The 129,025-nt window shown below is 41.4% G+C and overlaps 8 protein-coding genes and 1 pseudogene across 17 annotated transcripts in view; 6 read left to right on the forward strand and 3 right to left on the reverse strand.

Moving 5' to 3' along the window:
• Window positions 1-22,466: 22,466 nt before the first annotated feature.
• Window positions 22,467-24,969, reverse strand: LOC308096529 (general transcription and DNA repair factor IIH helicase/translocase subunit XPB-like; annotated as a pseudogene). Its single transcript has 2 exons — window positions 24,897-24,969; window positions 22,467-24,370 (listed from the first exon to the last, which is right to left on the reverse strand). The product of its transcript is annotated as a general transcription and DNA repair factor IIH helicase/translocase subunit XPB-like (transcript).
• A 19,833-nt stretch (window positions 24,970-44,802) lies between these two features.
• On the forward strand, window positions 44,803-45,474 carry LOC308097320 (vacuolar protein sorting-associated protein 28 homolog; the record flags this gene model as incomplete). Its single annotated transcript, XM_080445051.1, has 1 exon — window positions 44,803-45,474. One exon carries the CDS (start codon window positions 44,803-44,805, stop codon window positions 45,472-45,474), a length of 672 nt encoding a protein of 223 aa, XP_080301177.1.
• Window positions 45,475-47,183: 1,709 nt separating this feature from the next.
• On the forward strand, window positions 47,184-51,005 carry rassf11 (Ras association domain family member 11). Its single transcript, XM_080445047.1, has 3 exons — window positions 47,184-47,282; window positions 47,621-47,730; window positions 47,827-51,005. The coding sequence occupies exons 2-3, from the start codon at window positions 47,628-47,630 to the stop codon at window positions 49,182-49,184; spliced, it is 1,461 nt and encodes a 486-aa protein (XP_080301173.1). The 5' UTR covers window positions 47,184-47,282; window positions 47,621-47,627; the 3' UTR covers window positions 49,185-51,005.
• csde1 (cold shock domain containing E1, RNA-binding) lies at window positions 49,796-72,765 on the reverse strand. 9 transcript variants are annotated; one of them, XM_080445029.1, is made up of 23 exons: window positions 72,650-72,765; window positions 68,263-68,930; window positions 67,163-67,404; window positions 65,372-65,605; window positions 64,327-64,525; window positions 63,690-63,769; window positions 62,442-62,528; window positions 60,855-60,952; window positions 60,295-60,348; window positions 59,535-59,616; window positions 59,317-59,445; window positions 58,869-58,994; window positions 58,126-58,341; window positions 57,537-57,677; window positions 57,009-57,179; window positions 54,247-54,354; window positions 53,897-54,078; window positions 53,478-53,590; window positions 53,230-53,355; window positions 52,842-53,020; window positions 52,013-52,176; window positions 51,619-51,751; window positions 49,796-51,425 (listed from the first exon to the last, which is right to left on the reverse strand). In XM_080445029.1, exons 3-23 carry the CDS (start codon window positions 67,286-67,288, stop codon window positions 51,378-51,380), a joined length of 2,796 nt encoding a protein of 931 aa, XP_080301155.1. In that variant the 5' UTR covers window positions 67,289-67,404; window positions 68,263-68,930; window positions 72,650-72,765; the 3' UTR covers window positions 49,796-51,377. The 9 variants fall into 9 exon arrangements, with proteins under 9 accessions (XP_080301155.1, XP_080301154.1, XP_080301152.1 ...); XM_080445028.1 differs by having other exon boundaries at window positions 63,660-63,769; XM_080445026.1 differs by having other exon boundaries at window positions 63,603-63,769; window positions 72,650-72,764.
• Window positions 72,766-75,242: 2,477 nt separating this feature from the next.
• Window positions 75,243-80,921, forward strand: sike1 (suppressor of IKBKE 1). The gene is made up of 5 exons (XM_080445049.1): window positions 75,243-75,666; window positions 78,133-78,238; window positions 78,581-78,723; window positions 79,161-79,274; window positions 79,418-80,921. Exons 1-5 carry the CDS (start codon window positions 75,508-75,510, stop codon window positions 79,607-79,609), a joined length of 714 nt encoding a protein of 237 aa, XP_080301175.1. The 5' UTR covers window positions 75,243-75,507; the 3' UTR covers window positions 79,610-80,921.
• A 1,093-nt stretch (window positions 80,922-82,014) lies between these two features.
• On the forward strand, window positions 82,015-88,352 carry micos10 (mitochondrial contact site and cristae organizing system subunit 10). Its single transcript, XM_080445055.1, has 4 exons — window positions 82,015-82,156; window positions 86,552-86,599; window positions 87,908-88,014; window positions 88,137-88,352. Exons 1-4 carry the CDS (start codon window positions 82,093-82,095, stop codon window positions 88,143-88,145), a joined length of 228 nt encoding a protein of 75 aa, XP_080301181.1. The 5' UTR covers window positions 82,015-82,092; the 3' UTR covers window positions 88,146-88,352.
• Window positions 88,353-89,935: 1,583 nt separating this feature from the next.
• htr6 (5-hydroxytryptamine (serotonin) receptor 6) lies at window positions 89,936-95,448 on the forward strand (the record flags this gene model as incomplete). Its single annotated transcript, XM_080443949.1, has 3 exons — window positions 89,936-90,874; window positions 92,515-92,649; window positions 95,095-95,448. The coding sequence occupies 3 exons, from the start codon at window positions 89,936-89,938 to the stop codon at window positions 95,446-95,448; spliced, it is 1,428 nt and encodes a 475-aa protein (XP_080300075.1).
• A 614-nt stretch (window positions 95,449-96,062) lies between these two features.
• Window positions 96,063-109,802, reverse strand: tmco4 (transmembrane and coiled-coil domains 4). Its single transcript, XM_080444892.1, has 14 exons — window positions 109,689-109,802; window positions 107,980-108,112; window positions 107,148-107,322; window positions 106,083-106,110; window positions 105,850-105,979; window positions 104,710-104,807; window positions 103,784-103,927; window positions 103,562-103,681; window positions 102,580-102,741; window positions 101,754-101,890; window positions 100,974-101,058; window positions 100,291-100,408; window positions 99,138-99,255; window positions 96,063-97,641 (listed from the first exon to the last, which is right to left on the reverse strand). The coding sequence occupies exons 1-14, from the start codon at window positions 109,729-109,731 to the stop codon at window positions 97,111-97,113; spliced, it is 2,022 nt and encodes a 673-aa protein (XP_080301018.1). The 5' UTR covers window positions 109,732-109,802; the 3' UTR covers window positions 96,063-97,110.
• A 16,477-nt stretch (window positions 109,803-126,279) lies between these two features.
• vwa1 (von Willebrand factor A domain containing 1) overlaps window positions 126,280-129,025 on the forward strand; it is a 13,296-nt gene continuing 10,550 nt past the window's right edge. The window contains exon 1 of the mRNA XM_080444572.1: window positions 126,280-126,746. Within this exon, the coding sequence (XP_080300698.1) occupies window positions 126,662-126,746 (85 nt within the window). The 5' untranslated portion in view covers window positions 126,280-126,661. The remainder of the gene's footprint in view (window positions 126,747-129,025) is intronic.

Below are 129,025 nucleotides of genomic sequence, written 5' to 3' on the forward strand. Positions count from 1 at the left end.
TTGCATGGCTTTTCACGTGTGCTGTTGGTAAAGGAGGTGGTCGTGGTGGTGGTCGTGGTGGTTATCGTGGTGGTGGTCATGGTGGTGGTACTAGCGGTAATGGTATATTAGGTAATGTGTGTGTTAAGTTCACATAGAGGGCACGCGAGTGGCACAGTGGTAAAGTAACTGTCCTCCACCTAGGTCTAGGCGTTAGAATCCACCACGGTGCATACAGCTTTGTCGAGAATCAAACACAATTGGCCTGTGTTCGGGGGACGGAAGCCGGTTGGGGAGGGTGATATTTGGCAGGTTGGGGCAGCAGGAAATGTTGAATGGGAGTAGAAAGGAGGTGCTACGTCCTGGGGACTCCTCACTGGCAGGGGAGCCAGTAGGGTACAACAGCAGTGACAACACACGGAAATGTGTGCGGGGAGGAATTAACTGGCATAGTGACTAAAATGGGGGTAAAAAGCAAAAGTAATAATTCGATATGAGAATCCAAATATGTAAACAGACCTGAAACAGACTCCGTGTTTGTATAGATTCTCGACAAAGCTGAGGCACTTTACCACTGTGCCACTCGCGTGCCCTCCACTCCAGGATTCCACCCACTCAAAAGACTTGTCGTTGTTTTTAGGTTTTTTTTACTTTTAGCAGAAAAAATTATAAAACAAATACACAAATAAACATGTAATAAAATTAACATCAAAGAAAATTCTGTAGACCAAATCATCATGACATTACCACAACCAAAAATCTATTTCCGGGTAGATAACGCCAGCCACGTCGCATTGAGGTAGTATTATTCATTAACCTTATTTCTGGAAGAACAGGACTCTAATGATATTGTTAATTGAGTATTAGAAATTAGAAATATATACAGTACACATTTTGTTCTAAATATTCACAGGTTGACAAACTAATGTCTGGGTCTGTGTACTTTTCTACATTCTACCTGAAAATACTGCCCTACACATTTGTTTACATTCTGGTCTATAAACTGAGTTCAGCATATTGTTTTGAAACTAACTCAAGTGAAAAACAAAACAAAAAAAACTTGCATCCTGGGTACTATGCAGGAAAGCGATTTATCTCCTGTTTTAATCCCCATTCAGCCGGTGTCAGTATGCAGGCGATTTACACTGGGGTGGGCATATTCCTTTCCATCCTGGTCCTGACTTGTCTGTGCTTGTGCTTCTGTGACGGCTGCCACTCAGACGATGCAGAAGACTATTCAGCTTCCAGCCAAGATGGAGGGGAGGTAAACTCTTATGTCAGCACTTCCCAACCTGTGGGCCAGGCACAGCACTGGTGGGCCGTGATGATAAAAAATGATGGTGTATTTTGACAATGCGTTTTCATTGTGATATAGATAAATAGGAACAGAAAGTATACTACGTTTAGCTCCATTGATCCAAGCCGGAACACAATCGATTGATTGATCATTAAAATAAACTTGCTCTGAGAATGGACGTGACCCTCCGATCTGATCACTTAAGTTGTTAAGAGTGAACAGGACTGTGCCTGGTGTGCTTTCCTAACTCCACCAAAGGGGGGTGTTAGAGAGGAGTTAGCTGGTTTTGCTAACTCCAGGCTCCACACCCTTTTGACCTCCAACCTCATTGTGAGCTTCGAGGTCCATTCTGCGACTCTTATCAATGATGGACAAAACCTTCTAATTCCACTTTTTGTTTGTTTTTTTCATTTCCTGAAAAATGAACATTTACCATACCAGTCATAATTCCATAGTGGTTTCTCTAGCTCAGTGGTTCTCAAACTTGTTTGGCTCAGGTCACCCCTGTAAATGACTTTTTTCATCCATGGCACCCCTGAATTACAGTGGTAGCCAGTGGTAGTACATTGTTACTTTATAGAACCTTATATCTATGTCATATTACGGTATGTAAATATGTAAATCTTTCCCCCTAACATACAGTATGTCACGAGGAAAACTTATAATATTCGTTTCCCTTAAGACAGACATAACTTTATACTTGACGTTTAACCACTTGACCCCAGCATCCCTATTCTGGGGTGAGTATTCGCCAACAAAAGCCGATCTACAAGCTCACAACGTGCCATGTTGTGAGTTGTGACGAGTTGTGAGCTTGTAGATCTGCTATTTTTGGCAAAGAGAATTGGTGTAGATTAAAAAAGAAATACAGAGCAACTCTGGTCCATTTGACTAAGTATAGAGGGTCTAAGTGGTTCAACTGAATTGATATTGATCAATTCCAAATATTCTCAAAGTATTCTGCGGCACCCCTGGACTTGCGTCACAGCACCCTAGGGTGCCACGGCACTCACTTTGAGAAACCCTGCTCTAGCTGTTTCTCTTGTTTTCTTGTCTGTGGCTCTGGTCTGTTGCTCTGTCTCTGGAAAGAACGCTTTGTGCTCCCCGGTCCCCGCTACCTGTGCCTTTCCTAATTGCTGCACCTGTGCCCCTATATATACAACCCTGTGCTGTTCATCTAATGCCTGCTACCAAGTGTTCAATAGTAATACTGCAAAATATAGTATATTAACCAACTTAACATAATAATTTTGGTGATTGAACAAGGTAACATCTGGACCCCGCCTTAAGTTTATTTTTGTTTCACTCTAGAGGTTAATCTGAACACAGTTTGACTTGTAAAAACAAAAATGCTCAACCTGTTCTTGTTTGCTAGGAATCAAACCAACTTCATACACCCAAGAATCCAACGGCTCCTTCATACAACACTTGCCCTCCCAACCCTCCCAGCTATCAGAGTCCAGGATTCAGTAACGTAAGAGCTTCTCTTTCTGTGCAAATGTCTGTTCATTCCCTCTCCTTAACAGTCCCATTTCACTTAACATTTAACAGGGATTTTTTTTCATATGAATAGACACATTCATATCAAATGGAAGTCTACCTAACCTCAAATCCTTGGGTCACATCTCTTGTTGTAGGTTGTTGTTGTTGTTGTTGTTGTGACCTTTCCTTTCCCTAAGGTTTATTTATGCATTAACACACACAAACTATACAAAACATCCATCCCAACAGGCCAGTTGATCTTCTGTTTGGTGATAGTCTGTTCTTTATAATCATCTACTGGTGGTCAGACTCGTCAGAGAATAACTTTCTTTTTTTCAGTGAGCATTCAGTTGTTGTTTTTTTTCAGACTTTGAGACTTTGTGAAATTATCTCACCATCTTATCAAAAAACAAACACATTTAAGACTGAATACATAACAGCTAAATATGGACATGCAGTACATCTACCCATACCAACAACATGCAAAAAGAGTATAAAAAACATTTATAAACATGAATTCAGAAAAGCACTGAAAACATGTACATCCTACACATTTACAGCTATGCTAGCAGCCTCAGTACTATGCTGATTTGTTCTATTCCTGCTCAACACAGAACCCAGCGCCTGTGGTGAACAATCATGGCTTCAGTACTCCACGGAGTCCACGGAGTCCAGTCAGTCCACGCAATGAGATTGGTGCCTCCTCACCGTTCCGACAGGTACTGTGTCTACAGCAATGGTTCTCAATGTCGAGTGGAGATCTGCTATTAAAAAAATGATCATCAATTAATCGTGATATTGATTTGAAGTCATATTGCCAGGCCCTGGATGACGCGACCAAATGTGAGATCAGTCTTGCCCAAATATGGAGTTCCACACGGCTCCTGACTGACCTCCAAGCACGCTGGTGTAACGGGTGCTGCCTACAGAAGCATAAATGGACTGTGACAGTATATCATATTAACTCTTTGACTGCCAGAAATAAAACATTGTTTGCTAAGCCACTGCCAGCGATTTTTCGTTTTCCTTACCTTTTCAACTAGTCACAGAATATTTATCTCTGTTATCTCTGTATTTATTTTGTATTTACTTTGTTTAGAAAAGCGCTATACAGATAAACTCATTATCATTAACACGGAGTCGCTAAAAAATTGCGACCCCCCGTTCGCTATTTATAGGCCGTTGGATATACAGTAGCATGTCTCGTCAAAAATGCAGAGGAAATCCAGGGAGGCGAGAAAAACTCATCAATTAGAAGTTGATTCACTGATATAAATGAATTCATAAAGAAATCGAAAATAACTTATTTTGAGGTTTCGTTAATTTTATAGTAATATATTATTTATGTTTAAATGATATTGTTTTGTAGTGTTAAACATTGTTTTATAATTCAGGATATCTTTTTGTCTGTTTTATCACCCGTGCGCATAGAAAACCCTTCAAACGTAATAGACTGAGGAGGCGCGTCTGAAGCCTGTCCTGGACAGGAGTCTCCGGACGTAAAAACAGATGCTGATGTGCGTTTGATTCTCTCTGTACAGGGTCCAGGTCTGGTTGACAACGGGCCACGCTTTGAGCCAAAGGAGCTCCAAAACGACTCTGCCACCGGTGACGTGTACACCTCAGACAAACTCAACTTCCTGTAAGGCAGTGGTTCCCAAACTTTTTAGCTCGAGAACCAAAAGAGAGTGAGTTCACAACACGTCACTATGTGAGGCGTTGTGCTATTTTCACTATTTCTGGAACATTTATTTTTCTTATTTATGAAATCTCTTTGATTTTTGTATTTATCTATGAAAAAATGTTTGAATTTGTTTTTAATGTATGAAAGATTGTGAATTTCTTTGGACATTTTTGGAAAATCTTTTGAAACGGTAATCATTAAAAACAAAATGTAAGGGATATTTAGTGGGTCCCGAACCACTGTTTGGGAAACAGTGCTACAGTATAAGGGGTCAGGAGAGGGTCGGGGTTTGTGGGAAATCAGGTATCTGCTTTAAAGGGGACCTACTGTATTCAAATCATAATTTTTACTGCACTGAATGCTGCTAGGTGTTTTTTTTTTCCTACTTTCAAAATAAGCTGCCTGCAACTCTAATAGATTACTTATTATTGTTGTTATGCAACGTTTATGTTTACAATTTACTTAAAGATTTTAGACTTCATATCCATGGTATATGGTTAATATACCACACCTATCAACAAATAGATTGCGATTTGTTTTATATTATGCATTATAAGTTGTTGACATAATGTATTCTAAGTTCAAGGTTCATAATTCTTTGTAGGACTCATTCTGAGTGTGATGGCTGATGGGAGGCCGCTTAAATGAGCTCCTGTAACGTACTGTAACATAACATAATGCAACGTGAGATGAGGCTCTCAATTTAATTATTGAGGCATCCTTAGTATCTCCGCCAAGCCAAAAGTGCTGGATAAGATGATAGTGAGATAATAAGATAGTGCTGGAGATTATGTTTTTGTCCTTGTCTGTGTGTCTGTATGACTGTGTGTATTTGCTGAGATAATTTTGCAACCCACTGGATCAATCACCTCCACATTGTTTGTACACACTGCCAGTAGGCCAAGGAAAAACTACATTTTTCAAATCGGCCTCATGGTGATGCTATATATACCAGCCTGATTTACGTTTTGGCCTATAACTCTTGAACCATAGGTCATACAATCCAAACTTTACCCCTGGATTCCTTGGATCATTTTGCAACTCTCCATATACAGTAGGGAAACCCTATTTCTACCTAAATAGATTTTCTACAAAAAATTATTTAATTTAAAACACACTTTTTGCTGCAACATTATTTTATCTAAGGCTCACACAAATCGCTACACGTTATCTCTAGAGTCATGTTATAAACACGTATCATGCAGATGTTTGATATCTAACCATATCGCTATAATTGGCCTCCAAAGTTTGTTGGAGGGGCCTCTTTACTAAAAAAATCCAGAAATCATTAACGCGTCATCCGACCAACCCCAAATTTGACTCTCTTATTGAGGGGCCTCGATACACTATAAGCCAAAAAAGTTAGCTAATATAGTGACACCATGATGCCGATTGGTGCTATAATTTTTTCCTGCATAGGGCCTCAGATTGTGAACCTCGCTATTACATTTTGGGGTTGAATAAATAAATAGGTGCTGTTAATATGCTGTGGTTACCTATGGGCAACCACACAAAATATAATACTGGTATTGGTGTTGGAACTGTATGGAGCCGTAATGTGCATTGCTGCGTGTTCACATAAAAGGGGGGAAGGCCACAGTCATCATAGCACTGCTGCTGTAGATGAGGAACTGCAGGAAGTTTTTCTTTGTAAAAGTTGATTGAGATTGTTGTAGCTTGCTGTACCTCAATGTATTCCTCTGCTGTGCATGAGAATAGCATGACTGAACATCATCATTTCCCACCACCACGACCAAACACATACCCCCCTCAGGAGACATACTGTAACTAAACACCCAGTCAAAAACTGTTTAAAGAGTTTCATTTCTGGTTGAACCTCACCCGGATTACATATTGCACTAACACTAGCACTAACACTGCACTTGCCTTAAATAGGAATTCACAAGTGACCTGCTAATGTAATGAACTACTAATGCTATTACTAACTACTATTAACTGTTAATGTTTGTCGTTGCTTAATTCATGACTGCTTAGAAATGAACTTGTGGTTGTTGTCTTCATAATTCAGAACCGTGACCACAGAGGTTAACTACTGTATTACACTGATTGTTTGTGTCGTTGTCTTACTGTACCTGTATGAAGATGTGAAGGTTTAAGCCACTAGTTTGAGTAGAGACTGCAGCAGTAGAGAAATGGGCTCCATGACTCCAAACATCAAGGCTGCATGCTCAAACTAGTAGCTGTCTGGTATCTGGAGAGAAGAGCTTGGTAAAAAATGTCATGAAAGACTGTGACAACACCACAGTGTCTTCTCTCCTGTGTTTATTTAACGACAGTGATCCACAGTGCAGTGAAAAACTTTAACCTGCTCCTTAGAGAAATGTTACATTAACATTTCATGCATACATGGAAGTACAGTAGGCTACGATCAGCCGCAGGATTTTGGTGATTGTGGTGTGAAAACTGCTGGCTTAAGCCATCCTTTCCAAACTGCCTGAGTTCATACTGTATTTGTATTTACTAGGTGCCTCTGTTGTTTGTCTCTGTATAGAGCACACCAGCAGCGTCATGTTTTATATTTATTTAGAGTCAATGTGACCTTTGTCTGCGCTGAATTCTATATGTTCACTATATGAGAACATGTATAGACTCTGTGATCAATAAAAGGGAATTACAACTGCTACCCATTAGTTGTGTATTGTTTGTAAATGCCACAATGTTTCTTGGGTTGTTGTTGAAGGCAAGTATTATTATTTTTAACTTTCTAATTGAAATGCAGAAATAATACCTGTAATACCATAACTCTGGTTGAGCAGCTCAAAGGGTGTCAGTGATCCTAAGAAAGTGGCACAATATCCCTTTCAGTTGAAAAAACATTTGTTTTCCAAATCTTCAAACAGATCCTTGAAATATGTTGACCAATCAACACATTAGGTGTTTGAAAAATCCTATACCTTCTTTGACATGACCCGATTTATTGAATTCGATATAAAGAGCCACATGACAGAAATGTTAAGATGGTTAGTGTATCTTAGACGTTTAGAAATGATATTCAATCTAGGAACTGCAGGAAGTTTTTCTTTGTAAAATAAATGCATATAGGGCTGAAGGTTAGTGTGTTTTGTAATAATAATCAATATCTACAAAGTAACTAGTAGGCTAACTAAAGTTTTCATATAATTGTAGTGGGGTAAAAGTAAAAAAAAGGCGAAGGACAGTAATGATGGAGCTGAAGGAGATGGGTCTTTCCTGGGACGAAGCGCAGGCCAAAGCACGAGACAGGATACAGTGGCAGTGTATGATTGCGGCCTTATGCCCCAACCGGGACGAAGAGGATAAGTAAGTAAGTAAAAGTAAAAGTATAGAAAATTGTAGGCCTACATACTGAAGAAAGTAAAAAAAGTACCTCAACATTGTAAGTACAGTACTCGAATAGTGAGTGTGTGTGTGTGTGTGTGTGTGTGTGTGTGTGTGTGTGTGTGTGTGTGTGTGTGTGTGTGTGTGTGTGTGTGTGTGTGTGTGTGTGTGTGCCAACTCTCCTGTTTTCACCAGACTCCTGTTATTTGACCATTTCTGTTTTGGGGGATTCCACAAGCCCTCCCCTCACTGATATGTGGTGTCTGTCTCTCTCTCTCTCTCTCTCTCTCTCTCTCTCTCTCTCTCTCTCTCTCTCTCTCTCTCTCTCTCTCTCTCTCTCTCTCTCTCTCTCTCTCTCTGATTCTGGCACACAAAAAAACTCTTTCTGAGAGAATCGGAATGTTACTCTTTTACTGTCGCTTTAATCTTATGTCTGGATAAACTCCAGTCCCACATACAGTGTACAATACACTCCATGTATCTAAGTGATACATTGTAATTGAATGCAATTTTAAAGAGATAGTCACTTTTAAGTAATTAGTGGTTATTATTAAATATGGCTCTTTTATTAAGTAAGTAAGTAAAGCCTGATAAAAGTGTCAAACTCCCAAAATCCTTTCATCCTGGAAATTACATCTACTCTGTTAAAAATGTTCAGGGGGGGGGGGGCAGAAGAGCGTGGTCAGTATGCCCCCACCCCTGGAAATACATCTCCTGTATTTATCTGACGGTCTGGGGCTGGCAGGTATGGGGTGTGTGTGTGTGTGTGTGTGTGTGTGTGTGTGTGTGTGTGTGTGTGTGTGTGTGTGTGTGTGTGTGTGTGTGTGTGTGTGTGTGTGTGTGTGTGTGTGTGTGTGTGTGTGTGTGTGTGTGTGTGTGTGTGTGTGTGTGTGTGTGTGTGTGTGTGTGCGTGCACACGCTCCCCCCAAAACACAGTCGCTCCGGTGAAATCCAGCGACCTCGGAACGGTCTCCACCTCGTATTCCTAAACGTAACCTCAGTAAACTATGTCTAAACTACACCTAATCTTATATTATTCCTAATCTTAACCTCAGTAAAACTATGCCTATTAAATGCTTAATTTATTTCTAACCTTATCCTCACGTAAAAGGTAAAACACTCTTTTTTCGAGCGGTCTGCGAAAATAAGCGAGGGCGAGAGTGTTTTGGGGCGAGACTTCCAGTTACTGGCTTGACAAGTCACCGATTTCGGCGCAACACCATATGCTTTGTAGGCTAGTAGTAGCAGAAACCTATTGAAATGCACCAGGCATCCGCTCTTCAAATTGTGAGTATGAATGAGTCTTTAACTGATTTATGTTTTACACTTGTCACTGTAGGCCTGATATTAGATCATAATCATATTGCCTAACGTTATCTACTGTACATGCTATCTACAAGAGGGAGGGACGATGGGCGTATCCATCATTTCAGAACCCAGGGGGACAAATTGTTCAATGTTTATTTATTCATTGAAAGTTCTCCAATTCAATATTCTCACAGAAATCAACAGATTTAAAATAACCTGTTCTAGGCCTATTCACACCTACACAAACTACATTCTAATGCCTGTCTTATTTGTTGAGCATATATTCATAAGTGAAGCACCATGTTCCACGTGCTTTACGTGTTTTTTTTGTTTTTTTTGTGTGTGACATTTTTCAGCATGATCACAGGTTTATAAAGACTGTTGACATTAAAAAACACTGAATTGGACCTACTTTTCTGATTAGTCTACAATAGAAATGTAGGCCTAATGCCATGTTTAAGGGAAATTCCAACATGTAAAAAATTAAACGATTTATTAAGCTAAAATCTTAATAACCTAATAATAAAGAAATACATTCACTGTCAAGTATGGAGTCTGCCCATAAATTGGTGAGGTAGGCTATAGCTGAGAAGCCAGTCTGTTATTGTATATCTCTGTGGATCAGTGGTGGAAAAAGTACTCAAATCTTTTACTTGAGTACAAGTATCAATACTGCACTGTAGAAGTACGGAATTCAAAATGTACTTGAGTAAAAGTACAAAAGTTTTATCAAAATATATATTTTACTCCACTACTGAGATGTAGTGGAGTAAAAGTAAAAGTACTGAACATTGGAAATACTCTAGTAAAGTAAAAACGCCTCAAAATTGTACTTAAGTACAGTACTTGAGTAAAGTACTTAGTTACTTTACACTACTGCTGTGGATATATGACACACAGCAACACTGTTGAGCTGAGTGTGTCAGAAGGACAAATATAATGACAACTTTAATGATGTGAGCATCCACACTATTGACACTAACATTCTGCATAAATGTTTGTGAATGTGTTGAAAGTGATGCCTTGCCAGTTGCCAATTCAAATGGCTTTTCATTGGCTGACGGCTGACAGTGTTTCTATCATTCATCAAATCTCTCTGAAAGTGATCCCAACAACCATTCACCACTCTCATCATTATAGTTGTGGCGTGGACTCTGCCATTCCCTTGAGTTAAAGGTAGGGTAAGTGATATTCCTATGTTAAAATAAATGTTGTTAAATAATATTCTGATAGTAACCACTGCTGCTTCTGTTTGTTCAGTTTGTTCGGGATACAAATTTGATCCAATCAGGAGAGAGAACTCATACCAGGATACAGGATAAACAAGTGAAATTGAAGTGATGATGACACAAAGAAATGAGTATGCAAAATTGGAACTGGAACAATACAATTGAAGCTGATAACCTGAAAATGTTTTTTCTGTTCATTAAAGAGCTGGAGGGATGGGGGGGGCTGTTATTGAACAAACACTCAATATAGCTAATAGAATATCATCAGAATATAGTTGTAGGAAAGTCCTCCTTGACACAGCAGTCCTGTCGACACAGCGATGTTGATTGGATGCCCCTTCATTGATGCAGACCTAATGAGTGATTAGGTTCAGCTTGTATGCTTCACTCAGTCAGTTTTACTTAGTTTGACCTGAGTAGTAGTTTTTTATTCCCTTTCCAATAGTAGCTAGGGAATTTTAGCAAAATATTTGGACCATCTGTGAAAAAATTTACTACCAATAGCTTTCTTCACCAATGTGTTCTTATAGGTGTCTAGAATCACCTCTCAATTTATTTAAACCCAACTCCTCGTGGAAAATCCTGGAGAGCCAATCAAAGTTAAGGAGCCCAGAGGGCTTGGGTGAAAAATAGGAAAAGAAATAAAAGTCTTGTGAGGTGTCTAACTAGGGGTTTTCAGGGGTGCTGAATCCATTCCAACCATTATTTTTGAGTAAAAATGTCTCCCTGGCCATCTAATATTGGTATATTGGTTATTGTTAGTGTATAATCAGTGTATAATCAATGGTAGGGGATTGGGGTGTTGTTGAATTGATTCTATTCTGAAAAATAAAATAAGAAAATATTGCTAAACACTTGATAAGAGTGTACACCTACTGTGCACATGCTCAGTGGGATACACTGTCTGCATGTGGGGAAGGAGCGGGAGTGTTGCATCCTGGCAAATATTTCTGGACGATTTTAAGGTACGGTAGTTTATCTACTTTTTGGCATTTATTTTCCTCTGCTGGCAAAACTTTTGATTACTGTGAATTTAGATGTCAAATTTCTCTAGCCTATTGCTTACATTGAACAACCATTAGTTAAACAATCATGACACTTGTCTTTTAGTAGACAACATGGAAGAGGATTCTGTAGCTTGTGGCTTAAGGTGCTTCAGCTGCGGTGGTCCTGAGACTGAGATTCAAAAGCTCTCAAAAGTCACCCAAAAAGGCTATGTACAGATTTTGTCTTATTCTGAGAGTGTGGATGATGCAGCATTAATCAGAAGACTACATGAGGACTGGAAAAACTGAGATGACCCCAAACTAAGATACCATTTGGAATGCAAAACCGAGCTATACAGTCGTGCAAGAGGTATATCCACTGGATATTGTACGTTTTTTTTTTCATTATGATGAAAGTTGCCACTTGCAGATTTCAATCCTATTCTATGTTGTGAGTGACATCATAATTTAATAAAAACTTTAAACATAATCTATTCTTTAGAGCAAGATGAGCAAGACCAACGGCCAGGCAGGAAGAAAAGACGCAGGGCATTGTCTGGGTCAAGTAGTTCAAGTGCTAGCTGGCACACTTGATCTACCATAATACTTGCATCCTTTGCAATGAAGGTATCAATGTTGGCACATTGAAAAGAAACCATGGTAAGTCTTTTGTATGTAAGATTCAAATGAATTTTGATAATTGTTTTTCTTGCTCCTCATTGTAGGCTTCCACTCAAAGTAAAATAATTTAATCATGCACCTTTTATCCAGACAGAGCTCGGCAGTATCGTGCACCTGATAATGTCTACCAGGACCAACTGAAAAGGAGTTTGATGCAGAGAGCAAAGCGACGAGGTGATGACTGGGGACGTGAAGTCACTGGTCGCCTGTCTGGTATTATAGATTTGTTGGCAGAAGAGGCAGTATATCATATTCGATGAAGAAGAGACTTTGAGAACCCTGTTACAAAGTCTAAGGTAACATTATATGGATACACAATACAGCTGTACAATACAACTCACATTTCTTATCCTTTATTAGTCCCCCTCATTCCTGGACCCATATCAATCTTGCAGAATAAATTATTTTGAAGTCAAAAGTTTCAAAATTATATTTCTTCCCTCAGGATAAGAAATGTGAGTTGTATTGTACAGCTGTATTGTATATCCATATAATGTTACCTCAGACTTTGTAACAGGGTTCTCAAAGTCTCTTCTGCATCGAATATGATATACTGCCTCTTCTGCCACCAGGCGACCAGCGACTTCAAGTCCCCAGTCATCACCTCGTCGCTTTGCTCTCTGCATCAAACTCCTTTTCAGTTGGTCCTGGTAGACATTATCAGGTGCACGATACAACTGCCGAGATCTGTCTGGATAAAAGGTAGCCACATACAGTATGTGCATGATTAAATTATTTTACTTTGAGTGGAAGCCTACAATGAGGAGCAAGAAAAGCAATTATCAAAATTCATTTGAATCTTACATACGTGCCAACATTGATACCTTCATTTATTAAATTATGATGTCACTCACAACATAGAATAGGATTGAAATCTGCAAGTGGCAACTTTCATCACAATGAAAAAAAAACGTACGATATCCAGTGGATATACCTCTTGCACGACTGTATAGCTCGGTTTTGCATTCCAAATGGTATCTTAGTTTGGGGTCATCTCAGTTTTTCCAGTCCTCATGTAGTCTTCTGATTAATGCTGCATCATCCACACTCTCAGAATAAGACAAAATCTGTACATAGCCTTTTTGGGTGACTTTTGAGAGCTTTTGAATCTCAGTCTCAGGACCACCACAGCTGAAGCACCTTAAGCCACAAGCTACAGAATCCTCTTCCATGTTGTCTACTAAAAGACAAGTGTCATGATTGTTTAACTAATGGTTGTTCAATGTAAGCAATAGGCTAGAGAAAATTGACATCTAAATTCACAGTAATCAAAAGTTTTGCCAGCAGAGGAAAATAAATGCCAAAAAGTAGATAAACTACCGTACCTTAAAATCGTCCAGAAATATTTGCCAGGATGCAACACTCCCGCTCCTTCCCCACATGCAGACAGTGTATCCCACTGAGCATGTGCACAGTAGGTGTACACTCTTATCAAGTGTTTAGCAATATTTTCTTATTTTATTTTTCAGAATAGAATCAATTCAACAACACCCCAATCCCCTACCATTGATTATACACTGATTATACACTAACAATAACCAATATACCAATATTAGATGGCCAGGGAGACATTTTTACTCAAAAATAATGGTTGGAATGGATTCAGCACCCCTGAAAACCCCTAGTTAGACACCTCACAAGACTTTTATTTCTTTTCCTATTTTTCACCCAAGCCCTCTGGGCTCCTTAACTTTGATTGGCTCTCCAGGATTTTCCACGAGGAGTTGGGTTTAAATAAATTGAGAGGTGATTCTAGACACCTATAAGAACACATTGGTGAAGAAAGCTATTGGTAGTAAATTTTTTCACAGATGGTCCAAATATTTTGCTAAAATTCCCTAGCTATAGACCAATTATTTGTTTACCAACATTGAGACTGGATGCACATGTGATTGTTTCATGCAATCAATTCTCAACCTGTTGTTTCGGGGTGCGCACCCCACTCCCTCTTGTGTTTTGGTTAGTGCTGCGTGCCCCGGCCCTAGTGAGACCTGACAGAATGGGTTTCATTTGCAACCAGTATGACGCTTGCAACCAGTGTGACGTCGTCTGTTAAGGGTTCTTTGAATTTGCAGAATCTGTCCCTTTCTAACTGTGCGTGCTCATGACAGTAAAAGTAAATGTCGTTTATTGTAGAATATGGTGCTTTCCTTTTACATGTTATCGTCATGTCCTGTTGTATAGCCTATATTGTGTATGTTTTGAATATGCTATAGTGATTGTAGGCTACTTTGCGGTGAATTGTGTATCTGATTGTGCTGTACCTACTGTAGGACAGTAAAGACCCTGAACAAAGCTCCTCTCCTGTGAGTCTTTTATCGGAATCACTTCATCTATACAGTGTACCAGCTCTACTCCAGCAACTGTAGAGGCCCTAGTGCTCTGTTTCATAGTGCTTTATCCTTTAAACAAAAAAAGTGTTTGTTTTGACCAAAACAATATCACTTACCCTACCTTTTAAAATGATCTTTAAAACAACATATTTATAGGCGGCACTCAGGTCGGGTGGCCTGAAAATGAAACCACCTCGTGCATCCAGCTTGGCCAAGCATCTAATCTAAATGTACACAATTGACAGAGGTCGATCTTTGTTACTGCTCTAGAGATTCCTTAAAAAGATCCCTTGCTAATAAGCCAAATATGCCTTAATACATTATAATTGCCCTCAATCTATAACTGATATTCCAAATTAAAAACACCTTAAATATTTTATTTATTTTAGAAATAGTTCATCTTTTACTGAAGGGGAACAACACCTGTCGCAGGTTGATGTTGTCCATGTGTGGTCCAGCCCTATGGAATGCATGTGCTAATAAAACATTTAAAATATTGTTTTGATGTATATTATATTAACCTTAGGAGGTATTAAGTTGTTTTTTATTAGGACATGCTAATATCTTCCATGGGGCTGGACCACACATGGACAAATGACATCATCAACTTGTGACGGGCGTTGTCCCCCTTGAGTAAAAGATGAACTATTTCTAAATTTAATTTGACATTTTAGTTATAGAGGGCAATTATAATGCATTAAGGAATATTTGGCTTTTTAGCCAGGGATCCTTTTAAGGGCTTGGACAGCGTTTGTCAGACAGGCAAGCTTCTGATCCATAAACTGCCCTTCCAGCTCATGGGAGAAAAAAATGCTCAGGACTTGCGCTTCCCGAGCTCAGCTGTCATGTCTCTCCTGGAGGCCAGTGAGGCTTATCTGGTCGGTCTGTTGGAAGCAACCTGGGTGCCATCACGGCCAAAGACATCCAGCTAGCCCGTAAATGGAGATCGCGTTTAATCTGACCTTGTTGCCTGGCCACCAGAATAATAATCTCTTAACCAGTTAACTGGGGTTTATTCGAAATTAATATACCAGTTTCAGCTTCTGCTGAGGTCCTGCAGGGTCCGTTCCCATAGACCATATTCACACGGCGGCCATATTAGAATTTAACATTGAAAGTGCCGCCACCCGGGGTGGCTACTTTCATTGACTTCATAGAAACATGGCCGCCGTGTGAATATGGTCTATAGTGTTGCATTCCCATACTTCTTCATGCTTAAAAAGGCTCAGCCAAGGGTTCTTTATCTAAGCGTGTCAGATGTGTAGACCCAGATATACGTGACCTTCATCATACCAGTCCTGGATGATTCACCTGTTTGGGCTGGCCTCCCAAAACACTTGACTCAGGATCTGGAAAGTCTGCAGAGAAGGTGCTGCCACATCATTGGGGACTGATTCCGTCACTACTCTAGAGGCGAGGAGAGAGGAGTCCAATGATCCAGACCCTGTCTACAAACACAAATCACTACAATCTAAGAAATGGGAGGTCACTCACACAGCCTGTGAGACACACAAAAAGGCGGGCACCAGATGTCCTTCCTCCCAAGAGCATAAAAAGCTTTACCAGAAGTAATAGAACACTTTTTACTGATGTTTGTTTTTGACGTTTAATGATTTGTGTTTTTTAAATGTTATCTTAGAGCAATCCTCTTTAATCTGTAAGAAACACCATATTTGATACTGTTATAATGCAATGATGTTTTCTAATAAATTCGAAACTTAAACATTTAAAACATAGTGGGATACAAAATGAATACTAAGATAAAGAACTCTCTCTCTCTCTCTCTCTCTCTCTCTCTCTCTCTCTCTCTCTCTCTCTCTCTCTCTAGGCCACGCTTGCATGGGTTTTCACGTGTGCTGTTGGTCGTGGTGGTCGTGGTGGTGGTCGTCGTGGTGGTGGTCGTGGCCATTCTAATGCCGGCGGTACTGCCAATAATGGTTATTTAGGTAATGTGTGTGTTAAGTTCACATAGAGGGCACTCCATTATAAAGGTTTTTTAATATACTTAAAATAACAGTACTTTAATGTGTGTACTTTGAAAAAGTATACTGACTTACTAATACTTATAGTAGGAAATAAGTGTAGTGTAAGTATTTTATAATACACTATTTCTATGCTTCATTAAAGTATACTTTAATTTAACTTAATTATATGTTTATTTAATTATAATAATACAAAATGCACAATAATAATTTTAAGTTGTATTTTAGTGCATTTTTAAAAAAAATACCAAATTGCAAATACCTATAGTGGTAATTTAGTGCTCTTATGAAAAGTACACTTATTTTCATGCCTTGTGTAACATAATATAAGTATGCTTTATTAAAGTGCCCTTTTTTCAATTTTTCAATTCAATTTTATTAAAGTGTCAAATCACAACAAGTTGTCTCAAGACACTTTACATGTAGAGAAGAGACCCGACATCCCACCCTGAGCAAGCAATTTTGCGACAGTGGCAACGAAAAACTCCCTCTTAACTGGAAGAAACGTCAGGCAGACCCTAGGCTCTAGGGTGGCGGCCTTCTGCCTCGACCGTGTCGGGGGAAAGAAGAGAGAGAGAGAGGGAGAGACAGACAGAGGAGAGACAGAAAGAGATACAGTGCAAGTAGTAACAATAACAATAGTAGCAAATATAATAGTGTAAGATAGTATATGATAATATAATATAGTACAGCAATAGTGTGTATGCAGTATATAATGGTATAATAAAATAATGTTAAGATTTTTATTATACCTTTAATTATACTCAGTTAGAGATGTACTTAAGTATGCTTATTTTAATGTAAGGTCATTTTAAATTTCAATTTCAATACATTAGAAGTATTTTTTAACTAGACTTACAAATACTTAGTGGTGATTTAGTGTACATGTGTGTACTGTAGCGTACTTATTCTGAGTTGGTTTTAGATAGCAATGTTAATAATGTAAATATTGTAGTATTATTTTAAAACTTAATCAAAACACCTCTCAATGGCAGCTGTCTGGAAACAATCTATATTTCCCATAGCATAAGTCTCCACATACACCCTGGAAAAGAACACACCCCCTATCGCTGCTCTACCAATCCTGAGACTGCATGCTGCACTGGCTTCCCCGTGATTGGTCAGAGTCACAGGGTCCCTTTCAGCAGAGCCATTGGCTCTGCCTTTCACATTTGCTGTCATCTGATTATGACATAATCAAGTGTTCCGTTTTTGTCTCCATCTTGTCACTGCAAAAAAAAGAAGAAAGACCTGACTCCGTAGACTTAATTCCACGCCAGCCAACCATAAGTCCAGCCTCAGGTAGAGTGCATTTGAAATTGACTGCAAATATGATAAAAGTATTTTAAATCTACTGTAATACCCTTTTAAGTAGATTTCCAACACACTCAAATTATGCTATAAGTGTATTTAGAATGCTTGCTGGTATACTTTTCACTGCTGTACTAAGTACACTTAAGTTTGTAAAAAGTTGTACAATTTTAGCACACAATTTGCACTTTGAATATACTCAAGCATACCGTAAGTAGTAATTTATTAGTACTTGAGTACACTTAAGTTCAATTTAAGACGGCGAAAATAGTACATCCATACTAAAAATATACTTTAATACATTTTAAATGAACTAAATGGGACACTTAAAAAGTACATTTGAAAACTATTATAAATATGATAAAAGTGTTTTAATAATACACTTTTACACTACTGATAATACTGTAATCCCATTTAAAGTAGATTTACAACACACTAATGATATAATATAATTGCACTAAAAGTGCATTTAGACCACTCGCTGGTATACTTTTCACTGCTGTACTAAGTACACTTAAAGTTTGTAAAAAGTTGTACAATTTTAGCACACAATTTGCACTTTAAGTATACTCAAGCATACCTTAACACATTGACCGCCAGAGGTTAATCTCATAATGTACTCACCAGTGCCAACGTTTTATTGTTGTTTTTTGTTTTTTTCACGTCGCCACAGATCTTGTTAAAATCCTTAAGATTGAGCTGTGCACTGTTTGTAAACATCGCGGAGATCTCACTGCTTCTACCAGTGAAGACCACGTGTCAAACGGAGCCGCCATGTTTGAGTTCTGACCGTTTAAGTTAACATGGGAAATGCGAGGATGAAAAACTACATGTTTACAGGGGCTTTTACAGGGGTTTTTGTGTACGACTTAGAATGGAGACAGACGGGAAACAAAAAACGTGATCGCACTTCCGGTCGACATCGGGTGGTGTTACACTGAAAATGGTCCCCCTAGAAAATTGAAAAAAAAAAAAAAATCGAAAAAAAGGAAAAAGCACCACAGCCCGTAGGCTACGGGATCGGCGCTTAACCGTTGGATTTAACGGCCCGTAGAACTACGGGCCCGGCGGTAAATGTGTTAAGTAGTAATTTATTAGTACTTGAGTACACTTAAGTTCAATTTAAGACGGCAAAAATAGTACATCCATACTAACAATATACTTTAATACATTCATCATAAGTATACTTTTAGTATATATTTTTTCCTGGGCAAACTGAGTTCAGCATATTGTTTTGAAACTACCTCAAGTAAAAAAAATAAAAACTTGCATCCTGGGTACTATGCAGGAAAGTGATTTATCCCCTGTTTTAATCCCCATTCAGCCGGTGTCAGTATGCAGGCAGTTTGCATTGGGGGGTTCGTATTCCTTGCCGTCCTGGTCCTGGCTTGTCTGCACATGTGCTTATGGGACGACTGCCAACCTCCAGAGATTGCAGGACAACCTCGAGCTTCCAACCAAGATGGATGGGAGGTCAAATCTTATGTCAGCACTTCCCAACCTGTGGTAAGTGGGCCCCCAAATAGTTGGCCAAAAATAATATAAAAACATGAATGTACAAAAAGTAATGGTATATTTTGACAAGATAGATAAATAGGAACTGAAAGTATACTACGTTAGCTCCATTGATCCAAGTCGAAACATAATCGATTGATTGATCATTAAAATAAACACCTGAGAATGGACGTGACCCTCCGATCTGATCACTTAAGTTATTAAGAGTAAACAGGACTGTGCCTGCTGTGCTTTCCTTCAGCAAAGTCACAGGTGTTGTCTCTGCCACAAGGTCTGCATGTACGTAAAACATGTAAAATGTTTGTAACAGCAATTTTTCCTCTGTCCAATGTCCTGTCCATTTTCTATTGCCGTTACTTCACAGGTAGGGGAAGGGAGTGTGATCCTACGCAGACACAGATACAAACAGATATTGCCGTTTTAGTTGTGTCGTCGCTGTCTGGCAGAAACCAGCTAACTCCTTTTTTCAGCTTTTTTAAATCAGTGCTATTGAACACCCTTTACGTCTGTGTGTTGGTTAAAAAAATATTGAAACAATGAAAAGTATTAAAAAGCGCTTCGCGACAAAACCAGCTAACTCCATTGGATCCTCAAACTGTCTGCTGAACCAGCTAACTCCACCAAAGGGGGGTGGAGTTAGCTGGTTTTGCTAACTCCAGGCTCCACACCCTTTTGACCTCCAACCTCATTGTGAGCTGCGAGGTCCATTCAGCGACTCTTATCAATGATGGACAAAACCTCCTAACTCCACTTTTTGTTTTGTTTTTTCATTTCCTGAAAAATTAGCATTTGGCTGGTTTCTGCCCGATAGCAGAGATATTTATTAAAGTTGCAGTTGACATGTAAATGAACGTACCAGTCATAATTCCATCGTGGTTTCTCTAGCTCAGTGGTTCGCAAACTTGTTTGGCTCAGGTCACCCCTGTAAATGACTTTTTCATCTACGGCACCCTGAATTACATTTATGTCATAAAACGGTACGTAAATATGTAAATCTTTCCCCCAACATAAATGATGTCACGAGGAAAACATATAATATCTGTTTCCCTTAAGACGGATTGAAAATTACTTTATACTTGACGTTTAACCACATGACCCCAGCATCCCTATTCTGGGGGGAATATTCTCCAACAATAGCCGATCTACGCTCACAACGTGCCATATTGTGACGCGTTGTGATCTTGTAGATCTGCAATTTTTGCCAAAGAGAAACTCAGGTCCATTTTACTAAGTATAGAGGGTCTAAGGGGTTCAACTGAAGTGATATTGATAAATTCCAAATATTATCAAAGTATTCTGCGTCACAGCACCCTAGGGTGCCACGGCACTCACTTTGAGAAACCCTGCTCTAGCTGTTTCTCTGTTGCTTGTCTGTGGCTCTGGTCTGTTGCTCTGTCTCTGCTAAGAACGGTTTGTGCTCCCCGCTACCTGTTCCTTTCCTAATTACTGCACCTGTGCCCCTATATATACAACCCTATGCTGTTCTGTTAATGCCTGCTACCAAGTGTCCAATAGTAATACTGCAAAATGTAGTATAATAACCAACATAATATGCCAACAACATAAATGGCTCCTACATTGTTTCTATTTTATAGATCGTACTTTTGGTGATTGAACAAGGTAACATCTGGACCCGCCTTAAATGTATTTTTGTTTCACTCTAGAGGTTAATCTGAACACAGTTTGACTTGTAAAAACAAAAATGCTCAACCCGTTCTTGTTTGCTAGGAATCAAACCAACTTCATACTCCCATCTTCATACACAAGCCAACGGCTCCTTCATACAACACTTGTCACTTGCCCTCCCAACCGTCCCAGCTATCAGAGTCCAGGATTCAGTAACGTAGGAGCTTCTCTTTCAGGGGAAATGTCTGTTCATTCCCTCTCCTTAACAGTCCCATTTCACTTAACACTTATAATATATATATATATATATATAATATAATAATATACAATACAACAGGGACATTTGTTCATATGAATAGACACATTCATATCAAATGGAAGTCTACCTACAGTAAACTAAAATCCTTGGGTCACATGACTCTTGTAGTAAGTTGTTATTCATCATGAAGAATGTCACTCCTCCTCCTGTGACCGTTCCTTACCGGAAGGTTTGTTTATGCATTAAACACACACAAACTATACAAAACATCCATCCCAACAGGCCAGTTGATCTTCTGATTGGTGATAGTCTGTTCTTTATAATCATCTACTGGTGGTCAGACTAGCACCAGACGAGCATTCAGTTGTTGTTTTTTTCCTGACAATTCCTGAGACTTCGTGCAAATGATCTGACCTTGTCAAAAAACAAACACATTTCAGACTGAATACATAACAGCTTAATATGAACATGCAGAACATCTACCCAAACCAACAACATGCAACATGATGAGAGTACAAAACCCTTTATAAACATGAATTCAGAAAACATGTACATCCTACACACAGCATACTCTGCAATACATTCAGGAGCTAACATGTACAGCTATGCTAGCAGCCTCAGTACTATGCTGATTTGTTCTATTGTTGCTCAACACAGAACCCAGCGCCTGTGGTGAACAATCATGGCTTCAATACTCCACGGAGTCCACGGAGTCCAGTCAGTCCATGCAACGGGATTGGTGCTTCCTCACCGTTCCGACAGGTACTGTGTCTACAGCAATGGTTCTCAATGTCGGGTCCATCCGGTGACCACCAGGGGTCCAAATGGACCCTTATGGTTCTGTAACTCAGAGAGTGTAAAAATAGATTTAAAGCCCTGGATTCAGAAAAGCACAGGAAACATGTACATCCTACACATAGAATAGGCTGCTCTGCAACACATTCAGGAGCTAACATTTATAGCTATGCTAGCAGCCTCTATACTATGCTGATTTGTTCTACTGTTGCTCAACGCAGAACCCAGCGCTTGTGGTGAACAATCATGGCTTCAGTAGTCCACGGAGTCCACGGAGTCCAGTCAGTCCAAGTCGCAATGGGATTGGTGCTTCCTCACCGTTTCGACAGGTACTGTGTCTACAGCAATGGCTCTCATTGTCAGGTCTGTCCGGAGACCACCAGGGGTCCAAATGGACTCTTACGGGTCTGTAACTCAGAGAGTGTAAAAAGAGATTTATAACCCTGGAGTTCCACACGGCTCCAGACTGACCTCCAAGCACTCTGGTGTAACGGGTGCTGCCCACAGTAGCATAAATGGACTGTGACTGTAAAGAACATTCCAGGCATATTTGCCAGCATTAGCCATAGATGGATAACACTGTAAGGGGAATCATGGCAGGACGCCCAGAAACCTATACAAGGGGATGAATGACTCATTCAGTCCCGACCTTTATATTAGTGACCCAGTTGATCCCAACTGCTAACTCATGGTGCCTAGACGCCTTGAGAACTGTGGTCGCACGACCACCTCGCCTTTCTCCACCTCTTCCTCAGCGTCCAGGTCTGAAGCAGCCAATACCTTCTGTAGTAGTTCATACTGCTCTTCTCTGGACGAAAACATAAGGTCTACCTCCTCCATGCCTGCCATCTTAGTGATCACCTTGAAGCTGTAGCCTTGGTCTACCAGGAACCTCTGCCTCTTGGTGGAGTAAGCCATTTCTTGGGTGTCCTGGGCCACCAGGGAATAGAAGATGGCATTGTACTCCTCTGTCACCATTGATTTCTTGGCCCTGAGCACTCTGCCGAGCCTCTGGGCCTCTTGTCTGCGGGATCCACCGTGAGATGAAATCTGAATCAGAACATTAGCCTCTGGCAAGTCAAACGAAGTGTCTCCAACCTTGGAAATGAATATGGTGTTGATATTGGGGTTGTGTTTGAAGTTCTGCAAGATCTGCATAAGTTCCCCTGGGAGGTGGGGCCATAGATATAAGGCTTCTTTAGGCGGATGGCATATTCCTTCAGGGCAAAGACATTATCGGCAAAGACGATGATCTTGTCATTGCGTCGCTCATGGTAGCAAATAAGATACTGACAGGCACGGAACTTGTTGGAGTTCATGGTGTAGAGCAGGATACGTTTCTTGGTCTTAATGGCCAAGTGTGCTCTGTAAAACTCGGGAGACATGGGGCACCACACCTCAGCACTTTGGACCTTGGCAATATAGCCATTGTTCTGCAACTCCATCCAGTTGGCTTCAAACAACTTTGGCCCAATCAGGAAGTTGAGGTCCACAATTGTATCATCTTCCCTGACCAGTGTGGCGGTGAGACCCAGCTTGCAGTGGGCCTGCACGATGGTCAGAACACGACGGAACATCTTGGCAGGGATGGTGTGAACCTCATCCAGGATAATTAGTCCCCACTCCTGACTAAGCATGGAGTAGGTGCTGATAGCCACAGAGCAACCGATGGGCTTGTCTTTGGCGTCCGACGTAAATCTGCAGATCTGCGAGTCGCTAATGGTGGACCACAACTTGAACTGGGACTTCCATTGTTCTACTGACACAGAGGAGTTGCCAAGCACCAGGCAGCGTTTACGCACTGTGCACGCAGCCGTCACACCCACCAGAGACTTGCCCGCTCCGCAAGGCAGCACATTGACTCCTGAGCGAGCGCGGCCATTGCCAAACATCTTGTGCAGGCTCTTCTCTTGGTAGGGCCGTAACACTGCGTGGGCTTCAGGTCCATGTTGATGTCTGGGTTGACCGTATCATTACGAAAGTCATACTCAGCCAGAAGAGGGTACTCAAGCTGGATGCAACGCTTCTGCAGCTCTTCAATCATCTCCTGTCGGATTTCAAAGGACACAGTCTGAGTATCCATCTGCTCGTAGTAGCTGAAAATGTCCTCGGGAACCTGAGGTGTTGAACTTGACCTTCAGCTGTCGGCTGGGAAGTGGATGCCCCTCCCTTGTCCTGTATGGACTTAGAGATCGCAGATTTACTGTGGATAACCTCAGTGATGAGCTCAGTGTCCCCTCCCTCGACAGTACGGAGACGGCATTCACGGATCACATTGTCCTGCAGGATGCGCTGAATCACATCAGGGAATGCACTCTCATCAAAGTACCTGTTGTGCTTGAGCACCAATTTCACTTTGCCATAGCTCATTGTACAAAGCTTGATGAACTGCACAATGCCATCAGGCACAGATGTTTTGCTGAGTTTCTGCAGGTATTCCACAATGTCGGAGGTATGCAGTCCTACACTGACAGCTGCATAGAGGGAATAAGCTGTCAGCTTGTATTCATGGACATGGGTGGGCCTGCACACAGGCTCTGCAATCGCCACTAAGAAATCTTGCGCATATCTTGATCTTCTTTGTCCTTTTTCCCCATTTCAGCAGCGTAATAAATCCCTTTTAGTTTTTGAAATTGTAATAAAATAGCTGACAACTTTAGGATTCGAGAGAATTTCCACAAAGCCCTGCTATGATCATGGTCACATTAACATCACCACCAGTGATTCGACACACTTCATGTAAAACTGATAATCGGCTGACTCGTTAACCAGATCCAAAGCCACTGTGAGAATATGCTTTTGGCTGTGCTAATCAACTATTACTGGATTCTCTTCGATGCTTCATAATCGGCTGGTTGTTTAGAACCGGACTCAAGAGCCACTGTGAGGCCTAACTGGTTTGTAAGGCCAGCTAATCGTCCTGGTACTCTGGAGAGAGTTAAGATGATCTTCGAGCGTCGCTGAGGACACTAACTAACCATGGCATCCATATATGGAGCAGGCTATGTCAGTTATGCCCAAATCTGGGACTATGATGTCGGTCCTGGATGTTTCGGTTATCTCCATATATGGAATTCCCAGGAAGGGTGTTCTGATGTCAGAGCTAAGTACGCCCGGGTATCTCCATATATAGCCGTCTAGGAGATTCAATGATGTCATACTTGGGGAGGTTGGTTGTCTCCATCTATGGGGATCTCCATATATGGGAAGGTTGGGATCAACTAAAGGTCGGGACTGAATGTCATTCATCCCCTTGTATTGGTTTCTGGGCGTCCTGCCATGATTCCCCTTACGGTGTTATCCATCTATGGCTAATGCTGGCAAATATGCCTGGAATGTGCTTTACAGTGACAGTATATCATATCATATTAACCAACTGAGTTGATTATGAAAACGAATCACTTAGAAGTTAATTCACTGATATAAAGGATGATAAAAAATCGAAAAGTACTTCTGTGTCTTTTGAGGTTTCGTTAATTATATATTAATATATTATTCATATTTAAATTATATTGTTTTGTATTATGTTTGTTAAACATTGTTTTATAATTCAGTACATATTTTTGTCTGTTTTATCATCCATGCGCATAGAAAACCCTTCAAATGTCTGTGAGGTGATAGTCTATTCTTTATATCATCTACTGGTGGTCAGACTAGCACCAGACTAGCATTCAGTTGTTGTTTTTTCCTGACAATTCCTGAGACTTTGTGAAATGATCTCACCTTATCAAAAAACGAACAAATTTAAGGCTGAATACATAACAGCTAAATATGGACATGCAGTACATCTACCTAAACCAACAACATGCAACATGATGAGAGTACAAAACCATTTATAAACATGAATTCAGAAAAGCACTGAAAACATGTACATCCTACACACAGCATACTCTGCAATACATTCAGGAGCTAACATTTACAGCTATGCTAGCAGCCTCAGTACTATGCTGATTTGTTCTATTGTTGCTCAACACAGAACCTCGTACCTGTGGCGAACAATCATGGCTTCAGTACTCCACGGAGTCCACGGAGTCCAGTCAGTCCACACAATGGGATTGGTGCTTCCTCACCGTTCCGACAGGTACTGTGTCTACAGCAATGTTTCTCAATGTTGAGTGTAGAAAAATCATTGATTAATTGTGATATTGATTTGAGGTCATATCGCCTGGCCCTGGATGATGCGATCAAATATTTTTTGCCCAAGTCTTGCCCAAATATGGAGTTCCACACGGCTCCAGACTGACCTCCAAGCACTCTGGTGTAATGGGTGCTGCCTACAGTAGTAGCATACTGTAAATGGACTGTGACAGTATATCATATTAACCAACTGAGTTGATTATGAACACTTATCAATTAGAAGTTAAGTCACTGATATAAATGAATTCATAAAAAATCTAAAAGAACTTCTGTGTCTTTTGAGGTTTCATTTTGTATTGTTAAACACTGTTTTATAATTCAGTATATCTGTATCTGTATGTCTGTTTTATCATCCGTGCGCATAGAAAACCCTTCAAACGTAATAGACTGAGGAGGAGTCTGAAGCCTTTCCTGGACAGGAGTCTCCGGACGTAAAAACAGATGATGATGTGTGTTTGATTCTCTCTGCAGGGTCCAGGTCCACGCTTTGAGCCAAAGGAGCTCCAAAACAACTCTGCCACCTGTTACGTGTACACCTCAGACAAATTCAACTTCCTGTAAGGCAGCGGTTTTTAGCTCTAGACCCAAAAGAGTAATTTGATGTCTCCCCCGGGACCCAAACTTGTGAAAATAGCAGATCTACAAGCTCACAACGCGTCACGATGTGAGGCGTTGTGAGCTTGTATATCTGCTTTTTTTTCACTATTTCTGGAACATTTCTTTTTCTAATTCATGAAATCTCTTTGTTTTTTGTATTTATCTATGAAAAACTGTTTGAATTTGTTTTTAATTAATGAAACTTTTTGAATTTCCTTGGACATCTTTGAAATAATAGTAATTAAAAACAAAATGTAAGGGATACATATTTTGTGGGTCCCAAACCACTGTTTGGGAAGCAGTGCTGTAAAGGGTCAGGAGAGGGTCAGGGTTTGTGGGAGTGTCATTGGCGTGAAATCAGGTATCTGCTTTAAAGGAGACCTACTGTATTCAAATAAAAATGTTGACTGCACTGAATGCTGCTAGGTTCTACTTTCAAAATGAGCTGCCTGCAACTCGTGATAGATTACTTTTTATTGTTGTTATGCAACGTTTATATTTACAATTTACTTAAAGTTAGACTTCATAGCCATGGTATATGGTTAATATACCACACCTATCAACAACAAGTCCAGGATTCATAATTCTTTGTAGGGCTCATTATGAGTGTGATGGCTGACACTCATAATGGCATGAGTGGCAATTTAATTATTGACACATCCTTATTATCTCCGCCAGGCCAAAAGTGCTGGATAATAAGATAGTGAGATAATAAGATAGTGCTGGAGATTATGTTTTTGTCCTTGTCTGTGTGTCTGTATGACTGTGTGTATTTTCTGAGCTAATTTTGCAAACCACTGGATCAATCACCTCCACATTGTTTGTACACACTGCCAGTAGGCCAAGGAAAACACTACATTTTTCAAATCGGCCTCATGGTGACGCTATACCAGCCTGATTAAGTTTTGGCCTATAACTCTTGAACCATAGGTCATACAATCCAAACCTTTCCCCTGGATTCCTTGGATCATTTTGCAATTCCCCATATAGGGAAACCCTATTTCTGCCAAAATAAATGTTCTGCCATTTTGTATTTAATTTAAAACACACTTTTTGCTACAACTTCTTTTAGTCCAAGGCTCACACAAATCGCTACACATTATCTCTGGAGTCATGTTATAAACAAACGTATCATGCAGATGTTTGAAATAGCCTATACCATATTGCTATAATTGGCCTCCAAAGTGTGTAGGAGGGTCCTATTTAGAAAACAATGCCAGAAATCATTAACGCATCATCTGACCAACCCCAAATTTGACTCTCTTATTGAGGGACACACACACACACACACACACACACACACACACACACACACACACACACACACACACACACACACACACACACACACACACACACACACACACACACACACACAGGCCTCTGTAGAGCACACTTCCATGAAGGGGAAAATTCTCACCTTGAATTCCAATACATTGAAATGCATTGGCATCTCGGATGGATCTGGCCATAGAGCTCACAAAAGGAAAAGGTGTTTTTCTCTGTTAACAGCTTTTAAATTCACATCCATTCCATATGGTGTAGTACCAAAGCTGTTGGGTCAATCTAATCAATACCTACTTTTTATTTGAAATGAAAAAAAAATTTATAACATTTTGAATGATCAAGACTTATAGGCCAAAAAAAGTGATCTAATATAGTGACACCATGATGCCGATTGGTGCTATAATTTTTTTCTGCATAGGGCCCCAGATTGTGAACCTCGCTATCAAATTTTGTGTTGAATAAATACATAGGTGCTGTTAATATTACTGTGGTTACCTATGGGGCAAAGACACAAAATATAATATTGGTATCGGTGTTGAACTGTATGGAGCCCTAATGTGCATTGCAGCGTGTTCCCATAAAAGGGGGGAAGGCCACAGTGATCATAGCATTGCTGCCGTAGATGAGGAACTGCAGGAAGTTTTTCTTTGTAAAAATGGATTGAGATTGTTGTATCTTGTTGTACCTCAATGTATTCCTTCGGCACTGTGCATGAGAATAGCATGACTGAACATCATCATTTCCCACCACCACAACCAAACACATATAGACCCCTCAGGAGACATACTGTAACTAAACACCCAGTCAAAAACTGTTTAAAGAGTTTCATTTCTCGTTGAACCTCACCTTGATTACATATTGCACTAACACTAGCACTAACACTACACTTGCTTTAAATAGGAATTCACAAGTGACCTGCTAATGTAGTGAACTACTAATGCTATTACTAACTACTATTAACTGTTAATGTTTGTCGTTGCTTAATTCATGACTGCTTAGAAATGAACTTGTGGTTGTTGTCTTCATAATTCAGAACCATGACCACAAAGGTTAACTACTGTAATACACTGATTGTTTGTGTCGTTGTCTTACTGTACCTGTATGAAGATGTGAAGGTTTAAGCCACTAGTTTGAGCAGAGACTGCAGCAGTAGAGAAATGGGGTCCATGACTCCAAACATCAAGGCTGCATGCTCAAACTAGTAGCTGTCTGGTATCTGGAGAGAAGAGCTTGGTAAAAAAAATGTCATGAGAGACTGTGACAACACCACAGTGTCTTCTCCTGTGTTTATTTAACGACAGTGATCCACAGTGCAGTGAAAAACTTTAACCTGCTCCTTAGAGAAATGTTACATTAACATTTCATGCATACATGGAAGTACAGTAGGCTACGATCAGCCGCAGGATTTTGGTGATTGTGGTGTGAAAACTGCTGGCTTAAGCCATCCTTTCCAAACTGCCTGAGTTCATTACTGTATTTGTATTTACTAGGTGCCTCTGTTGTTTGTCTCTGTATAGAGCACACCAGCAGCGTCATGTTTTATATTTATTTAGAGTCAATATGACCTTTGTCTGCGCTGAATTCTATATGTTCACTATATGAGAACATGTAGGCCTTTAGACTCTGTGATCAATAAAAGGGAATTACAACTGCTACCCATTAGTTGTGTATTGTTTCTAAATGCCACAATGTTTCTTGGGTTGTTGTTGAACGCAAGTAATATTATTTTTAACTTTCTAATTGAAGTGCATAAATAATACCTGTAATACCATAAATCTGGTTGAGCAGCTCAAAGGGTGTCAGTGATCTTAAGAAAGTGGCACGATATCCTTTACAGTTGAAAAAACATTTGTTTTCCAAATCTTCAAACAGATCCTTGAAATATGTTGACCATTCAACAAATTAGGTGTTTGAAAAACCCTACACCTTCTTTGACATGACCAAAAAAGTCCCTATTAATTAAGACAGAATTGTTAAGATGGTGTCAGGGACCCGGGTGTCTTAGGACCCATATGCAGAACTCAACATTAAAGTAGACTCAGGAAACCAAGGTGGACAGTTTAACAACATCTTTACTGAAATAATAATAATGTAAACATAGGTACACCTCACAGGGCGAAAACATTACAAGGTGAAACCACAAGGACCTGGAAACTAGGTACTTGAACACTACATAATGAACCAGCACAGAGCAAAGTCACAGTCTTAAATAGTCTCTGAGGCTCGTTAGCCAACTAGGCACAGCTGCCACCCGCAGCTGAGTCCACTCTAGGCAATCAGAGACCAAGAGGAGCAGGGAGGGGCTGGGGCCAGACCCAGGACGTGACAGTACCCCCCCCCAGAAAGCCAATAAGGAAACAAACAACCTGGTCGGCTGGCGACGTCTCGTCGTCGCTGGACCCCGGGAGAACTCAGACCCCACTCGTAGGGGATGCGACGCCGGAACAGCGGCGGCACTGCGACATCACCTGGGCAGCAGAGCACCCAGAAAACGGCCCACCAGGCAGGGCCCCCTGGCGTCGACACTTGTCGACACCCATCAGACGGCCACAGTGACGTCTCGTGTAGCTGGCCACGGAGAAGGCGACACATCCAGGAGCAGGAACGGAGAACTCGAGACCACAAGGTGGGGAAAGGAAACTGTCTCGAACAGAGGCTCTCTCTGGCTGGGAGTTCCGCCGGGTCCAGAATGGCTGGTTCATTCTGTCAGGGACCCGGGTGTCTTAGGACCCATATGCAGAACTCAACATTAAAGTAGACTCAGGAAACCAAGGTGGACAGTTTAACAACATATTTACTGAAGTAATAATAATGTAAACATAGGTACACCTCACAGGGCGAAAACATTACAAGGTGAAACCACAGGGACCTGGAAACTAAGGCAAAGTCACAGACAGTCTTAAATAGTCTCTGAGGCTCGTTAGCCAACTAGGCACAGCTGCCACCCGCAGCTGAGTCCACTCTAGGCAATCAGAGACCAAGAGGAGCAGGGAGGGGCTGGGGCCAGACCCAGGACGTGACAGATGGTTAATGTATCTTAGACGTGTAGAAATTATATTCAATCTAGGAACTGCAGTTTTTTTTGTAAAAGAAATGCATATAGGGGGCACGGTAATCTGAGTTCCCAGAAGTTTTCGCCAGCTCGGAGAGAAACTTCTGGGCCAGAGCCCTGGTATTTGTGGGCGAGATGTAACTTACGCTCAGAATCTGAGCGGACACGCCTCTTACCGGTCTGAGAGCTGTGCAACTCGTCTAAAAAGTCCGACGAGAGGCAAACAGCAGTACACAACAATGGCGGCCGCAATTTCTCAAGGGGAAATTGCTTCCCGTCGATCCTATTTAGATGCAACACCCAGTGCATGTGGATCCCGCCCCCTTTTCTTCATTGGCTGTTGATTTGAATCACAACGCAGTGGCCGCGCCCCTGCTGTCCAAGCTCCGACGCAATGCCTCCCAGACTAGGGGCACGGTGGCAGTCGGTAGTGCTGTCGCCTCACAGCTAGAAGGTCCTGGGTTCGATTCCCGCAGGGGACGCTGTGGGCGCTGGGGGTGTGTTCTCTCCTCCGCGTCATCAGTGCCCATACCCTAGGTGGGGTTGGCGAAAGGGCCTTTCTGTGTGGAGTTTGCATGTTCTCCCCGTGTCTCCTAGGGTAGGTACCCTCACAAAAACATGCAGTAATCCTGGTCACTATACTGCCTCCCCCTGGCCAGCCGGGCGCCTGATGGAGGGGAAGGGAACTGGTTGGAATAACGTGTTCCTTCCACGCGCTACGTCCAACCAGGGAAACTCTCCCCTGTCAGGTGACAAGAAGGTCAGTTGGCTCTCATGCATTGAAGGAGGCATGAGCTCGGCCCTGGCCTCCCTAGGTTGGCAGAGGGAAGGTACCAGGATTACATAGACAATTGGCACTGGGTGGAAAAAATAGGGTTACAAAAATCGTGGGATAAAAATTTAAAAAAAAGAAAAGAAATGCATATAGGACTGAAGGTTAGTGTACAAAGTAACTAGTAGGCTAACTAAAGTTTTCATATAATTGTAGTGGGGTAAAAGTAAAAGTATAGAAAATTGTAAAGGCTTAACCTTTACAATTTTTATATATATATATATATATATATATATATATATATATATATATATATATATATATTATATATATATATATACATATATATATTATCATCATGTGTACGTATACACGGTGTCACGCCCTAATCTATTCCTAGTCTTAACCTCAGTAAAACTATGGCTATTAAACCCTTAACTTATTTCTTACCTTATCCTCACGTAAAACACTATTTTTTTCGAGCGGTCCGCGAAAATAATTGGGGGCGAGCGTGTTTTGGGGCGAGACTTCCGGTTACCGGCTTGACAAGTCACCGATTTCAGCGTAATACCATATGCATGATATGCTTTGTAGGCTAGCAGCAGCAGAAACTAATTAAAATGGACCAGGCATCCGCTCTTCAAATTGTGAGTATGAATGAGCCTTTAGACTGATTTATGTTTTACACTTGTCACTGTAGGCCTGATATTAGATCATAATCATATTGCCTAACGTTATCTACATGCGATCTGCAAGAGGGACGGACGATGGGCGTATCCATCATTTCAGAAACCAGGGGGACAAATTGTTCAATGTTTATTTATTCATTGAAAGTTCTCCAATTCGATATTCTCAAACAGAAATCAACAGATTTAAAATAACCCGTTATAGGCCTATTCACCTAAAAAAAACTACATTCTAACGCCTGTCTTATTTGTTGAGCATAATAACCTATTCATAAATTAAGCACCGTGTTCCACGTGCTTCCCGTGCATCTCCAGCCGCATTGTTTTATAATTTTTTTGGGTGACATTTTTCAGCATGATCACAGGTTTATAAAGACTGTTGACATTGAAAAACAATTAGACCTACTTTGCTGATTAGTCTACAATAGAAATGTAGGCCTAATGCCATGTTTAAGGGAAATGCAAATTCCAAAATGTAAAACATTAAATGATTTATTAAGCTAAAATAATCTTGATAACCTAATAATAAATAAATACATTTGTTGTCAAGTATGGAGTCTGCCAATAATATGGTGACGACGTAAGCTACAGCTGAGAAGCCAGTCTGCTATTGTGTATCTCTGTGGATCAGTGGTGGAAAAAGTACTCAAATCATTTACTTGAGTAAAAACATACTAATGCTCTATAGATGTCAAGCTATCACTTTTTAAAGCTCTCACCTGTGGATTAACTACAGGCTAAGTAGCATACAATGATGCTTTACAGTTGCTGGTGAGGGTACCAAGGGGTACCTACCTACCTGTCAAGCCCTTTTAAGAAATTGAATGTACAAATTAATATGTCATCTTGAATAGTCTGACAATCATGTTATTAAGATTTTAATTAACCCTGTGAGTGTGAAGAGTTCTACTCGGTTCTCTTCCATGATTTGGAGACATTGGCGCAACAGCCTCTACAGACTGTGAGCAGCTGTAGTTAGATTGATTTTATGTTTTTCTTTAGTTTTTTTGCTTTTTAATCATATTTATCGTTTTTTGTCATTCTGTTTATGATATGGACCTTGAGTCTGAAATAAAGATTGAATTGATATCAAATACTGCACTGTAGAAATACTCTGTTACAAGTAAAAGTCCGGCATTCAAAATTGACTTGAGTAAAAAGTACAAAAGTATTGGTATCAAAATATACTTAAAGTATGGAATTACAATAAAACTCCCTTTAAAATACTCATTATGCAGAATGTCCCACTTCACAAATGTTCAAATGTATAGAAATCTTTTGGAAAATAGCCGATCTGCAAGCTCACAATGTGTCGCGATGATCTGCTATTTTTGAATAGCCAAAGAAATCTAAAATGACAGAGATGCGTTCCCGGACTGAATGGGTTAAGAAGGCTCAGCCAAGGGTTCTTTATCTAAGCGTGTGTCAGATGTGTAGACCCAGATATATACGTGACCTTCATCATGCTGCCACATCATTGGGATACCGACTGATTCCATCACTATACTCTAGAGGCGAGGAGAGAGGAGTCCAATGATCCAGACCATACATGGGCAACTGGCGGCCCGGGGGCCACGTGCGGCCCCCACCTTCACTTAATGCCCCACCTTCACTTAACCTTCAGGTTAATATCAGAATAGTGATATACTATTGATTTCAGCTGTTCCAATTCCAAACATGCAAACATGACCCGCTTTTAATTACTTCTGTCTATATTAGTAGCTTAATGACTAGTATTACAATTCTTCTTGTCTTGTCCAATGTTTTTGTATGTAAGTTCGTAAAGTTAACATAAGTTTAACTAAATGCATTTTAAATTAAATAAACATGTTACTTTACAGGATTCCAATTAAAAAATAGCAAAAAAAAGCAGATCTACAAGCTTAAAAACGCGTTGCGCTGCGACGCGTTTTGAGCTTGTAGATCGGCTATTTTTGCTACTTTTGTGTGACATAGAATGGTGTACGGCATTAATTTACGAAAAAAAGTACGGAGATAAGAGGTGTCTGCCCGACAGTATATGCAATGTGGCCCCCTGGAGTGAGTGTGGAAATATAGTGGCCCTCTCCATCATCAAAGTTGCCCACCACTGATCCAGACCCTGTCTACAAACACAAAATCACTACAATCTAAGAAATGGGAGGTCACTCACACAGCCGCACAAAAAGGCACCAGATCTCCTTCCTCCCAAGAGCATACAAAGCTTTACCAGAAGTAATAGAAAACTTCTTTTTACTGTTTGATGTTTTTGACGTTTGATGATTTGTGTTTTTTTAAATGTTATCTTAGAGCGATCCTCTTTAATCTGTAAGAAACATCGGTAACTCTTCCTTTTACAGTACGGTAATTACCAGGTAATAACCAGGTAATTACCTGGTAAATAAATTATTATTACCTGGTAGTTACCTGGCAATTACCTGGTTATTACCTAGTAAATACTTATTATTACCTGGCAATTACATGGTTATTACCTAGTAAATACTTATTATCACCTGTAGTTATACCTGGTAATTACCTGGTTATTACCTGGTAATTACCGTACTGTAAAAGGAAGGGTTACCGAAACATCATATTTGATACTGTTATAATGCAATGATGTTTTCTAATAAATTCGAAACTTAAACATTTCAACCCTTTAAGACCGGGAAAGCATAATTTGTGTCATTTTAAGTTGTCTTTGGCCGATATACAAGCTCATAGCGCTGCACCGAGTGCAGCACTATGAGCTTATAGATCTGGGTTTTTTTATTTTATTGGAATATATATGTTTTAAAGCGAACATTTGTACAATATTTGGTTCCAGGGACCCTCAGAAGCAAAGCTTTGAGTTACAAATGTTTGCTTTAAAAATATATATATTATATACGAAAATGGATACGAAATGAATACTAAGCTCTCTCTCTCTCTCTCTCTCTCTCTCGCTCTCGCTCTCTCTCTCTCTCTCTCTCTCTCTCTCTCTCTCTCTCTCTCTCTCTCTCTCTCTCTCTCTCTCTCTCTCTCTCTCTCTCTAGGCCACGCTTGCATGTGTTTTCACGTGTGCTGTTGGTAAAGGAGGTGGTTTTGGACGAGGTTCTACTTATAGAGGAGGAACTGGAGCCGGTCGTGGGACTCTAATCTCCGACCTACTCGGTAATGTGTGTGTTACATAGTGCATCTTTGTCGAGCGTCTATACGAACATAAATTGGCCATGTGTTCGGCCATATTCCTACCATAGATTCCTACGGGCAGCAGGAAATGTTGAATGGGAGTAGAAAGGGGGCGCTACGTCCTGGGGACTACAGGTCAGCCAGTAGGGTTTAACAGCAGTGCAGTGGTGGAAAAGTAACTAAGCACATTTACTTAAGTACTGTACTTTTACAATTGTAAACTGTACAATTTTGAGGTATTTGTACTTTACTTGAGCACTTCCAATACTTTTACTCCACTACAATTATGTGAACATTTTAGTTACTCGATACTTTGATTTGATTATTATTACAAAACATACATTGACCAACCCTACATACATTTCGGCAATTTGAAAATAGCCGATCTACAAGCTCACATTGTGAGCTTGTAGATCTGCTATTTTCAAAAGATTCTTTATACATTTGAAAACTTGAAATGGGACATTCTGCATAATGAGTACTTTTACTTTTGTACTTTAAGTACATTTTGATACCAATACTTTTGTACTTTTACTCAAGTATTTTTTTAATTCTGGACTTTTACTGTAGAAATACTATTTCTACATTGCAGTATCGATACTTTTACTTAAGTAAAAAATGTGAATACTTTTTCCACCACTGCAGCAGTGACAACGCACAGAAATATATGCGGGGAAGAATTAATTGGCATAACAACTAAATTGGGGGTAGAAACTAAAACGCTATAACTATAACGCCAGCTGCGTCGCATTGCAGTAGTATTATTCATTAACCTTATTTCTGGAAGGACAGGACACTTATGATATTGGTAATTGACTATTAGAAATTAGAATATATATATTTTGTTCTAAATATTCACAGGTTGACAAACAAGTCACTGCTGATGTTCTGGGTCTGTGTACTTTTCTATAGTGTAAATATCCATAGACATTCTACCTGGAGATACTGCCCAACACATTTGTTTACAAACATTCTGGTCTATAGACAAACTGTATATTGTTTTGAAATCTACCTCAAGTAAAAAAAAAAAAAGAAATGACAAAGTCATAATATACCCGCTTGCGGCAGGCTATTTTTGCCCCAATCTGCAGCACAAAATGTAAAAGTTGTCATTAAAATAAAATCTCAGCCATTCGAATGCAACAAAAATAACTCCACAGAGGTTCATTGGTTGGCTACCAATATAAAGTGTGTGTGTGTGTGTGTGTGTGTGTGTGTGTGTGTGTGTGTGTGTGTGTGTGTGTGTGTGTGTGTGTGTGTGTGTGTGTGTACACAATATCAATGATAGTGAAAATAATTGATCTACAATCTCACAGATCTGCTATTTTCACCAGCTGATATAGTTACTTCATAATGTAGCCTACCCTTACCCAAGTCAAAACTACAGTGTTTCACTTAGAAATGTATGAACAACAAAAATGAAGACACACACACACACACACACCCAGGAGGACTGGTTGATAGTGTTGTATGCATTGTTCCTGGACAAAAGACCGGTGGTGACCAGTTAGTATTCATTTATGTATGAAAGAAATAAACTATTTTCACAATAAACGAAGTGAGTCCATAGAATACAGGTAGCGTAAGGGCAGTCATGTTAAAAACATCAACAGTGGTGGAAAAAGTACTGTAATGTTTTACTTAAGTAAAAGTATCAATACTGCAATGTAACCCTAACCCTTTATAAAAGTGAAGCTCACAACTTGTCTTTTGATTTCACTGTTTGAAACAGCTAGGCTTGAGTTGTAATGCATAACTGCAAGTTTGCCCTTTTCACTACTGGCTTACATGAAAGAAAAACCCAAATGGGTCCATTTGGTTTCATTAATGTCTTTTGTAAATGAAGTATTCAATAAAACGTCATAATAAAAAATAGCAGATCTACAAGCTCACAAGGCGGCGATGCGTTGTGAGCTTGTAGATCGGCTATTGCCAAGTCGTCTATTATCAAATAGCCGATGCATATAGGTTTAAAGTGCTCATGTAGCCTAATAGTCACTTAAGTCTTTGGGCTTGTTTTCATTGACCTGGTTGCTTATTTTTCTCTCAAAATCTGGCAACCGTGTCATTGTTTAGACCGACGAAGAAGAAAATGGCGGAAGTGATCCTCTTTTCCAAGGTCCGTGTGAAAGACAGTATTATGTTGAGAAAATATAAAGTCATTACAGCACCATAACATGGTTAATACATTTTATTTTGGGATGTACAATACATGAAAATTACGAGAGTAATAACGCGAATTGCGTCGATAACTAATGGGGAACGGACATTAGCGCGCTTGGCTAAAAACAGTTAGTTAGTAACATCATACAAGCTAACTATTAGCCAAATTCGGCTAGCGCTCGGAGGACTGCATAGTCCCATAGCTTGGGAGGACGAGGCCGCCCGTTCAGAGTATGGGAAAGTATCCCATTGGCTTAAACGACAGCCAATGACGCAAATCTGTCGAACAAATCTGTCGAATGCAAATGAATCTGTCTAATGCAAATTTGTCGAATGATGAGTCATAGGTCTGCCTCTTCATAGACCCGCAGCTTTCGCTAAGCGGGTAAAAAGACAAAACTTGCACCCTGGGTACAATGCAGGAAAGTGATTTATCTCTTGTTTTACTCCCCATTCAGCCGATGGGCGGGGAGAGTTCCTTTTGAAGTGTATTGAGGTGTTAATCGTGGTCGCCGTGGTCCTGTGGGTGATTTGTCCGTGCTTCTGTAGAGACTGTAGAGAGTGTGGTCCCTACCCTCAGTGTCTGTACACGAATCTCTGTGGCGACGACAGAGACGCCAAACCTTCAGAGGATGCAGAACAACCTCCAGCTTCCAACCAAGATGGAGGGGAGGTAAAGTCTTATGTCAGCACTTCCCAACCTGTTGGCCGGGCCCAGTGGTGGGCCGTGAGGATATTGTAAGTGGGCCCCCAAATAATTGGCAAAAAATAATATTAAAACATTGATGTACCAAAAAAAAGAGCAATGGTATATTTTGACAATGTGTTTTCATTGTATTATAGATACATAGGAACTGAAAGTATACTATATATCTGCTATTTTTGAATAGCCCAAAGAAATCTAAAACGACACCGATGCGTTCCCGGTCTTAATGGGTTAACACTTAACACAACAGGGACATTTGTATTGTTGAATAATAAGACACATTCATATCAAATGGAAGTCTACCTAAACTCAAATCCTCGGGTCACATCTCTTGTTGTAGGTTGTTGTTGATATGAAGAATGTCACTCCTCCTCCTGTGACCGTTCCTTACCCTAAGGTTTGTTAATGCATTAAACACACACACAAACTATACAAAAAACATCCATCCCAACAGGCCAGTTGATCTTCTGTTTGGTGATAAGAGTCTGTTCTTTATAATCATCTACTGGTCTTCAGACTCGTCAGAGAATAACTTTCTTTTTTCAGTGAGCATTCAGTTGTTGTTGTTTTTTCCTGGCATTTCCTGAGACTTTGTGAAATGATCTCACCGCCTTATCAAAAGACTAACACATTTAAGACATAACAGCTTAACTCATTCACTTCCAGAATAAATACATACATAAATGAATCATCCACTGCCAGCGATTTTTAGATTTACTTTTCAAGTAGTCACAGAATATTTATCTCCATATATGATCGATCCCCTGATCGTTGCTAATCATGGGGGGGGGGTTCACTGTGCTTCCACGAAAAAAAAACTAAATGTCATCGCGACCCCCCGTTCGCTCGTTATAGGCCGTTGAAAATAGCACGTCTCGTATTTTTCCAAATACGTTAACCAGGAAGTGAATGGAGCAGTAAAGCTTGGGATCACGTGATCTCCTGGTTCTGTGTGCATCTGGGGATGAAATGGTCACTCATGTGATAGCGAAGAGCGCCATCTAGTGGAAACACCGAAAAACACTAAAAGTCGTCCTTGGGAGGCTGGGCCTTTGGAAAAAAAAGTCGGTAAAATCGTCCTTGGCAGTGAATGAGTTAATATGTACATGCAGTACATCTACCCAAACCAACAACACGCAACATGATGAGAGTACAAAACCATTTATAACCATGAATTCAGAAACTCTGCAATACATTCAGGAGCTATTTAAAGCTATATGCTAGCAGCCTCGGTACTATGCTGATTTGTTCTATTGTTGCTCAACACAGAACCCCGCGCCTGTGGTGAACAATCATGGCTTAAGTGCTCCACGGAGTCCACGGAGTCAAAGGAGTCCACAGAGTCCACGGAGTCAAAGGAGTCCACGGAGTCCACGGAGTCCAAGTCGCAATGGGATTGGTGCCTCCTCACCGTTCCGACAGGTACTGTGTCTATTAGCAATGGCTCTCAATGTCAGGTCCGTCCGGAGACCACCAGGGGTCCAAATGGACCCTTACGGGTCTGTAAAAATAGATTTATAGCCCTGGATTCAGAAAAGCACAGGAAACATGTACACCCTACACATAGAATAGGCTGCTCTGCAACACATTCAGGAGCTAACATTTACAGCTATGCTAGCAGCCTCAGTATACTTTGCTGATTTGTTCTATTGTTGCTCCCGTCACTTGTTTAAATGTCATTGTACTAAGAGGAAGGATAGCGCACCAGAGGAGTCAGAGCGCGGTGGTAACAAAAAGTGTTTCTATTGTTGCTCAACACAGAACCCTGTGCCTGTGGCGAGCAGAGGCGTCACTCCACCCCCTCCAAGCATCAATGTGATTGATGCTTCCCCACCGCTCCGAAAGGTACAGTACTGGTTCTCAATGTCCAGTGTAGATCTGCTATAAAAAAAAAATCATCATAAAAAAAAATCTAATCAGCACACTGTGACAGTATATCCTATTAACCAACTGAGTTAAAATCATTTAGAAGTTAAGTCACTTATATAAATGAATTCATAAAAAATCTAAAAGAACTTCTGTGTCTTTTGAGGTTTCCTTGATATATTAATATATTATTCATTATTTAAATGATATTGTTTTGTATTATGTTAAACACTGTTTTATAATAATTCAGAAAACCCTTCAAACGTAATAGACTGAGGAGGAGTCTGAAGCCTGTCCTGGACAGGAGTCTCCGGACGTAAAAACAGATGATGATGTGCGTTTGATTCTCTCTGTACAGGGTCCAGGTCTGGTTGACGACGGGCCACGCTTTGAGCCAAAGGAGCTCCAAAACGACTCTGCCACCGGTGACGTGTACACCTCAGACAAACTCAACTTCCTGTAAGGCAGCGGTTCACAAACCTTTTAGCTCAAGACCCAAAAGAGTAATTTGATGTCTCTCCTGGGAGCCAAACTTGTGAAAATAGCAGATCTACAAGCTTCCCGCGTCACGATGAGCTTGTAGATCTGCTATTTTCACTATTCTGGGATTATTTTTTTTAATTCATGAAATCTCTTCGAGTTTTGTATTTATCTATGAAAATTTGTTGAAATTGTTTTTAATTAATGAAAAACAAAATGTAAGCGATATTTAGTGGGTCCCGAACCACTGTTTGGGAAGCAGTGCTGTATAGGGTCAGGAGAGGGTCGGGGTTTGTGGGAGTGTCATTGGCGTGAGATCAGGTCTGATCTCAATCAGGTATCTGCTTTAAAGGGGACCTACAGTATTCAAATCAAAAAATGTACTGCACTGAATGCTCAAGGTTCATAATTCTTTGTAGGACTCATTCTGAGTGTGATGGCTGATGGGAGGCCGCTTAAATGAGCTCCTGTAACATAACATTTATTTCTTTATTTATTATCTCCGCCAGGCCAAAAGTGCTGAATAATAAGATAGTGAGATAATAAGGTAGTGTTGGAGATTATGTTTTTGTCCTTGTCTGTGTGTCTGTATGACTGTGTGTATTTGCTGAGATAATTTTGCAAACCACTGGATCAATCACCTCCACATTGTTTGTACACACTGCCAGTAGAGTAGGCCAAGGAAAACACTACATTTTTCAAATCGGCCTCATGGTGACGCTATACCACCAGCCTGATTTATGTTTTGGCCTATAACTCTTGAACCATAGGTCATACAATCCAAACTTTACCCCTGGATCATTTTGCAACTCCCCATATAGGGAAACCCTATTTCTGCCATTTTGTATTTAATTTAAAACACACTTTTTGATACAACTTTATTTTGTCAAAGGCTCACACAAATCGCTACAGATTATCTCTGGAGTCATGTTATAAACATGTATCATGCAGATATTTGATATAGCCTATACTATATTGATATAATTGGCTTCCAAAGTTTGTAGGAGGGACCTATTTACAAAGAAATGCCAGAAATCATTAACGCATCATCCGACCAACCCCAAATTTGACCATCTTATTGAGGGGCCTCTATATACAATGCGTCCCCCCCCCCCCCCCCACACACACACACACACACACACACACGCCTCTGTAGAGCACACTTCCATGACGAGAACAATTTTCTCCTTGAATTGGAGTCTCGGATGTGTCATTGTGTCTGGCCATAGATTAGAGCTCAAAATAGAAATCTTTTACCATTCAAGGTGTTTTTCTCTGTTAACAGCTTTTAAATTCACATCCATTCCATAAGGTGTAGTTCCAAAGCTGTTGGGTCAATCTAATCAATACCTAATTTTATAGCTCTGATTCTCTACTTTTATATGAAATGAAAAAAGCAAAAATTATAACATTTTGAATGATCAAGACTTATAGGCCAAAAAAGAGATCTAATATAGTGACACACACCATGATGCCGATTGGTGCCTGCATAGGGCCTCAGATTGTGAACCTCACTATTACATTTTGTGGTTGAATAAATAAATAGGTGCTGTTAATATACTGTGGTTACCTGTGGGCAACCACACAAAATATAATATTGGTATTGGTATCATAACAGTATGAACATGCATTTTCTTTCTAAAAATTGATTGAGATTGTTGTATCTTGCTGTACCTCAATGTATTCCTTCTGCACTGTGCATGATAATAGCATGACTGAACCTCATCATTTCCCACCACCACGACCAAACACATATACCCCCCCTCAGGAGACATACTGTAACTAAACACCCAGTCAAAAGCTGTTTAAAGAGTTTCATTTTTGGTTGAACCTCACCTGGAATACATATTGCCTTAACACTAGCACTAACACTACACTTGCCTTAAATAGGAATTCACAAGTGACCCGCTAATGTAGTGAACTACTAATGCTATTACTAACTACTATTAACTGTTAATGTTTGTCGTTGCTGTAATTCACGACTGCTTAGAAATGAACTTGTGGAACCTTGACCACAGAGGTTAACTAATACACCGATTGTGTAGTGTCGTCTTACCCGTATGAAGGTTTAAGCCACTAGTTTGAGCAGAGACTGCAGCAGTAGAGAAATGGGGTCCATGACTCCAAACATCAAGGCTGCATGCTCAAACTAGTAGCTGTCTGGTATCTGGAGAGAAGAGCTTGGTAAAAAAAAAGACAAAAAGGTCATGAGACTGTGACAACACTGTGACAACACCACAGTGTCTTCTCCTTTGTTTATTTAACGACAATGTAACATTTCTCTCAGGAGCAGGTTAAAGTGTTTCACTGCACTGTGGATCACCTATGTGTGCATGAAATGTTAGTGATCCACAGTGCAGTGAAAAACTTTAACCTGCTCCTGAGAGAAATGTTACATATGCTAGAATCAGCCGTAGGATTTTGGTGATTGTGGTGTGAAAACTGCTGGCTTAAGCCATCCTTCCCAGACTGCCTGAGTTCATACTGTATTTGTATTTATGTATGTGTGCCTCTGTTGTTTGTCTCTGTATCGAGCACACCAGCAGCGTCATGTTTTATATTTATTTAGAGCAATATGACCTTTGTCTGCGCTGAATTATATATGTTCACTATATGAGAACATGTATAGACTCTGTGATCAATAAAAGGGAATTACAACTGCTACCCATAGTTGTGTATTGTTTCTAAATGCCGCGATGTTTCTTGGGTTGTTGCTGAACGCAAGTATTATCATTTCTAACTTTCTAATTGAGCTCAAAGGGTGTCAGTGATCCTAAGAAAGTGGCCCGATATCCTTTACAGTTTGAAAAAACATTAGTTTTCCAAATCTTAAAACAGATCCTTGAAATATGTTGACCATTCAACACATTAGGGGTCTGAAAAATCCTACCCACACGTTTCCAGTGTTCCGTTGGGCATTGCGTGAATTATGGGCATCACTTCTTGTTGTCAGTCATTCAATTCATTTGAGTGATCTGTGTCATTCAACAATAATGTGGGAACACAACCTGAATTTGAATCAGCTATGTGGAGGGAGAGCGTGCAGGGTAAGTAGGCAGACTAATATGACCCTTTTTGATTTCTGTCAGGTTGTGTTCCCACATTATTGTTGACCGATTCGATCCCTGGAATGAATTGATTGATTGACACAGGAAGTGATGCCCATAATTCCCTAGGATTGGTATGCACAGTATCCATTGATGATATCCATGACTACCAGGTTTACAGGTTTTCCGTTGCTGTAATGGTTCAGCCTTTAGGCAATGATGGTACGGACAGGAAGCAGTATTGGAGTATGCATAAATATTTCAATACTGCTTTCTGTGCGTTCCAGTTTTAAGCTGAGCTGCTTTGACGTTTGTGTCATCATATCACCATGATGTCAGCCATGCCCAAACCATATCCATGTTGGAGGTGTCCAAATATGGAGTCCTATGATGTCAGATTGGTTTCTAATCACAATATCCGATAACCCTAGCAACCTGATATCAACCAACATGGAGGCAGTGAAAGGCACTTTTTTATCTGCCACCAAAATCTGTGAACATTCTATGTTGCCTCGCGGACTCGTACACATGTCTCAGAGAAAATTCCATCTGTACACTAACATATTGGACATACATCAACATTCGTGACTTGTGCCATGTGGTAAAGATAGTTTTTGTGCTATGGCCTTACATAAGATAGATTATTACCGTTGCTGGAATTGATGGTGTAAGATGGATGGGTCAGACCACGTGAGACTTATTGCCAGACCCAAGGGGTCGGGCTTACATGAGGCTTTGTACCTGTTTCGTCCATACATGGGCATGGTCACTTTGTCCTCAGGCCCCAGCCAAAAAAGTCTGTCCCCCTTTCGTCCATACATGGGCATAGACACAGGCTGACACGTCATGTGAAGTCCGGTGACGTAGTGCTCTGATCTTATAAAGTACTTATTCTGGGTCTGGCAGAACCAGGTCTCCTGGTCTTGTTTAGGTTGCATGTGCCATGACTCGCCCCATTGCGACATACGGGTGACGTTGATTAATTTGGTCCTTAAAAGGCAGGTCACACAGTCAGTGATTCATTCATAACAGTAGCTACATTTTGCCAAAGGTCATTTGCTACACCAGCTGCTCGCTATGTTTCGTGGAGTAGCAGTCACAGGAGGCACAGGGGGAGCCCCGGCCAACAAGCCAGAGTTGTATGAGGAGGTGAAATTGTACAAAAACGCAAGAGAACGAGAACAGTATGACAATATGGCTGATCTGTTTGCTTTGGTCAAGACCCTCCAAGCCCTGGAGAAGGCTTACTTCACGGACTGTGTCACACCTACTGTGTACACTGCGTCATGTTCCAGACTTCTGGTTCAGTATAAGGCTGCTTTCAAACAGGTGCAAGGCTCCGACGTGGGCTCCATCGATGACTTCTGCAGGAAGTACAGACTCGACTGCCCACTAGCCATGGAGAGGATCAAGGAGGACCGGCCGATCACCATCAAGGACGACAAGGGCAACCTGAACCGCTGCATCGCAGATATCGTGTCTCTCTTTATCACGGTGATGGACAAGCTGAGACTGGAGATCCGGGCCATGGATGAGATCCAACCGGACCTCCGGGAGCTGATGGAGACCATGAATAGAATGATCACCATGCCTCCCGACTCGGAGGCCAAGGAAAAAGTCAACCTCTGGTTGACCACGCTCAGCGGCATGTCCGCCTCCGATGAGCTGGACGACTCCCAAGTGCGACAGATGCTGTTTGACCTGGAGTCGGCCTACAACACCTTCAATCGCTTCCTCCACTCCTCCTAAGCCGGCCCTAGTCGTCCATGCATCTATCCAGAGTATTGCCTTCTTGATTCGTGCCCCGGTTGCTTCTTTGTATGCCATGTCAATGTGTTCTCTCTTCTCTGCCATCTAAAATTAAAAGCACTCTTCAGTCCACCGTTTCGGGTACGGAAGTGGCGCCCCATCTTCTCGTTGTCCACTCCAGACCAGCTGTCCACACTTCCCTGTCCAGCAACCTCCTCCCTTGTTTTCACCTCTGGGGGCACCACCTCCTTTTTTGTGTAGTAACAGGAACTCGGTTTGGCTCCTCCCCTTTCTTAGTCCACTTCCTCGGGGGTTCTTTTGTGTTTATTCCTACTAACAACACTGCAGAATCAGTCTTAGGTGTGTGTGGTAGGTTGTCACCTTTTCTCCCGTGCGTGTACATGTGTAGATGCTCGGTCTTGTGTGTCTTTTTTTCCATCCATCCTGTGTTTCAGGCTTACTGCTTAAATGCACCTGAATTTCCCCATGGAAATCAATGAGATCCGTCTGTCTGTGTGTCTACTATGTCAGCCATATACAGGGATTTGACCCCATTTTCCTTTAATGGACATAACATAAAAAGTGTTGTTTAATTGTGATGTCATAATTAAGTGGCCTCATGAATGATATCATTCTCTGGGGCTGGGGGGATGCAGTGCTTTTCATGACAAGATGGATTCAGAATGTTGTAAAATGCGATGCTGAGTGATTAATTTGATTGATAGGTTGATTTGATTGATTGATGCAAAACCATTTTCCGGGGGGGGGGGGGGGGGGGGAGCAGAGTAGCCTACTTACATTTATGGTGTATTTTTTCATGGATACTACTTTATATTTGAAAGAATTCAGTAAAGAATAAACAAGACAAATAATGAACTGCACTTTTCAATACCCCCTAGTCACAAAAAGACAAGAGGGAAAGGCAAGAAATTAACATTAAAAAATGCTTCGTTTGTAATTAAAAAAAAAAGGGGGGCTGGAGGAAAAACATCAAATAAATAAACATGATTAACAACATTAAATCTGTGACATACAGAATTCATTTGAGTCATAAAAGTTCTTGGCCCCTCAGTGTTGGACAGTTTACAATGCCAGCATGTTTACGCATTCCATTTAGATTGAAATCACGTTTCCTGTTGGAGATACAGAGGAACACCCAGGGCCACAAATAAATACAACACTTACACATAAACCTCACGTGTGACACGTAGGTCTCTGGAAAAAGAAAAAATACGTTTTGGCCAGGGGCCCCAGCCTAATGTTGGATGTGGGGGTCAGAACAGCTATGCTGAAATCCCCATTTCTGTCACAAAACTACTGTACACAAAATACTTTTATTCAGGTGGGGTGACTTATAATACTGATAAGTGATAATACTGACACTACTGTGTAACTACAGCCTATGGATGTTTCATAATGTGGCAAATAAACATTGGGCCTCATTCACCAATATTCTTTGTAAGTTTCTTAAAATTCTTTAAATATGTTCTCGCATATCCTCGTAACTTGAAAGGGTAGTGTGACGATTTTAATTTGCTGACTTTTTTTTAATACAAATTCCCACGAGTTGTCCCTTAATAGAGTAGTCTGTCAACAGGGATGGAGCCATACACAATCCTCCTAGCCTGGTGAACCCCCCCCCCCCCCCCCCCGCTAGAAATCGGGGGGTGGTTCACCAGGCTACAATCCTCCAGCAGTAGATACAGGAATTTAAATGAGTCTTAGACGCGCCACTGTGCTTCCTAGCAGACAGTCCATGCTTAAACAGAGGGTTTGAGCAGACGGTTCCCTACACTCTGAACATAAAGGTAGGTCTTTGAAAACTTTTATTTATGTGTTATGCAAAACAACTGCATTTGTTCTTATGAAGAGAGAAGATATTCTTATCTTTTGATGGCCCTAAAGCCTTGTAATTATGAGATCCATGCTTTGAACTGTATTCATTTAATTGATTTAATTACATTAGTTACTAAAGCTGACAACAAAGTGGCTTTAACTGCCGTCAAGCCCATAATGTGACCAAGACGTTCTGTGCAGACAGTTCAGTTTGCTTAAGCGCGTCATTTGGCTCTACGTTTGAAATAAATGTCTGAATATTCATAAAACTTACAAACCACCCCTTTTCTTATCACATACCCTTCCATAGGTGTACGATGGAAGTGAAGGTATGTGTTGATGGTTTCCCGCGTGTAGTCTGTGGTGTTACTGACAACACAACCTGTCAAGAAGTGGTCATTGCACTGGCTCAATCCCTCGGTATGTATTTGTGTGGTTTGAAAAAGGGGGAAATGGATTTGAGACGTTCAACCAAGATGATGACCTATGCCAATTCTGTCTTACATTCCTGTTCAGGTCAACCAGGCCGTTACATACTGAGGGAGAAATTCAAAGACTTTGAGCGGAGCATGGCCCCCAATGAACACATTCTGGAGTCACTTAAAAGGTATGGTGAGCAGGTACGGGAGGTCCAGCTCACTCTCCTTCACAACACAGCCTATCACCTTGATGGAGCGAGCAAACCGAAAGGCGGCAGATACCAGCCTGGCCCACAGCTGAGAAAGAGAGATGCCGGGGCTAGAATGCGGCGGGGTAGCGGTTTGCAGACTCTGCATCGTCAAAGCTTGCCCCCGCTGTCGCGCCTGCGGCAGGACGCCGAGCAGCCACCGGAGGATCTGAAAAGGCCCAAAAGGAAATCTTTGACGCTGATGGAGGAGGCCTGGGGATGGCTGGAGAATCTGGGAAAAGGGAGAGCTCAATATTCAACCTGTGACAGCAGCGGCAAGAACTGCAGCTCCCTGGATGTGTCCGTCACCGTTCACACTGACACCTCTGTCTCAAGCACTTTGCAGAGCAAAGGGAAAGGGAAAAAAAGTGGACAATCCCTATCCGATGTGGATCAGCAGATCTCCTGCTGCATGAGAAATCAGCACAGGGATAAGGAACGCAAACATTCTGAGGAATCTGCAGCTGTGGGGACAGCTATAAAGAAAGCTGAGGACCCATCACGTTCAAGTGGCAGCAATGAGATCGAAGAGGACAAAAAGAAACTCAGAGAGACCATTAAGCTGCAACATTCTTGCTTGCACGAGCTACAGGTTCAGATAAAGATGACAGACAAACGAATCAGGGAGCTGGAGGAAAAACAGAGGGCCAGGAAGGCTGAGGGGGAAGCTCAACAGAAAGTTATCGAAGAGGAGACGGAGCAGCTCTTGTTTTGGGAGAACGAACTAAAGGCAGAGGAGGGTTACGGGAACGATTTGCAGGTTCAGTTCATGGAGATGCGGGGTAAAGCTGTGGAGTGCAAAGCCAGGTTGGAGGAGTACAAAAGCAAAATGCAAGGGTTTGAATTCTCTAGGGTTCAAAATGTTGTGCAAGAGAGACCAGATATGACTACGAGAAAAGGTTCCGCTAGCACTGCAACAGAGAGTTTAACTGCTGCAAATAAAGTCCTCAGCCAGCAGAGATCACATCTCGCCAGCGATGTAAATATCGACAGGAAGTTCCCACCCCGAGACGATTTAAGTCTTCCTCATGCTCTAATTCATCCAAGCGTGATAAAGCCACGCCGGCCCACGGGTCCAACAGAGCTTAGGGAATGGTGGACACGCTGGTCTGAAGCACAAAGCCCTCAATCTGAGACTAAATGTAAGACTAGACCCAAGGTGATACATCGCTCAGAGCTCACAATACATCTCAGTACCCAGGTTTAGATAGCAAAAAAAAACGTTTTTTAATCAAAATAAGTTTAACGCTTCTGTAGTTTTGTTCATTTATAGTCATGTTGCCACTGATGTACACATAAAACGTTTAAGTTCCTCATTACAGTTTAACCACTTAAGTGCTTTTTGGGTAAAACCAACCATTTTGTTTAAAAGTAAAATTTATATTTTGATAGTAATCATTGCTAGTGTTTATACAGCAACAGGGGTCCCCTGTCTCTCCAGCTCTTTAATGAACAGAAAATAAAAATGTCAGGTGAGGTGGGTTGCAAATTTTTTTTTGTTCCAGTTCCAATTTTGCCTGCCAATTTAGCTTATCACTTCCATGTGATCAGACCCTGTGTGAGTTCCCTCTCCTGTTCCCTCTCCTGTCTCCTGAACTGAAAACCTATTTTAGGTTTACTAAAGAGCTGAGGAGACCAGTTAATCACTTACACTACCTTCAAGCCCTATTTTATACTTCGTTGTGAAAGTAGCCCATCTATAAGATCAATGTATTACACCACAACATGCAAGTTGGTAGATCAATTTTTGAAAAGTTATTTACAAAAACATTTACTTAGTTATGACATTAAGTGATTAAAATAAAGACAAAGACCTGGTATGGTTTTCATAAAACTTTAATTCATGTTGTTTCATTCAAGACCATTAACAAAAGTACATACATAGGAGAACCTCTGTATGTGGCTCCTCAGGAACCCAGTGTTCTCCACAGTTGAAAGTAATTTTGACTGTAACTTATGTGCATAGAGGCACAACAGCTCTCCCACCAATGTCTCCAGAGCACAATACATCCTGATCCTTACGTTTTTTTTGTTTTTTTGTATTTTTGTACTTTATTATTTTTTTTCTAATATGTTACCATTCCCCTTTTTTTTAAGTTAAATTTGTTTTTGTTATTTTGATGTTTGAATCTTTCACTAAGGAAAAAAGCACACATTACATACAGTATATTTCAACCCACAGGTATTTGGGATGCATACCAGTATTATTTCTACTAGAAAAACAAAAGCCACCCTAAGATTGTTCTGAATATTTTGGCGGTTGGCTGGGGGTCAGAGGATACATCTAATTTTTTTATTTTTTTTATTTTGCTTGTAGTTTAGGCACCTTATTCTTACTTTATCTTATGTATTATTAGCAGATCAAGTTTCAATGAAAAAAATAAAATAAAACAAGAAGAAAATATGTGCAAGGGGAAAAAAAACATTGTATAAAAGAACTGCTAGATATAAGATGGCATAAGGAATTCTGCACCTGGGAAAATTTGCTTAAATGAGCATGTGACTACCAAGAAGGCATCGAAGGACTCATGATTGGTAAAAGTAAATCCCCATTTGATAAACTACATTCACATACAACACACACACACACACACGCACACACACGCATACACTCACCATGCTTTCACTTCAGCTCTTGAATAAAGCATTTTAAAAACTGCTCAAAAAAACGAGCAGAGAAGTAGCCTCAGTTTAAGCTCGCACATATGAGAAATATGATCCTCCTTATGGAGGGAACTTCGCTTTGCTTTATATGTTTTTGTAGGAAAGCATACAGTAGTGGAAACTCAATTACACCATTTTAAGTTTCCTTGAGTAGGGAGAAAACTACAAGGGGGAAAAAAGAGCAGATGGCTCAAAACACATGCCAACATCAAACACACTCCCACACCAACGGGAACAAAAAAAAAATTGTTGCAGGTGCAGAATTCCAGACAAAGCAGAGAAATCAAAGGAGATGGGGACAAAGACAGTCACAACCGTCACTCTTGATTTGGAGGGCCAGGGCCCTCGAAAAAAACAAAACAAATACCTCCATTAACATACTTTAAGCAACTCTAGGTACAGCGCACACACACACGCACTCGGAAGAGTTCCCCATGTACACTGCAGTGCACAAGTGGACATGGGAGGCTGGGAACTATGGAATGAGAGGGTTCCCTTCGTAGATGTGGACAGGGACATGGGTAACACATGCTGATTACTCTATGTATGCGCATGATTTTGTGTATGAGTTTGTGTGTACAAGTATGTGTCAAAGCAAAACAAAACACCCTTATCCCCTGTCAGCTTTTTTTTTTTTCAATATATATTTGTTCTTATATATTTGTTTTCGGGATAGCGTTTCTTAATCTAGGTCCGCCTACTCTGGATGAGGTGGAGTGGGGGCGGTCTGTATTGCTCAGTCGATGACACCAGGTTGACGAGTCTTCCATTCCACATTGAAGCCCTGCACACAAAAAGAACAATTTCCAGACTTCAAACTTAAAGTTGACTTCAGCTTGATTTATACTTTGTCGTATGATGGTGTTGCTTGCCAAAAATAATAATAATGTTGCATATAATATGCCCAAAATAGGGACACCATGTCGAAAGTGGTTAAATGCTGTTGGAACAAAAGGAGGCAAATGACAACAGTGTACCTTTGAGTTGTCAGGACCACGGGGCTGCCTCACGATGACAAGGCGGGGGGCACTGGCATCGTCCAGGGTGATGCTCTTTAGTCGGTTCACCAGCCGATCAGGACGTGGGGTTGCAACCGGCTTAGGCCCTTCACTATATGGATGAGGAGGAAAAAAAACACATTTAGTTCCAACACATTTCATCAGGAGTTCTCAAACTTTTTTTATGCCACGACCCCATTTTATGGTGAAAGTTTTTTGTCGACCCCACACTATTGTGTCATTTCAAAGTGGAAATAAAGATCTTAAAATAAAAGCATACATTGCCTTATGAATATTCATTAAAAAATTAAAGCAGCAATTCCTGCAGATTTGTACGCCTATCTTATCAATGAATAAAGTAAGGTGTCCTTACCAGACTCTGCGTACGTTGCAGGCACTACACTTTCCTGTGCGTTGATTGAGGATGACTGAGAACTCCACCTCATCCCCGGCCTGGAGTTCCAGTCCATCTTGCACCTCTTTGACATGGAAAAATAACTTCTTGCTCTCGCCGACTTCATATGTGATAAAACCAAACTGGAGAGAAGGGCACAAAACATTTAAGTATCCTTATTCACATGTGGCAGCATTTACACCAGAAATGCACGATAAAAAAAAGTCATTCACAGTTTATTCATAATGCACTTAAACATTAAAGGAGGTTCAAGTGATATGCCTTTGTAAAAACAGTTGTTGGCAATCATTGCTATAGTGTTCAGTAACAGGGGTCTCGGTCTCTCCTGCTCATTAGTAAACAACAAATTTGTTATTCATGTATACACCCAATACGGTAGATTTATTGTTGCTTATTGTAGTTCTTAAATTGAGGCATATTGCATACAAACAGGGTATGGCTCGTTTGGAGGATAGCGGGCAACATAAATAGTCTCCCATCAATCTGTCCTTTCATTGTCCCAATGACCCATATAAAAAGCTTCTACAATGCTACTCTCCTCCTACTTCAAGTAGCCTACACTCACCATTCACGGACTATACCAAAGGTGGGACTACATCACTGGTGGGGGGTGACATTTATTATAGACGTTTATTTTGTGCTTGTCTGTTTATTAAGATCAGGACAGATGGAGAGCCCATTACAAAATGGCAATGATTATTGTAATGTGGAGCAACCTCTTTTCACATTAACATATCACTTACACCCCTTTAAAGACATGTCACTTTGAGTAGAAAGAGATCACTACCTGGTCTTTGACACACTCCACCAGGGCTCTACGATGCGGCACCACACTACAAGCCATCTTCTGTCCAGTCTGGGCCACAGTACATAGCTGGAACTTGACCATCTCTCCCTTCTGCAGACAATCAGCCTTGTTTGCCATGCCCATGATGCCAAAAGGGTAATTCTGACCTTTAGTTCCACCTGAATGAGGCCAGAGAGAGAGAGACAGAGGGAAGGATTATTTGGGTTCTACTGTGTCTTCCAACAGAAAGGTCTTGTATTACTTTTGTTCAAGAACCACATTCAACCTGGCGCTCCTGGCGAGCTTGGTAGAGCGGCTATGCTTGCCTTGTGACACTATCGTACGACAAGAGTATAAAAGAGGTCTTAAGTGGTTAACTGAGACGCACCTTCTTCTATAACTTCAATAAGTCCTTGGTACTCTGTTTGGGAAGGGTCCACGCTGCGCAGAGGACGGACCACTTTTCCTAGCATCACTGTTGCACTGATGTCCTCTCCGACCCCGACGCCATTCACTAATAAAAATAAGGTGGAACACAAGTATGCTTAAGCATGCACAGACAGAAATAACTTTATATAAATTAGAGTAGTGAGTAGAATAATTTAAACAAAAACTTTGAATTTAAACCCCTCCTACCTGCTGCCACTTTGGTAACTTTCTCAGCACTGACTTTGTTTCCTTTTCCCTTGGACAGGATGTATTCCACTGTATCGCCCAGCTCCATGCTCTCCAACTCTCCACACACCTCACTAAAAGTGAGAAACTTGAGTTATAGTGACTCTCAAACCTTAAAATTATGATTCTGAACCTTTTTCCATTTCAAGGACCCCAGTTGGACATGCATTAGGCCATGGAGCCGTTTCACGATTCTTTTTAAATAATCAGAGGATTTTACAGTGTAGCTTGGGGTACCAGTGTTAATTTAACGAAGAGTGTGCAAATGGAACCAAGCGGACCCCTATCAACTGTATATAACGGTCACATGAACATTTTATGACAGCCCCAAATGTTTATGGTAAACAATAAATTGCTCCAGTGTGTTTGAATGAACTTACCTGTAATGGAAGAAAATCTCTTGGTCGTGATTGGCCGTCTCGATGAAGCCAAAGTTGTCCTTGAGCGTGGCGACAAAGCCCTGCAGCTTCTTGCTATTGTTGCTGACCGGACGGTTGAGGACCTTGATGTTGACGGCGCTCTGCTGGCCAGTTCGCTTCACTTCGTTAATGGAAAACTCCACCTAGTGGCCAGACACATTCACAAATGTCACATATCGGTCACTTCACTCAATTCTTTGTGAAATGTTCAGATCCTAATACATTTAGAATGATTCGTTTTTTGTTTGTTTTTTATAATCCAGCACATACCTGTTAAGACTTACAGGACAGTGGAGGAAATATTAAAATACCTTATCTCCAGGTTGTGGGTAATAGGATCCCTCCAGATCCTTGACATGGTAGGTCACCGTCATTTTCACTCCGCAGTCTTCATATGCAATCACTCCCTCCTCAGGTTCCTACAGAGGACAACACAAGACGCATTACAGCATTAGACCACTTTACCAATACAGGAGCCAACAGATGCCATCACTAATGGCGTCTTTTTCCTGCATAGTACCGCTTAAAATCTTTTGGTTTTCCAATTTCCATTGGGCAAAAATTGTGGATAGTATCTGAAACTGTTACTTTTCTTTATATCACAAGGGAGCAGAGGCTAAACTAGTCTTGCGAAGCCAGATGAATGTGACATCTAAGCTAAAACTGGGTGCAAATCATTCAAAAATGTTCAAATAAATAACTGCATTGCAGAAACAATGCAGAGACTATATTGGGACATTATCAGGATTGGTTCTCATAGCAGTAGGTATACATTTGTTGGCAGAGGTTTCCCGACTGTACTAGCCACTACATTTATTGAGCAACTGCATGGTCTACTACTTGCCTAAAATGTTATAACCGTTTTTGTTTGACTTAACAGAGGAAATGGATATTGTTTGCAGACAGTATTAGCTTCAGTATCATTTAGCACTTTCCAAACAGAGGGATGGATGTCACTATTACAACCAACCACAAACGGTCCTTTCTGCAGTGAAAAAAAGCAAGTGGAGTCTGTACCATGCAGTGGAAAAGCACCATGACACACACCATGTAGCTCTCAGTTCTACACACAAGCAAAGGATGTGGTTGAAGTGGTTTGTTATCCATAGCTAATTTGTGTGGACCATTTGTCTAAAAAGTAGTGGATGGGATGAAAGGCTGGGCTTAACAGGCACACATTCAGTGGCACACCATTAATTGGTTAGCAATAACTGTTAGTATTAACTTAATTTATTTGAACAAATCTTCAACTAGCTTGCTTCATTCATTGTCTCATTTGGTAATTCAGGTCTGAGTTGATCAATATTGAAATCTTCAATTCCATGACATTTAGGATGAAATCTCCAACTTGCATTCCTCTCTTATATTCACATGATTTCTGGGACCAAGTACCATCAACAACTTCTGATTGTCTTACAAACGTGCATTGGCGATTAAAGCTATAATCTGTACATTTTAAGCCCTCTCGACACCTGGGATTCGATATCGGGTCTCCCACATGGGAAACCACATTGGACTTGTGATCTTCAGGCAGGACTACTTGTCAACCAGCAGTTGTCCTACCTAACTCCCAGGATCAAAATGTCTCAATGGAAGAGAAGGGAGACCACACCGCCTCCAACCATTACACATGTGCTAGTTAAATATAGTAACCCTGCATCAAATCTACTTGATGCGTCCACTGAAAAGCTCCTACACAGAAATTGCTGTATTCCCTGCATTCAAGTATGGCTTTCTCTACGATGATACGTTTCATGTAGTCAAAGTTTGTACAGTTGATCCTTTAATACCTTAATTCAAAATCAGATTAGTTTCAATGTCATTTTGGCCATAACCATGCAACCCTATGATCAGAGCATGTCACAAATCTAACACTCATTGCTGTAGGCGGCTTGGTGAGGCAACAAAGGAAATAAGTTGGATTAAAGTTTCCAATTCCAGGTTAAGTTGGATTAAAGTTTCTATTTCTAGGTTGCTCAGGTTAATTGCTGACGCCAAGACCATTCCATCAACAGTGGGGGCAAGTAACAGTCTACATAGGTTGGCCACAGGCCAGCAAACACTGACCTTTTCTACAACTTTAGCCTTGAGAGACAAGAAAAGAGACCCATTAGATAGTCAGTCTAGCTAACAACAAGAATTCTCAATCTTTCAACTTCCATGTAATAACTTTCACATTGATCCAGTTTAACTAAGCGGTTAGCTCTAATCATTTATTTATACTAAATGTTAGTATATTATTTACAGTAAAGGTTTTCCAACATTGTAGATCATTTTGTCCATGATAAATGAGCATGGCTTTTTTTGGGCCAATTTTTCCCCAATTGAGTTTGTATGGTCATTTCTGAATGGCAATTTCTGAATTCCCCACACAATGTAGTGCGTTGTCTTGTCACTGCTGACCCCTACCGGTTGGCCTTCGGACTGGTTTGGTCTGGTTGGTCCTAGAGATGGTATTGAGGAGTTGGGAGGACGTAGCGTGTGGAGAGGAACACACTATTCCTCATAACTAAACATCCCTGCTGACCAACCTGTAGGAGTCGCTGGTGCAGCAACAAGGATCACCCTCACTCCCGTGAATATGGCCAACTGTGTTCGTATGGCCAAGCCAGAAGCACCGGAGAGGATTAAGCCCCCAGCCTCTGCGGTGGCGGACAGGAACTTCACTCCTGCGCCACCCGAGCGCCCAGACGTACGCTTGTCTATGTTATTTTACTTATCTCAGTGGGGAGGCATCATGCAAAAGCCCAGAATCCTACCTTGACTTTTTTTTTCTAATGAAGTGAGGGAGCATGAGGGGGTGGAGGTTTTGTGGAAGGAAAAAAGCAAAAAGGAATATTAGAAGCTAAAACCGGCAAACTTCAAGCCCCAATTGAACATATTCACAGCGGCCACTTTGCTCTCACATCATACTCTGGGTGGGAAACAAATACGACGTCAAGGAGGTTGTATACAAGTCTAAGAACTGAACTCGAGGATCACAATGGGAACTAAAGCCCAGAAGATGGGAGAGAATAGGACCCACAGAGCACATTGCCATGGGTTTTCACTCAGTGACTTTCAGCTCTCGTACCTTCTCCTTCTCCTTTCCCTTGCTGGGACTGGCGTTCTTGGCGGAAACTGAAGGCACTTCCTTCTCCACCACGCCTGCAAAACGCTGCTCAGACTGCGTGTGAAAAGACACGGTGCCCTTCGGCAGCTTCTTGATGCGCACTGCGTGGTTCCTCTGAGCGGACAGCATGTCCTGGTTAGGAGAGAGAGAAGGTAAAGTTGCTGGTTAGGAGAGAGAGAAGGTAAAGTTGCTGGTTAGGAGAGAGAGAAGGTAAAGTTGCTGGTTAGGAGAGAAGGTAAAGTTGCTGTGTAAAAAAAACGTGTCAAGTCCGGAGTGTTAGTTTATCCATTTTAACCCTGGTGTCCCACTTTTGACCAAATATTCCAAAAACGTTAAAAACGGAATGACAAAGTGGAAATGGCTGACCTACAAGCTCACAATACATTGTAATGAGACTGTTGTGAGCTTGTAGATTGCCTATTCTCGTTATTCGCCGCACAACAAAGTAACAGTTATGCATGTCTGAAAAAGAGCAGAGGTATGACTTACAGGTACGACTGTGAACTCCACTTCGTCGGAGATGTGTAGCTGACTGTCTTCCAGGACTTCGCTGAAGTGAAAGAACATCCTGGCATCCCGATCCACGCACTTGATGAAGCCAAAGCCGTCACGCATGGCAGCGATCACACCCTAGAAGGCAGAAAACAATAAGTCACACAAAGCCAACGTAAAAGAAGCATTATTTTGCATTTTTCATTCATTTTTTATTTAGTTTTGACTTCTTTTGTTTAGCCATATTAGTTTTAACTTCTTTTTAAACCATTTAGACCTGGAGCCCCATTACTTAACTATACCTTTCAAGCCGGGAACCATGTACAGTATTATAGCAACATAATATTTTTGTAATTTTTGAATATGTTTTTCCAAAAACTTAGGTCAGGATTTAGTAGGCATTTTTAGAATTGGCCTCAGGTCTAAATGGGTTAAAGCAGGTTTGCTCATTTAGTTTAAAAAAAGGTAAAAAAAATAAAATAAAAAATAAAGTGTTGTTTCATTAAAACTCAACAGTTAAAACTGGCACAGCTAAAACTTTAAAGCTACATTTCATATCCACCATGAAAACAAAGGGTTTTCTCACCATTTCACGGACCTCCTTGGTGAAATTGAAGGTGTCAGAGAGGATGTCAATGTTGGTGGCTCTCTCCAGCTTGTCTCTGCGATCGGTGGAGATGTTGAACTGGACGTGGTCTCCCTCCAGGAGGGTCACCTTGGACTTTGTGTCCTTCTCCCCGAACAGCAGTTCCTTGTCAGTGAAGCCAATCCTGGCAGTGATACGGCCTGGTAGCGGGTCGTTCTGCCAGTCACAAGAGACAGATTGAGAATGCTGTGGCTGTGCCTCAGAGCAATCAATATTCCCCTAATTAGCAGCACAGCCATGGCAACTGACACCCTAGGCTCACAGCGCAGATCAGCAATTTCTTTGTGTGTGTGAACTAGATATTAAAAGGCATTGTAATGTAGGTGTGAACTAGATATTAAAAGGCATTGTAAATTTGTATTAAAGCTTTTTTGGAAGAGTGCCTTTGTTTTTTTCATCTGCATTTTTTTTTATATGTACATTTTTATCCCACGATTTTCTAACCCATTTTTTTTCACCCAGTGCCAATTGCCTATGTAATCCTGGGCACTACTCTCCTTCTGCCAACCTGGGGAGAGCCCAGATCCTTCAATGCATTGTCGGAAATATTGACTTCCCTCAAGCCGAAATATGACCTTGACATACACAACAAAAAACATCCAACAAACAAAAAAACTGCCAAGTACAAGGACATAAGGCACTAAAAATATACTGATAATTTTGGGGTACGTTTTTGCACATACCTGGTTCTTGGTGGGAACTTTGGGGATGACCTTGGCGACTGTGCCTTCAAATTGCTCGATGCTGATGTCCTCGAAGATGACCGTTCCCTGGGGGAGCAGCCTCACATCAGTGGCCACTTCTTTACCCTTGGATAAGAAAAGATAGAATTGTTAGAATCTTGTTTGTAGACATGATGATTTCTCCCAGGTTTGAGCCACGCAAACTCTAGGAATGACTGCAAGTGATCACCCATCTCACCATCATTTATAAGAGAAGGCGAAGAGAGATTAAAAACACTAAAAAGGGTACACAAAACATCTCTGAAATAATACAAATAAATTAATACACCCACAGGGCCTTTACACAGAGTGGAATCTCATGTAAGAAAGGTGTTGTAAAAGAGCGACATCTAGTGGCTGAATGTTGTCTCGTGCCCCTTTAAATGGCCGAGTAAACGAAGACACCTACATTTCTGTCTTTAATGGTGAATTCCACATCGTCTCCTGCCTGCAAAGCCTCCAGATCGCCCTTGAATTCACTGTAGTGAAAGAAGATCTCCTTAACCACGTCGGCCCTCTCGATGAACCCGAAGGCCTCCTAATAAACACAAACGACACCACATGTTTAAAGCAACAGCTGACCATAATGTTAATGTTAGGATTAGCAGTGGCATGGCTGAGCCTTACCTTGGTGGCACAGACCACACCCTGGCACCTCATCTGCTTCTTCTTCACCAGGTGAATACTGTGAGCACTGACTGCACCGGTACTAAAGAACACAACAAAAAGGAGCAAATTCAATCATGCTCCCATAGATCACGATTGTGGAGCCAAGGGTTTCCATGGAATTCGAATGTGGACTATTATTATAGCTGCCATTATCGTTATCGTTGACATTGTAGTTAATAATTTAGTCCCCTTGAATTGTTTTGGGGTAGGTGTCACTGTACATTTGCTACTACTATTGTTGTTGGTGTTATTATCTTGCGTCGTCCCCGCCTCCCCCTTTCCCCTCGACACGGTCATGGCAGATGGCCACTAACCCTAGAACAGGGGGGAAACATGGGGGTCTCTAATTGTAAAATGTCTTTAGGCAACTCGCTATGATTTGGCACCATAATATAATGTCATCAGTGCAACCTAGAAAATTATGCTGTGAACACACGTTAAAGGACGACTTCACCCATTTTCAACCTGTCTTCATAGAATTGGTCCTCACTAATGCTCATGATAATATGGCACCATTTTTTGTCTACTCAGTCTGTGTCTCAGAGGAGGGCTGTGGACAGTTCAGAAACCCGCCAACCAGTGACATCATCATGGGGAATCCAAGCTAATAGAAACAACAGGCTTTCTATTCCTGGAAAGTCAGCATGCTATAATGGAAGCCATTGTTCTCCTGTTAATAAAATGTTAAATTCAAAAAGGAAATCTTGAAGAAAAAAACCTTCCAAACGATGATGTCACTGGTAGGCAGGTTTCTGAAGCGTCCACAGCCCTCCTACACAAACCGAGTAGAAAAGAATGACAGTTTTATCAGGAGCATTAGAGAGGATCTATTATATGAAGGTTGAAAATGGGTGAAGTCGTCCTTTTAAGAGTTAAAGCCTCAATTTGAACATAACTGATAACTGATCTTGCAGTTGAGGATTCAGATCGATTGCCTACTTTTTGCGTTATCCTTATAGCATAACCTTTGACTGGACTACCTGTACTGTTAATAAGCAAGTTCATTAAGTATTTAATCAATCAATCGAGCCTTGGCCCAGATTCCATCAAACCTTTTAGATTTTTACGACTGAAAAAAAAAAATCGGAACGTTATCCTGTAGTTTTTGTCTAATCCTTGCTCGTTGGCGATCTATGACAGAGCGTGATTGTCAACGACTGTCCTATGCAAAAGTAATTCGTTAATTGTGCGATGAAGAGTCTTTTCGCAGTTTTAAAATGTCTTTAAGTGTGCTCCAAGGCATTACCTAATACAACAAATTATGGCTTAAGGACTTACTGCTTGTTTGTCTCCATGTAGAAGCTGACTTTGTCTCCAGTGTCAAGATGCATGTTGCCCTCAATATCATCAGGGGTGTAGGTAAGGTAGAACACTTCCTGTGGAGGTCATACCAAATAGTTACAGCTTTGTCACCCAATCATATCATAATACTATATTAAAGTAACTTACATACATACTATGTCTGGATCCGCATCATAAATGTGTGTAAGCCAACCAAGCCAAAAAAGTACAAAACACTAAGTACGAAATTAGGCTACGATTTGCACTTTAACTACAAGCTCAAAACACGTTGACGTGTTGTAAGCTTGTAGATTGGCTACTAAAAAAGGGGGGAAAAGGAAGAAAATGCATCCACATCGTAAATTAGGATCTGAGCCACTTTCAATCTGGTGTCCCGATTTTGGGCATGTAAAAAATGTCCCCCGTTTCTATAGTATAAATATGTCTTAAAGTGTTATGACATCCAAAAAAAGGGTGCGCCTGGAGTATATTTTATATTATATTTATCATTTATAATGTATTCTTATCGACTGTATTGTACTCCACTATCCCTCCCTTGACTCGCACCACTGAACCAGGAAATGGGTTTACATGAAAACGTATTTCATTTGTTAATCTGTGTATATAAAATATACATCCCCGAAATCTTAGTTACACCAACATTGTTCATGTGGAGTAGTTTGTTTATGCTTATTTATTAACTAACTAATAGTAAAAAATAACTAATGATAACAATCGGGGTGGGGGGGTGGGGGGGGTAAGGCATGAATTCTGTCCGGGTTCAGGGCATCTGAGAGCGGGGACACAGAGGGGAGACATTGTCATGGAGATTATAATACACGCACTGCCGCAGCTCGTTTCTAAACAAACTATTAATTTCAGACAATAAATAGATCACGTAGTTGTTTGTTGATTTTTATCGGCACCAAACTTCTACCAAACTTTTCTCAGTTGTCGAATATTTATGTGCCCGCCCCCTTGTCAGTCATCTAACTTCAAGCTACTACTGCGATTCAGCTGGGGGGAGGGATGGGACGTAGCCAACTGGCTTTGGCTGGAGATACAATGAGTGTATTTCTCCCAGACTAGTGGGGACACAGAGAGGCTCTGGGGAGCTCTCAGAGCCCCCTAGGAGAGACGGAGACCCATGCAGCGTTCAAACTATAGCGATTTTTATCATTTCAATAAATAAGCATCAACGAACTACTTCACATGAACGATGTTGGTGTAACTAAGAGATTTGGAGGGGAATATATATTTTATATACACAGATTTACAAATAAAAGACAAATGATGTTGACGTCACTAACTCATTATTGCTGGTCTGTTTGATGCGAGTGGCTAACTCAGAGCAGAGCTAACTGCAAATGCCAAATCAATCTGTGATACATCCCGCCCTGTTTTCAGAGAGACCACGTGACGTACAGTATCAAATATGATATTTTCGGGCCATGTCATAACACCTTTAAGTGGATAATCTCAAAGTGGTTCTCAAGAGACTAGAGTGAAACCTCCCTTTCAACCATTTATGTGTGTATTTGACCAACTGGCCACTGCTCTAACTAGAATCGCTTTGATACGTACCCCATTTCTCTCATAGCAAACACTGCCAGTGGGCACCTGGCCAGGGGCTGACTTTCCATCCAGGTGAGTTGGTATTGCTGAGACAACCTATGTGAAGGAGGCAATCACAAGAAATTGGACACTGTTAAAAAAGGAAGGGTCTTTCAAAAACACATTCACAAGGCATGTTCCAATTTAATGTATGGTTGCAATTACATGTCCTGCTTTAAATGGCTGATTTTCCAATGTCTACACAGTGAGAAGTTGGCAATACAAGATAGTATAGGTATGAAATAAGTACACAGCATATTTGTACGTTCTCTCATGAGCTCAATGTACCTAATTATTCATGTCATAATAGGTGAACAATGTGCAAATAAAGGCTAATATTCGGCAAAATGGCAGATCTACAAGCTCAACGTGCGACGCGTCGTGAGCTTGTAGATGTACATCAGCTATTTTAGCTATTTGACCTACAACAAAGTGGTTAATCCATTAAGACCTGGAACGCATCTGTGTCACTTTAGATTTCTTTGGCTATTCAAAAATAGCAGATATACAAGCTCATAGCGTGGCACCGAGTGCCACGCTATGAGCTTGTAGATCTGCTATTTTTGAAAAATCGTGACTTTAAAAAAAAATATTTTTCTCAAAAAACTGTTAGAATTTAGAAAACATTTTAAAGAATTGCCTCAGGTCTTAATGGGTTAAGTAACCAATCAATTTTTGTTATATTGTCCCAGCAGTGTGTTCATTTACAAATCAGCCTTCAAAATTAGTACATACATGATTGATCAACTCACTCTGCAGTTACATCAAATCACTATCACAGTATCTGAATTTGCTGCTTAGACATACAAACACTCCTACAGCTTTGCACACCAAACATGCAGGTCGAGGACATTCAAGCTCATTGTAAACCCAGATGGAAAAAAGGGCACGTGCCATATTTCTATCACTACTAAAATGCCAATAGATGACTGGAATGCGTTTATGGCTCACCATAAACTATTATGTTTGTATGTAATTTTTTTTTACTTTTAGACGATGGATAAACAAATTAAAAATTTACAATGTGCTTGAAAAAAAATGCATTTCAAAAACATAACAGTTAGACAACACTCACTGAGATGACAGACACAAGACAAGTAGACAACCAAAAATAAAATGGTATTCCTTAACTGGATGAATATAACCATGCAGGACAGTAAAGGGAGAGGCGTGCGAGTCTGGCCCCACCTGGCCCGAGATGCGCTCCTCTGGCAGTACCTCTGGCTTTATCTTAAGCAGCTTCACCGCTATAGGCTTGCCCGTGCGCCTGTCTGAGGACACCTCAAACTCCACGTCATCTGAAGAGTGAACGACAAGAAGAACAACGACAAGAAAGAGAGAAGCCAGTAGTTAGGAGGTTAGTATACAAGAGCAATACAAGCACAGCTCCAACTACTTGAAATTGGCTTCTAGACTGGGGTCTCACACGTACAACATTTTATCAAATGGGGGTCCATAGTAGTGCTGCACGATTCTTGCTCAAATGTGAATCACGATTTTCCTCCATAAGAATTGAGATCACGATTCTCACACGATTCTCTTGTAAATATAAAAATATTAAGCAAAAATAATAATAATAATAATAAGAAGAAAAGCAATCGTCATAATTTAAAATCGAGATTGCATAGGTGTCTGAATCGAGATCACAATCTTTTTTCGATTAATTGTGCAGCACTAGTCCATATAATGATGTACATCAAACCGGGGGTCCTTAAATCAAATGGGGTGAGAATCATTGCTAGTAAAACTTACCTAGTGTCTAGCAATGGCCAAATATGTCAAAGGAGGTCCACAGATTGTGTGGCTTACTTTGTACATGTTGATATAGCTACTGAAAACGAAGGGTGGCGCTCACCTCCTATCTTGAGCTCTTGCAGGTTACCATTGTACTGGGAACAGTGGAAGAAGAGTCGTGCCTGCCGCTCCGAGCACTGAATGAAGCCGTACGAGGTGAGCAGCTTCTCCACCACGCCCGTCTCCCTGATGCTGGGCCCTGTGCCGTTGGCATACGCGGTATGCCCATTGTTGTGGAGCATGCCCGGGTCAAAACTCATCTGGGCAAGGGGGGGACAAAAAAGTGTTATTAACTTTAGTACTGATTAAAAAGCCCAATTAACCACCTATGCCCTTTATACTATGCCAAATGACATAGCGAAAATAGCTCATCTGAGCATGTAGATATGCCATTTTCCTCATTTTTTAAAATGTCTCAAAGTTTTCAGCTATAATGACATGCCCAAAATAGGGATGCCAGTTTGAAAGTGGTTAAGATGGCAAAATAAATCGGCACAGAAAAGAAAAATGAGGGCTGGGGTTTAATGAAGTCTGATGTAGATCTTGAAAAAAAAAAAAAGGTTAATCTTCCACACCATCTATCTACTTCACTAAAACATGCAAAGAACAGCACACATGGGGGTGGGGGGGGTACGGTCTATTAGAGCATTCTAGGGCTATCTAACCATCATTTGTGAATAGAGGTGAACACGGATAGACCGCCACGCCTAGAGGGAATTTCATGATGATTCAGACCATTCGCTGCCAACAGGACCACACTGTATGGACTTTCTAGTTGTATCAAAATCATGCGGTAGGCTACTTTGTAACGAGCTTTGTCAGTGGTGTTTTAGGCCTATGAGACGCAAAAGCTAGCATTAGGCACACTTTTCATGCACTCCGTTAAGTAAAACACTGCAAAGTAAAATATTACACTGCAAACAAAAACTTTTACCTTTTTCTACCAACCATCATTGAAGAGCAACGATAATGACCATCAATGGTCCTACAACTATGGGTGTTCAACGGCACACCAATATAATAGTGAAACCATGCTGTTAAGGCATCCTAGCTGCACACCGGGCTGTTAAAAGTCAATGTGGGCAAAATTCAACATGCCCACTTACAGATCTCTGATACAGGGGAGTCCGTTTGTGTTTTTTACTTCCTGGCTGGGGATGACATGAGATGGAGGAGGAGCGGGGTATGGGCACGGGCCCAGTGGAGGTGGACGTGGAGGGGGCAGGGGCAGTTGTTTTGCGTGCCGCCGGAGGCTCAGAACAGCCTCTCTTCTCCATTTCTGACAGTGGGGGCAGGACTCTGACACGCCGTTGAGAGCAACCACTTTCAAAAGAGTGGATCTTAACATAAAATAAAAGTACCCGATGGTAAATGTTCACTCATTTTGGTACAAATACAACGCCCAAGCATCCAAAGTAATTGGAGTCTTACTATCCAACACACCAACGGTAATCCAACATGACGGCAAATTGTACTTCCGTGGATTTTCAATGCAACTCTCAGTGTTTTCCCATAAATAACAAGCCGCTATCATAACCTCTTTCCTGTGTAGTTTCTTGCCATTACCTGCATCTTACCCATCCTAGTAGTAGCAGTAAGTAGTCTGCCACAATATAGTAGTCTACACAGGCAATGGATTCCAGTTCCAAAACTTAACCACTTAAACCCTATACTCCATCCATAGACCTGGGTCCCCGGGAGTCTATTCTGCTTGGCCCCTCCTTTTCCACTACACAAAATCTGTTTGCCGAAAATAGCCGATCTACAAGCTGACAACGGCCGATCTACAGGCTCACAACACGTGTCACGTTGTGAGCATGCAGATCCGATATTTCCGCCAAATGTTCACATGCCCAGAATCGGGATTAGGGATCATGTGGTTAAATCCTTGTAGGTAGGGCTCACATTTATGATCAATAGTGGCAAGTATTTTCATAAAAACAAAACTCAATGCATTGCAAAGACAATGCTAACGCATTCATTCCAAGATTGTGTCAGAGAGTAGGAAGATTGAAAGAACTGAAAAACATGATCAACTGCTGCAGCCAGGAATAGTGAGAAACGGCCACAGTGACATACTGCTAATAAAGTCAAGTAAGAAAAACTATAAAGTGTGGAGAGGATTGGAAAATGCAAATGACGGGTTAACTATAGGGTCATCTAAAGTAGACAGCGAGTTGGTGATGGGTTATGAAGGGTCCCAGAGCAGCCTCCTGTTAGGTCCTATACTGTGCCAACAGCTATTCTGAACACAGGATTTAACAGATGCTTAGGTCTGTTAGCTCTATGTGCTCTAGCACAGGAGTACAAAGTAACACACCCAGGTGTCTGTGAGTACATCAGAGTACCAAATCTTGGAATCCTACACATTTGAGTTTGGTTGTTCACCAAGCAGATTGTTCTAAAAACAGTAGGCGCTAAAAACGTATATAAAACGTATACAAATATAAAATAGCTCAACAGCCTTATGTATTACAAGATTGTGAATTGGATGGATTTGTATTGCTTGTGAAGTGCACAACAAAGTTAATCATCTCAATTCAATCTGTGTTCAGATTATTTTACATCTCAATTTCTTCTAGATTCAAGTGAATTGGTTTACCTGTAACAGAATTCAAATTTCCCAGCATTGGCCGTTTTGTTTTTTAAGGGAGCTGTGTGGCACAGGCAAAATTTGCCTTTTGCTGAATATTCAAGGAAAGCCAAGTTTCCAGACCCTTAAGCCATTCACCCTGCAACACTGCACCTGAGCAGAGGCTAGTCTTGGGTCCCGGAAGGGATGGAAGAGGTTAGGCCAGTCATAGCAGAGAGATGCAGGGCAAGGTTGGTGGATTGGGGCTCGATGGAGTGGGGAGGAGGGGGTCACGGAGGAAAGAAGTGGGAAAGGTGGAACTTACGGATCGACCGTACGGTGACAGGCTGAGTCCGACGGGGGAGGTGCTGCTCAGGTCAGCGCTAACGAACGCGGTGGGTGGTGACGCAGGCAAGGTAAACTCGACAAAGCCTTTCCAGGGGCTGCCCATATTTTTCCATAAACTCGGACCAAACTTGAGCCCTTGTTGTACTTGATAACTTGAAATTGGTTTGTTTTGACTTTTGAATTATATTTCTAGGTAACCAATGTTACACCGCTGGATGTCTGCAAGGGTGAAGAGAGGGACAAAAATATAACGGGTAAGGCAGACAGGACAGCCAGTGTGCCAAGTGTTACAATCACAGGGAAAGAGCTGTGTGCTTTTTCAGGAAGGGGGAAGAACATGACAGGATAGTGTAGTGGGGCAGTGGTTGTGGACAAGCTGTCAAATCATCCCAGAAACAGGTGAAGTCACAGAGTATGAGTCTTTAGAGACAATTCAGTCTTTGAAATACCCATTTGATCTCCTGGATGGAAGAATGTATTTGTAACAAATTGCCAAGAGTAACTTATTGGGCATGAGGATACAAATCACATAATTACTGAAATGCAATGCACCAGTCAAACATTTTGGAACAACATATTCAATGGATTGTTTCTAGATATTTTTAAATCCCCATTGATGAAGCTACAAATCGAATGGACACAGTTTAAGTAAGAGCCATGTTAAAAATGCTATAGATATGGTATAAATGTGTATATAAGAGCAGCCCATCACTTAGTCAAGCAAAGAGGACAAGTTATGAAAAACATCATCTGCACTGCTGCCCCCCTGGACACATCTTCAGGACACAAGTGTCTGCCCATATAGACCATTTACACCTATGAATTCCACCCAACATGCCCTTTGCCCTAATTATGCCCCTTCAATGTAGGATTGAATATTTCAAACATCTAAAATTGTTTCACAGAAGAAGACTGTTAGCATACTGGAAGAGGCATTTCAGACCTTTATATCTGTCAAAAACATCCTCAAAGTGAGATAATCATCTTTGTTAAAAAAAACTTTTAAAAAAACTGCCACAACACAGCTGTAACCAGTTAAATCTAATTTCACAACCTGGCATAAGATGTTAGACCCACCTTTGATTGGCGTCTTGAAACTTGCAGTTGTCAGGAATCTTGATAACTATGCAGTTGTAGATCTCTTCACACACAGTTGCGAACACACACTTTGTTGTTACAGGTTTCTGGCACAAGTTCTAGATGGTTGCATAAAGCAAAAAAGAAAAAGAAAACAGAGGGGGGACTAGCACAAAAAAAAGGCAAATGCAGGTGCAATAACACTGCTTAGAAAAACGAAACAAAATGAAGACAGTGGGAGTAGATAAGAGGAAGAGATGGGGAGACAGTTGGGGGACTGAAGGGGGATAGCAGCCCACTCCGCACCCCGGGGTGACTCGGTGGTGCGGTGAGGATGAGGGGGCTAGGAGCAGCGTTGGGACGTGTGCTTTGTCAAAGCTGTTGAGTAGGCACAAACTTCTGGTTTCAGATCAGGTATTGTCTTCTCAGTTATTTGCGTAGGCGTAGGATTGCTTCTCTTCAGCGCGTTTCAAAAATGGCGTCTTTGTCTTTGGTCGTTTGGTTGCTTCTTGTATTTAAATCCTTGAAGTGATCCTTTTTTTCCTTGTCTTGAGAGGTGCAACGTCTTGCTTTATTTTGGGATGTTTGGCTTTAGTTTTGTCGTTGTGATCTGAACTTGAAGAAGCAGTTGCGGATGGTACAAAAATTCTGTTCTGTTTCACTTCATACTGTTGGGAAAGAGTAGAGAAAGTTAGTTTAATACACTTCAATTCCAAAATTGTACAAATCCAAAACAACAATTAAGTAGGATAAAGCTTTGGAGTAAACATGAAAGCGCCATCATACAGGGTGTATCACAAGCGCCGGCTACCGGCCAAACGAGCCTCCGTATCCGGCTACTTTTCTACTGATCGCCCTGCGCCTCCGTATGCCAGTGGGCACCGGGCAGTGAGCTTTGCATCAGCTACGTCGCTCAGAGCACTCGTCAATGACAGATGCGCTGTCATTGACCTTCATGTTTACATGCACTTGTTAATCACCTGTAATCACCTGCAATTCACAGAGTCCAAATGGTTTAATGCTTTGTTCCCTCACGTGAGTATGTTATTGTTCAGTAAGTTTCCATTACGCCCACGCCGAGTAATTCAAGATTTGCTAATAGTATGCCGACCGATCAGAGTTGTAAAGGCTACAGTTGCGTGGTGCAAACTCAATTTAACCCATCAACTACTGATAAAGCTTGACGTGTTGCCCTCATTGCGTTATAAGGATGCCCCGGCCTCGAAACAGACAAATACCGCGGTGCAGTTAGACTGGTGCGTGTCACACTCTTACCACTATTATCCTAAACATTTGCCATGATTGATCAGCAACTAGTACAAATGTACATGTATATTTCAAGACATGGCGTCTTGTTATTTTGCGTGGCATCATGGACGCAGCCTCGTTTAGACTCTGTTCTGTTCTTCCCCACAGCAGCAGCTAAGCTAATACCTCGCATCGAACGTTGCCTGCACGTTTCTAGTCCGGCTATAATTAAGCATCCATAAAGTGGCCAACACTGTACTATTAGCCTAACTGACTAAGACACTTCATATTTTGTCACATGAGAGAACAGGAAAAGCCCTCTGGAGTGTGGACCAAAGGCCATAGAAAGTACCATAGAATATTTTGTCTTATTAAGACCAGATTCTTTGCCCTCAACTCACAGGCATAAAAATAGGGTTTCCTCAGCTGCCTCTAGACAGCCCACAATGCCAGGCAGCTTTTGTGGATCAACAAGTCCTTGTGCATACCTCCCACTGTGGCCATGCTGATATTTATGGCACCGTTTCTGACTAGGGACCACTGCTTCATCATAACACTTTGATGTTGTGCACCCTTTTGTGACACTAGCTATACACCAGCAGCAAATGTAGTATTGTCCAGGGTTAAAAAAAGAAGTTTTGTTTTATGTTAAATGCAGCAGCTAAACCTCAAACTGTAAGTCAGGGGAGATGGGTGTTGTTGACCTTAATACAGCAATATGAAAACAAGCTTGGCTGACCAAGCCAAAGACACATGATACCCATTCTGCTATGGCTGTGTCGCAATGGCTCCCACCCAACATGCCTCTAGGATGGTTCAAAAATAATGTTGTAAAAAGGCTGCAAATGGCATTTCAAGCACCCCTTCCACACACCCCGGGTGTCTCGTTTAAATTGCTTTCTTGGCATTTCAGACTGGTAATTTGTAGAACTTGGGACAATCCGATTGAACTAGTCTGAAGCTCAGATGCAGTAAAGAAGACTGCACATGTCTGTGAAGGATGCACATGTCCAAAGACATCTTTTTTTTTAAAACATACTTATCCATGTATATGCCCAAAGGACTTGGTGATCTTTTCAGCTCTTATTTTGAGTGATTGAGTTCTTGTACAGCCTTGGAGCTAAACAGAAGCATGACCCGTCATCACAAGCTGTATCAGTGGGTTAGAGGTTACTGGCAAATAAACAATGGAAACCAGCCTTCTTGGACACGATTTTCAGCCAAAAACACACTCCTCCCACTGAACCACTAGCAGTGATTGGCCATTTTCAGCACTTTCTAACAGGTTATCAAACTGTATCTTAACTGGGTAATAATTAAACCAAGGCATTTGGCAACACTTCACAAAATGCAAGGTAGTAAACAAATGAAACCAGTCCCTGCCAGAAGCCTTAGTAGTGCACAATCTGATAAATATTGACAAAACATTACTGCATTACCTAACTCGAAAATTCAACTGACATCTTATATTTGTTTTACCTTTGTCGTTTTGCCTTTTAAGAACAGGGTGGCGAGGAATAATATAATCCGGCCATAAAAAGTATAATTTCTTTGTCAACCAAAGCCAGCTCTGGTTTACATTCCCGAATAATCACATAGGTTGCCTTCTGCAAGATCACTTCACTACCTAATCCGATTTTACCAATCAATAAGTATGTGGTAATAGGGTTACATTAGAATACAAACACCAGTACGCGCAAAAACATTTCGTTATCTGCCGTTATTACATGGTTAGGCTAATCAGACCTGGGCATGAATAACAAACTGGCGTCACTCCGACATTGGTGACTCATCGAAATCTGTGACTACAGAGGTTTGTATAGAATTTGCAAGACACTCGACCGTTCGGATCATTTAACCACTCCCGATGTTTCAAACGCGACTCGCCTGTACTTTAAGTACAGTAAAGAACTTCTCTCACGCACATCAGCCAAGTCCGTTGAGCTCCTGTGCGGCCATACTGCCCTCAGCCTTTGTGCAACGGCAGCGAGGAATGGATTGCCTCAAAACAGCGCCCTGTGGCGTCACATAATTCGAGAGGTCACAGATGTCGACGCAACAGCGGCATTGACACACACACACACAGGAGCAGCACTGCCATGTGATTTCCTAGAAAACAACCGTTCTCTCATCTTCTCATCTGGGGCCTGAACAAACACGTTGCGGCATGTCGCAGCCCCGAGTCCCCACACACACAGCTATTGTCGCCAGCACAATCAACACAGGAAGGCCTGGTGGGGATTATTAGACCTTTATATTAAATATACCGCATATAACGCTATAACATGCAATTAGTCAGCGTTTGGGAGTGATTGGGACCACGGCTTTTTGGAGTAACCTACAATACTACCATCGCGCGACTCTGTGTGTCGGTCCGACCGATCCGAAGAGAACAGATCTACAAGCCAACAACGCGTCATGTTAGCCAGCTTGTAGATCTGTTCTTTGTCGGCGAGCGACGGGACAATTAGATGGGGGCACCATTATATTATTCTTATATTGTATATTGTTAAACGTTTGAAGCACATATTTATAACAAAAGAGTAGCGTCCGTCTGAGACCACAGTAAGCAGGCCTCCATGTTAGCGTGCTAGGCAGTGTTGCCAGGTTTTGTGAGAAAATTAAGCAACCAGGTCTATGAAAACAAGCCCAAAAAAAGGCAACTAGGCCACATGAGCTTTAAACCTTTATAAAATGTGGAATATTTTTTTTGAAACATTCTAACAAATGTTCCCCTGGGCACAAAACATTTTAAGAAAATATTTGAGAACCACTGGTTTAAATATTATTTTTGGAAGCAAGCCTAAATAAGCAAGTACACTTTAGAAGCAAGCCCAAAAAACCACAACCACCAATCTTTACAAGCCCAAATTCACTTATAATAAGCCGACATGGCAACACTGATGCTAAGCCAACATGCTAACCGCTATGTGTTGTGTGATTTACAGCGACGAGGACGAACACCGCTGCTGCTGCTGCCTCCTCCACCCAGGAGGCCCGAGGGAGAAAAAAACACACTACGCCTCGAAACAGCGGACGCCCGTCGACAGACAACCACCGCTCGAATTACTGTCGCACGCGGCGACCAGAAATATACACAAAGTGACTTTTATAACGATGAAAATAACAATAAACTCACCCCAACAGCTTTCAGCACTGTCACCAGCGCCGCTAGAAGCAGCACGGCACATTACGTAGTGATTAATGACTGGGACTACCGCGAGAATTCACCCTTCTTCTCGGGAAGACTGAACAAAGAGCATAAAAAGGAACGAGAGCGCCACCTACTACTAGCCCAAGCCCCCAGAACCTCGGTAGAACAGTGACGCTGCCGTTGCTTGGTGGTCAAATCTGAGATTGCAATACTTCTGCATTTAAAACGCTACTGCGCATGCTTTTACTGTCTGAAACGCTAGTGCGCATGCTCTATTGGCTCCGATATTGGAGCCAATCCAATGAGGTAGAGGTACTTCTGGGTACTTCCGGGTGCTTCATGTGCTGGTGAGCAACTTTCATTGAAATGAATTGGTGGGGGCGGGACAGTCCGCCCTCTAGATATATTATAACCATAGAGTTATAAGTAGAATATACATTTTCATTATAGTGATTATAAAGATAGGCTATTCAGTTTGATTGATTGATTTTATTTAGTAAGACATGAGAACAACAGTACATGGAAGTACAAATTCACAATACAGGGTCTACTAAACTGGAAGACTCATAAAGCACTATAAGCTTGTTTAAAATGAGATCCCCATGCACACAAATCATGATGACAGTCCATTTTCAACAATATATTTAGGCTAAATGGGAAAAGTCTTGATAATAATGAAATTACTGCAAAATATCTGTTATTTAAGTCTCAGATTGCACTTTTGTATCTAAATGAAATCCAACAAGAAATATATCTGGTCAGACTTTCAAACCATACTATTGGGCTCTCATTTGTTTGTAAAGAAATCACACAAAAGGTGTTGCTAACTTGTGAAAATAATTTGTAATTTGCACACTCTCCAATGTGCCTTAACTCAATAATTTCGGGTCTCCTAGGGTTATCTGGTTTATTTCCACATGCTGGGGACATGATCAGATGAAAGAGGAACATCAGTGTGACCTCCTGAATATCAAAAGCAGGCACAGTCCAAAACACCTATTCCTTCCTTTCACACAGACATGAAACGCCTCTTCAACTGTCCAGGTGTCAAACTGATGGCTTGATGGATTATAGTGAGATTAAAAAAAAAAAAAAAGTACCTTGGAGGACCAGATATATCTGAATGAAGGAGAAACTGACTTTCAGTCCAACGTCCTGTTTTTGACTCCAGTATGCAGTAATTATTTATTCAAATGAATTTATTCAAATCATTTATTAGAAGAGGAAAGTTACATAGTGCAGCTTTAATAATCTGAAGGTTCATGGATCAATGTAATTTTGTGTAGACATTTAAGTTTCCTTTTCATGTTATGCTTATGGGTAGTTACTCAGTTGTGAGTTTATGACTGTTCATTATACTTTATTATACTGTTATATATGTTATTATATCATGTCATTATATGTTCACTATGACTGTTCAGACAGAGGTCTATCACCATTATCACACACTGTGTACATTCTATATAAGTACTTCATACACAGTGAAACTGAGAAACATGACCTTAGATTTGATCTCCCATCTCCTAAGTACTGTTGAGAGAGAATTGGCCAGGATATTGTTTAGCAGGTGTATGAGTGTCACTTTTGTTAATAAGAAATCCTAAATCCTAGTTGTGACCTGTGACCTTTAAGCCGTATATAATTCCAAATGGTAAAACATATCCATTCCACAGGGTCACAACGTGTCGAGTTGTGATGCGTTGTGACCCTGTACAGTACATCAACTATTGTAGCTATTTTGGAAGACTTTTGAAAAGGTTTGCCTATAATGACATGCCGGCCAAGTTGAAGGTGAATAAAGAACCAAGAAGTAGTTAATGTTGTTTGCCTTGTATTGATGATGTTACACGAGGAGAATTTAGTCATTATTCACGTTACAAGCAGACAATAGTACTCTACATGGGTCGGACAATATTCCTGCCTTCTGCCTTCCAGACATTTTTTGTAAAGGTGCAGCCAGCAAGTGATATTTACAAGTGTTAAATACTGTAGATATTCTAATAGCAATCATTGCTCATTATTCATTGTTTGTTCAGTAATAGGGGTCTCCCTGTCTCTCCAGCTATTTAGTAAACAGAAAATACATTGTCAGGTCATGATATCAATTTCATCCAATCAGGGAGAGAGAACTCATACAGGATACAGGACAAACTAGTGAAATTGCAAGTGATGATTGATTGATTGAATACTTTATTAACAGTTTGCAAAGACAAGCATAGGGAAGTACAGTTCAATACAAGGTATGTTAAGAGGATTTGCTTGTTTCCATTTGGGTCTCTCTCTCTCTCTCACACACACACAACTGTAGTGTGTGTGTGTGTGTGTGTGTGTGTGTGTGTGTGTGTGTGTGTGTGTGTGTGTGTGTGTGTGTGTGTGTGTGTGTGTGTGTGTGTGTGTGTGTGTGTGTGTGTGTGCGTGCGCGCGCGCGCACACACACACACACACACACACACACACACACACACACACACACACACACACACACACACACACACATAGCCATAGCTCTTATGATACAAACACATGCAGTTCTTGAACACACCCCGTTTGCTGAAATGCGGAAGTGACGTCAAATCAAGTCATCTCGGAAATTCTCCACAGTTTAGTGGACTTCACAACAACATGACCGTACATTCACTGTTTACTTATACATACGTTACATTTGATCTACAAACACATATGTTGCATACACAGGCCTGACTTGCAAACATTTAATTCTTTGCAAAAAAAAGAAGGGAAAAAAAAGAGCTTTGGGCCTAGTTGTCGACTCGTCTATGTAAGCTTCTTAGCTAATGGTGGTTAGTGAAGGTTTAGGGTAAAGTGTGTTATTCGGTGGGATCATAATGGCGTGTACTTTAGAGAAGGTCCTGGGCGATGCCCGGACCCTCCTGGAGAGACTCAAAGAGCACGACACTGCAGCAGAGGGGCTGGTGGAGCAGTCTGGACAGCTCAGCCTGAGGGTCCAGGGCATGAGAGAGGTGGGCAATGCCCTCCCTGACAAGGTAACACAGAGAAGCTTCATTACACTGTTTTTACCAGTGGTGGGGGAAAAGTACTCTTTTTTTTTTACTTAAGTAAAAGTATCAATACTATCAATACTAATACAATGTAGAAAGACTGTTTCAAGTAAAAGTCCTGTAGTCAAAATTTACTTGAGCAAAAGTACAAAAGTATTGGCATAAAAATATGCTTGAAGTAGAAAAAGTAGAAAGTACTCATTATGCAGAATGTCCCATTTCACAAGTTATCATATGTATAAAATGTATGAAAATATTGAAAATAGCAGATCTACAAGCTCACAACGCCTAGCATCGTTTAAATAGGGCTGAAATGGTTAATGTATGTTTTGTAATAATAATCAAAATCTACAAAAAGTAACTTACAACTAAAGTTTTCAAATAATTGTAGTGGAGTAAAAGTACAATATTTGTCTCTGAGATGTAGTGGAGTAGAAGTAAAAGTATAGAGAATTGGAAATACTCCAGTAAAGTAAAAGTACCTCAACGTTTTTGTTAAGTACAGTACTTGGTAACCGAGGGAAGATTATTTACACTGTTTACAGTGGATGTTTAATATAATACTGTGGTTCTCAAACCTTTGCCCTCAAATTGATGTGTATTTGGCTGCAGACCCCTATCTGATAATATTTTGTGCCAGGGACCCCCTTACAAGATTTGTGTTGTGAAAATGATTAAAATATAACATTTTCAAATACGAACAAACTTATTCAACTGATCGCACAGATATATACGAAAGTAACAAAGAAAATTGTATCAAAACTATATCAAAGTATTTCAGATTCCAGAAAACGTACAGATTACAGAAACAAATGGGAAATAGAACTTAACACTCAAATCAATGAACAATGGTTAAATATTTGCAAAACACAATGCACAACAACAAGCTCCAACACCTGGCGGGAATTATGTTGGAAAAACGTTACTCGTCTTTTCATCACTCCAAAACTTAAATCAAGACTGATTGATTGAATATTTCATTAGGCAAAAAATGTAAACGGCACAATTACATTTATAATACTTTGTCTAAAAGGTCCGTCCAAAAAAGTCCTTGCGGTCTTGTTTCCATTTGGGTCCTTGGTATTCAATTCATAGACATATATAGTAGCAACCAGACAGATGAGAATACCCCAGGTATGTTGGCGGAACTGTGATGAGGAGGAAGCAAATCATTATCATGTTTTCTGGGGTTGTTTGGGAATTCACACATTCTGGAATGATGTCATGGAGAAAATACAGGAGATTCTAGGTATACAAATATCAAAGTCCTGTCTATTGCTGTACCTGGGAGACTTGCCAGATGAAATTTCAGGAAGTGACAGATATCTTAAGAAAATATTCATGGATGCAGGGGGAAAAGCCATTACTCGTAAATGGCTACAGACGGAATCTCCGTCTGCGGAAGATTGGCTTCAAGTAGTCTCTGAGATTTGTGACATGGAGAGGATGACTGCTAACTTGAGGATGAAGAAAGATATTTGAGAACAAATGGGGAAAATTGATTTACTATGAGCGGCAAGAGGTCTAGGGAATTGGATAGTTATTTCAAATAAATAATTATGGTCTTGACACAATGCTTAACCATGACATACATACAGTACTCATGTATATGTATATACACATAACACGATGCATGAATTCTTAGATATATATATGTTTTGGTGACCTAGGGAGAAGGTATTATGTGTGAGATGATATAAATGGAACTGGTTGTTTGTAAGAATGGAACGAGCTAAAATCTTTTTGTTTGAATACTTTATTGTTCAATGTTGCTCCCACCTTTTTATTCTTTTGATCAAAAAATATACAGTTTTCATGTTCTATCTCCTATTAACATAGAACAGCACTTGTGCCTTCCCTTTTTTATTTTTTATTTTATTATTATTATATAAGATGATGTTTGGCAACGTCTATTGTTTGTCTTTTGTCTTATGTGTTTTGTTCATGAAAAATGAATAAAAGTTTAGTGGGGTAAAAAAAAAACATTTTAAAAAAATTCAAGATTTAAGATCTAGATCGGCTAATAGAGCGTGCCAAAAATCCTGAAGGGGGCGTCAACAAGTGTCTTTTGGTAGCAGCGGACATCTTTGAGGGGTAAAAACCAGGTTGACTTAACATTGCCCAAAACAAACATGTCTGCGCTACTATGCCACGCCCCCCCCGTGGTGACGACGCGTTGGCACGCTCTATACCTAAACAAACAAACAAATAAACCAAAACAAACAGCAGATTATAATATACTATTTATTTAACTACATTTATACTGACTTGACTGCGTCGCTTGCCGACAAGAAGTGATCTACAAGATCGTTGGTGCGTTGTCAGCTTGTAGATCTGGTCTTGTCGACAAGCAACACGGCAGTACTACAGAGTATAAGTTGTTAGACGTTACACTGTTTCCAGTGTCACATTTGATCTAGTGCCATCTGAATGTCTCCCGTGTTTCCACAGTACATGGAGGAAAACTCTGAGCTTCAGGAGCTGACCAAGTACAAGCCTCATGTCCTTCTGACGCAGGAGAACACACAAATCAAAGAACTGCAACAGGAGAATAAAGGTAACACACACCACGTCGTCATGCCTTTGTCACCATGCTGATGTTTATTGTCACTGTAAGAGACCTACATGTTTCTCCCCCTTGTTTGTATAGATTGACTGGTCCACTTTAATCACTTTCAACCTGGCTCCCCTATTTCGAGCATGTCAAACATTTTCACTTTAATAGTGCTCGCTATTAAAGTGCAGTGGCTTAGGAGGTAGAGCAGCTACCTGGGACCCGGAATATTCCGGTTTTATCCCGCGACTCCTCCTGGCTTCCCGTCCTTGTGTCCTTGAACAAGACACGGAACCCTGAACTGCTTCCGACAAAAGAACTAGCACACAGTAACTGTCTCCACAGAGCTATGGCTGTCTCTCGAAGAACACCAGTATGCGCTCGAACTGATCATGGGTCGATACCGTAGGCAGATGCTACAGCTCATGATGGGAAAGAAGGAATTGGACACCGGACCTGTGCTTAGCCTCCACCAAGACCATGCCAAGGTAAAGTGGGCTTCAAAGTGGTGAACGTGGTGCATTTTGCACCATCAGTTAGTCATTCTTAAAAGTAGGGCAAACAGATGAGGGACAACTTTAAGATATTTACCTTCTAGTCCATATCTAGACAACAATATCAGTTGCTTTAAAAAACATATATATTATATTGAAATGACCTAGAATGAGGGAAAATATTTTATGAAAATATTGGCCTATAAATGTGAATTGTAATGTATATAACAATGTATATAACATATATGTGTATATAACAAAATGTATAACATATATATTGTTTATGAGAATGCCAAATTATAATATAGGTCTATTAATCAACCAATCAATCAATGTATCATCTGTATCGATCCCAAAAGTCCAGTATGGGTGGTGCTCTAACTTCAATTACATTTTGAGTGACAACTGACGACTGCTTCTCTCTCATTTAGGAAGTGCAGAGCCAGGTGGAGCGGATATGTGAGATGGGCCAGGTGATGAGAAGAGCGGTTCAGGTGGACGATGAGCATTACTGTTCTGTCAGACAGAAGCTGGCTCAACTAGAGGTAAGAAGAACAGTGTTGTGTTGGGGGACAGGGCTTAAGGGGTACACTACACTCTGTCTAAAAAGGTTCGAGACATGTTCACATTCAATTCAGTGCTTCTATAATTTCAGTCAAGTAACTCATTTTAATTACCGCTGTTTCAGATCGAGAACAAGGAGCTGCGAGACCTACTGACCATCAGCAAGAGCTCCGTGAAAATACAGAAGGAAGAACCAACCAACCAACCGGCGACAGCACAAGAGTCGGTGGACTCGCCATCCGTGGAATCACCATCCATGGAATCCTCACCATCCGTGGAGTCATCACCATCCGTGGAATCACCATCCAGTGATTAGAATGGTGTCAGGACGAAACGTCGTCCCTGAGGGAGCAATCAGACACGGTCTGGCTGCATCTTCAGCTGTGTTCATCACATTACTCTTCAATGTAGGCTGGAATTCAGTCCAGTCAGCCTTGCAATATGTTTTAGCATATTGCTTGTGACTGTTAAAAACATCTACCTGCAGGTGTACAGAGGTGATAGATACTATTACATTTCTACATAAATTGAGTTTTAACCACATTAACCCTAGTGTCCCTACTCTGGGGCCAAAAAAACAACCAATAGCTGATCCACAATCTCACAACGCATTGCGTTGTGACATGTTGTGAGCGATTTGTGGCAAAGATATTTAGTCTACAGAGAAAGTAGAATAGAGCACTGAGGGACTCTGGTCAACTAAGCATTTTGGGTTTAAGTGGTTAAAAGTGAGTTTTAATATGAGAAATGAAATGCATTCTGTCTACACAAGTGTATGTGCAGGTTGGAGTGAATTTGAACACTACCATCTCAAGATTTGCATTGAGATCGTATTGTTACCACTATACCATAAAACATATTTTACAAGGAGAAGAGCTAAAGCACTGTAAGGCACAGACGGGTGGAAAGGGCCTTCAAATAGGAAAGTGTCAGTGGGATTGGTAAAGGGTGAATTTTGTTTATTTTGGCCAAAGAAAAACACGTTTGCTTTTAAGGACATAGTTTCTACCTCTTTAGTGTCCCTCTGCTGTTCACAGTCACAAGCTTTTGAAATGGTTACAAAATGCTCATAATCATCCCTGCTGTTCGGTAGGAGTCCAGTGATGATACCTTCATTCTGAGCCTGCACCGTTTTTCTTTGGAGGATACTATCTTGAATACAAGCCTTATAATCACTCCTGCGCTAATATGACTCCTGGCTATTTCACAAGTCTGTCCATCTCACTTGCCTGGTGTAGAGTGACAATGGATTATTTGTACGTGATTGTCTGATGCGTTTTTGATACGTTTTGTCAATCTGTTTGTAGAATTCATTAGTAACATTTTCCAATCCTTTGATGTCTTTCGGTGTGTGCATAGTAATACCATTTTTCTAGATTTCAGATTTGGGATGCAGGGTAATCAAATATCTGAGATTATCACATTGTCACATTTTTACTTACTTAGGTTGTACAAATCACAATTTAAAATGGTCAACCTTTTTGTCTCGTAAACATCAAGCAATTTGACACTGTATGTAATTGCAAGTTGTGTATCATCTCAGGAAATCCAATTTTTTTAAGGTAAATGTGCTGTAGTGACTTCATGGCAGTAGATTGATTTGTGTCAAATAAAAGTTAAATCAACAACATTTGTATTCAGTGTTGATATAATGATTTGATGTACCACACCCTACTGTCTACTATCAATAGGCCTACCATGGCCATATGTTTTCCTTTGTCCTTTATTATAAAAAATTGTATGATGTATGGATTTGTATAATGCTCTAGAATGCTTTGCTTTGTTCTGTTACTACATAGGTTTAAATGATCTGAAAACGTGAAGCAGATGCATCATAATTTAGATAAAATGTAAAAGTTTGAAAAAGTATGGAGAATGAACACATCACTCTAATATCCGGTTCTGGAAAAGTTGTGCACAGTCTGCAGTTAATGGGGAACATTTATTTTTGCGATGATGAATGAAACACACATTTGGCAAGACTATTTTATGTCGTCATAGATCACTTTTCCAAACTTTTTATTATACAGCCTTTTGAACAATGACGAAAATCCACAGTATTGCAATTTCAAATGGAAACATAGGAACCCTCAACCTCCTAACGTCAAGCCCTCACAGCTGTGTCGCTAGATGGCGACATTGGGCCTACCAAGAAGCAACACACATCGTGAGGGTAACAGGATAGGTGGGCACATAGGGACATCTGGGCACCTCGATGTAAAATTGGCTATTTTGTCCAAAATGTTAAAAAATACAATATTAGAAAAATGGTCTTAAGTAATGAAAAGTATACATGATGTGAACATGCATGGTACATCATTTTCAGATATTATCCTTCAACTTCTTGTTTATGCCCCAACATGACTGGATATAGGCTACAGGTTCTGTAGCAATTTGTAGCAATTGTAGAAATATTAAACCTTAATTGTCGAATGTTTAAGCATGCTCTAATCATGTATACTTTACTTTACTTGAGACCATTTTTCAAATATTGTATTTCTTAACAGTTTGGACAAAATAGCCAATTTTACATCTAGGTGCCCAGATGTCCCTAAGTGCCCACCTATCCTGTTACCGCGAGACTTCACCCGGTGCCGAAAATAGCAAATCTACAAGCTCACAGTGCGTCGCGGACGCGACGCGCTGTGAGCTTGTAGATCTGCTATTTTCCACACGCGACACCGTCGTACGCCGAAGTACAAAACAATACAATACACACTCTGGCTTTTCAAGTTCATCTGAGCTGCGTTGCATTTGACATTTCGTTTTCGTCGCCTCCAGAACAGCAACATTAAAAACATGTCTGAAAAAGAGCTGGGGAAGAAGTGGGACCGATGCCGCGCAGACTGTGCCGTCAAAATCGGTAAATAGTCGGCCAAAAAACTAAAGAAATGAACGAAACTAAAACCGCATGAAGACCCATGTCTGTCTAATCTGACAGCTAACGTTAGCTCACAGATGTCATTGACTCACTAAGGGGAGGCTAACTATTTAGCCACAGAAAGGTCTAGATAAGGACACTTCCATGTATTTATATCCATGTAACGTTGTTGAATTCCCCAATATGCTAGCCATATATTATATTTATATATATTATTAGCGATATAAAATCTTTATTAATATAGAGATATTCAATGTATTTTCCCCCTTAACAGTGAGGAAAATAATTCTCCAATATAAACTACTGTCTCTGTTGCTGCTTTTGACCTGCGATTTAGAAAACTTTATTTCTATATTGTACAGGTTTAAAGTGTGCAGATGTTCTCCTAAATTCACCTGTTAATAAATGGACACGAGTCTTTAAGACTCAGCTAGGCTTGTGTTATGGATGCTTTTTTTAATCTTTTGCATCCCTCTTATAAGTAAAGTAAGAGTTCAATGAAAAATTAAGGGAAGCAATACCGAGCAATCCCAGTTCAAATGAGAAGTATTTTGAAGCCTACTGTTCTACAGCCTGCACACATGTGTCTTGAGTAATCAGATTGCTGCAGGGTCAAATCCTTTGCATTAATTTAACTCTTGAGAGTATAGTGATGTGCCGTGGCAGACCTGTCACTCTTGGTTCAATAAACCCTAAAGTCCAGTTTATAGACGACATACACAGAAATTACCTTTTATATGCGCAAGGCATCTTTATTGACAAACAAGGGAGATTCCCTCTATACTATGTGAATAAAAGAACAGCAAATTAATGATATTAAAACAATACGACCTGATATATCACGAAGGCAATTCGCTCCACATCTAAGTCTGCATGCAAACAAGCGTTCGGTTGAGCGCCTGGAGAATTCTGAAGTTCTTATCTATTACATTCAGTATATCAACGCTGTGGCTATCAAGGCCTGTCTTCTGACTGCACTCTATAAAGTAAAGGTTGACGGCCCAAGGTTCCACAATGGACCATCAAGCCCTCCTTGGGTACGAATTTAGTACCCACAACAACACAAGATTAAAATCTAAACAGTACTTTATAGCAATTATCATCTAGCATAACATATTGCATGTTTAAAAAAAATCAGGTCCCATTTTTTCCTATTTGAGTCATGTGAGCCGAGGAAAACCCTTTTCTTTGAAGGGGAAACTCTGAACTAGGCTGGGGCAATCCCAAACCTACCATCTGGACATGAGCTCTTATTGGGGACAATTACATCATTTGATTCCATATTGCATTGCTAAACTTAGGGTCCCTCAGTGGGGCATTCCCGCTGAGTTTTCCTTTACAAGCAACTATTCTAACATGTGTAATATATATATATATTTTTACAAAAAAATCATTTATCTTGTTCTCTGTGTGCAATTTTTGGTTTCTTCTCCAATTCCTCTGGTTGAGGTGGTCACTTTTCCGAGCCCGGAGGATGAGGTTCCGACAGAGCCCAAGACTAGGCCCCCCCCTCCCCCAACCCATCCAGTGCCATTAACAAATGTACTTGGCACTGAATGAGCTAAGAGACGGAGGTCCCACTCCCGAGCCCCCGGGTCCGTACCCTCCTGGGGCCTGAGACCGGAGCCCCCCGTATTATACACAGGGGCCCCAACCCCCAAGCGCCAGTCAGATCCGTACCCTCCTTGAGGTCAAAGGTCGGGCGTAGATATCGTGCAGGGGTGTTCTTCGTCAAGTTCAGCATGGGGGCCCAGGTGGCAATATAATGTTTCTGTGGTGTGTATTGGGATCACTCTGTCACTGCTCTCTTATCACTTGCCATTTGCGAAGGGCAAGACAGCCTATTTTAATGTGCCTAAAGCTGCCAGGGAGATCGCTACGATCAGATTATGTCCCCCAACATTACTATCAAAATCAAAATCAAAATTAATATGTAATCTGGGGTCGTTCAGTGGCCTTGGGCAGCATAGATGTACCCCATGAAACAATGGTATGTTCCTGTCTGGCTGAGAGTGATATTGGTACTACTCAAATTAAATGTGTAGTGTCCCTCCTTTATCTAAAAAAAATTGGGTGGGGGTTTGATGGTGAGTCTTTGATCTCTGTATGCATTGGACTGTATTTATCACTGAAGTGTCTCTGTAATGGTCACTCTGCCATAAGTCTAAGCACATTCATTTAACAAAAATGAACGGCAACATTACAACACTTCGACATGTAACTTTAGTCACTTAACATTATACTATGTAACTCAATATCAATCACTATTATACTATACATATGCTATCATATTATTTCCCTCCTTGACCTGACACCCGGCAGGGCACACAGCATAGGAATGTGCAGAGGCCAGGGTTCCACCCTCCTTTACCCTTTTTGACATACACAACAACACATACCATACACAAAATGTAATTGGAAACACAACAAAACAACTTTCCTGTGCTTTATGCACAGGTCAATTGACATTATCCTCGGGCTGTACAAAATTGTACAATTCTCTTCTGCAACCCATGACCTGTTTCAGAGAAATGGAAGGTTAACGACCACAAAATTGTATACGTCTCTCCTGCAAGCAGTCGACCTGTTTTAGAGAACACTTAAGTCTTTCGAACCTCCCCACCGGGGCGCAGTCCCAGGCTAGACCCCTTTCCACTTGAGGTCTACACCCAGGTCACCCTGGATAGAGAGTTCAAGTCTCCTGCTTCCCGGCGTCTTCTTTTCAAAGCCCACCGATCACAGGAGCATCACTCGCTTAGTAACTGTAGCACTCCGGCGGTCGCTTTCAGCTTGTGATGGCCTGACTGTACATTGAGCCGAACGCAGCGACCACACCCGCCTCCTGTCGGGGAGCACGCCATGGAATTAATGCTTTTTGCGATCCGACCGGCGGGTGACCCAGTCGATAGCGATCCCTTACCCGTAGGCGTGGTTGGCGCCCCAGGCAGGAAACCGACGGTCTTGTCCTGGCCCCGCTTGGCTACGGGAACCAGAATATTAACCGTTTTCACCCGCCTTGCCTGTAACCGGTGAGTCACGCGCTCCTGTCCGGTTAGGTGTGGACTGTCATCCACGCACCATGTGCTGCCAACCCTAGGAGAGAGCGGCAGTCGGCACACCGACTAGACGGTTCCACAGCTAGGATGTTGATTCATCCTTGACAGAACACGGGGGCCCTTCAGTCTCTCCCCAGCACTATAGTTAGTCTTTAACGTGCTCTGGGAGCCTTGCGACCCCGCTGCCGCCTGTTTTCCACAAGGGATTGGGGAGCCTACCCCCTAACCTCATGGAAGGTTAACGACAGCATACACAACCTTAATCACACCTTGGTCAATCAGTGGTCACATGGTAATTGAAATAAACGTTAGGTCAATGATGAGCAAGGTAATTGGATACATCTAGCACCAAAATCGATGATGTAAAGTATGCATTCTTTTGAAGATAGTGTAGGTTTCAGTCAGTCCACCGCAACTGGCAATAAACTGTAAAGCAAATGTCAGCAATGTATGAAATCACTTGACATCCACTCTGCACCCAAAACCCGGCATGTTCTCATAATGTACACCAAACGCACTGACCATTAACATAAGAGGGAGATATTCTGCACTTAAGTCTATTACATTCAGTATATCAACGCTGTGGCTATCAAGGCCTGTCTTCTGACTGCACTCTATAAAGTAAAGGTTGACGGCCCAAGGTTCCACAATGGACCATCAATAGTTACAAATGTAACTGGTCCATTTGGTTATATTTGTACAGTCTCTGAGTTACAAATGGATAAATTAACAATAAAGATGTCAAAATGTCAACAAATCCAATTGTAAACGTGCTGAAGAAGCATTGCAATCAGACTTCTCAAGCAGCCTCATAGCCACTATGTGGTTTGATCTGTTTTCAATCCATCCATTGTCTTTGGTACTTTAACATAGTTTTAAAATTATATTGCAATCTGGTTCAAGTTCGCTTTATAGTGAAATGTAAAGAGAGTTTTGTTACCAGCAACTATCGATTATTTTCATAGAGATTATTCTATCGATTACTTTTTCGATTAATCAAATAATCGATGAGCGTGTTTTTTTAATATATTTTTAATATATCAATGAATCAATAAACCACAGCTTTATTTTATACTTTGTTGCGTAAGTGTCGTGCAAAAATAGTGAAATAGCAGATAAGCATATAGTAAGTTGCGGTGCAATGCTTTGCGAGCTTGTAAATGGCCTATTCTTACTATTTTAGATTTCTTCTTAAACCTTTTGACATGCTCAAAAGAGGGATCAATTATTAATCGATTATTTTATTAGATTATTGATTATTTTGTTTATAATTGATTCAATTGAACTGTTACACCCCTAAATACTATTCTTTCTTCTGTAGGTGCTGGCCTGGGGCTAGGGATTGTGTTTTCAGTGGTGTTTTTCAAACGTGAGTAGTTCCAAAGGATTTCATGTTGCATGCCTTGTTAAACATTATGTTAGCCTCAAGGTAGTCTCTTGAACCGCACTGTTGACTCACACAACTTTCAAATGCTTCCGCCAAACAGTCTGTTTGCAACAGAAGAGACAGGAGTAAAGCGGATTCCCCGCCTCCCCCCCACTTCCGTTTGGTCTAATGTAAATCAAAGTAGTCGAAGCCGCTATAGCTTGCTGCTTAGCAGAAATGAAACGTTAAAATATATTGTAACGGAAATGACGAGCAGATGACAACTTTCTGTTATCAGCTTTCAGGAGGCGTAGTTACAGACTCTTTGTAGCATTCAGAGATTGTGGAATTGTTGCCTGGCTTGAGAGTCTTGCCCCAAGGTGACTGCAGGTGGTGCCCTGCTGAATAGTGCTTTGTTTTTGTACAGGAATTAAAGCTGAAATCCGGAACTCATTTGAATGAATAAAATGTTACCAATCTGTATGACAGAGTATGTTAGTAATTATATATGCAGTATAATACAACATAAGTAGCACATCTGCAAGTGGTTGCATTGAGAAATTCAGACCTTGGTATCCGGTAGGACACCTACTGGTTGAAGTAGTACTGCCTGAAGCTCATTCGTGCAATGTATAATTTGTTCTGTCATGCAGGAGACCTAGGCCTGTCACAATTATTACATAATCGCCTAATCCCAATTATTTGAGATAATCACAATAATCTTTCGCATTATCGTCATAATCATTTCCAACCATGTTGAACATTTTTCATATATATTTTTTTCATACATTTTCAAAGATAGTAGAATTAGCCAATCTACAAGCTCAAAACGCGTCATCAAAACGCAAGTTATTAAATTATGTAAGTTATTTGTCGTATCTGCCCTGTGTACCTTTATGTTTATGAAGCGTAAAACCCAAACATAACAACAGAAACACAATGAAATCGCAATTATTTGTATGACAATTAATCGTCAACTTAAATGTTGAAAAAGAAGACAACATTTTGATCCGATGTGGATCTTCTTCAGGTCATCAACCAATAATCAAATCCAGCTTAGGACAGAAAAGTTACAGAATGCAGCTCTAAGCTAAATTTGCCACATTGTTAAATGTATACAATGACTTTTCAGTGGGTTTAATGGATCATTTTGCCTGGTTAGTTTAGTGACTGATAACACAGGGCTGAATGAATCAAAATGAGGGAGTGAAAAGATCTTCACATAGCAGCAGTGCAAGGTTTTTTGATTTATGAAGTGTTTCTTTGTATTAATGAGCGTGGGATAAAATGCAGTGCTTCTATCGTTCACAGGACACACATGGCCGATTTCATTTGGCTTAGGAACTGGGCTTGGCATAGCATATTCCAACTGTCAGAACGATTTGAGATCCCACTATTTGGTGCATAGAACCAAGGAGGTGAGTTTTTCCTACACATACAATAAGGCAAAATTAAATTATTTCCGATTAACTTTCATATCTTTATGAAAGTGATGTATTGTTGCTCTAGCTAATTCTTTTTTTCTTTTCATTATTTACAGGAGCAATAGCTGGCATGTCATCGAGGGACTGTCTTTTCTTTGCCTTTTTTTTTTGCGGGTGGGGAGATGGGGGTTCACCATTTGCACTATTTCGTTTCCACACTTAATTTGACCATAAATTGACTTGAGTTTGCTTTGTATGTGCCTGTAAAACAGGTCAGTTTGTGTTTATTAATAAAATAGTTTCAAACAAAGACAAAAGAAGCAGTCACTCAGTTCATTTATTCACAAAGCAGGCATACAAAATCATGGGTCACATCATGTCTGGTCACCATCCCTGCCGTCACAGAAAGTGACGAAATATTCCCACTACTCCTGAAACACACAGAGCATTCTATTCTGGAGAGGTATGGTTATCAAAATATTCAATGAAAGGCCATGCCTTGAAAAAGCCTTCAGTGGTTCCTATTTTTTTCTTTTCTTCTAAGCTTAAGAAATACATCATAAAACATAAAAGCTAATTTATGGAAAAACATTTCATGAAAAATGATTAAAGAACTTAAATAAAAAAGGAATTCTGTTTGCTTGAGAACAGTCTAAGAACCATGTAAAAGTACAATGCATGTTATGGTTTTCTAGTGCTCGCCAATCACAAATCATATGCACATTTAGCCGATGAGGCAAAAAGAGATCTTGAGTTGGAAGGTACACGGGAGTCATGAAAGTAAATTGTAAATTATTGTATCATTTCAAAGTAATTATGTACAACTTGTATTTAGCCCCCCTATATAGCAGCCGTACAATACCGTAATCCAAAAAGGACAGAAGAAGAGGCCACCAACACACCCACCATGTCCAGAATTAGCATTTGGTGGCTGTGTGCATGGGCATGCATTAACAACACACTCCTCCTGAGAGGCCGTGCGCTCTGGCTGGGAGGCGCGCTGGAGTGGCCGACACAGGGATTAGAGGGAGCGGGGATATAACCACTTAAGCCCTATTTTATTTATACTTTGTTGTACGACAGTGTTACGCAGGGAAAATAGCCGATCTACAAGCTCACAGCGCGTTATGGTGTGACGCGTCGTGAGCTTGTAGATCTGCTATTTTCGAGAAACGGTCGGAAGTGGTTAAAGACGCTGTTACCCCGACTGTCATACTTTGAGAGCACTTATTGTGAACAAAGCCTGTGCTTAACACACGGCTGCACAACAGCATTTGTTCTCTTTTGTTCTCTTTGTTCTCTTTTGAGTGTAAAAATACATTTAAAAAAAAAGGTTTGTAGGGTGAAAAAAATACATTTCTGGCTGCAATGCAACAAAAGGTGAGGTGAGGTGAGGGATAATTCTGAAAACTGTTCCCCGTTTTAAGTTGCCTCCTTTTTCACCGGCTGCGTGCTCTCAAGCTCAGTCAGAAGAACCCACGTCTCCACTGGCCCTCCCCCTGTCACTGTCATCACCGTGTGACGAGCAGCTCAGAAAAACCCACCGCCTGCCACCGAATGGCTCACTCTGGCTGTTAGCCGTGGATGAGGCAGGGACGTGTTTGGTACGATGGGGGGATGCTGAGGTGGTGGTGGTGGTTGTACTGGACATATCCACAGGGCACCAGGGGCGTTTTGCACCACTAAAGGGATGGCTAGTAACCTGGGGGCAGTGGTCCGGTTCACCTTCCCACAGAGAGCAATGAGTGGCTTCTCAGTGCAGCGTTCCAGTGGCTTCTCTCCACATTCTCCTTGAAGTGTCCGTTTTGATTGTGTCAACTGGGAGCAGACTTTTAACACTCAAACGACGGCTCTTGAGCAAAGGACTGGCTGAGGTGGAACTCCAGGAGCACAGCCACCGCTTCCAACCAACACCATGGGCGACCTCCCCTCATCAGGCTTGGATGGAGCAGCGGTGGGCGTAGATGGTATAAACCTACCATGGAGCCATAACAGCAGCGTTTCAACCAACGGCGCCTGGGGTGTTACTGGCAGTGGGCCCTGGTTGTTGGCGTTCATGCTGACCGTCATTATCATAATGACGACTTGTGGCAACATACTGCTCATTGCTTTGGTGTTCGCCCATCGATCCTTGCGTTGCACCTCCAACTGTTTCCTGGTGTCACTGTTCTTCTCTGACCTGATGGTGGCGCTGGTGGTCATGCCTCCGGCCATGCTCAACGTGTTGTGCGGATCCTGGGTTCTGTGGCCGGGCTTCTGCCCCGTCTGGCTGTGTTTTGACGTGATGTGCTGCAGCGCCTCCATCCTCAATCTCTGTGTGATCAGCCTGGACCGCTATCTGCTCATTAACTCACCTCTGCTTTACAAGCAGAGGATGACCCCTCCACGGGCCCTGCTCCTGGTGGCAGCCTCCTGGGGCCTGGCAGCGCTGGCCTCCTTCCTGCCCATCAAGATGAAGTGGCACAGCTTAGGCCACAGCAGCGGTCATGCTCCGATGCATGGCAGCCGAAGTGCCAACGTCAGCTCGTACTGGGACGCTCTGTACCCCGCCTCCTACTTCCAAATGTCACCCTCCGGTGGCCAGTCGTTCCAGTGCCGCCTGCGAGTGACCTTGCCCTTCGCCTTGGTGGCGTCCGTCCTGACCTTCTTCCTGCCCTCCAGTGCCATCTGCTTCACCTACTGTCGGATCCTGCTGGTTGCCCACCGACAGGCGAGGCGGGTGGCGGCACTCAGCCACCCTCCCTACCCACATCACTCTTCCCGGCCCCCATCGTCTGGGGCCGCCGCTGGGCACGCTCACCAGGAAGGAGATGACTACAGTCACCCAGAGAATTCTGTATCCCGTAACGTACCGGTAAGAGAGAGAGAGTGGAATTTGTACATAAAATGTCTGAGGTTTCTCTATTTTGAGCTGCTCAAAGTTTACACAGCAAACTCCAGTGTTGATTTAACTCTGAGAACTTAGAAATGTGTCAGTATCATCCGAGCTACGAGGTGGAGCACCACACCTAGCATCAGCTTCCAGTAGGTACTCACCATATTTCAAGGTCCTTTTCAACTCTTTTAGTACTACGTCCTGAGCAGGGCCCAAATTAGGTTCTGAGAACCTTATCTGAAATTGAGCTGTATGGAAACCAATCCAGTCTAAAAGAGCTTTAAGTTACATAAGCCTTGCTACTCATACACTGAGTTGGTGGTGCCTGGGGGGTCAAACCTAGATCTTTCTGGTTCAAAGGCAAGTGCTCTACTGACTGAGCTGGACATTGTGAATTAAATAAACGCTCCAGATTTCACTTTGAATGGAGTGCTGATTGTTCATGTTCACTCACTGTACTTGACATCTCATTCACAAAGACTGCAGCATCTAAATGGATTCTACACTGTAGAATAGTAGGGTAGTTAAAACCCCAAAACTATAGAGTGGTAGAAATGCATTTCCACTTCCTGTGTGTGTGTGTGTGTGTGTGTGTGTGTGTGTGTGTGTGTGTGTGTGTGTGTGTGTGTGCACACAAATGAAAGCACACACACACACACACACACACACACACACACACGCGCGCACACGCACGCGTGCGTGCGTGCGTGTGCTTTCATTTGCCACACTGCCACATTAACTTTATATCTCCTCATTAACACAGTAGTACTTCAGAGGTTTGCATGCTGAATACAAAAAGAGAGGAGAGGCATAGGATAGGAGGCAAGGATAACTGAAAATCAAGGCTGGATGGGATGTTTTAGCCCTGATGAAGACCGCTTGTGGTCGAAACATGTTGGTTCAATAAAGGCTGCTCCCTCTTTTAACTCCGAGTGCCCGGATCTCCCATTTTTTATCTGATGTCTTATCCCATCTGATCCAGGAGTATGTTTAACTATTTTAACTCTTTTACGTCTCCGGTGAGCACCTGGTTAACCGCCTCGTTCTCTCTGGATGGGATCCAGTTTATACTGTAGGCTACTACTTACTAATTCTACATGCAGACGGGAAAATTCAACAAATACTCATAATACTAGCTGGAAAATGTTATTACCTGCCTTACTGTCTGCAGATGGGGATCAAAAAACTAATTATGACCATTAGCCTTCATTTTAGTTTATTAATCTAGGTCCAGGTAATAAGGTACTGTAGGTAGCTCATAAAGAAACTGCTATCTTTTTATGAAAGAATTTGGTATTTGGACTTGGAATAATGGGTCCAATATTTGGACTTCAGGACAAATTTAAAAAACAGTGGGGCAGGAGTGATATAACAACCTCTACAGTATGTAGGAAAGTCAATCCAAGCAGTTTGGCTTACAAGTTTATTTGTATAGCAAATTTCAACAAGGCAATTCAAACTAAAAACTAAACTAAAACTAAACACTGCTTCTCCACATTTAGTTCTGAAAGCAGACCTGTACCAAAACATGAAGAGACAAGTCCGTCAAAAATGTTCAACATGTGTAATATACAGTATCTAAAACCATCACGTTACCCGGTGTGTTATACTGTCCACAGTTGTCTATGAACACAGAGCGTCGTCTAGCTCGCAGGCAGGGCCGGACAGCTCTTAAGGCCAGTCTGACACTGGGAGTTCTGCTGGGCCTCTTCTTCGGTGCCTGGTTGCCCTTCTTCATCACCAACATGGCTCAGGTCAGTAGAGAGAGACAGCAGACACTGGCCCAGGATGTAACACAACACTGAGCTTATGGCGGGGTAGAATTATAATGTAACTTAATGTCACAACCCAAAAAAAAGCATTTTCAACCAAACTGGTGTCCCATTTTGGACATGTCATTATAGATGAAATGTTACATTTTCTTTTACGAAAATAGGCAATCTACAAGCTCACAACGTGTCGCAAGCTTGTAGATCGGTTGTTTTCATTACCAGTCAAGTAGAACATAGAAAGCATAACATCATTCGTACAATTTAAATTGTTACATTAAAACATATAAGCTAAAAAGCAAATCCCCAACCACTGTTTCCCTCCCACCACCCCCTTCAAGTCCTCCACAGTCCCACTCTCCCTCTACTCTTCCACAAGCTGGAAAATGTTCAACATTAAAGGCATTACATAAAGGTAGGTAATACAAAAACTCACAGGCCATACAGCTATAGCGGAAAAATATTAAATTGGGGACATTTGAATAATTGTGATGCAGGATAAGTAGGTTCGTTTTGGAGTAACAGATATTGTATAAAAGATTGGTGGACATTCTATGCTGAGACTACAGTGGGATCCCTTTTAGAATGAAGGGCTGCCATGCTCTGATGAAAAGTATTTTACAGATATAATTGTATAACAGATCTTCACAAGCTCAATTAAGAGTCAAAATGTTAGACCATGATTTCTTTCAGCCAGTATGCAGAGCAGCCTCCCAAAACTTCAAAAGCAACACAAGATGGTGTAGAACAGAAGAGAAAAAAGCAGAACTACAAGCTCACAACATGTTGATTTTGTAGGTCGGCTATTTTCTGCAAAAAACTATTTGGTGTAGACTATGGGAAAAATTTGGGGGGCCAAGTATACAGTAGACCCCTGGGGGACCCCAGTCAATGAAGTATATGGGTTTAGGCTTGGACAAAACCAGTACATCAGAATCAGAGGGTTTAGTTGTGGGCATTATGGATGGTGTTGGTGCATAACTTTAAATTGAATAAGAGCACGACAGGTAGTGCACCCGTCAGAGTATTACTGACTCAGGGGATTTCAAAGTTCAACCCAAACGCAGGAAGACCTTGAAATGACAGCAGAGCTTTACTTCTACTACTGACGTAAAAGATATGAGAACAGGCACAGGCAGTGATTTCAGAGGATCTGACAAATACTTGCATCAAAAGAAACAGGTAGGTTTATATATGGGACTAACAGGTGCAACTCAAATGACAATCAAACACAGGATAGGCTGGGGCTAACAGGACACAGGTGAACAAGATGGACCATTATCCCGGGGTGGATGAGACAAGACTGGCAATAACAACAAGGGCAGACAGGAAACACTTTACTTTTCACATTTCTACAAAATAAGGTACCAGAAACACAAGAACACACTACAAAATACAGATTCCGACAGTTACATCCCAGGTACAATCAATAAATGCCAAATCTAAAGGCTAATTCAAATTAGATCAAATCGTAAGGGTTAAATGAGAAAAGAAAATATGAATATCTAAGAACTTGTGAGATCTGTTTGTGAAATTTCCTGACCTGGAGAACTCTGGGGGAAAGAAATTGTTCTAATCTGGGAATCCCATATTTTTGGAAAAATATATTAAAATATTGATGTGTATAATAAATGTGCAAGTAGGTGTACCATAGCCACCACCATGAAATGTATATAGGATACGTAGTCCTGTTACTACAGAAACATAAAGAGGTCCGCAGTCCAAAAACACTAAACAACACATTTGTATCATAGTAGCGTAGAGTAAAATGGATGACAGAAAAACAGCTCCATCTCAATTGGTAATTACACTTATCCTGCCTTTCAGCTTTGATGTTCCAACTGTGTCTGCTCAGAATGCACAGTCTGTGCCCTCCTTCATCGTTGTCACACACACTCAATGTGATGTGTTGAACGTAGCTCTGCCTCCTGCCCCATCCGCATCCCCACCTCCTGGCCTCCCCCTTCTCCCATCCGCATTCCGCACTTCCCCCTTCTCTCGTCTCCTACCTCACCTTCTCTCATCTAGATGGTACTGGAGCCTCCACTCCAACAGCTGGCTCCACTTTCAATAAGGCTATACCTACAATTTATATTACAATTTATACCCAAAAGGGCAATGTGTTGTGTTTAACTTGTATAAAAGCATTAGATCTAATGCGTCATCTTTAAGATCAGTCCTTGTCAGCAAGTGGTGGCATGTGATGAACAGCTTGCTACTGTACATGATCAGTGTCACATGTGAGGGCAAGGTTCTAGTGTTCATATCATAGAGCTGAATAAATAAATAAAGAATTCAAAATGGTCAGATTTCTCTTTAACCCTGTGTTATTCAGACACTGTAGCTAAGCTATACAGCATAAAGTTCTACCACACAGCTCTCACTTTAACGGCTGCCACTGTCTGTGTCCTTGGGTTCTTTTTCTCTCAGGCGGTGTGTGAGTGCATCCCCCCTGCGCTCTTCGACGCCATCACCTGGCTGGGCTATTGCAACAGCACCATGAACCCCATCATCTACCCACTGTTCATGCGGGACTTCAAGCGGGCCCTGGGGAAGCTCCTGCCTTGCTGCTCTTCGCACTCCCCCCGGAGACCTTCGCCGGTCTCCCTGTCCCTCCGCAACTCTGGCGACCCCAACATTGCCAGCGATCTAGCGTCTCCTTCGGCCTCCGATCCTCCCCACCCCCCCGCAACGGCCACGGATGCTGTGAACCTGCTGGATGCTGAACACGCCGGGATAGAGATGCCTTTGCTCCTGCCCAACCAGGTAGACACGCTGGACTGACAGCTGGGTCAAACACCGAAAGAGAGATACATAGTTACTGTATAGTGTATACTCAACTGTACACATCTCTACAGATCATGGGAACTCAATGTGGATGTTTGAAGAAGGAAGATTTAAGAAAAAGTAGTACACAAAACACAATATAACATTTTAATATGTATCACAATATCAAACTTGAAAAAGTTGCTCTTCGGAGCACAGATCTCCGCCAGGCCTACCCAGGGCCCGCAAACTTTGGAAGGCAGTCATAGCCACTTGGAATGCCGTCTGAAAAATGTAATACATCTTCATCACATGACCTCAGAGATAATGTGTACCGATTTGTGTGAGTTTTGGGCAAAAGTTGTAGGAGTTGTAGCAAAAACAGAGTTTTGAAGAAAACGCAAAATGACGGAAAATGTATTTGGCAGAAATGGTTGGGGCCTTTATGCATTTCATTGTTATGGTTGTGTGTACTATTTTAGATTACACAATTGGTAGAAACAAATAAATAATATAAATTAGGCTGGTCCTGAACCAGGCCCTAAACAAAATGTTTACTTTGTTAGTGGGTTGGGTCAGCCCTGTAAATTTGGTGTCAAACATAGTGTCAAAAAACTGAAAACAAGGCAATGTGGCAGCGATTCAGCAATAACTTTATTTTTTGGCCTACAAAGGCATAGCAATTGAAGGACTTTGCAAATGACTTTTGGTGAGAACCAATCAGTATGCTGCGCGGAGTGGCAAACCCCAGCTGGCAAGGAAAGATTGAGAGCTTGTATTCTCTGCCTTTTCATAATATTTTCAGGCCATGTGACAGATGATATGCAGGTTTATGAAATATTTAGTAGGCTATTTTCTCAGAAACTAGCTTCAATCCAGTCTAAAAGACAATACTGACAAAACATTAACACTATTATTTTCACAGTCAAGCTATTAATAACAATTACAGCTATACATTCAATTTAAAAGAAATTCAGGGTTAAAATTACATGAGTTATTGAATCACATTTGTCCAGTTCAAGTTGTATTTGGATTTCTCATTAATAAATTATCACTGAGCTGAGAACGGAATGCACAATTGTTCACAGGAGTTGAGTTTACAAGGGGGTTGCAGTTTCCAGGGTTCTTAATGGCTTAAATAGCTGCTCTACAAGCTCACAACAGTCACATTAAAACAATTTCCCAAAAGGAAATGCACGTATTCAGTCTGACCAGAAGCAGGGATAGAAAATATCCCCGCTGGCGAAAGAAATGAACCCATTAAGACCTGAAGCCGATTCTACAAAATGTCTTTTTCATGTCAAGGACCCCCAAAATTATACGCTTTTGGCCGCAGACCCCCCTCTCAAAACATGCTGTTCCAGGGACCCCCAGAAGCAAAGATTTCAGTTAAAAATGTTCGCTTTAAAAGAATATAAATATATTAATTTGTATAAATTTTCTCGATTTTTCTAGCAGATCTACAAGCTCGTAGCGCGGCACTCGGTGCCGCGCTATGAGCTTGTAGATCTGCTATTTTTGAATAGCCAAAGTGTAAAATAAGCCTTTTTAGCTCAAATGAAAAAGTGACACAGATGCGTTCCAGGTCTTAATGGGTTAATGGCCAGTAGTGGGGGGATATCAAAATCAGAGGCGTGGACCCACCACAACCTAAAGCAAATCGAACCCTGGCTGTTCCTACTACGTGTGGTCATGTTTGCTTTGGTGTGTGCGTTCACTGGTCCAGGGTGTATCCTCCCAGCTCCAGGACACGTGGTCGTTGTCTGAGCTGGCCTCTTCAGCACCGTCACAGACGCTGTTGAAACCTGCGTGTGTGACATTAGAGTCACTGTCCTCTGCAGGATGTGGCAAATGACTCCCAGCTCCCTTTTCAGCTGCACCGTCTGCATCATTCAGGGAGTCCAGCAGATCAGAAATATCAGGGATATCCCATGCGTCGTCCACATCCTCTGCCTCCAGCACCTCTCCCTGTTCTCTGTCGTCTTTGGTGCCAGTCTCGCCGATTCCTGCTGAGCTACATTCAACGGTTTGCCTCTTGGCGACTTGCTCCTCGAGGCACTCGTCAGCGATGATGTCCCCTTTCCCTCCTGTTATCGTTACTGTCTGAGGAAGCCGACCGGAGGCCGAAGCTCCCGGTACTTCTCTGGTGGGCACGCCCACCGCCACCAAGATGGTGTCCATCTGACGCATGTAGTCCAAGTGTCCCTTCACCTGGGAAGCACACAGACAAACTTCTTGAGTCTTCTTGAAAAGGAGGGGATTTTTTATGTAACAAATGTGAATGTTTCTATTCAATTCTTTTTTTTAACAATTTCTACTTTCTATATGATTCTGCATGGCTTAACTTTTTGATATCACAGTTTATCCGTTTCAAAATGTTGTTCCCCATATATGTATAGTGCACCCCTCCCCCAATACCCATGGCAATCAGACATTCATTTGCAGATGATGATGTACATTTTTCATCTTCATCTGAGTGATTTGAATGAGCTTAAAGGTATCATGACATTCATTTTCACTTTTTTTATTTTCAATGTTTTATTTGGGGTTTTATGACCTCAATTACACCCAAAAAACCTGAACTTAGAACATTCAGTGGATTTTCTGTGGTCTGGGGTTTTCTGAATAATTAGGCTGAAAAGTAATCTGAGCTTGGCCCTTCGACAGTGAGGTCACAGTCGATTAATCCCGCCCACTCTCCTCCTCGCCCCTCCCCTCCCCTATCCTTTCCTTTGGGGGGGGCGGAGCAGAGGCGATGATTGACAGGCAAAATCCCTCACCAGCGACACCCGCAGGCAAAGATTTCTTTTTTCATTGCAGTTGAAAAGGCTTCAGAAATGTGAGAGAAAAACACCTGCCATTGATCACTGGAATGGAATTTTCACTTAAAACTTTTTGTACACTTTTGAAGGACCAGGACAAAGACTTTGAATGTGGTGTAAAAGTGAATGTCATTAAACCTTTAACCACTTTTAATCTGGTGAACCTGGTGATTGTCATTATCGGTGAATTTCTTTTAACAACATTCTAAAAAAAATGTTAAAGGCAAAAACTGCGGATCTACAAGCCTGCACGTATTGCTTCGTGACCCATTGTGAGTGTGTAGAGATAACTATTTCAGTATAAGTGCTTAATATCACCACAGTGGACTCTTGAGACAAATGTACAGTTCCTGCTTTTAACAGAGGATAGAGTACAAAACCACATGCAAAAAATAAGTCATACAGTATATTTCAAAATCTATAACAAGAGGCCAAAAATAAATATTTTAAAGAATACATTATGGCTTTGAAAAACATTCTGAAAATATATTTTCAGGGTCTAAAATGTATTTTCAAATCTATCGTACGTAGTACTGAAGAATGAAGCTTGAGCATGTTTTAAAAGAATGCATTGGGTACAGTTATGTTGTCACACAGGAACATGCAAACTGGCTCTCTGCACCCACCAATTAGTCACTGACCCCTAATTATTATGCAGATGCCAGCCTGCTAACAAACAAAAGTCCCCAACGCAATAGTCTGAATTATGTCTGCTTGACGCAATAGTGTAGCAGCCAGTGGCGTTTTTGTATTAAGTAGTAACCTCATGTTAGTCATCATGTTGATTCGTTTTCTATTCACATTAAACCAATTCTTAATTAAAAGCAAGCTCCCAATTTCCAGGGCACTCGTTCTCAAAAGGGTCTGTAACGAGTGGTGACTCACCACGGAGGAGAGATCCACATTGACGATGCGTCGGTCGTCTACGTTGACTGGCTGTAGCCCGGCGACAGAGAGCTGTGCAGCTGAGCTTCGGTACAAGAACCCCAGGAGCCAGTCTCCCCTGATAGATGATGAGAGATTAGGAAACATTACATCCATGTACGCATCACACACAATCTTTAAATATGTGGGACTGGGCTTTGGAGGTGACCACATCCTGTGCATCCTAGGGCTGGGGAATATAACAAATTCCCCAATATGAAAAATTCTATATTGCAATTTCATCTTCAACCACTTATGCCCTATATACTTCAACATATGACGAATAGGTAACATAACTGATCTACAAGCTCACAACGCGTCATGATGTGACACGTTGAGCTCTTTTTTTTTTTTAAAGATTAGCAAATGTGGATTTAAAAAAAAAATTGTTTTAGAAAGGTTTCATGCATCTTCTTTTCTATACATATATATATATATATATATATATATATATATATATATATATATATATATATATATATATATATATATATATATATATATATATATATATATATATATATATATATATATATTTTTTTTTTTTTTTTTTTTTTAAGGTTTCATGTGACATACCCAAACTAGGGACACCACACCAGGTTTAAAGTGGTTAAACAGTGTAATTAATAATTAACCAAAATCTATCTCATCTCCACCTTTCAGTTGCTCCACCTTTAACCTGTGTTATTCAGAAGTCTGATTTCAGTAAATAAAGACATGCATTGTAACTACCGTGTTGACATGACAAAATGGAACATAATTCTCATAACACTTTAAGTCATGTTGTCCAGCTCTAGTTAGATATTCCATGTCCATTATACAGTCGTTAAATTTTTTTTTATTCATTTGTATACTATATTCATGTTACAAAATGCTTAACACAATTAATACAATTAATAACAACATGCAATAACATAATCTCTTAATATTGAAGAGGCTTAAAATGAAGTTTCACAGGAGAATAAAATTAATCAGCATTATCAAAAAAAGAAAGAAAGAAAATGTCTAATGACGAGCTTTAAAAGACGATGCTTATTATGGTGGTATGGTTACTTAATATGAAATTATTACATTTCCTTACATGCTAAAAAGGGGAGATCCCTGACATTTTTACCTGCAGTAGCCGTTTACGATCTTGCCCGCCACTACTTTGGTTATTTTCTTCCAGGCCTTCTCGGAGCCTTCGACAGGAGCCCCCAACAGAACCACATCCTCCACTACACCTTCACTGCCTAAGAAACCAAACCACATGCCATCCACATTACAAATATGTCTGTACAAAACATACACATGAAATAAACAAATCCTCAGCCCTTAAACGCTCAATATATTACGCTTGTTATGTTTATGGCTGGAATAGTCGCAACAATATACTCTACCTAGGATTTAGTAGAAAACCACAGGGGTAGTTCAGTGGCTTGGGCTGATAAGATAATCATGACATGGGAACAGGGAGTTAATTAATCTCAAAGCAATCATTTCTAAGCATCCTTTGCAACCTGAGCACCTCAGATCTCAAGGGGAATTATTATCGCACTGTGCAAAAGGTGCACGGTGTAAGCACAGGTGTTATTAAACATGTTCCAGTTTAAAAGCACATTTCCATTGAGGGATTTCTATATTGTTTTGTGAAAATTACACAAAAATTGTACTTAAAAAAATGTAAATAGAGAAACCAATAGAGACCCTGTGACCCTTGAGGGACCATGTAGTTGTAACTCAGGTCCGTTTTATAGAGGGTTTAAGTGGTTAAATGAACACTCATGGTTTTACTGTGAAGTGGACTAGTGGACAAACCTTTCTCATTGGCAAGCTCCTGCAAGCAGAAGTAGATGACCCTGGCTCCCAGGCTGAAGCCTATGAGACTGACTGGACGCTTCCCCTTGAAGTGCACAGAGATGGAGGCAATCAAACAGATGTAGCGCTTTGATCAACAGCCTACATTTTGCCCTCCTGCTATTCGCTCCACATGCGGTCCCGAAAACCACTCCTCTCAAAGCCAAGTGGCGTCATTTCACCAGCCACACTTTCAACTCGTTTCATGATCCTACGCTGGAAATTGAAAGACTCGTGTCATCCGAGTCCAAAGAGTGAGGTCATCGGTGTTGGACGTTTAGTTTTCCCCCGTTTCCCCCATGGACCACAGACCAAGAACTACAGACCGATATTAAAGGGAGACTTTGCCAGTTCATAACCTCAATCCCACTGTTCTGATGTGAGATTATAATACTGTAGATCCATATGTGGGGACACATATGTGGGTCGCGGACCAATACTTATGGGTCTTATGGGCTTTTTTTCGTTTCCTACCAAAACATTTTTATAATATATATATATATATATATATATATAAAAACTATTTCATAAACAAAATAAAAAAATCGAATGAGTTCCATATTCCATAAATAAATGTAAGAAACCTTTAAGACGCACTAGTGAAAATAGCAGATCCACAAGCTTGCAATGCGGTGCAAAGTGGCGCATTGTGAGCTTGTAGATCTGCTTTTTTCACTAGTTTGGGACATGGGAAACCAAGTGCGCAATGTTAGTGGTATAACAACTTAACAGTGGTGTTACCTGATGCCGGCTTCTGAGAACGTGGGCCAGGTGTTTGCCCACCTCTGCAGAGCGGCTGAGACAAACAGACCAGGGGTTGTCGATGACACTGGCTGCTGCCAGCAATGACGCCGGCCATGTCAAAGCCGTAACGATGCCTTACCGGGGAACAAGGACAGACAATGATTCAGACACAGATTGTTAAGACAGAGAGGGACAATGGCTAGATAAGATAGCTGGGATTGATTGACAGACTATAACTATCCTACACTCAATAGTGACAACCTATGAAACTGCTTGCGTTTGCACAAGGAATGGCTTTTCAAATCCAATGCCCCATTATCGTATCCAGCGCCGTACACGCATATTCATATTATCACATAAACATGTATAAAAGGTGAGATTTCCCTCCTGCTGAGTGCTTAAAACTACTTAAAGGTAGGGTAAGTGATTTACTTTGGTTAAAATAAGTGTTAAATAGCTCTATATTCTGATAGTACTTATTGCTATAGAGTGTTTGTTCAGTAAAATGAGTCTCCAATGTCTCTACAGCTCTTTATTAAACATAAAATGCATTTTCAGTGCTCTCTCCTGATTGGCTTACATTTTGTCACCTACCTGAAAATTTACTATATTCTGTTTACTAAAGAGCTGGAGAGACCCCTGTGACCGAACAAACGCTCTGTAGCAATGATTACTATCAGAATATAGTACTTTAACCTTTTTAACAAAACAAACAAATACCTAAAAATATCACTTACCTTACCTTTAAGACTTAAGACCTATAAAATAGGAATGCCAGAGGGCTAATGTGGTTGATTGGTTTCTGTTAATAGGCCAGTCCTACCTGATAGGATGGTGTATTTCAGGGCTTCCTGGGCCATCATGCTGACGAAGCCGTCCAGCACGGAGGTCATGACGGATCCCAGGTCTCTGAGGAAGCGGGACTCCCACACCAGGCAGTACTGCTCACCACTATCCAGGCTGCACCACGGGGCCTGGAACGAGTCTAGAAGGGGTTTGGCGGCGGGTTTGGCGAGAGACAGGTGGGTGAGGGGATTCGAGATTCAAGTTGTTTATTGTTACATCTTGCCTACGAGTACATAAGAGTAAAATTATTTTGTTCTGGTTCCTCAGACATTGTAGCAATAGTCAGAGAGCGAGAGGGAAAGAAAGAGAGAGAGAGAGAGACAGGCAGGCAGCTCAGAGAAAGTGAGTACCACTCCTACCTGAAGTGTTTTGTAGCGATTGTGTTTGAAGAGGACACTGTGCACTGTGCTTGAGAGCAGTTTTATATATTGCTGAGGTAAACTGGCTGCTACATAGCCATTATATATAAGTGGTTTGTTTGCAGAAAAGCAGCGTGAACCTCTTTTCTGGAATTAGTGAAGTGTGTGGACAAACGTTGCTGATGTCTAAAGATAAACTTTTGTGTATGCAACATATTATTCACTTGTGCAAAAGTTATATATTATTGCTGTCGGGCAGAAACCTTGTATCTATATTGAATCTTATTTTTTTCATAAATTAATGCCCTATTTTATACTTCATCATATGAAGTATGATGATGAAGCTACTTTTGCAAAATATGTCGTGGCAAAAGTAGCAAAAATACCTAATCTACAAGCTCACAGCGCATTGCTGTGCGACGCGTTGTGAGCATGTAGACCTGCTATTTTTGCAATCTTTGAAAACAAAAACACTAGAGCTTAGCTGACTGAATAACAACTACATTGGTACAATACAAGGTTTACCCCCGACAGCAACGATATGAAATGCAGTATAATCCATAATGCCATTATGTGTGATCGTCGTAAGCCGGCGCTTACTGTATTTGCCGCTGCAGAGCCAGCCAGTCACTGCTATGGTGAGGTGAAGGTGCTTCCCAGAACTCAGGGGCAGGAACTCAAATTCCTCTATCGCTCCCACACACTTATTCATCTTATAGCCTGGGGAGAGAAAGATCTGACAGATAAGAAGGTAAGATCTATAGACAGTGCTCATGCTTTCTTTTCATATGAACAACCCATCCTAGACATGTATAATCCTACCAGTCAATCCGGCTCCTGCAGCTCCAAACATGGAAGCCATGATGGCGATGCCAGTGGCAGAGCCCAAAGCGGCAGCCCCTCCTGCCCCTAGCACCGCACCGGCCCCTGCTGCCACCAGAGGTGCTGCCAGTCCACCTGTCACTCCTGACACGGGCACAGGGAATCACAATTATGCACACAAATTGATCTTTTTGATTGATGAACATTTTTAATGAATCAGTGCAATATGAGTTTGCATTAGTAAAGGCCGGCGGTAGGTATCATGTCGCAATTAACAATTAAATTCATACCGTATGAACTGATTTGTTAAGAGTCTATGACCTGCTGTAATGAAACCAGTTGGGTATTGCTGAAAAGCTTAAGTCCAGTTTTTTGTAAATTGTCTTTCGTGATATTCCGCAATTTGAGTGCTGAAATTTCGACTAACGAGCTAAGATGGAAAGCCTGTTTAAGCAGAAATATATATGACGCTTTGAGCTTCATGCAATACCTCTTGTCAACCAATAGTGGTAACTGCCTCATTTGTGTAATCGTTCCCAATTTCAACAAATGTCTTGTCGTTACTTTTAAGGGTAACAGGATAGGTGGGCACTAGGGACATTTTGTCCAAAATGTAAAAAAATAAGTTAAGTAAAGTATACATGATTAGAATATGCTTACATATTCTGCAATGAAGGTCTAATATGTCTACAATTGCTACAAATCTGTACATCCAGTCATTTTGGGGCATAAACAAGAAGTTGAAGGATACAATTAAGTCTGATAATGATGTGGCCTACTGTGCATGTTCACATCATGTATACTTACTTAAATTTTTCAAATATTCTTTTTTATAGCCAATCATTGAGGTGCCCAGATGTCTCTAGTGCCCACCTATCCTGTATCCTTTGACTACCCACTTACATGCCGGCCTAACAAACACTTACCGATTACAGTACCGCCCCCCACGGTGGCGAGGCCGATGAGGAGGTAGCGTCGTAACCTTCGTCCTCTCTCCCTCTTCAGCCTCCGAGATGAGTCCTCTCTAACCGACGCAGAGCAAAACAAAACATGGGAATGCACTGGTCAAATGGATTGCTTCAAGTAATAGATGAGTGTTTTGGATGCAAGCATAAGACATGTTAAAGAGTTTAGACACTTTTAAGAGTTTGAGCTTTACCTTTTTGTTTTAGTCAAACATCAGGCTGAACAAAAAAGCACTGGCAAACGTTTAGAGGATAGTAGGATGATAAACTCACATAAATAAGGCTTCACAGCACAAGTCAGAACAAAGTGATGCAAACTAGTGGCTCGGTGTGAAATTTGGGTGTCATTCAGGCTGTGACAGAGCTGCTGTGACACTGTGTTCTGTGACAAAATCCGGCAACATGCAAAAGCATCTCAACATCAACAGACAAACTTACTGTAGAAGTCGGTCCAGAATGTGAGCAGTTTAACATGAAGAGACATAATATTAAATGATCAATGCAAAGAACATCACTATCTTTCATGTGCAGAAACACTCAATGCCAAAGCCTTCCTCAGTATCATGGTCAGTATCATGTCAGCATCATGGTCAGTATCATGGTCAGTATCATGTCAGCATCATGGTCAGTATCATGCCAGCATCATGGTCAGTATCATGGTCAGTATCATGTCAGCATCATGGTCAGTATCATGTCAGCATCATGGTCAGTATCATGTCAGTATTATGTCAGCATCATGGTCAGTATCATGTCAGCATCATGGTCAGTATCATGTCAGCATCATGGTCAGTATCATGTCAGTATCATGGTCAGTATCATGTCAGCATCATGGTCAGTATTATGTCAGCATCATGGTCAGTATCCTGTCAGCATCATGGTCAGTATTATGTCAGTATCATGTCAGTATCATGGTCAGTATTATGTCAGCATCATGGTCAGTATCCTGTCAGCATCATGGTCAGTATTATGTCAGTATCATGTCAGTATCATGGTCAGTATCATGGTCAGTTCCTCACTTTCTTAACACTTGTTTGCCACCCACATTCCTCAACTATAAAGGCCCCATCCATCCATGCATCCATGCATTCATCCATTACTTACTCGCTCTCCTCCACTGCCTCCCTGAGTCTCTCGCCCAGGGTCTCCTCAAAGTCCTCCAGTTGCTGGGGAGACACTCGTAGCAGACAGCTGACGTGTCGGATGAGAACCCTGGCTCTGGCATCGTACTGACCTGAGCACACATCACAGCACCACAATGATTTATTGGTCATAGTACAATTACAATGGTTTTACATCAAAGACAAAAATATGCATTCATAACACGTGATTCTTACCGTCTTTGACAGAAAAAGACACCAGGTCCTGTAACAGAAAATAAAAGTAATTGAAGCGCATTTTGCATTTTTTTAATATACAATACAAAAATCTGCATTCTTTTGTTTTCTTACAGGCAAGGCAAATTGGACTGTATAACCTGAGTCATTTACAATTTTGGTATTTATGTCAGAAATATATGTGATGAAAGATACAAGGTTTTTGCCCGACAGCAACAATACAGTATATGTATATGTATGTATATATATGTATCTAGGCATTATCCTGTAGGGCTGTATGTGTGAATGCAAATGTCTAACACAGTACGACTTGAAATGCAACAGACTTGACGCTTGCCAACTCCCTTGAGTTAAGTCGGCACCTCTAGGGTGGTAAATTAAACTTCCTGGTGCTGAGAGTCTGATAATAATCTCTAAATTATACTACTAGCATATCTCTAAATAGCCAACAAGCAGATATTGGGGGACACAAGGATAATATAATAAGTGCTAGGAGATGAGGTGGAGTTTGACTTGGAAGAGGTGGCTTTTCAGACTGTGCTGGAAGATTGGGGAGATGGGGAATGAATCTGTAGTGCTGACTGATGGATGGGGGTCATTCCACAGCTTGTTAGCCAGTTTAATTTTGTAATTAAGGGTTAGATGGTAGTTAACCCATTTAACCCGGGAAAGCATCTGTGTCATTTTTAATAGCAGATATACAAGCTCACAGCGCGTCACTTCGTGCCGCGCTGTGGGCTTGTAGATCTGCTATTTTGAAAGATTTTGAACATTTTTGCAAATCTTTGAATGTACATATATATTTTTAAAGCGAACATTTTTTAAACTCAAATCTTTCCTTCTGGGCGTCCTTGGTATACAAATATTTTGTGATGGTGGTCCACGGCCAAATACATATAATTTTAGGGGTCCTTGACATGAAAAGGTTTGAGCACCACTGGCATAGCAACATACATTTTTCAGAAAACTGTTAAGGATTTAGAAGACATTTGTAGAATCGGCCTCTGGTCTTAATGGGTTAAGAAAAAATTACAAGTCATATCGCCCAGTGCTAGTGTGAACTACCTGTGCGACTGGCGTGGCCCCAGCAGCCAGCAGCGGCTCAGCCTGGAGGATGGAGTAGAAGGTATCAGAACCCTCACAGCCCAGGCCCGACAGAAAGGCCCCCATGACAGGCATGACGGACTCATCCAGGCCCAGCCAGTTCACCAAGCCCTCCAGGTACTGTTCACGAAATGCTCTGGACAAACCACAGCACAATACACTTTTTTTTGTTACATCAAAATACTACATATTTAGTCTTCATGCATCCATTACCTGCTGTATAACTACAGTCGGTAGGGCGGCACACGTGGTGTAAAGTAACTAAGTACATGTACTCAAGTACTGTATTTTGAGGTATTTTACTTTCTTCAGTATATACAATTTTCAATACTTTTACTTCTACTACCACTACATCTCAGAGGAAAATATTGTACTTTTACTCAACTACAATTATATGAAAACTTTAGTTACTAGCTACTGTACTTTGTAGATTTGGATTATTATTACAAAACACACTAACCACTTCAGCCCTTTTTATATTCGGCCATTTGAAAATAGCAGATCTACAAGCTCGCGATGCGACACATTGTGAGCTTGTAGATCAGTTATTTTCGAAAGATTTTGTATACATTTGGAACTCATAAAATAGGACATTCTGCACAATGAGTACTTTTAATTCTGGTACTTTAAGTATATTTTGATGCCGAAACTTTTGTACTTTTACTCAAGTACATTTTGAATATGGGACTTCTATTTGTAACAGAGCGTATCTACATTGCAGTATTGATACTTTTACTAAAGTAAAACATGTGAGTTCTTCTTCCATCACTGGGCGGCACTCCTGATAAGTTACCTGTTTTCAGGCCCACCAAACAGCTGACCCAAGGAAACGGCACACATTGCAGCATAAGCAAAACGCCCTGATTCTGTCAGCTGTCTTCCAATGATCGCCTTCTGGCTGGGCTGCAATCCCGACCCTCCGGGGTCTGATGAGACAAAGCACATACTGTAGGTTTGAACCAGGTTTGAATGGAAGCAGAATTTGTGTCACCACTAGACTGCCCCTTCTCATCCTCCGTTAACAATTTGATATATAAGTAATATGTGAACAACGCCCTGAAAAAGCTACACTTCATGAGACAGTTTTCATATTTATAGCCATTGATAACATGTGGGGCAAAAAATAAAAGCACTTTATGGGTTTTGGGGGCTATTTGTCACTGTACATTTTGCACATAACATGAAATGTGTCCTCTGCATTTAACTACCCTAAACTGTTAGGAGCTGTGGGGATTTGGGGAAGTGACATTATTTAAATACCCTGGGGGCACAAACAGTAGACTGGCGCCTATGACACAATTACACAATTAGGCAAACCAAACCAGCGACCCTCTGATTAGCAGACAGCTTTACTCATTCAGCTCCGGCTGCCCCAAACTCGTTTAATACAGCTCATACAGTTCAGTCCGGATGTGTTGAACAGAATGTACAGTACAGTAGAGCACCGCAGGCTGCAGCATGTACTGTACAGATGCTATGCCAAAATGTGTGACTACAGGGGTCAGTTGCTGTAAATAATACAGTCAGTGCATATACATAATTGTAATAATAATAATAATAATAATAACAACTTTATTTATATAGCACTTTTCAAAACATGAGTTACAAAGTGCTGAACAGCAGTTGGAGCATTAAATATATAAGTACAGTAAAATAAAACAAACGTTTACAATAAAAAGCATAAGGGAATAATAGAGTTAATAATATTAACAAGTAAGCTAATTCTGACAAGCAATAAAAAACACATTAAGCAAACTAAAAGGAGACCAAAAGAACTTTGGTCTCATTGCCCACATCAACAAACAAACAAACAAACAAACAGATACAGACATACGCAATACAATTATGGCAAATGAGGTGATCTAGGGGAAGGCTTTCCTGAACAGATGTGTTTTCAGAAGTGATTTAAAAGATGCCACAGAATAATATACTGTATAATAATACATACTGTATGTTATAATATGTCTGTATGTATGTCCTGGAAGTAGGACCCATACACGCAGCACCAACCATCAATGCACCTCAAAACGTGATATGATTATTAATGTAGGGCTATTAGCTTAGATTTTCTTACCATAGCCTATACTACTTGTTGTAATTCTTAATTATTTGTGTTGTTGTTATTGTTGTTGTTGTTGTTGTTGTTGTTGATGCTACAGTGTTGAGGAGCCAAATCCAAAGAATCTTACTCTTGTGTACTGGTACTACTGATGAGATGTACTGTAACAAATACGAATCTTGAATAACTTCTAAGAACTTTCTACTACAGCATTACATAAACAAAAATGTTTAGTACTAATTATACAGAATGTCCCATTTCACAATTTTTTTAAATGTATAAAATGCATAAAAATCGATGCAAAGTACATGTACTTAGTTACTTTACACCACTGGTTAATACTGCTATACTGGATAGATCCAGTAGCAGAACAGCTGCCTGGCAGACAGTTATAACTCAGCAGTTACAAGCCAGTCATCTAAAACCGCCAAAACCGCCAATACCTGGAGTGGAGTTTCTTTCCGTGTTTGTCTCTTTCTCCTCCATATTGTCGCTGGTTTCTGGTTTGTCAACACTACTGCTGCTACAAACACACAGTGTGAACTTTGTTTGCAACTTCGTCATGACGTGTACGTCTGCTGCTGTTGAGGAACAGAGCTGTGTTCAAGACTGCAAAACCAAACCTTTACTAGAGCCTCGGCTCGTGTACACTCTATATTCCACAGTACGACGGTGTCGCTCGCCAAAAAGACCCTGATCTGCAGGTCAGCTTGTTGTAGATCAGTTCTTTTTGTATAAAATTGGGTCGAAATCCAGCGTTTTATCGAGCACTGCTGCCAAATTAGTGCTGTAGTGCCATCATTGTCCAGCAGGTGTGAGTGTAACATTTAGTCATTTTGATTCACACTGACTCTTTCCCGCTGTCGTGCATCATGTCCTGTATTTAAAATAGCCTAGTTTCCTTAGCTGGGTCAATATAAGCTACTTCCTTTCTGCAAGGTATTTTGAGACCTACAGCAGTTGTGATGTCGACATGACTGAAATGAAATAATGATGACTGATCATGCTTTTATAAACATTAACCACCCCAGATGGTTAATGTTTTTTTTGCAGAAAATAGCAGATCTACAAGCTCTCAACGTGACGCGTTGAGAGCTTGTGGATTGGCTATTTTTTGCTAAAATTGTTAATGTAGAGCAGTAGTTCTCAAACTTTTTGGTGCCAAGGACCCCCAAATTGATATATATTTGGCCACGGACCCCCCCATCTGACACACAGGTCACACACACACACACACACACACACACACACACACACACACACACACACACACACACACACACACACACATACACACACACTTTGAGAACCACAGAGAGTGAAAGCAGGAAAGACACAGTATATAAGCCCTGAGGGACTCCGGTCAACCATATAGGGTTCAAGTGGTTAAAATATTATTTACTATAAGTGTCCATTTGAACACTGTCATCATGGTAGGCAATACCTGTCTATTTGTATGGTTATCTCTGTCCTCAACACATGTCCTCTCCTCTCCTCCTTCCAGATGATATATGAGGCTGAGCCCGACAGGTCGCCCACCCCAACCACCCCAGGTAATGTATAACAAACTGATTCATTCAAGGTCATCACGATGGGGGGACACACACTAAAATGCTTACAATTCTTTTGGTCTCAATGGCCATGAGAATTTAACAGAAAGTTCAAGAGAGAGTGAGTCAGATGAACAAACACATCAAAGCAAGGCCACAGAAAGGGTGTTGTTTGACGAGATTCTAAGTTAATCCTGCTTTTGGTTGGCTTGAGTAACCTATAAAATAGAACAAGTGGGAAACGTGGTGCAAAGCACGTTTCCGACTTTGCCAGGGGTTATTATCACACTCAAAACGTTTTCAGGTTTCAGTACGCCTACCCAGCATTGAATGATGTCAGTCAGCTATGATGTGAGCAGCAGTATTGTGACATCAGGCATATCCATATTTGGACATAATCAAGGCATCCATATTGGCATAAAACCGTAACAATGTTGATTTGTGCTGTCAGCAGGGATCTCCATTTATGGGCATAATCAGGACACACACACACACACACACACACACACACACACACACACACACCCGCCACAGACGCAAACTTTAACTTTATATTGTAGAGCTAATATAATATAACATAATATGATATAATATAATATAATGGTTCTAGAAACAAGAATGTCCTCATGGATGTAACACTTTCAGCTGCATCCTCCTTATCCACTAACGTTTATTAAGTTTATTGTGTTTCATGAGCTCTACTTGTGTCTGCCGAACAACATGTGTGCATTTTTGTATCTGTACTGTACTGCACGGCCATGAGATCACATCACATCAAGCACGCACATTATGATTCAATCAGCAGCGCGTCTCTGTATACTGTATGTTGTAACCATGACAATCACTTGTTTCTCTCTGTTTTTACGACACTTCTCTTGAGTTCCCAAAATCTCTTTTTCTCTCTCTTTCTCACACTTTTTGTTGTTTGACCCCCAACTACCACCTCGAATGTTGATTTCACAATCAACAATGCTGGCTATTGAAAGTTATATAGACCGGCAGAATTAAAGGGTTGATTCGAGTTGACAAGAGATGTGCATGGAAAAAAGCATTAAGAAAGGACTAATCAACTACTACAGTCTTGGTCGACTAAGACCGAATCGACGATTAATCAACTACAGTATGAGCTGACAGCCCTAAGATGATCCACTTTAACCCTGTCGTTCCAATTTTGGGCATGTCATCGATTGATTGATTAATTGAATACTTTATTAATAGTTTGCAAATAGTACAGTGGTACGTTTAAATACAATGGTGCTAAAAGGATAACACAAAAAGCCCTGAGGGCTTATTTCCATTGTGGTCCTGTGTATTCAATTCATAGAGCAAACATAAAGTAGGTGAAAATAATCTAAAAACAAAAAATCGAAAAAGGTTTGTGGTTAAGCGGTTAACACTGAGGATTTGACTTTGTTCTTCACCATTCGCTGGCCTACAGTATGCCCCCCATGCCATCTTCCGGACGACATTCTGTACAATCACAAGACAACAATCCAGAGAGGAGACAGGAAAAGTGTGGGGGTGGATTAAACTCCCACCGGGCTTCATGAGCTGGACTGTTAATACAACCAGGGTACTTAATCAAAATAATATCCTGGATGTGTCATGGAGGAATCTCCCAGTCTACGTGCTGTGCTGTTTCTGTCTCCCTCAGCAAGGTATCCTGTTTATCCTGCCTCTTTGCGGCCTCTCGTGTGTCATAAACACTCCGTTTTATGTACGGAAACAGATACACAGTGTATTTGATAATGATACACAGTGTATCTTGTCAACGTTCTATTATCGACCATTAACAGTTATTTACATGGTAATAAATATTAAATTCATCGTCATTGATCACGTGTAGTGTGTAGACTTGTGGTTGGTTATACCATTTACATACCTTGTCTGTTTGTCAAAGCTTGTGATCAGGGAAATATAAAAAACTTTGAACTCTATTTTTAACCACTTCTGACTTTGAAAGCACTGGACATTGAAAATGGTTAGGGTTAGACAATCACACAAGGTATTCCCCTGTTGTCCAATGCAAAATATTCCATCTAAATATTTGTAGACCTGTGTGTAGTTACTCTGTAAGGGCAAGTCTTTGCTTAGATTTCTCTGGAGTTATACAAAGCAAAGCCAGTCGTCTGGTAAACATCAAGTCTCCATGACTGCTGGAGACACTCTCCCCAAAGTCCAGTCTTTACTGAGTAGACATTCAAGCATCTCAATACAAAAAAATACAAAAAATGTAAATCTCAATACAAAAAAGTGGGGTCAGATTCTATAGCGTGGAGAAAAGTGGCAATGAAAAAATAGCATGTATAACTTGAGGAGGCAAATACAATATTTATTACTTTGATTTATGGACTGGAACGCAACACAACAACATAGTTGGATGACTTTAGATGATTGACCAAAAAACATATTGTGTTGCAACAGTTTAATGAGGCCAGAGATGAACAACATGTGTGACCTCCTTTCATTTTTCATTTTGCACTATTTATTAGATTTATCATTTCACTATTGGTATTAATCCTTGTTCTGAATAGGTTATGAAATACAGACATTTGAGACCACCTTCCTAACAGAAGCAGCAGCAGTCTGCTCAGTCTTAGCCATCGATCACCCCGGGGCTAAAACGCCCCTTCCCCTTGTACCTTGGCTGTGTCACCCAACCCGACACTGCATGTGTGTGTTCAAGTCCCACAATGGATTACTCATTGAGAGCAGACAGGTAGACAGCCGGAGCTCACAGCAGGCAAGTTCAAACACATTCCCCCCTAGTGCCATATCACTAACAGACAATGTCAGGTTCATTCTCACTTTGACTTCTGTCACTTTGACAAGAGGCTGGTTGAGTGAAAATTTGTCAGATTGGAATGTCTGACCTTCTTGGCTCTGGGGAGTGTGTGTGTGTGTGTGTGTGTGTGTGTGTGTGTGTGTGTGTGTGTGTGTGTGTGTGTGTGTGTGTGTGTGTGTGTGTGTGTGGGTGTGCGTGTGCGTGTGCGTGCGTGTTGTGTTTTAAAGTGTAGGATGCTAGGATTCAGCAGGAAGGAAAATTGTGTGCATGTGAATCCATGGGTGTGGGTGTGGGTTTGCTCTTGAGTGCACGGAAGCGAAAGGCCCAGTTAGGAATGAGTGGAGGGTGGATCAGGATGAGGGCGCTAACAGGCTGAGCTGCGAGGCTTTCATCTGCCTGTCAAGAAGAACCAGATAGCAGCATCTGGTATCCCAACAGATGCAGGTTACTACTTTACTTCTGTCATGTTGTTACTGCACATACACAGACACATAGACAGTGCTGGGGAAGCATACCAACCTTCAGGAATGAGAAAGGGGTACACAGCGGAGCGCAAACATCCGCCGGGCCGGGTGATCTACCCAGGGCTGTATAAGAGGCTAAATGTAACGTTGCAGGCATGATGAGCAGACAGTGGGGCATTGTGCCAACCTATGCCTACTGCATAGGCATATGTTTTGATAATGTGTTTTTAAATTGGGTCTTGTAATATTGGAGCGTATAGCTGTCGGCCTTTAAGAACCGGCATTGTTTGAGTATAAGGAACCGCAAAGAGCTACAGAGTGGCAGAATTAATGCAACTGTAGTGGCAACATTGGATAGCGAAAATTATATTATTGCATGTTACAATAGCAATGTTCTTCACAGCATGATCAAGTATACCCAGAAGGCACGCCCCAGAAATAATACTGATGCAGTATCGTTACCCCCGTCTCTCTCCCTTTCTGTCTCTATACCCGTGCACACGTCATTATCACGACTCCCAAGATTATGTGCACCTAATTTGGTGAAGATTGAATACCAAAGAAATCATGTTTCTTTCACATTTTGTGGAACCCCTTATAGGTCGAAGTGTAATTGCTTTCGGTTCTGCATTGTTTAGAAGCACCATTCTATATTATTCAAACATGGGATAGATAGGACGATGCGTTCAAGATTTTCTCTGTAAAGTAAGCCCCTTTCACAAACGTTAGAAGCCATCGGTATGAAATATCAAAAATCAGTATCATATATCATTTGTAGCAATTTGTGTGAGTTATGGAAAAGATATGTAGGAGTAGCAAAAAGTGTGTTTTGAAGAAAATGTTAACCTAGTTAGGCTGAAATGGCCTGTATGGGGAGTTGCACCATGAACTAGTTATCGGCCAAAATATAAAGCTGTCTGGTTTAGCACGGCTCTGAGGCCGATTTGTAAAATATACGGGAGAGTGACTTCCTTCCCCTACTGGCAGCGTGCACAAGAAAGCTGGAACTGATTGGTCAGCCTCTGGCAGTTTGCGAGATCAGCTCTGTACACATGCACGCACGCTCACAGAGACAAGGACAAAAGCAAAACATCAGACTTTTTACCTGGTGGGAATAAGAACAGTGGAATGAGGTGAGCTTAAATAGAGCACCAAATTGGCTAGCCACAAATTGGCTAGTGTGATGTCACAGATGACTTCACACATACTGTACATGTCACAGATACATAACCCACATAGTGATGTGTGCGCGTAAACCTCTGGAGTATATCTGTCTGAGGTAGCTTGCAAGCTGTGCAGTCAGATGTCAGATGACACACAAATAGATGAAAACATATTTTATTTAGAATGTAAATGCATGTGTGAATTTTTAATTTGATCTTGGCATTCAGTCTCTACTGGATTTTGCCCTCGTGCTCAGCACATTAAAAGACATCCGCAAACGGCATAGATAGATAGATAGACAGACAAATAGATAGACAGATAGACAGACAGACAGATAGATAGATAGATAGACAGATTGATTGATTGATTGATTGATTGATTGATTGATTGATTGATTGATTGATTGACAGTTTAATTGATAGATTAATTGATTGACCTCTTTTAATCCAGTGAGAGAAATCCAGTTGTCATAGCAGCCCACCACAGTAGGAAACACAGGACACATACAGATAGATAGGAGTAGAGATACACCTACACTGATCAATCCCGTCTCACACAGGCTGGAGGAGGGAAGGTATTAAATACTCCAGTCACCTTTTGATTGTTTAACAGAACTTAGTAACGTTATGTATTGAGTTGTGTCAAAACGGCGGTGCTATCGAACAGCAACGTTATTATTCCAGACTGTTCGAGAGGATCTACATGTACTAGCCCCTGAATTTTCTCAGAATGGATAATCCGGATCCTGAAGAAGACCCGTGCGCCCAGTCAGCAGGGGTTCAGATGAGGAGGAGCAGCTTCCAGATCACCAGTGTGACTCCGGCTCAGACTTCCGTAAGCACCAACAACAGCACTTTGGAGGACACAGAGACCTATGATGACCTGGATGAATCCCACACCTCTGAAATCCTGGATGTGTCCAACAACATGGCCGGGAGGCTATCTGACCCAGGTGTGGACCCAGGTCTGGCCCCAACCCCTGTATCGTCAACTTCATCCCAGCCCAGCCCGGCTCCCACTACTACCAGCACCACCAGCTCTCGCTTCAGGAGGGTGAAGCTGGAGACCTTCAAGAGGAGAAGATGGACATGTTCTGAGTTCTACGACAAGGTGGAGACCATGCCTTCTGTCCCTACATCTTTGTTGTCGGAGACTACATGTCCTTCTGGCCTGAGGCCAGGGGAAAGCGTGATGCAGTTTACTCCCGAGACCTTTTTGGTGGGTTCAGAAAGGGAGAGCACTGGTGGGAGCTCTGTGAGTAGCACCACCAGCATGTTGAGCCATTATACAGACAGTGTGTGCAGTGGCCAGGCTGCAGAGACCATAGAGCCCAAGCAGTCCCACGATTATGCCCCACCTCAGGGCTGTCAAGCACCCCTTGCTAGTAGCCTAAATATGGGAGTGTCCCACAGCCTGCCTCACGTTCACCCACAGGATCTCACCCATTCACAGCTGAACATCACCATGGCCCCATCGGCTCCTGGAAGCATTCACCACCAGCCTGTCTCGAGGACAGACAACCAGACCACCGTGGGCCACCCTCTGCCTGGTGTTGCCCAGGAGGTGGCGAGTCCACCCCCAGACTCCACCCAGTACCTTGTGGGGATTCAGCAACAGCAACAGACGGCCTGCACTTCTCTGCCCCAGCAGCCCTTTGCCAGCTCTCAGGCCCAGGTGCAGGTGACACCTCCCGAGTACACGCTTTTTCACCCAGGAGTCCCCCAGCCTCCTGCTGCGGGATTGACACCTGCTGGCCCTGCCAACGGAGCTGGCCACGTTATAGCAGTTCCTCAGCAGCAGGCTGTGACCTCACAGCAGCCACAGGTCCTTCAGGTTCATGCCCAGCAGAGCTCTCTTCAGGCCACCACTTCCACCATGGCCCCTCAGATGGGGGTAGAGGGTCTCAACCAACAACCCCCGAGCCACACTGTCACTCTGGATCAGCAACAGTCACTCCCAGCCCAAGCCCAAGTCCAGTCTGGGCCAGTCCACCAGGTAGTAGAATCCTCTGTGCCTCCTTCTAACACGCAGAGTGATCCGCAGCCCCAAGCCCTCAATGGGGAGCATGGTGGCGGGACATCCTCTCAATCTGTTCAGTCTGCTCAGATCCAGCCACCCCATGTGAGCTTGACCCACGACTTCACGAGTGCCCAAGTCCAGGCTCAGACAGCCCAGGCCCTCTATGCCAACCTGCCTAACTTCACCACCACTCAGTTGGAGGATGCCCAGCGTCTTCTCCTCCAGCACCAATCGGCCTTGTTGGGGCTCCCTGCCTCTGGGGTTGGTGCCAATGGAACTGAGATAAGCGCTACCGCGGTTGGTACTTCCTCAGTTGGGTTCCTCAACACTGCCAACGGAGAGGATGACAGCTCGCCAGGAGCCAGCGTTGTGGCCATAGACAACAAGATTGAGCAGGCAATGGACTTGGTGAAGAGCCATCTGATGTATGCGGTGCGTGAGGAGGTGGAGGTACTGAAGGAGCAGATCAAGGAGTTGATTGAGCGTAACTCTAAGCTGGAGCAGGAGAACACCCTCCTGAAGACCATGGCCAGCCCCGAGCAGATGGCTCAGTTCAAGGCCAAGGTCCAAACCAGCTCCCCCCCGGCTACGGCTGGGCCCCAGGGCGATGCCACAGTGGCAGCCCTGCTGCCCCCACCCGTCGCGCATGATTCGGATGCCTCGACGGATGCCTCGACGGAGAATTCCCACACGCCTGCAGACACTGAGCAGCCCGAACACCAAGATCAAATATAATATTCACACCATTATCAATATAATGTTTTTATATCTATTCATTAGTTATCTGACTGAAATTATGCGTAGCTTGTTAGCTAGTTCAGGCAGATATACTTGAAAACAGCTGACCAATTTGGCACTGTATTTAAGCCCACCTCATTCCACCCTTGCTGTGCCCAATCTCACTGCAAGTTTGCATGCCAAGAAACGCATATGAACCGCCAGTGACAGCAAGAAGCACTACAGTGGAATGGTGATCTTAAATAGACCATCAAATTGGTCAGCTGCTTATTACAGTTGCATTATGCGTGTACATAACCTAGTGATGACCATGCATGTAAACCACTTGAGTGTATCTGCCTGAACTAGCTGCACAAGCAAAGCATCATTTCAGTCCGATAACTCACAAATAGTTTGTAAAACATTGTGAATATCAATGGTCTTGGATTTCAGGCTTATTCGATACATAATTATTACTCCCTGCTCAGCACATTAGAAGACAACCTTTAAGACTAGGGAGATATATCACAAAATCCCCAATCCCCTGGATTCCCTGGATCATGACGCAAGTTCCCATATAGGCCACGCCCATTTACGCCTAACTAGATTGACCAACATTTAGCATTTTCTTCAGAACATACCTTTTGCTACTTTACTACAGATTTTGTCGAAAACTCACAAATTGCTACACATTATCTTTGGAGTCATGTGATAAACATGTATCATATAGATGTTTGATATACCGATTGGCTATAATTGGCTGCCCCTCCCAATGTTGTAGGAGGGGCCTATGTTACAAAGAAATGCCCAACATCTTGAATGCATCATCCGATCGACCCCATAGATCCATTAGACCCATTAGGGGGCACCACAAACACTACAAATGTCACTGTTTGTTGCAGAAACATGTTTTTTTTTCTCTCTGTCTTCACCAAATTAGGTACACATGATCTCAGGAGACATGTGACAATGGGCGTCAAACATCTTTTAGATATTCCATTCTGTTTGCCTGTAATTGGCTTCCAAAATGTTTCCCCATTTGTAAAGTGCGACGTGGCAGGAATCAAGCTGTCTATAAGAGGGGTCTATCTGTCTGTGTGTGTGCCGGAGATCATCTCGCAAACCGCTGGATTGATCAGCTCCAAATGTCTTGTGCCCACTACCAGTAGACCACATTTTTTTCCATATATGTTTTAAACCCTTTGAGATGCTTAACTTTAATTTCATAATGCATCGTGCTTAACAATGACCCACAGCTGTTCTAAAATCATCATAAACCACGGCCTCATTTGGCTTATTACTTTATTCTATTATACGCAGGCTAGCGTGTATGTAAATGTCTGAAGTGACTGATTTGGTAATTGTGTTCAAGGGGCTTTGGAAACAGAATTTACACGGATGTTGTGTACACTGTCCTTTTATTGGTGTCCTCCTGTTTGATGAGCGGCTTACAGGAGAGGCGGGTCGACCGACTGACGGCTTTGATAGGTTGCCAGCCTGTCCCCCCCTCTCAACCTGCCCTAACAGATTCCACTGCGGATGCGCTTATAATTACAACATGTCTTTAACCTCCAGACATACCACAAAAGTGACTTCAGCTACCTTTTGTGTGCACTCGCACCTGCGGGCTATGGTGATGTGTGTACATGAGCTGGCATATGTGTGTGTGTGGTTTGTGTTCGTGTGTGTGCATGTGTGTGGTGGTGCACACTCGCATCAGTGTGTACTGTACATGTGAAGACTTGCGTATGTGTTGCACGCCTGTGTTTGTGTTACTAAGGGTGGAAGACAGCTGTAACAGGGAGAGGGGATGTGTGTGCGTGTGCATGTGCGTGCGCGTGCGTGTGCGCGTGCGTGCGTGTGTGCGTGCGTGTGTGCGTGCGTATGTGTGTGCGTATGTGTGTGTGTATGTATGTGTGTGTGTGGGTGGTATGAGCTGTAAAGGGCCATGAAATCGTGAAATGGAGAATCCAGCTGCTTTGCACCATGGCCAATGTGCACAGCGTGCACTGGGGATCACAGCTGAGGAGGACAGCGGAGACAGACAAATCAATAGACTTGTTTTGATTAACAATATTATATTATATATATGACGAATAGCAATTTACAAGCTCACAAACACATCACGATGCAACAAGTTGAGAGCTTGCAGTTATGCTATATTTTTACAATTTTTGAATTAAAAAAATAAATAAAACTGCCTATAATGGCTTGCCCAAAATTGGGATGCCAGTGGTTAAGTGTTTAACAAAAAGATTGTTGGGAAGAAAAGTTCAGTATTGGAGAATAGAAAATATAGATGCACCAGTGTGTGTTTGTGTTCGTGTGTGTGTGTGTGTGTGTGTGTGTGTGTGTGTGTGTGTGTGTGTGTGTGTGTGTGTGTGTGTGTGTGTGTGTGTGTGTGTGTGTGTGTGTGTGTGTGTGTGTGTGTGTGTGACTGTGTGTGTGTGTGTGTGTGTGTGTGTGTGTGTGTGTGTGTGTGTGTGTGTGTGTGTGTGTGTGTGGGGTATCAGTTACATTCAACCAACGCCTGTTTCCGACACTGTACAATCCAGAGTGTTCATTTAGCTCAGAATGTACTAAATGAACCCGACTGTGCCAGAGTCAAACCAGAGCTTGAAGAACCCACAGTGCCATCGGTGAGTCATTCCCGGTGGCCTTTCTCTTGTGGTTTACTGAGCAAGTGGGCTTTTAGTATTTCTCGGTTTTAAGAGTCATGCAAGGGTTCTTTTGAGGACTTTTGGACAGAAGTCAGTCAATTCATACAGGAAGGGGACCTTTGGCAGCCAAATGGATCTCTTTTTACATCGCTGCAAGTCATTGGCGCACAAGTCATTGGCGCACAAGTAAAGCATTCCTCTAGAACAGTTCCTGCATTGTGTCAACTGTTCACCGAGATATTGAAAGATCTGTCCTAAAAATTTACAAGCTATATCATTAGGCTACTTGTGTTAATTGTGTGTGACCCTTTTTCACTGACTACTGAATTAATTGAAATACTCACAGCATGTGAGTTGGATGTACCTGCCACCCAGACCAGATCTTATTACCAAGTAAAATCCTGCACAACTTGCAATGATCAGTTCACCTTTACCTTTACTGTTGTATGATGGTGTTAGGTACCGAAACCTGCAGACCTACGAGCTCACAATGCCTCGCGGATGCGACGCATTGTGACCTTGTTTAGGTGTGTGTGCCACCGCCATATGGCGAAGTATAAATGAGGCTTAAGCCTGAAAGATGCGTTTATTTATCCTCTAAATCCTCTAAATCTAAAGACAGCCCCCATGCTATTACTTGCCACAATAAGGCCATTCATTGTCTGAGCAGCAGAGAATAAACTACCATCAGCCTGTGCTCGCAAACCCAGAGGCTGTGACATTTCACCATGGAAAGTTGCAGTGTGCAGCATAATGGGTGTTGGCCCCACCGATGCGGAGAATCCATGCAGATTATTGCAAAACAGATGTTTCAACTGGTGAGAGAGGGATCAACTGTAGCTGTGTTGCTCGTGCACTCCTACACAGTGAGCAGATGTGTGTGCCTTTCAAGCAAAGTTAAATATATACTTTGCTTCATTTATCTGTGAAAGTGTGATCCCAGGTTTAACTGAACAGTTGGCTGTGTTTAATGTTACTTGTCATATTTGTTTCAGAAACACTACAGACAGAATGTCGCCCCCCCCCCCCCCAAAAAAAAGGGGGGAAAAAATATATATATAAGGCGATGTCTTGCTCTTTGCCAATCATTTTGTGTTCTGAAATATAAACAACAAAACAATAAAAACACAGTACCATTTGTCTGTACATTCCATCTCTCAGTTTGTCGTTACTGAATGCTAACTTGTTAACACCTCAGCAGAATGCAGGAAACTGTAAAAACTGTAAATGTCTTTACAGGCTGTGTGTAACCACACAGTGAAACCGACGGGTCCATTCGGTTCCATTTTGTAACTCTGCAGTGTACAAAAGGTTCCATTTGCACACTGACAGAGTTAAATTCCTGCTGAGAATTTTACTGTGTAAGCTTAGACAAGATCCCACCAACTACGTACACAGGATGCTGACCAAGGGAGGACAGGAAGGCATCACTTACGCAGGGACGCGTTGGTCAGGAAGACAGCGGGCACTTGTTGAAACACTTCAACACGGACCAGCGATGGGAACCCCCTCTGACTTCCCACTCCTCTGTATTTTTAGTTTACTTTAATGGCTTTTATTTATGTCTGGTGTCAGAATCCAAAGTGCATGAGGCAACGGACCTAGTTGGCTCCTTATCTCTCGATTCAAATTCACTCTCAAATCCGCTCTCGCTTGAAACTCTGGCTCCTTATCTCTCGATTTATCTGCGTTTACCTCTAATGTAGCTTGTCTTGAATTGTTATCTTAGTTTCTATCGCCTGCCCCCCCCCCACACACACACACACACACACTCACCATATATCCCTAATTTCTTGCCCTAATCTGTAATCGGAATGCTCTCCTCCATAACCTGCCCTATATCCTATAATGTTGTAGTTTGTTTCAGGGAAGCCCCCCAGAGAAAGCGAACACGTTTCTCTTTAAATTCTTGAAACGTAAAAATAAAAGATGCGGGGGGAAAAAGGAAAAGGAAAACCTCAGAATTCCCTAACGCAACCAATGGGTGGAGAGAACCGTGCTAAACAGAGCTGTGGAATTCACTTAACTATAGACACTGGTGTCCAATGCTGCATGGTGCCAAATCTCCCTGCAGCCAAGGTTTTTAATGGTTAATTACAACAAGACCTCTGCTATGAGTCAAAGCATCAAGCCACTAAGTACTAAATACTGCACTAGATACAAGCCTATTACCCTGGCTGCTAAACCATAAAGTCAAGTGTTTTAGAATTCACCAAAAACAATCACCCTTCCACTCAAAGAAGGCTTCAGTTTTTCAACATTTCCATGTTATCGCATCATAAATATGTGTGATAATTGCAAATGAAAATGTCACAAACTATTCCATCCCACCATCGTCCACCCCTCCCTTTCCTCCTACGCGCATTACAGCCTTGACCTCTGCAAAGGGTTCAAGTTTATGTCGCGCTTCCAGCTACTGACCTCACAGTGCAACACAAATGGGATGTAAACCATCTTTCCACAACGACTATGATGGTATGTACAAATAAGTAGAAACAGACAAGCGTAGGTTGTATAACCTGACGTAGAAGCAACCGGGAAGGAATAGAACAGTGCTGCTGATAGAAACCTGCCTAGAAACCACTGACATTTTCAATGAAAGGTTTCAGCAAAATGTCAAATGTAACATAAGCCACAGAATGTATGTGTGCTATTAGCTACACATGATCTATCATTGAGCTGAAGTTGAGCACATACGTAAGGCTGCAGGCATGAGTAAATGCATACAGTATATAAATGTGTTCAGTGTTGGTGTTACACAAGTAACACAGTAATATATTATGTAATGTGACAAATTCTGTACTATTATTACAGTTACTGTCAAGTAACTAAGTTTCAGAAACTTTTTTAAGCTAACATTCAGGCACACTAATGACAATACAGTTTGTCAGCGATTCACTTTTTAGAGTTTGTTTTTGTATTATATGCCCAGCTTGCTTTTTGTGTCTCATCGTGACATTGAAGTTTAGTATGCTAAAACTGCATTTTAATACATTATTATGTCATTCTGTCCATTTAGCCTACCCTCTTCCATTTAATATTATGCTTAATTATTTTGCTAATTTGAGGGTGTTTTGTGAAAGTATCGCAAAAGTAACGCAAAAGAAATATAGCCCATTTATTGGCACAAACTGTAATGTAGCTTATTACTTTGAATCGAAAGTAATCAGTTATATGTAATGTATTACATTTTCAAAATAACATCACCAATACGGAATGCACATAAATGTATGCATTTTACACGTGTGCTACGCCCCATCCCTCTATATGGTTCTCACACACACACACACACACACACACACACACACACACACACACACACACACACACACACACACACACACACACACACACACACACACACACACACACACACACACACACACACACACACACACACACACACACACACACACACACACACACACACACACACACATACCAGTCCAAAGTTGTTCCAGGTGGGGGTATACTTTGTGTATCTAAGTGATTTGTTGCTCCCATACTGGACTATGGCAAGTGGACCAGAAAGAAGCCATCTGTATTCATATCCAAACAACACAGTTGTCAGTGAGTGTCCACAGATTTCAGAGGCCACAAATATGCATGCTGAAAAATCTGCAGTCTGCAGAGGAAGCACACAGTAAATTCCTCAGTGTTAATTTAACTCCGAGAGTGTACAAATGTAACCAAATGAACCCATAAGGAGTTAAATGAACACTATGGATTTTACTGTGTAAAGGCAAGCCAAAAAAACAAACAGCCTCTCGATACAGAATTTCAATGTGTGCCCACTATAGATATGGCACAAAACTCACTTATCCCCAGAAGCTACATTCTGTTGCTGTTGTGCAAGCCCTTACGGCCCGGGTTCAGCTGTGTAAAGCTGGACCATTACAGATCCAGATTTATTTACACTGTCAGAGTCTAGACTTATGCATTTCTCTGCAGACAAATAGCACATGTTTACTTCCTGAACCCCAACACAGGCAGCAGGTGGCTATGGGGTAATTTCTGATATATAGGTCACAAGAGAGAGAGAGAGAGCATCATAATGGATCCAATGACTCCAGCCTTTGTGTTTAGTTACTAGGTGTGTGTATTGGGAGGGGTGTGTGTTTGCTGTCAATGTCTCACTGGAACAATGCGAGCATTTGGACAGAGTGTGTCATGGAGGAATCTAGACCTTTGTCTGGAATTCCGTCTTCCTCTTACATCCAATTATTCCCTCCTACCCCAATTCCATTTCTTTCATTGTCCCCCTCCCTCTCTATTTATACTTCATCGTACGATGGCGCTGCATGCCGAAAATAGCAGATCCGCAGGCTCACAACGCGCTTTGTAGATCTGCTTTTTCGTACGACTGAGCATAAATTAGGCATATCTCTCTTTCTGCCTCTCGTGCACACACAGACATATGCCTATAATAAAAGAAGATGTCTTGCACAACACAGTGTAAGCCTACTATTACACAGCCCAATTCTTAAACTGTGCACACATTCCACATCTAAATCATACTTTATCTTAAAAGCCTGTGGGTGATCACAGATGAGACACATGCTTTACATGATGGTCTTTTAAGGGCCTGTGTGTGCAGGCAGTTGGCGTTTCACAGTTAGTCATCATCAGTATGGACTGACTGGGTTATTTTCAAAGACGCACTCCCACTGGTCCAGACTCTATACCAGTAGGCTGAGGATCTCCTCATTGAGATGGGGTTCCTTATGGATAACTGGAATTCTTCAGTGACCAGATAATTCGTTAATTTGACAGCAAAGATAACCTCTAATATTTGAACTGTTGAATGCCAAGACCTGCTAATTATAAAAGAAAACGTTTCCCACAAGTTCCCATGCGGATAAAATAAATATAAAGCCACAGAATGTACCTGATTAGATAAGTGGAAAAGTCGTAAAAATCGTTTTTGGGCAAAAGTCCAAAGCTCACACTTGGACTACATAAGCAGTAAAATCCTCAGTCTTAATTTATCCATTGGTTCCATATTTCCTTGACTGATGTGCAATTAAGTGTAGGATATTCTACAAATGGAACCATATATGGACCCTATAACGAGTCCATTTGTTCAATTTATACACTCTCAGTGTGTTAAATCAGCACTGCTTTGCAGTGTACAGCCCACGAGTAGGTACTGAGTCAACTCTCTCTGAGTTAAGACAGAGGTTCTCAACCATTTCAGGCCACGACCCCCCACAATAATCATATTTGAACTGGGGACCCCCCACCCTGATAAGCACTTGGAATTGTAAGAGTTGAGGCATTACATTTAGTTTGACTCATGTTCCACACAGATACATTTTGAGAAAATAGCTGATCTACAAGCTCACAACGCCCCTCGTGTTGTGAGGCTTTGTGAGCTTGTATCAGCTTTTTTCACAATGTTTGCCTCTTTCTTATATTATTTGACAATTTGGCCAATGTTTGACCAGTTTTCATATAGTATAGTTTGTTGATTAGCCTACTTTTGATGCTGTGGTCTTTTTTCTTTTCTTTCCTTACATTGTCACTTCACTGTCATCTGGGGGGACCCCCGAAAATCATGTGGGGACCCCCCTGGGGCTGGGGGTCCCGACCCACAGGTTGAGAACCACTGACTTAAGAGACTACAGTGAGTGAATTAAAGGGTTGAGTGGCGCGCACTGTAAAGGGAGGAGGGAGGTAGTAGGCTGATACTGTGTGCAAGAGAAAGCTGCGCGCTTTAGAGCGCACTCACTCACTTTTCATTGAAGAAGAAGCGCCTGGACTGAATATACAAGTGCAGCCCGACAGAAACTACTCCATATCTACACACACGAGTCTATCGACGTTTTGATCGGGACGGAGAATGTTTCCTAAAGGCAACAGAGAGAGTAAAAACACAGATTGTGTATGAATTCTTTGCGATATGATATATGAATGACTTGAGTTTATACTGACGCGCTCTCAGGATATGGGTGCTTGAATCGACCCCCCCCAGGAAAAAAAGAAGACACCTATTCAGTGCTGTTTTTTTTCGAGGGAATATCTGCTACTGGAACCGATTGATCACCATCGTCCGCAATGGAGTTTGGGGTTTTGTTGAGTTGTGCACTGGTCTGCGTCCTGCTGCGTCCGTCCGGCTCACAGAGCCCTCTACCTGAAGGAGGTGAGTCTCAGGAAGTTGGGGTTGGTTGGTACACTGTCCTCTGTGTCCTGATACAGTGATACATACAGGTGCAGTGGTGGAAAAAGTACTCCGATTTTTTTTTACTTATGTAAAAGTATCAATACCGCACAATGTAGAAATACTCTGTTACAAAAGTCCGGAATTCAAAATTTACTTGAGTAAAAGTACAAAAGTATTGGTATAAAAATGTACTTAAAGTACCTACTCATTATGCAAAATGTCCCATTTCACAAGTTTTCAAAATGTATAAAACCTTTTGAAAAGATCTACAAGCTCACAAAGCACATTGTGAGCTTGTAGATCGGCTATTTTCAAATGGCCGAAATATATCCAGGGTTGAAGTGGTTAATGTCAAAATCTACAAAGTAACTGTTAACTAAAGTTTTCAAATAATTGTTGTGGAGTAAAAGTACAATATTTGCCTCTGAGATGTAGTGGAGTAGTAGAGGTAAATGTACTGAAAATTGGAAATACTTCAGTAAGGTAAAAATACCTAAACTTCTTGCTTATGTACAGTACTTGAGTAAATGTACTTAGTTACTTTACACCTCTGGGATGTACTGGGTCTGGGTGGGGTTGGTACACTGTCCCAGACAGTGATTCAGGTGTTTGTTTATTTTGCACCACCTTGCTATTGAAAGTTTTGACTCGTAGGCTAAGTAGGCTATTGAAACATGATAAAAGCCATATGATCTCCATTCACTATTATTATTATTATTGTTATTATTATTTAGAATACACAGATGTAAATAATCTGCTCAAATAATATCTATGTAATAGCCTAATTAATTAAGATCATGTAAATGAGTTGTCATAATAATCTGTAATAATTAAGAAATTCATGGTAAATTGGATTGACCAGCCTCAGATAGTTTGAGCTGTTATCACACATAACTCCTGCATGTGGTTGGACTTCTGAAAAGCTAATCCTGGTGGTGGTGACAGCACCTTTGTGACTCACTGTTAACATACTTGTGTGTGTGCAGTGCTGTCACTGTGCCATATCCATTAATAACAACTTGAGGGGAATCTACTGACTTAGCATACAGTAATTATGCTCCTTATAGCCTGCTGTGTGCCTTTAATAAGGATGACCTTGTAAATCAAAGAGCTCCCATAAAACACACTGGACAAGGCTTACTCCTCCAGTTTCTCCAAGTTACCAAAGATAATACAGATATACAAGTATGACGTGCGCTCTGCTGCAGAACATCAGCTGCGTGTTTGACCTCACAGGATTATGTGGCTGTATTTCCTTGTATGAGTGGAAGTCCCAGGTTTTATACAAATTCCCATAAGATAAATGATGTAATGTCAGATGCTTATGGTTTCTCTGATTGAGAACTGTATGGAGGAAAGTGTCCTATAGCCTGTCAGTAAGCTAGAGCTGTTTAAGTGCCTTCATCTTCCATGTGCTTCAGACTCACTCGCTTATACACTCACAACCATACCTTTTGGGATGTGTAATGCAGTGGTTCTCAAACATTTGTACGTCAAGGACATGTATTAGGCAGCAGACCTCCATTTGAAAGGATTTGTTGTTAGATAGAATATCTAGAATATAATAGAATATTATGACTGTCTATAGGCCTACTGTAGGTGGTGAGAGTGAAACCTAGGATCTGAATAGATCTCTCATCGTACTAACTTCTAGCCTAGCCAGGCTAACTTCTAGCCTGTGAAATAATAGTGAAATTAAACGGTTCCTTGTTTTGCTGGGAACCCCCCGGAACCCCCCCCCACCCCCCACCCCCACCCCCCAAGGAGTAATGGTGGGCACCAATGCACCAGCCACTTTCCAAAGGCTTGTTAACCTGGTACTAAGTAACTTGATTATGTTTCAAAGCATACTTGCACTGCTGTGTACACTTCTTATATGTCTGCCCATATGGTGGCTCCAAGAGAGGTTTTTGAATGCTCAGTAGTCAGTAGTACTGTAGATGTGTCACTAATAGCCCTCAACCTTGCAAACAATTTGTACCTACACGGTGCAAGCCATATTAGGTGTTTTGTATATAGATTATTAGACTGTTTACATGTTTACGTATAATGCAAAACGCTTAGCTGACTCTTAATTTAACTCGGACACACAGAGTTAAAGAAACACTTTTAAGACCTAACGCTGTCCTGTCAGCTTGTGTTATGATTCATGTTTACGGCACCCTGCAAATAAATCTAACAGTGTATTTACAATAAAAATGGCTCTTCTATAATATACTTTTTATTAGCAGCCCCTAAACTACTATCTGGAAAACTGT

This window comes from Gymnoscopelus braueri, assembly GCF_963280865.1.
Source record: "Gymnoscopelus braueri genome assembly, chromosome: 12".
Classification (NCBI taxonomy): Eukaryota; Metazoa; Chordata; class Actinopteri; order Myctophiformes; family Myctophidae; genus Gymnoscopelus; species Gymnoscopelus braueri.

Excerpts from the sequence above, each read along its gene's own strand:
- rassf11 (XM_080445047.1), top strand. The coding sequence starts at position 47,628 with ATGGAAGTGAAGGTATGTGTTGATGGTTTCCCGCGTGTAGTCTGTGGT. Across the intron at positions 47,731-47,826 it reads TGCACTGGCTCAATCCCTCG|GTCAACCAGGCCGTTACATA; the intron begins GTATGTATTTGT and ends ATTCCTGTTCAG.
- csde1 (XM_080445026.1), bottom strand. The coding sequence starts at position 67,288 with ATGGGCAGCCCCTGGAAAGGCTTTGTCGAGTTTACCTTGCCTGCGTCA. Across the intron at positions 65,606-67,162 it reads TGTCACCGTACGGTCGATCC|ATCCACTCTTTTGAAAGTGG; the intron begins GTAAGTTCCACC and ends TTTTATGTTAAG. Across the intron at positions 62,529-63,602 it reads TGCATGGTTATATTCATCCA|GTTGTCTCAGCAATACCAAC; the intron begins GTTAAGGAATAC and ends TCCTTCACATAG.
- sike1 (XM_080445049.1), top strand. The coding sequence starts at position 75,508 with ATGGCGTGTACTTTAGAGAAGGTCCTGGGCGATGCCCGGACCCTCCTG. Across the intron at positions 78,239-78,580 it reads ACTGCAACAGGAGAATAAAG|AGCTATGGCTGTCTCTCGAA; the intron begins GTAACACACACC and ends CTGTCTCCACAG. Across the intron at positions 79,275-79,417 it reads AGAAGCTGGCTCAACTAGAG|ATCGAGAACAAGGAGCTGCG; the intron begins GTAAGAAGAACA and ends CCGCTGTTTCAG.
- micos10 (XM_080445055.1), top strand. The coding sequence starts at position 82,093 with ATGTCTGAAAAAGAGCTGGGGAAGAAGTGGGACCGATGCCGCGCAGAC. Across the intron at positions 82,157-86,551 it reads AGACTGTGCCGTCAAAATCG|GTGCTGGCCTGGGGCTAGGG; the intron begins GTAAATAGTCGG and ends TTTCTTCTGTAG. Across the intron at positions 86,600-87,907 it reads TTCAGTGGTGTTTTTCAAAC|GACACACATGGCCGATTTCA; the intron begins GTGAGTAGTTCC and ends TATCGTTCACAG.
- tmco4 (XM_080444892.1), bottom strand. The coding sequence starts at position 109,731 with ATGGAGGAGAAAGAGACAAACACGGAAAGAAACTCCACTCCAG. Across the intron at positions 103,928-104,709 it reads GGGGGGCGGTACTGTAATCG|GAGTGACAGGTGGACTGGCA; the intron begins GTAAGTGTTTGT and ends TGCCCGTGTCAG. Across the intron at positions 99,256-100,290 it reads ATCGTAAACGGCTACTGCAG|GGGAGACTGGCTCCTGGGGT; the intron begins GTAAAAATGTCA and ends ATCATCTATCAG.